General features: G+C 33.9%; 16 protein-coding genes and 4 long non-coding RNA genes across 40 annotated transcripts in view; 11 read left to right on the top strand and 9 right to left on the bottom strand.

Annotated features, from left to right (window-relative positions):
• Positions 1 to 1,325, bottom strand: part of LOC108215901 (probable indole-3-pyruvate monooxygenase YUCCA5) — a 1,403-nt gene extending 78 nt beyond the window's left edge. The window contains exons 1-3 of the mRNA XM_017388520.2: positions 663 to 1,325; positions 200 to 574; positions 1 to 117 (exon numbers count right to left, since the gene is read on the bottom strand). The exon at positions 1 to 117 is cut by the window's left edge and continues 78 nt beyond it. Of these exons, the coding sequence (XP_017244009.2) occupies positions 1 to 117; positions 200 to 574; positions 663 to 1,325 (1,155 nt within the window). The remainder of the gene's footprint in view (positions 118 to 199; positions 575 to 662) is intronic.
• Positions 1,326 to 4,799: 3,474 nt separating this feature from the next.
• Positions 4,800 to 6,219, bottom strand: LOC108215893 (probable indole-3-pyruvate monooxygenase YUCCA5). The gene is made up of 3 exons (XM_017388507.2): positions 5,557 to 6,219; positions 5,089 to 5,463; positions 4,800 to 5,006 (listed from the first exon to the last, which is right to left on the bottom strand). Exons 1-3 carry the CDS (start codon positions 6,217 to 6,219, stop codon positions 4,800 to 4,802), a joined length of 1,245 nt encoding a protein of 414 aa, XP_017243996.2.
• Positions 6,220 to 9,672: 3,453 nt separating this feature from the next.
• On the bottom strand, positions 9,673 to 11,059 carry LOC108215883 (probable indole-3-pyruvate monooxygenase YUCCA5). Its single transcript, XM_017388496.2, has 3 exons — positions 10,424 to 11,059; positions 9,957 to 10,331; positions 9,673 to 9,879 (listed from the first exon to the last, which is right to left on the bottom strand). Exons 1-3 carry the CDS (start codon positions 11,057 to 11,059, stop codon positions 9,673 to 9,675), a joined length of 1,218 nt encoding a protein of 405 aa, XP_017243985.2.
• Positions 11,060 to 15,205: 4,146 nt separating this feature from the next.
• Positions 15,206 to 16,590, bottom strand: LOC108215877 (probable indole-3-pyruvate monooxygenase YUCCA5). The gene is made up of 3 exons (XM_017388483.2): positions 15,955 to 16,590; positions 15,484 to 15,858; positions 15,206 to 15,400 (listed from the first exon to the last, which is right to left on the bottom strand). The coding sequence occupies exons 1-3, from the start codon at positions 16,588 to 16,590 to the stop codon at positions 15,206 to 15,208; spliced, it is 1,206 nt and encodes a 401-aa protein (XP_017243972.2).
• A 1,898-nt stretch (positions 16,591 to 18,488) lies between these two features.
• LOC108197639 (uncharacterized) lies at positions 18,489 to 22,709 on the bottom strand. Of its 3 annotated transcripts, XM_017365320.2 has the most exons (7): positions 22,584 to 22,709; positions 22,052 to 22,165; positions 21,021 to 21,224; positions 20,567 to 20,629; positions 19,997 to 20,107; positions 18,816 to 18,895; positions 18,489 to 18,745 (listed from the first exon to the last, which is right to left on the bottom strand). In XM_017365320.2, the coding sequence occupies exons 1-7, from the start codon at positions 22,615 to 22,617 to the stop codon at positions 18,710 to 18,712; spliced, it is 642 nt and encodes a 213-aa protein (XP_017220809.1). In that variant the 5' UTR covers positions 22,618 to 22,709; the 3' UTR covers positions 18,489 to 18,709. The 3 variants fall into 3 exon arrangements, with proteins under 3 accessions (XP_017220809.1, XP_017220801.1, XP_017220827.1); XM_017365312.2 differs by having other exon boundaries at positions 18,489 to 18,895; XM_017365338.2 differs by lacking the exon at positions 18,816 to 18,895.
• Positions 22,710 to 26,018: 3,309 nt separating this feature from the next.
• Positions 26,019 to 29,541, top strand: LOC108204844 (uncharacterized). Its single transcript, XM_017374485.2, has 3 exons — positions 26,019 to 26,882; positions 27,968 to 28,054; positions 28,156 to 29,541. The coding sequence occupies exons 1-3, from the start codon at positions 26,514 to 26,516 to the stop codon at positions 29,407 to 29,409; spliced, it is 1,710 nt and encodes a 569-aa protein (XP_017229974.1). The 5' UTR covers positions 26,019 to 26,513; the 3' UTR covers positions 29,410 to 29,541.
• Positions 29,542 to 30,208: 667 nt separating this feature from the next.
• On the top strand, positions 30,209 to 33,584 carry LOC108207470 (uncharacterized). The gene is made up of 8 exons (XM_064089423.1): positions 30,209 to 30,367; positions 31,127 to 31,339; positions 31,418 to 31,609; positions 31,714 to 31,916; positions 32,088 to 32,166; positions 32,804 to 32,942; positions 33,091 to 33,183; positions 33,288 to 33,584. Exons 1-8 carry the CDS (start codon positions 30,263 to 30,265, stop codon positions 33,359 to 33,361), a joined length of 1,098 nt encoding a protein of 365 aa, XP_063945493.1. The 5' UTR covers positions 30,209 to 30,262; the 3' UTR covers positions 33,362 to 33,584.
• A 204-nt stretch (positions 33,585 to 33,788) lies between these two features.
• On the bottom strand, positions 33,789 to 34,736 carry LOC108215869 (uncharacterized). Its single transcript, XM_017388470.1, has one exon. The coding sequence runs from the start codon at positions 34,734 to 34,736 to the stop codon at positions 33,789 to 33,791; it is 948 nt and encodes a 315-aa protein (XP_017243959.1).
• Positions 34,737 to 40,329: 5,593 nt separating this feature from the next.
• Positions 40,330 to 43,343, bottom strand: LOC108198211 (uncharacterized). Its single transcript, XR_010288972.1, has 2 exons — positions 42,887 to 43,343; positions 40,330 to 41,490 (listed from the first exon to the last, which is right to left on the bottom strand). It is a non-coding gene; the product is annotated as an uncharacterized LOC108198211 (long non-coding RNA).
• A 1,306-nt stretch (positions 43,344 to 44,649) lies between these two features.
• Positions 44,650 to 47,820, bottom strand: LOC108205051 (alcohol dehydrogenase class-3). Its single transcript, XM_017374818.2, has 9 exons — positions 47,628 to 47,820; positions 47,373 to 47,509; positions 46,630 to 46,676; positions 46,230 to 46,555; positions 45,946 to 46,028; positions 45,798 to 45,873; positions 45,270 to 45,427; positions 45,027 to 45,188; positions 44,650 to 44,929 (listed from the first exon to the last, which is right to left on the bottom strand). The coding sequence occupies exons 1-9, from the start codon at positions 47,659 to 47,661 to the stop codon at positions 44,816 to 44,818; spliced, it is 1,137 nt and encodes a 378-aa protein (XP_017230307.1). The 5' UTR covers positions 47,662 to 47,820; the 3' UTR covers positions 44,650 to 44,815.
• An 11,337-nt stretch (positions 47,821 to 59,157) lies between these two features.
• LOC108205032 (receptor-like serine/threonine-protein kinase ALE2) lies at positions 59,158 to 66,310 on the top strand. 2 transcript variants are annotated; one of them, XM_017374781.2, is made up of 9 exons: positions 59,158 to 59,645; positions 60,711 to 60,794; positions 61,271 to 61,387; positions 61,457 to 61,558; positions 62,597 to 62,965; positions 63,041 to 63,304; positions 64,228 to 64,614; positions 64,850 to 65,090; positions 65,314 to 66,310. In XM_017374781.2, exons 1-9 carry the CDS (start codon positions 59,579 to 59,581, stop codon positions 66,020 to 66,022), a joined length of 2,340 nt encoding a protein of 779 aa, XP_017230270.1. In that variant the 5' UTR covers positions 59,158 to 59,578; the 3' UTR covers positions 66,023 to 66,310. The 2 variants fall into 2 exon arrangements, with proteins under 2 accessions (XP_017230270.1, XP_063945489.1); XM_064089419.1 differs by lacking the exon at positions 59,158 to 59,645 and adding an exon at positions 60,132 to 60,256.
• A 3,610-nt stretch (positions 66,311 to 69,920) lies between these two features.
• Positions 69,921 to 81,711, bottom strand: LOC135151321 (uncharacterized). Its single transcript, XR_010290100.1, has 3 exons — positions 81,578 to 81,711; positions 75,350 to 80,043; positions 69,921 to 70,268 (listed from the first exon to the last, which is right to left on the bottom strand). It is a non-coding gene; the product is annotated as an uncharacterized LOC135151321 (long non-coding RNA).
• On the top strand, positions 77,113 to 78,484 carry LOC108212153 (probable indole-3-pyruvate monooxygenase YUCCA9). The gene is made up of 2 exons (XM_017383885.2): positions 77,113 to 77,775; positions 77,888 to 78,484. The coding sequence occupies exons 1-2, from the start codon at positions 77,113 to 77,115 to the stop codon at positions 78,482 to 78,484; spliced, it is 1,260 nt and encodes a 419-aa protein (XP_017239374.1).
• A 1,069-nt stretch (positions 81,712 to 82,780) lies between the features above and the next one.
• On the top strand, positions 82,781 to 86,096 carry LOC108202505 (monothiol glutaredoxin-S10). The gene is made up of 5 exons (XM_017370938.2): positions 82,781 to 83,122; positions 83,247 to 83,320; positions 83,756 to 83,830; positions 85,066 to 85,092; positions 85,742 to 86,096. Exons 1-5 carry the CDS (start codon positions 82,836 to 82,838, stop codon positions 85,807 to 85,809), a joined length of 531 nt encoding a protein of 176 aa, XP_017226427.1. The 5' UTR covers positions 82,781 to 82,835; the 3' UTR covers positions 85,810 to 86,096.
• A 564-nt stretch (positions 86,097 to 86,660) lies between these two features.
• Positions 86,661 to 90,050, top strand: LOC108202488 (protein LOW PSII ACCUMULATION 1, chloroplastic). The gene is made up of 5 exons (XM_017370903.2): positions 86,661 to 87,035; positions 87,775 to 88,347; positions 88,426 to 88,476; positions 88,708 to 88,914; positions 89,793 to 90,050. The coding sequence occupies exons 1-4, from the start codon at positions 86,779 to 86,781 to the stop codon at positions 88,844 to 88,846; spliced, it is 1,020 nt and encodes a 339-aa protein (XP_017226392.1). The 5' UTR covers positions 86,661 to 86,778; the 3' UTR covers positions 88,847 to 88,914; positions 89,793 to 90,050.
• A 744-nt stretch (positions 90,051 to 90,794) lies between these two features.
• Positions 90,795 to 96,292, top strand: LOC108202467 (uncharacterized). 3 transcript variants are annotated; one of them, XM_017370867.2, is made up of 9 exons: positions 90,795 to 90,955; positions 91,688 to 91,798; positions 91,978 to 92,109; positions 92,239 to 92,358; positions 92,465 to 92,590; positions 93,194 to 93,299; positions 93,381 to 93,432; positions 93,525 to 95,163; positions 95,721 to 96,292. In XM_017370867.2, the coding sequence occupies exons 1-8, from the start codon at positions 90,910 to 90,912 to the stop codon at positions 95,073 to 95,075; spliced, it is 2,244 nt and encodes a 747-aa protein (XP_017226356.1). In that variant the 5' UTR covers positions 90,795 to 90,909; the 3' UTR covers positions 95,076 to 95,163; positions 95,721 to 96,292. The 3 variants fall into 3 exon arrangements, with proteins under 3 accessions (XP_017226356.1, XP_017226350.1, XP_063945465.1); XM_017370861.2 differs by having other exon boundaries at positions 93,375 to 93,432; XM_064089395.1 differs by having other exon boundaries at positions 90,800 to 90,938; positions 93,375 to 93,432.
• A 4,264-nt stretch (positions 96,293 to 100,556) lies between these two features.
• On the top strand, positions 100,557 to 105,771 carry LOC108202448 (uncharacterized). 3 transcript variants are annotated; one of them, XM_017370843.2, is made up of 7 exons: positions 100,562 to 100,705; positions 101,424 to 101,543; positions 101,647 to 101,793; positions 101,991 to 102,064; positions 102,365 to 104,158; positions 104,505 to 104,655; positions 104,729 to 105,771. In XM_017370843.2, exons 3-7 carry the CDS (start codon positions 101,751 to 101,753, stop codon positions 105,433 to 105,435), a joined length of 2,769 nt encoding a protein of 922 aa, XP_017226332.1. In that variant the 5' UTR covers positions 100,562 to 100,705; positions 101,424 to 101,543; positions 101,647 to 101,750; the 3' UTR covers positions 105,436 to 105,771. The 3 variants fall into 3 exon arrangements, with proteins under 3 accessions (XP_017226323.1, XP_017226332.1, XP_017226341.1); XM_017370834.2 differs by lacking the exon at positions 101,424 to 101,543 and having other exon boundaries at positions 100,557 to 100,705; XM_017370852.2 differs by lacking the exons at positions 100,562 to 100,705; positions 101,424 to 101,543 and having other exon boundaries at positions 101,653 to 101,793; positions 101,977 to 102,064; positions 104,729 to 105,662.
• A 3,315-nt stretch (positions 105,772 to 109,086) lies between these two features.
• LOC108202482 (GDSL esterase/lipase LTL1) lies at positions 109,087 to 110,844 on the top strand. The gene is made up of 5 exons (XM_017370888.2): positions 109,087 to 109,449; positions 109,540 to 109,667; positions 109,888 to 110,130; positions 110,205 to 110,457; positions 110,562 to 110,844. The coding sequence occupies exons 1-5, from the start codon at positions 109,197 to 109,199 to the stop codon at positions 110,792 to 110,794; spliced, it is 1,110 nt and encodes a 369-aa protein (XP_017226377.1). The 5' UTR covers positions 109,087 to 109,196; the 3' UTR covers positions 110,795 to 110,844.
• Positions 110,845 to 114,323: 3,479 nt separating this feature from the next.
• On the top strand, positions 114,324 to 119,848 carry LOC108202510 (uncharacterized). 14 transcript variants are annotated; one of them, XR_010290060.1, is made up of 8 exons: positions 114,324 to 114,520; positions 114,615 to 114,707; positions 115,135 to 115,184; positions 115,284 to 115,448; positions 115,529 to 115,594; positions 115,912 to 116,601; positions 117,175 to 117,250; positions 117,993 to 118,168. It is a non-coding gene; the product is annotated as an uncharacterized LOC108202510 (long non-coding RNA). The 14 variants fall into 14 exon arrangements; XR_010290053.1 differs by having other exon boundaries at positions 115,520 to 115,594; XR_010290059.1 differs by having other exon boundaries at positions 115,284 to 115,594; positions 115,912 to 116,033; positions 116,125 to 116,601.
• Positions 119,849 to 137,676: 17,828 nt separating this feature from the next.
• Positions 137,677 to 138,413, top strand: LOC108215757 (uncharacterized). The gene is made up of 4 exons (XR_010289759.1): positions 137,677 to 137,762; positions 137,864 to 137,929; positions 138,026 to 138,091; positions 138,195 to 138,413. It is a non-coding gene; the product is annotated as an uncharacterized LOC108215757 (long non-coding RNA).
• Positions 138,414 to 141,328: the final 2,915 nt, after the last annotated feature.

Here is a 141,328-nt window from a genome sequence, read left to right as displayed (position 1 = left end):
AGAAGCACCAAGTAGTCCTCTCTGTGTGAATCCAACAGTATAAAGTCCATTCTTTCCCTTCCAGCCATTCGGGAAAGGTGTCTTGGGATACCCCGATTTAGAGAAGAACTCAGTTTCCTGTCAGAAAATATGTTCTAAATCAATTCTTCAAAAATATGAAATAGGAAAATAAAGTAAAATAAAAGCACCATTTTCTCACCTGTAGCCAAGAGAGAACATTACTGCGGTATCCAGTGGCCAAAATAACTGAATCAATCTCTAGTTCTTGACCATTGACAAGCTCCACCATGGTTTTAGAGAACTTCTTGATTCCAGGAACCACTTTGATACCGCCAGATCGGATTTTCTCCAGTGCTCCAATATCAAGAACAGGTGTTTTTCCATCATCCTTGATCTTTAACTCCATGGGACCAATTGATGGCTTTTTTATACCATACTTCTCAAGGTCACCAAGTATAAACCATGTCAGTGCCAGTAAAATCTTGTCGACTAGCCAGATAGGAAGCCATTTCATCATCATCATTGCCCAATCAAATGTTGATCTTCCAAATATTTCTCTTGGCAATACATGAACCTGTGGAAATGTTTAGAACAAATTAGTACTTGATATCAACCTAAATATGATTTGCATAATCAAATTAAAACTTCTAGTGAAGACTTACCGGGCTTCTTGACACCATTGATGGCTTAGCATTATGATTACAAAGATCAAGTGAAACTTCCATGCCAGTATTTCCACACCCCACAACAAGAACCTTTTTCCCGCTATAATCTTTACCAGACTTGTACTCGCGACCATGTATGACATCACCGCCAAAATCTCCTAGTCCTGCAAACTCCGGGATGACAGGCTCTGCATTTTCTCCTGTGGCCACCACAATCCACTGACAAATGTAGTCAACCTCAGACCTGACAGACCCCTTTGTTGAAACAGTTGTAACTCGCCATGCACGAGCAGCCTCATCGTACTTAGCAGACTCCACAGACTCATTGAACTGTGGTTTGATGCCAAAATGATCCGCATATGATTCAATATACTGAATGAACTGTTTTCTAGTAGGGTACTCTGGATAATCCTCTGGGAATGGCAGTTTTGGAAGCTGACAAAACTGTTTGGGAAGGTGAAGCTTAAGGCGATCATAAGTCCTGTTCTGCCACAAAGAAGCTAAACAATCCGCTCTGTCCACAACCACAAAAGGGACACATTGTTCTTTAAGGCATGCTCCCACAGCGAGTCCAGATGGTCCAGCTCCGATGATCAGAGGACCGTTCACCCAGACACACCTGCGCGAAAACATGCCATTTTGCTCAGTACCACCAGCCATTTTCCGCAAGCAGATTGTTGAGAATTTTTTTGTGTTTGCAAGACAAGAAGGCTACTGTTTGTGTTGAAGATTTGCTTTGTGTTTGCAACAGAAGAAGCTGTTTATATAGCTGGAGAATCGGTTCAGGTTCTGACCAAAAACGTCAATCTGGATTCCATTGAATACTAAAAATCACTCGGATTTCCTAAAAAAAATTTCTTTTTCAGTTTTACATTCAGAATCATCCGACTTCCATTATCTCTTTCCGTTTTGGACATTATTTTTTTCTGTTTTCAGTTTCAATTCTGACCTCCAAATAGATTTGTGAATATGACCAGTATCCCGCGTAATATGCACAGATTCATCCGGATTTCCTTTTTCATTGTAATTCAAATTTCAACTAGATAGATTTAGAAATTTATTTTGAATTAAGTATAATCTACATATAAGTTTTCCTATTGAGCGTTTCCTTCTTATCTCTTTTTTTTCTATATCCTTTTCTATGCAGTATTTGAATGTTATTGTTTATTTTTATTTTAGAATTAAGTTAAAGTTTTAAAATTATAGCATAAAAACTAATGTTGTGATGTCAGAACTTGCGCCTGTTTGCATCAGCTCTGGCCTCTAGATTGCTTTTTCATTTGCTTCCAATAGATCATTATGAAATAAATACCGCGAAATAAATCTTTAATTTGAATTTAATTTAATTACGGCCTTTTACGATCTGATTCAGCACTAGCCATCGTGGACTATATACAGATACTCATGATCCGCACACAAAAGACATTGAGTGATAATAACTTGTAGCCTCGATAAAAGTGGAACTTGATCAACTTATGAATGTTGTTTACTGCTGTCACTGTGCAATGTAGTTTATGGTTTTGAATGAGTCCTTTCTGCTAGGCATAGTTTAATTAATTATCCATGCATGTCTGCAAAGTTCAGTTTTGTTGTAGTCTTTGCTACTTTCTGAATCCTTTCTGCTTGTCAGAATCTCGACAGCTTAGTAGTTTGCTCTCCTTGCATATCTGTTATTCTGTACAGTTCTTGGTTTGCCTTGGATTGGGAAAACTGCAGGTACGGCGAGGTTTGTATGAATGCATGTTGTTGTAATTTTAAGTTGGTGATAGAAAATAATCTCAAGTAGCAGTCTTTTTAGTTCAAGTGAGTCTAAACAGGGCTAGGCTTGTTTCAGTGCAAGTCTATCTGTTAGTCCTTGAAAGATTTCACTACTTAACAATGTCACTCTGATCTGTGTTGCCTATGAAGGTTCTATCCCTGCTGTAAATACGCAAATTGACTTTATCTTTATGTTGATGTTGCAAGAAATATAAATTAAAAGAAAAACATGTTAACTAATGCATAATATTAGTTTCAAAAAAAAAAAACTAATGCATAATATTAACTACTCATGTCAAATTGTGGTTCCAATTTTTTCCCAAATGACATCATTAATTAATCAGATTATTTTGTATATATACAAGGTATCTTATTATTATTAATATACGTGAAACCAATTGCCAACTAAATTTGGAAAAAAATATTAAGAAATAATTTTTGAAATATACTAAGTATTTTTCCAATCTTAAAAAACTATATTAAAAGAAAAAACCTACAATAAAATATAGAGAAACATAACCTAAACCAAATACAAAGTAAAAAATAGTTGAAATCATGGTGACGTCAGGCTTATCCATAGCTGAAATCATGCTTACATGTAGACAACCTACATCTCAACATAATAGTCTTGTTTTGATTTCATTTAGTGTCCAAATTTTGACAAACCATTACACATATTTTGTATTTTTATAAGTCGTTCGACTCTTAACACATTTTTTAAACTTTTGGCTATAAAATAATAAAAATATTATTATTAATTTTTTTATGAATTATTATACTTATTGTATAATTTTATTCACAAAAACAAAATTTTAAAAGTAATATTTTTTGCTATCTAATCAAAATTCTTAAATTGTATGTTAAAAAATCAAACGTTCTATAAAACAAAAATAGCCGAACCTCTCTTTTTATTGCATACATTTTTCAACAATCTTTCAAAATTACCCTCTTTTGCATTTTCAATATACCATATATCTCATACTCCCTCCGTCTTATAATATATGTCATTTTTGACTTTTGACTATATTTTTTCTAATTAACTGACTATACTTTCTGAAATTTATATATATCATATAATTTGGAAAATATATATACCAACGTATATGTAGTTAGTTTTAACATGTAACTTTCTATTTTTTAAAATTATAAATAAATTTTTTAAATATTTTATTAAAAATTGATCGATTTAACTTTTAAATAATTAAAAAATAATGAAATTTAGGACGGAGAGAATACTATTGGAAGTCTTTATGGGTAGTGATAGAGAAAAACCAAATCATTTAACAAAAGGGTCAAATCTTGGGATGGAAATGGAAATGAGTATATGGTTTGTCTTAGTTATGCATGTCTTGCACTTGAACATGTTTATGATCGAAGTTTTTCTGTGTTTGATGTTGTTCGACTCTGTCCTTGTTTTATTTCTTGAATTTACTATTTCAAATAAATTCTTTATTTGAAGTTTTCATTCTCTGATTTCATTCTCTGCATTCTATTTCTGATTTTCTTCAAGATGACAGGCATTCAACAACTACCCCAGTGCATTTGTTCTGTGAACATGTCAAAAAACTTATTCAGAGTAAATGTTGCCTTTAAGTATTCCTTTTAATTAAATTAATTTATACATTTTGACATTTTGTAGTAGATCTTACTCAAATTCTGGAAGTTTGTGACACTATATTACAAACTTACATCAACCAGAATAATAGTGAACAAACTTCTGATGGGATTTCACCTCAAATATTGCATATGAGTTCCTTCAAATTTTAAGTAGGCAGGGGGAGAATTTTAGCACTAATGAACATTCGCAGAGAAGAGCCCGTCAATTATGAAGAAGCAGAGAGACCGAGACTTGAAAAAACTGAACCTGCAACTTTATGCATTAGGAGTAGTCGTGCCTAATAGCTCGATCTAAGACGAACAAAGACTCTTTATTGAGTGATGCCGTTGCTTGTATAATTAAGCTTCAAAAGGAAGTCGAGGCCTTGGAATATATTGTAGCCGCATCTTTAAACACAAACCTAAACTCCTGCGAATATCACAACCAAGTGTCTAATATTTAAATAGATCCTTCGATCATTTAGGCTGACGTGAACTTCTGAGACGTGCACTCTTTTTTCTGAGAATTTTTTTTTGTAGAAAGCATTCCTTATAGCTTAAATGAAGCATCCCAACCCTCTAAAATCGATAGTTAAAATGAGTAAAAAATATCATAAAAAAAAAATAATAGAGAGTGTGTGAAAATTCATGCATTCCAATCACACATTCTTCTTATCCACAAATTTAGTAGCCCCTAATGTTGGTTATATTTGTCCTAACGAGAGAGAATACATGACTGAAGTTGGTCTGACATGTCAATAGAAATTTCAATATATATGGTCAGACATTTGGTTTCTTCTGCTTCAACTCCTTGTTCCAGTCCTCCTTCCATAGCTCAGCAATATCTTGTGCAACTTTCATGGCATCTGCAGAAGCACCAAGTAGTCCTCTCTGTGTGAATCCAACAGTATAAAGTCCATTCTTTCCCTTCCAGCCATTCGGGAAAGGTGTCTTGGGATACCCCGATTTAGAGAAGAACTCAGTTTCCTGTCAGAAAATATGTTCTAAATCAATTCTTCAAAAATATGAAATAGGAAAATAAAGTAAAATAAAAGCACCATTTTCTCACCTGTAGCCAAGAGAGAACATTACTGCGATATCCAGTGGCCAAAATAACTGAATCAATCTCTAGTTCTTGACCATTTACAAGCTCCACCATGGTTTTAGAGAACTTCTTGATTCCAGGAACCACTTTGATACCGCCAGATCGGATTTTCTCCAGTGCTCCAATATCAAGAACAGGTGTTTTTCCATCATCCTTGATCTTTAACTCCATGGGACCAATTGATGGCTTTTTTATACCATACTTCTCAAGGTCACCAAGTATAAACGATGTCAGTGTCAGTAAAATCTTGTCGACTAGCCAGATAGGAAGCCATTTCATCATCATCATTGCCCAATCAAATGTTGATTTTCCAAATATTTCTCTTGGCAATACATGAACCTTTAGAAATGTTTAGAACAAATTAGTACTTGATATCAACCTAAATATGATTTGCATAATTAAATTATATCAAAACTTTAAGTGAAGACTTACCGGGCTTCTAGACACCATTGATGGCTTAGCATTATGATTACAAAGATCAAGTGAAACTTCCATGCCAGTATTTCCACACCCCACAACAAGAACCTTTTTCCCGCTATAATCTTTACCTGACTTGTACTCGCGACCATGTATGACTTCACCGCCAAAATCTCCTAGTCCTGCAATCTCCGGGATGACAGGCTCTGCATTTTCTCCTGTGGCCACCACAATCCACTGACAAATGTAATCAACCTCAGACCTGACAGACCCTCGTGTTGAAACAGTCGTAACTCTCCATGCACGAGCAGCCTCATCGTACTTAGCAGACTCCACAGACTCATTGAATTGTGGTTTGATGCCAAAATGATCCGCATATGATTCAATATACTGAATGAACTGTTTTCTAGTAGGGTACTCTGGATAATCCTCTGGGAATGGCAGTTTTGGAAGCTGACAAAACTGTTTGGGAAGGTGAAGCTTAAGGCGATCATAAGTCCTGTTCTGCCACAAAGAAGCTAAACAATCCGCTCTGTCCACAACCACAAAAGGGACACATTGTTCTTTAAGGCATGCTCCCACAGCGAGTCCAGATGGTCCAGCTCCGATGATCAGAGGACCGTTCACCCAGACACACCTGCGCGAAAACATGCCATTTTGCTCAGTACCACCAGCCATTTTCCGCAAGCAGATTGTTGAGAATTTTTTTGTGTTTGCAAGACAAGAAGGCTACTGTTTGTGTTGAAGATTTGCTTTGTGTTTGCAACAGAAGAAGCTGTTTATATAGCTGGAGAATCGGTTCAGGTTCTGACCAAAAACGTCAATCTGGATTCCATTGAATACTAAAAATCACTCGGATTTCCTAAAAAAAATTTCTTTTTCAGTTTTACATTCAGAATCATCCGACTTCCATTATCTCTTTCCGTTTTGGACATTATTTTTTCCCGTTTTCAGTTTCAATTCTGACCTCCAAATAGATTTGTGAATATGACCAGTATCCCGCGTAATATGCACAGATTCATCCGGATTTCCTTTTTCATTGTGATTCAAATTTCGACTAGATAGATTTAGAAATTTATTTTGATAGTATTAAGTAATCTACATATAAGTTTTCCTATTGAGCGTTTCCTTCTTATCCATTTTTTTCTATATCCTTTTCTATGCAGTATTTGAATGTTATTGTTTATTTTTAATTTAAAATTAAGTTGAAGTTTTAAATTTATAACATAAAAACTAATGCTGTGATGTCAGAATTTGCGCCTGTTTGCATCAGCTCTGCCCTCTGGATTGCTTTTTCATTTGCTTCCAATAGATCATTATGAAATAAATACCGCGAAATAAATCTTTAATTTTAATTTAATTTAATTGCGGCCTTTTACCATCTGATTCAGCACTAGCCATAGCGGACTATATACAGATACTCGTGATCCGCTCACAGAAGACATTGAGTGATAATAACTTGTAGCCTCGATAAAAGTGGAACTTGATCAACTTATGAATGTTGTTTACTGCTGTCACTGTGCAATGTAGTTTATGGTTTTGAATGAGTCCTTTCTGCTAGGCATAGTTTAATTAATTATCCATGCATGTCTGCAAAGTTCAATGTTGTTGTAGTCTTTGCTACTTTCTGAGTCCTTTCTGCTTGTCAGAATCTCGACAGCTTAGTAGTTTGCTCTGTATATCCTGTAATTCTATGCAGTTCTTGTTTTGCCCTGGATTCGGAAAAATGCAGGTATGACGAGGTTTGTATGAATGCATGTTGTTGTAATTTTAAGTTGGTGATAAAAAATAATCTCAAGTAGCAGTCTTTTTAGTTCAAGCGAGTCTAAACAGGGCTAGGCTTGTTTCAGTGCAAGTCTATCTGTTAGTCCTTCAAAGATAAGTCACTACTTAACAGTGTCACCCTGATCTGTGTTGCCAATGAAGGTTCGTTCCCTGTAAATACGCGAATTGACTTTATCTTTACGTTAATGTTGCAAGAAATATAAATTAAAAGAAAAACATAAATGCATAATATTTACTCCTGTCAAATTATGGTTCCAATTTTTTCCCAAATGACATCACTAATTAATTAGATGATTTATATATATACATGATATCTTATTATTATTAATATACGTGAAACCAATCGCCAATTAGATTTGAAAAAAAATATTAGAAAATAATTTTTGAAATATACCAAGTATTTTTCCAATCTTAAAAAACTATATTAAAAGAAAAAACCTACAATAAAATATAAGGAAACATAACTTAAACGAAATGCAAAGTAAAAATAGTTGATATCGTGGTGACGTCAGGATTATACATAGCTAAAATCATGCTTACATGTATACAACCTACATCTAATGTTTTTTTTTTTGAACTTTACCTCTAATGTTATAGTCTTGTTTTAATTTTGATGTAATTTGATTTAGTACCCAAATTTTGACCAACCATTACACATATTTTATATTTATATTTTATATTTTTAGAGGTCGTTTGACTTTTGACACGTTTTTGTCAACTTTTGGCTATATAAAAAAATATTATTATTAAACTTTTTATGAATTATTATTCTTATTGTATAATTTTATTCACAAAAATAAAATTTTAAAAGTAATATTTTTTTGCTATCTAGTCAAAACTCTTGAATTGTATGTCAAAAAATCAAACGGCCTATAAAACAAATTAGCCGAACCTCTCCTTTTACGGCGCACATTTTTCAACAATCTTTCAAAATTACCCTCCTTATTTGCATTTTCAACATACCAAATATCTAATACTACCTCCGGCTTATAATATATGTCCTTTTTGACTTTTGACTAATTTTTTTTTCTAGTTAATTGACTATACTTTCTGAAATTTATATATATCATATAATTAGGAAAATATATATACCAACGTATATCTAATCAGTTTTAACATGCAACTTTCTATTTTCTAAAATTAAAAATAATTTTTTTTTAATTATTTTGTCAAAAATTGGTCGATTTAACTTCTAAATAATTAAAAAATTATGAAATTTAGGACCGAGAGAGCACTATTGAAGTCTTTATGGGTAGTGATGGAGAAAAACCAAATCATTTGAAAAAAGGGTCAAATCTTGGGATGGAAATGGAAATGAGTATATGGTTTATCTTAGTTATGCATGTCTTGCACTTGAACATGTTTATGATCGAAGTTTTTCTGTGTTTGATGTTGTTTGACTCTGTCCTTGTTTTATTTCTTGGATTTACTATTTCAAATAAATTCTTTAGTTGAAGTTTTCATTCTCTGCATTCTATTTCTTCAAGATGACAGGCATTCAACAACTACCCCAGCGCATTTGTTATGTGAACATGTCAAAAAACTTATTCAGAGTAAATGTTGCCTTTAAGTATTCATTTTAATTAAATTAATTCATACATTATGTAGTAGATCTTATTCAAATTCTGGAAGTTTGTGACACTATATTACAAACTTACATCAACCAGAATAATAGTGAACAAACTTCTGATGGGATTTCACCTCACATATTGTATACGAGTTCCTTAAAATTTTAAGTAGGCAGGGGGAGATTTTTAGCACTAATGAACATTCGCAGAGAAGAGCTCCTCAATTATGCAGAAGCAGAGAGACAGAGACTCGAAAAAACTGAACCTGCAACTTTATGCATTAGGAGTAGTCGTGCCAAATAGCTCGATCTAAGACGAACAAAGAGTCTTTATTGAGTGATGCCGTTGCTTGTATAACCAATCTTCAAAGGGAAGTCGAGGCCTTGGAAAATATTGTAGCCGCATCTTTAAACACAAACCTAAACTCCTGCGAATATTACAACCAAGTGTCTAATATATAAATAGATCCTTCGATCATTTAGGCTGACGTGAACTTCTGAGACATGCACTCTTTTTTTTGAGAATTTTTCATATTTTAGAAAGCATTCCTTATAGCTTAAATGGAGCATCCCAACCCTCTAAAATCGTTAGTTAAAATGAGAAAAAAATATCATAGATACAAAAAATAGAGAATGTGTGAAAATTCATGCATTCCAATCACACACACTTCTTATCCACAAATATAGTAGCCCCTAATGTTGGTTATATTTGTCCTAATGAGAGATATTACATGACTGAAGTTGGTCTGATATGTCAATAAAATTGTCAATATATGTGGTCAGACATTTGGTTTCTTCTGCTTCAACTCCTTGTTCCAGTCCTCCTTCCAGAGCTCAGCAATATCTTGTGCAACTTTCATGGCATCGGCAGAAGCACCAAGTAGTCCTCTCTGTGTGAATCCAACAGCATAAAGTCCTTTCTTTCCCTTCCAACCATTCGGGAAAGGTGTCTTGGGATACCCGGATTTAGAGAAAAACTCAGTTTCCTGTCAGAAAATATGTTCTAAATCAATTCTTTAAAAATATGAAATAGGAAAATAAAATATAAGCACCATTTTCTCACCTGTAGCCAAGAGAGAACATTACTGCGGTATCCAGTGGCCAAAATAACAGAATCAATCTCTAGTTCTTGACCATTTACAAGCTCCACCATGGTTTTAGAGAACTTCTTGATTCCAGGAACCACTTTGATACCGCCAGATCGGATTTTCTCCAGTGCTCCAATATCAAGAACAGGTGTTTTTCCATCATCCTTGATCTTTAACTCCATGGGACCAATTGATGGCTTTTTTATACCATACTTCTCAAGGTCACCAAGTATAAACCATGTCAGTGTCAGTAAAATCTTGTCGACTAGCCAGATAGGAAGCCATTTCATCATCATCATTGCCCAATCAAATGTTGATTTTCCGAATATTTCTCTTGGCAATACATGAACCTGTGAAAATGTTTAGAACAAATTAGTACTTGATATCAACCTAATTTAATATGATTTGCACAATCAAATTAAAACTTCTAGTGAAGACTTACCGGGCTTCTAGACACCATTGATGGCTTAGCATTATGATTACAAAGATCAAGTGAAACTTCCATGCCAGTATTTCCACACCCCACAACAAGAACCTTTTTCCCGCTATAATCTTTACCTGACTTGTACTCGCGACCATGTATGACTTCACCGCCAAAATCTCCTAGTCCTGCAATCTCCGGGATGACAGGCTCTGCATTTTCTCCTGTGGCCACCACAATCCACTGACAAATGTAGTCAACCTCAGACCTGACAGACCCCTTTGTTGAAACAGTTGTAACTCTCCATGCACGAGCAGCCTCATCGTACTTAGCAGACTCCACAGACTCATTGAACTGTGGTTTGATGCCAAAATGATCCGCATATGATTCAATATACTGAATGAACTGTTTTCTGGTAGGGTACTCTGGATAATCTTGAGGGAATGGTAATTTTGGAAGCTGACAAAACTGTTTGGGAAGGTGAAGCTTAAGGCGATCATAAGTCCTGTTCTGCCACAAAGAAGCTAAACAATCAGCTCTTTCGACAACCACAAAAGGGACACATTGTTCTTTAAGGCATGCTCCCACAGCTAGTCCAGATGGTCCTGCTCCGATGATCAGAGGACCATTCACCCAGACACACCTGCGCGAGAACATGCCTTTTTGCTCAGGACCGCCAGCCATTTTCCACAAGCAGATTGTTGAAACTTTTGTTGTGTTTGGAAGACAAGAAGCTACTGTTTGTGTTAAAGATTTGCTTTGTGTTTGCAACAGAAGAAGCTGTTTATATAGCTGGAGAATCAGTTCAGGTTCTGACCAAAAACGTTAATCTGGATCCCATTGAATACTAAAAATCACTCGGATTTCCTAAAAAAAATTTCTTTTTCAGTTTTACATTCAGAATCATCCGAATTTCAATATCTCTTTCCGTTTTGAACAGTATTTTTTTCTATTTTCAGTTTCAATTCTGACCTCCAAATAGATAGATTTATGAATATGACGAGTATCCCGCGTAATATGCACAGATTCATCCGGATTTCCTTTTTTGTTTTTCCTTTTTCAGTGCAGTTCAAATTTCAACTAGATAGATTTAGAAATTTATTTTGATTTCAGTAATCTACATATAAGTTTTCCTATTGAGCGTTTTCATTTTATTTCTTTTTTTTCTATATCCTTTTCTATGCAGTATTTGAAAATTATTATTTATTTTTATCTTAGAATTAAGTTAATGATTTTAAATTTATAGCATAAAAACTAATGTGGTGATGTCAGAATTTGCGCCTGTTTGCATCAGCTCTGGATTGCTTTTTTATTCGCTTCCAATATATCATTATAAAATTAAATACCGCGAAATAAATTTTTAATTTTAATTTAATTTAATTACGGCCTTTTACGATCTGATTCAGCACTAGCCATTGCGGACTATCAGACACTCGTGATCCCCAGACAGCGAAGACATTGAGTGATAAGAACTTGTAGCTAGCCTCGATAAAAGTGGAACTTGATCAACTTATGAATTTTGTTTACTGCTGTCACTGTTCAATGTAGTTTATGGTTTTGATTGAGTCCTTTCTGCTAGGCGTAGTTTAATTATCCATGCATATCTGCAAAGTTCAATGTTGTAGTCTTTGCTACTTTCTGAATCCTTTCTGCTTGTCAGAATCTCGACAGCTTAGTAGTTTGCTCTCCTTGTATATCCTCTTATTCTGTGCAGTTATTGTTTGCCTTGGATTCGGAAAAATGCAGGTATGGCCAGGTTTTGTATGAATGCAGCTTAGTAGAAGTCTTTTTAGTCCAAGTGAGTCTAAACAGGGCTAGGCTTGTTTTAGTGCAAGTCTATCTGTTAGTCCTCAAAAGATTAGTCACTACTTAACAATGTCACTCAGATCTGTGTTGCCAATGAAGGTTCGTTCCCTGTAAATACGCGAATCGACTTTAAGACCGTTTGGAAACATGCATTTCATTTCAAATGATGGATTTCAAATGACAGGGTTTGAGTTGTCATTTCAAATTTTCAGATTTCTACTAACATTTTAATGTCTGGATTTCAAATGAAATCCAAATCCAAATTCTCAAACAAGTTATTTGATCAAATCCAGAATTTCAAATGAAATCATGATTCCCAAACAGGCCATTATGTTAATGTTGCAAAAAATTTATACCCTCCATCCTAATTTAGATTAGGCTTTTGCTCATTTCACGTATATTAAGAATTATTAAATGGTTGTTTCTTTTTCCATCTTTACCCATATTTATTGTGTTGACTTCTTATTGTATAGTGGTACATTGAAATAATAAATAATAGAGGGTAAAGATGGAAGATGGGTGATAAATATGCATCAAAAAAGGAGAAGCACAACTATTTTGGAATAAAAAAAATTTCCAAAAGGCTTATCTAATTTGGGATGGAGGGAGTAAATTACAAGAAAAACAAGAACAATGTTAGATACCCAAAAAAAATTTTAAATTTCTTTACCAAATGATGTGTGACAAGAGGAAGATATAGATTGAAGTATATACGAGGTGGGTCTCGGTCTCATTATTATTCGAACCAATGAGACTTCCATACATCAATTGTGAAAAAAATGAGAATCGTATTATTATTAATATGCGTGGAATCGATGGCCAACTTTATTTGAAAACAAGAATGAGGAAACGTTTTTTAAGATACTTAACATTTTCTTAACATTAAAAAATTATATTAAAGAAAAAACCGGACAATATAATATAGACAAATATAGCTAAAACAAAATGCAAAGTAAATATATTTTGATATTATGGTGAGGTCATGCTTAATCATAGCTGAAATCGTGCTTACATGTATTCAACCTGCATGTCAATCTAACGCTCTTGTTTTGATTTCATTTAGTGTCCAAATTTGGACAAACCATTATATATATTTTATTTGACAAACCATTATATATATTTTATATGTCTATAGGTCGTTTGGCTTTTGATTCATATTTCTAAATTGTTTATTATACAGTAAAAGTATTACTTTTAATTTTTTTTGTAATTATCATGCTAATCGAATAATTTTATTCATGAAAAAATAATTTTAAAAATAATATTTTTTTGTTGTGTAGTTAAAACTCTTAAAATTATGTCCAAATAGTCAAAAAATTTATAAAACAAAATTAGCTGAACCCTTCTCCTTTTAAGACATGCATTTTCCAACACTCTTTCAAAATTCCACTCCTTATTTGCATTTTCAATATACTATATATTTAATACTCCCTCATCTCATCATGCATGTCCAGGACGGAACCAGGGGACTAGCCCCGGCGCCAGCCCCGGCTAAGAAAAAAATAATAAATATAATTTATTTTTAATTTTTTAGCCCGGGGATAAATTTAAATATGATTATATATATAAAAAATAGCCCATTTAACATGGTGGTTTACATCGAGAAAGTCATATTTAAAGACATAAACGATGAAGTTGTCTTACAACGCTATCAAAATATGCAAAATCCTAGAATTCAGTTGTCATCCATTCCTTCTTAAAAAAAAGACAATAAAGATGTCATCACTTAAACAATTAAGGTATGCATATTTACTTTTAATTTTTTTGCTAAAATTTTAATAATAGTTTAGCCCGGGGTCGAAATTAATCCTGGTTCCGCCACTGTGCATCTCCCTTTTAATTAGTAAATATACTATACATCGACTGAAATTTATCTAACATAACTTTCTATTTTTTAATATAATAGATAGATACTATTTTTTTAATATTTTATCAAAAATTGGTCAATTTAACTTCTAACTAACATGAAAAAAATATATTAAATTCGGGACGGAAAGAATACTAGCGGAAGTCTTTACAGTAGAGATGGAGAAAAACCAAATCATTTAACAAGAGGGTCATCTTGGGATGGAAATGGAAATGAGTATATGGTTTGTCGTAGTTGCTGCATGTCTTGCACTTGAACATGTTTATGATCAAAGTTTTTCTGTGTTTGATGTTGTTTGACTCTCTGTTCCTTGTTTTATTTCTTGGATTTACTACTTCAAATAAATTCTTTAGTTGAAGTTCTCATTCTCTGCATTCTGTTTCTTCAAAATGACAGGCATGGAAGTTTGTGACACTATATTACAAACTTACATCAACCAGAATAATACAGTGAACAAACTTCTGATGGGATTTCAGCTCACATATTGTATATGAGTTCCTTAAAATTTTAAGTAGGCAGGGGAAGAATTTTAGCATTAATGAACATTCGCAGAGAAGACCCCCTCAATTATGCAGAAGCAGAGCTGCAGAGAGACAGAGACTTGAAAAAACTGAACCTGCAACTTTATGCATTAAGAGTAGTCGTGCCTAATAGCTCGATCTAAGACGAACAAAGAGGCTTTGTTGAGTGATGCCGTTGCTTGTAACAAAGCTTCAAAAGGAAGTCAAGACCTTGGAAAAAATTGTAGCCGCATCTTTAAACACAAACCTAAACTCCTGTGAATATCACAACCAAGTGTCTAACATTTAAATAGATCCTTCGATCATTTAGGCTGACGTGAACTTCTGAGACGTGCACTCATTTCTCTGAGGATTTTTTTTTTTGTAGAAAGCATTCCTTGTAGCTTAAATGGAGCATCCCAACCCTCTAAAATCGTTAGTTAAAATGAGTAAAAAATATCATAAGTAACAATAATAGAGAATATGTGAAGATTCATGCATTCCAATTATCACACATTCTTCTTATCTACAAATTTACTAGCCCCTAATGTTGGTTATATTTGTCCTAATGAGAGAGAATACATGACTGAAGTTGGTCTGATATGTCAATAGAAATGTCAATATATGTGGTCAGACATTTGGTTTCTTCTGCTTCAACCCCTTCTTCCAGAGCTCAGCAATATCTTGGGCAACTCTCATGGCATCTGCAGAAGCACCAAGTAGTCCTCTCTTTGTGAATCCAACTGCATAGAGTCCATTCTTTCCCTTCCAGCTATTCGGAAAAGGTGTCTTGGGATACCCGGATTTAGAGAAAAACTCAGTTTCCTGTCATAAATAATGTTATCAATCAATTCTTTAAAAAGATGAAACAGAAAAAGAAGAAACAAATAAAAGCACCATTTTCTCACCTGTAGCCAAGAGAGAACATTACTGCGGTATCCAGTGGCCAAAATTACTGAATCAATCTCTAGTTGTTGACCATTTACAAGCTCTACCATGGTTTTGGAGAACTTCTTGATTCCAGGAACCACTTTGATACCGCCAGATCGGATTTTCTCCAGTGCTCCAATATCAAGAACAGGTGTTTTTCCGTCATCTTTGATCTTTAACTCCATGGGACCGATTGATGGCTTTTTTATACCATACTTCTCAAGGTCACCAAGTATAGACCATGTCAGTGTCAGTAAAATCTTGTCGACTAGCCACACGGGAAGCCATTTCATCATCATCATTGCCCAATCAAATGTTGATTTGCCGAATATTTCTCTTGGCAATACATGAACCTGTGGAAATATTTTACAAAAATCTTTAGTACTTGATATCATCTGACACATGATTTGCATAGTCAAATTATATCAAAACTTCTATTGAAGACTTACCGGGCTTCTAGACACCATTGATGGCTTAGCATTATGATTACAAAGATCAAGTGAAACTTCCATGCCAGTATTTCCACACCCCACAACAAGAACTTTTTTCCCACTATAATCTTTACCCGACTTGTACTCACGGCCATGTATAACTTCACCGCCAAAATCTCCTAGTCCTGCAATCTCCGGGATCACAGGCTCTGCATTTTCTCCTGTGGCCACCACAATCCACTGACAAATGTAGTCAACCTCAGACCTGACAGACCCCTTTGTTGAAACAGTTGTTACTCGCCATGCACGAGCAGCCTCATCGTACTTAGCAGACTCCACAGACTCATTGAATTGTGGTTTGATGCCAAAATGATCTGCATATGATTCAATATACTGAATGAACTGTTTTCTGGTAGGGTATTCTGGATAATCCTCTGGGAATGGTAGTTTTGGAAGCTGACAAAACTGTTTGGGAAGGTGAAGCTTAAGGCGATCATAAGTCCTGTTTTGCCACAAAGAAGCTAAACAATCAGCTCTTTCCACAACCACAAAAGGGACACACTGTTCTTTAAGGCATGCTCCCACAGCGAGTCCAGATGGTCCTGCTCCGATGATCAGAGGACCGTTCACCCAGACACACCTGCGCGAAAACATGCCATTTTGCTCAGGACCACCAGCCATTTTCCGCAAACAGATTGTTGAGAAATTTTTTGTGTTTGCAAGACAAGAAGCTACTGGTTGTGTTGAAGATTTGCTTTGTGTTTGCAACAGAAGTAGCTGTTTTTCTAGCTGGAGAATCGGTTCAGGTTCTGAGCAAAAACGTTAATCTGGATTCCATTAAATACTAAAAATTCACTCGGATTTCCTAAAAAAAAATTCTATTTCAGTTTTACATTCAGAATCAGCCGTATTTCATCATCTGTTTCCGTTTCAACATTATTTTTTTCCTTTTTCAGTTTCAAATTCTAATATCCAAATAGATATGACCAGTATTATGCATGTTATGTACAGATTCATCTGGATTTCTTTTCTCTCTTTTCTTTTTTTCTTTTTCCTTTTTCACTGTAATTTAAATATCAACTATATAGTTTTAGAAATTTATTTTGATTCGAGTAATCTACATATAAGTTTTCCTATTGAGCGTTTCCATTTTATCTCTTCATAACTTTATCCTTTTCTCTGCGGTATTTGAATATTATTATCTATTTATATATTAGAATTAAGTTAAAGTTATAAATTTATAGCATAAAAACTATTGCCCTGATGTCAGAATTTGCCCATGTTTACATCAGCGCTAGGCTACTTTTTTATGTGCTTCCAATAGATCATTATGAAATAGATACAGCGAATAAATCTTTAATTTGAATTTAATTTAAATTACGGGCATTTACGATCTGATTCAGCACTAGCCATCGCGGACTATATACAGACACTCATGATCACCACACAGTGAAGACATGAGTGATATAAGAACTTGTAGCCTGGATAAAAGTGTATTTTGATCAACTTATGAATATTCTTTATTGCTGTGCAATGCAGTTTATGGTTTTGATCAAGTCCTTTTGGCTAGGCGTAGTTTAATTATCCATGCATGTCTGAGTTCAATGGTTGAAGTCTTTGCTACTTTTTGATTCTTTTCTGCTTGCCAAAGTCTCGAGACTCTCGACAGCTTAGACTCTCGACAGCTTAGTAGTTGCTCTCCTTGTATATCTTGTTATTTTACAAATATAGTTGACATTGTCAAAGTTTCGAGACTCTCGACAGCTTAGTAGTTGCTCTCCTTGTATATCTTGTTATTCGACAAATATAGTTGACATCATATCGACGTCATGCTTATACGTAGCTGAAATCATAATTATATGTATATTACCTTCATCTTAATATAATAGTCTTGTTTTAATTTGATTTAATAACCAAATTTTGTCCAACTATTACAAATATTATATAATTAAGAATATTTTAAAATTACATGCTTCTCTTTTTTCGATATACATTAATCGATAAAGTAGCTTCCGGGAAAAGAAAATCCGTGTTCGTCGATTCAGGTGAAGAGATCATGTCGTGATTTTATTCGAATTCTGGAAGCTTGTGACACTATATAACGAACTTTACATGCTAAGACTGTGGTGGACTCAGACTGTGAGAGTGTGATTTTAAGAAAAACTCAGGAGACTCGGGCTAAGAGCACCAAAGGACATGCTGATGAATTATATGCATAAGGTTACACTTTCATTAAAGCTTCTAGAATGAACTTTAAAAACTCCATATCCATTATATAATATATATAGCTATATCGAATTTTTCTTTTTAGATCGGATATGCTATCGGACTTAATTTTTCGTTTTCAACCAAGTACCTCCAGTGACATACTATCATGTTACTCCATACTTCATTAATCAATTTATCAAAGTCCACTGGTGGGTTTATCCTCTGTTGTCCGGGTTTATCCTCTGTTGTCCCGGACATACGGGTTAGACTCTGGCTCACCCCGAGATTTATTAGAACAGATACTAATTTGTAAGGCATATAAGCCTGCATTGTAAAAAAAAAAAGGTCATTCAATATGTCCAATTCTGAGCAATATGTGACACTGTTCAAAAAGGAAAGTATAAAACACTTGCTTTATCCAAGTAATACGAAAACTAATATACTAAAAATTGCTCTTCAGAGCCTTAAGCAACACTATAATATACCTGCAAACCAAAAAAAAAAAATACATTGTATATATAAACATTACTTAACGTCGCCTGAGGCCACCGACTTCGGCCAGAGCTCACACCAACTTGGCCCTGCTAACCGCTCCATACTCCTACAACAACAAAATAAATCTCAATCTCGACATCCCATTTATTAAAACCAGAAATGATCTGCTCAACCACCTCAGTGGAGCTGAAGACTTCAGCAAAATTCTCATAGATATGTAGTAACTTAAACTTAAAATTGCCACCAAGGTTGGTTCCTGAACGGCAAAACATAAAACATAGGTTTTAGAACATGATTGTGATCAGCAAGTAATACATATAAACTACAACCCCACAGCTTTTTTAACATAATTTGTCTTGTAACAGAAATTTAGAATTCTAAGATCTGCAAACCAAGTTTCCAATTTCTCCTATAGTCTATAAGCGCTGCTTAATTTCAGCATTCACTATCCATATGCCAAAGAAAGGATGCCAAGATTGGAACCTCAAACAACAAGTTAATTAATCCATGACAAAGCTATTAGTTACAGATTGTAGAATTACATGCTGCAAAACAATCCACCTTCATCTTTAGAGAGATTTTAAAATGTGGAATGAAGATTTCTTTTAAACTTTGACATTGCTATCTTTGCCTACCCTAGCAGTGAAACATGTGGAAAAAATAGCTTTAATAAATAACGATTATAAATAACAAACAGGAAGACATGCCTGCATAATGCAGTATCAAATAATACAGCCATTATTAATTTATCAAGCTTTAATGTTGTGTTTGGTTGGGATGAATGATACAGGAAGGAATGGAATGAAAAATGAACTATATTATGGACATTTTTTAAGAAATTTCATTACTTCCTCCATTCCATTCCTTGCATCATATGCTAGATATCACACCTTCTATTTGAGATGGAATGCTCCATTCTCTCCTATCCTCAATTTCTTCTCAAATCTCATCATAGCAATTTTGCACTCCTTCAAATTTTTTTCAAAACTTTCTTCCTATCTCTATTAGTTTCAAGTATTTTTACTCATTCCATTCCATTCCATTCCATTCTCCCCAACCAAACACAACATAAGGGTTACTGTGATCACATTTTAAGGCGGGGTCAGGCACATCTATATAGCAGTGACCAATTTCAGGATCCAGTATCTTAACGAGATCACATTTTAAGGTGGGGTCATCCACAACCATAGCATGCAAGTATGCATACAAGTTTAGAGCTAATTGGGACCTTAACTTGTTAAATTCACACGACGTTTACCACAACAACACAAGCTTTGTTTTTCAAATTATATTCCCAGATCATTTACTTTTTTAACTGCACAAAAAGGTTAAAAATTTATCAAAACAAGCTATATACCATCAGGGCCTGGGGCTAATCTCGTCATATTCACAGCCTTTTTTAGTATCCCGCCAGGACCCAAGACCTTGAGGTGCATACCCTTTGCAACAGCGACAAAATCAGCAGTTACTGCACATCACAACACAGCACTAATATGTATATCACATGACCACAATTGCAGAATTATGATGCATAAAGTAGATTAAATAGTTCCACAGAAATTTTAGTAAAGAATTATGCTCTGACTGCTAGTGTCATGTTCATTCACTAGCTGAAAATCTCATAAAAGTACCAAAAGCTCGAACATGAGCAACTAAAAGTACAATGCCACTACAAATAAAACAAATGTAACTTAATTACAAACTAAAGATGATACCCATCACAATTTTTTTTTTGTTGCATAAACCTATTATGCAGGTTTACGTTAACGAAAAATTGAAGCTTTCGAGAGCCAAAGAAGAATGTGAATTTATAAAAAATCAAGAAATAAATTAATGGTCATGTTGAAATAGGTGTCAACGACAAATAATAAGAAAGAACTAATAAATTAATCACAACAAGCACAACTAATATTCTTCAAGAGAGTACCTTTGTTGAGGATTTGCAATCTCCTTGAGGACATTCTGATTTTTATCTGCTGAAGCTGCTTCTCTTTGGGTTCCAGAGAGAGAGAGAGAGAGAGGTGAAGGTGTAAGATTACTAGGGTACAAAATTATTTAACTGGTAGCGTATTCAGAAGAACTGATATAATTTGATGAAAATAATTATGAATAGAAATTATATTATCGTAGTGAACTAAAAATTTAAAGTATATTTTTCATGTATATTCAATCGAACATGAAAATAAATTTAACAAAATAACATTTGTTTTATTCAATATCATTACTTGACAGTTGACACCTATAAAACATGTAGTTAGTCAATAAATCTCTATTCTGAAGTTTTTGAAACAATTTAAATCTTACAAAATTGTAGTTATGAGGTAAATTAATCTATTGCATTTATAATGCTAGTAAATTATATAAATAAACATTACTTCAACCTGAGCCCTTAGGCAACTGACTAAGAAAGCTCTCACCAACTTGCCCCTGCTTACTGCTCCCCCCTCTTACACCAACTGTAACCTCAATCTTGACATTGCATTCATTAGAACCAGCAATGATCTGCTCAACCACCTCAGTAGAGCTGAAGACTTCAATGAGATTCTCGTAAATACATAACTTAAAGTAGCCATGAAGATTATTTCCTGAAAGGTGTAGCATAAAACATAAGTTCGAGAACATAATGCTGATCAGGAAGTAATGTATATAAACTACAACCCTCAAGCTATTCTAACGTGGCTAGTCTTGTAACAGAAAATTTGAAATCTAAGATCTGCAACACAAGTTTCCCGTTTCTCCTATAAGCACCGCTTAATTTCAGTATTCACAATCCATACGTCAAAGCAAAGATCCAAGAGTTTAACCTTAAACAGCAAATTAATTAATTCATTACAAAGCTTATAAAGTTACAGATTGCAATATTACAGACTGCAAGAACAATCCGCCTTGTTCATTTGTAGAGATCTTTTAAATTGGATGAAGATGTTTCTTAAACTTTGACATTGCTATCTTTTCCCTACTCCAGCAGTGAAAAATGTGGAAAAAACAGGTGAAACTATCAATGATGATACATCTTAAACGGGAAGACATGCCTGCATAGTGGAGTATCAAATAACGCACCGATAGACCACTTTGCTATTGATTTATCAAGCTTTAAGGGTTACCATGATCACATTTTAAGGTGAGGTCAGCCACATCTATATAGCAGCGACCAATTTCAGGATCAAGTACCAAACCAAGATTACACATGTAAGTATGCGTACAAGTTTATACCACCTTGAATTGTTTGACTAATACACCGTTTACCACAACTATACAAGTTTTGCTTTACAAATGACGAATTGACGACCCCAAATTATACACTTTTCTAACCACACAAATCTCATCCCGGAGTTCCACAAATATTCTAAAGTTCAACGATAGACCATTTAATACGTAACAGGTTATAATTTTATCAAAACAAATTGCATACCATTAGGGCCTGGGCCTAATCTCGATCTAATACACATAATCTTTGGTGGTATCATGAACGGACCCAAGACCTTAAGGTGCATGCGCTTTGCAACCGCGGCAACATCAGCAGTTACTGCACATTACAACACAGCACTACTATAAATATCGCATGATTGATCACAATTGCGGAATTGCAATGCATAAAGTAGATTAAATAGTTCCACAGAAACTTCTGCCTAAAATTATGCTATAATGTCATAATGTCACATTCATCACTAGCAAATAATCAGACAGAAGTACAATAAACTCTAATATGAGCAATTAAAAGTACAATGTCACTACAAACTTAACTAAAACAAAACAAAACAAAACTTAGTTACAAACTAAAGATAATACCCATCACAGAAAAAAGGTTTGCATAAGCCCATTATATAGATTTACGTTAATGAAAAATCGAAGCTTTCGAGGGCCAAGAAAAATGTGATTAATTGTAAATCAAGAACTAACAGATTAAACACAGGGAGCAAAATTGATATTATCGTAGAGGGTACCTTTGTCGAGGCTGTTGGCACTCCTGGAGGACATACTTATAAATATGTGCTCAAGGCTCAAGCTGCTTCTCTTGGGGGTCCTCCATGGAGAGAGATGAAAAGCGGCCTAAATTTACTAGCTAAAAAATACTTCCCCTACTATCTCATACTCCCTCTGTCCCATAATAAGAGTCGCTTCGACTTTTTTCACGTAATTTGAGGTGTAAAAAAAACATATCTCTTATTTTTCAAATTTTCTTTTTCTGAATAAAAGTTTAACATTTATATTTTTATTCAAAAAAATAAAATTTTAAAAAAAATATGTAGAGACATGTTTTTTTTACACCTCAAATTACGTTTAAAAAGTCCAAGTAACTCTTATTATGGGACAGAGGGAGTATTTAACAATAAAAACTACTATCACACCCACTACTTTCCTCCCCTATCTCAAATCTATTATTAAATATTGATAGGTCCCACCACTTTACCAACTTTTCATCTAATTTTACTCATTTTTTTATACATTGTTTTGGTCTCCGTGTCCCCCTCCAATGTAAACAATTGAGAGGGACGGAGGGAGTATTTAACTGGGAGACTTGCGTGGGTAAAAATGGGGATTCGAATTCAATTGACCTATGTGGGATTTTTCACATCTTTTTGAATTTTTAGTTAAATTAGAATATAATTAATAAATTCATAAAATATTTTAAAGAATTGATCGGGAACTTTTGAATGACTAGAAAATATTTACAACATGTAAATAAATAGATATTAAGTTTACTGGGTTTATTTTTGAAATCGTGTATTATAAATAAAAGGGAAATTCCATTTAGTACCATTGTACTTTTGGCTTTTTGGTTTGATACCACGTGACTTTTTGGACTTCCGTGTGGCACTACTGAACTATTGACTTTTTACTTAACATAGCATTCTGTTAAACAAACGTTAGTTACACTGTTAAATTCAAAAAAAAAAAAAACAGGATAAAAGAAAAGGTGAAGAAAATTAGGATATTTCTTATCTCTTTAAACCCTAGCTTGCCTCCGCCACTAAAATCCGACGCCTCCACCTTCGATTTACACCCACACGGACACTAATTACATACATAAAGATATGAACATACACCCATTTAATACCCACATCATCCCTCTCTGTTACTCTTGTAATTCCGCAACTCTATTCCTTCAGCTTCCGCAACTCCATTTCTTCAGCTGCATCACTGTCTAACGCCGCCACCCTTCAGCCACCAAAATCAACTCCCAAAACAATCGACCACCACCAAGCACACTCCCTCAGATCTTTCTCTCGCCATCTTTGACCACCAAATCCCGATAGAACGTCACTTGCCGTTCATCTCCCATCTATCCCAGCGCCACTTATTCATGACAAGACCTCAACCCTCCAAACCTCTAACTTAACACGCCACCACCAACCCTAATTTCTTTTGCCTCTTTTTTCCTCTGTTTACTCATTTTAATCTTGTTTTGTTTTCATTTATATGTTTAAATATGTATTACATTTTATTTTAGTCTTTTTCATTTTTTAATTTAACTAAAATATTTTTTTTAACAGCCTACTAACGTTTTGTCTGACAGAAGGGCATATACAGTACAAAGTCAATAGTTCAGTATGCCACACGGAAGTTCCAAAAATCATGTGATATCAAACGGAAAAGCTAAAAGTACAGTGGTACTAAATGGAATTTCCCTAAAGAAAAATATGTTAAGCTCCCAAAGAAAAAAAAAAACTATTTCTATTTTCTTCTTCTGAATTTTACCTGGTCAATATGGCAAGTACTTTCAAGGTTCTATTGTACTTATTGTCTTTGCTCGTGCAACATTAGTTTGTAGCTGTGAATTGCTTTGAGGTTTTTTCACTTGTTTTATGCTTGCAGATTACGTGAACAATTGAACCTACAGATTAGAAAATGTCAAAAAGTGATTTTGATTTTTAAATTAAATTATTCAGACATCTAATCTAAGTGTGCCTTAGAATTTTTTTCTTAAATATTTGATGATCACAGCATATATATATCAAAGAAAAAAATATTTTACGAAAATAGAGAAGCATCGGTTGAAATTTGAATATGTACTAGTAGGGAAAGAAATGAGGCCTGTCAAGCCTCTTTTGGTTATTTGAACTTGCCTTTTCTTTTTTCTTTGTCTGTTTTTACTTAGTTCGCTTTTGCCTTGAGGAGTTGAGGTACATATATGAATGGCAAAGGCAATTACCCAGCAATTCACATGCATCAGGTACATATATTTTCTTTGACTTTTCTGTCACTGAATTTTCAAATTTATCATCTCTGTCCTAATTTCAACATAGACAAAATTATTAATCAGATCCAAAAATGTATATGTATCCGAAATTTTAATTGTCGAAGTCACCTCCAAAGAATGTTTTTTTTTTTTTTAAAACCTCCAAAGAATGTTTTAATATTTTATAATATAAAATAAAATATGAAACCTGTTTCGGATATTATCAAACTTTAACGTCGTGACAAATAAATATTATTTATAATATATAATATATATTAATATTTTTAAAATTTTGTAAAATATAAAGAATTTGATCAAACTTTAATCAATTTTTTAAATGATACCAATTTGATACTTAACCCTAACAAGTACTTAAGGGGGCGTTTGGTTCCTTTCGGAGAAACGGAACGGAATCTCGAAAGGGAAATATGGAGAAAAGGAAAGAATGATTGTGAATTGTTTTACCTGTTTGGTTTTAATCCGGAAACGGAATGAAGAATGATATGACAAGTTTTTCCGGCGAACTTGGTCGGAAAAGCTCAAATCCAGTGAACTCGAATTTTCCGACGAGGCTAATTTGAATATTAAAAATCACGAAATTATATGAACATGCTCATAATCACACGATCTATCAATCTACATCATTATAATTCGAATAAAAGCTATTAAAATGAAAATTAATATTCAACTCAAAATTCGGAAATTACCAAACTAAATTTTGATGGTATAGACGGACAGGAGATTGAAAAACGAGTAATTTGATTACTCAAGCTTCAAATTTGGATACCGGAATCACTTTCAAAATTATCTTTGATTCAAGAAGAACTAACGACGTCAAATCAGATTTAACGGAAGGACCCAGATAAAAAAAATATTCAAAAGTTGAATTATTTATGAATTGACATTTATAGTTCAGGGACCTAAAAAAAAGTGTCTAGAGTTAAGGGACTTTAAAATTAATTTTCCCTTTTCCTTTTCTTTTCTCAATTAACCCTAATCAAACGGGTCCTAAATTTTAAGTTTTAACCCAGCAGTCCGAGTACTGTATATGGACTTTTTTCTTTCTCTTTTTGAATATAGAGAGAATCCACAATCCTCTATCACTAACCCCACGTCCCCACCTTTCCCAAAGTATTTTTGATAAATAATAAAAAATATTGTTAATAAATTTTAAAAACCTCCCAGTGTTTTGTACTTATATAAGGGGAAGCGTGTAGCATACGTGTTTAACTCACTCACTAAAACTCACCTCCGAGTCATGACTCACCTACCCGTACCCTTTCACTACCTCTATCAGATTTTCCTCCTCTTCATAATCCCAAGTCTCCCCTCTTTACTTCACTAGGGTTTGCTCAAATATTTTTTATTTATTTATATTTAATTTCTTTTTTATCTTAACAGTACTCTCCGTTTCAAACTATGCTTCTAAATTCTCTTGTATTTATGTCTTTCTTTATGCAAACTATCAGATTGTTGTTGTAGATTGTTTTAAGTTTTTTCCAGTTGTTTTATGGTTGTAGATTACTTGAATCTTTTTAGATTTGCGTGTTTGCTTAAAGGGGACATGGGTTTTTTTGTTTATGCTAAAATTTAGATACCCTTTTGAGTATAGTTGATTTTGGGGTTTTTTTATGTGATTCTTGTTGAGAATCTTGGAGACCCAGTTGAAAAGATTCAATCTTTATGGTTCTTGATGGATCCAGAGTATGTAGTTTTGGATGCGAGCTCAGATGAAGATGTGGGCTTGGATGAGAAGGTAGTGTTTGATGATAGTGGAGAAGATGATTGTGATTGGATACAAGAGCTACTTAAAGAGGTTGATAGACAGACTAGCACTGAGGATTCTGATGAGTCTGATGATGTGGTTTTAGTGAGTGAGGTTGTGGTGAGTCCTAAGTCTAAGTTGAAGAATTCTGATACTGGTTTGAAGGATTTGAATGATGAGGAAGATGATGATGATTGCGTGGTTTTGGATGGCGATCCTGATAAGCCGGAAGCAGTCGAGAATAATCAGCTGGTGGATGAGTCTGATGAGCTGCAAATTGTTGCTGAGACGGGACAGGTATTGGATTATCGGAAGCTGACCATTAATTGTGATATTTGTGTGTGTGTGGTGGTGTTAGTATGATTCGACAAAGTAGTTATGCTTTTGTGCTGGTTTTGCTTGTTATTGATTATGCTGCTTGCTTATAAACTGTACTTGCTTTAAGTTGCTGTTTGCCTGCTTTCTAAATTCAAGTGTGCCAAATATTTAAGCTCGATTGGATGCAGGGATATAATTTTATAATGATGCTCACAGAATTTAGTCTACTTGAGAAAGTGGAAAATGTTGCATGATGTATTAATAGCAATTTATTAACATCTTGCTTTAGCTGGTCACAGAAAATCTCCGCTGGAGTTGAATGATATATTTTTTTTCATAGTGTTTTAGACGTCGTTTTTCTCAGATGCACCAATTAGATGTCCTTGTTCTATATGTGATAATGCTTTATCAGTGTAATGTGGAGATATTGAAGTCTAATAAACGTCAGCCTTAGGAGCTCTTTGGTGCAATGAATTCTAATATATTTGCAGCTTGTATTTTATACAAGGTGGGTAAATTAGTATCACTTGTGCTATTGGCAGCGATGGACAAAGTTCATTGTAGCTCCAGCATAAGATTTTTTATAATCTGAAGGATGCAAGCTTCGACTGGAGCAAGAAAGTTGCTAAACAGTCACTATGCTTGAGTGGGTATGAACAGACATATCTATTTGCAATATTGAGTTTTCAATGTTCTCAATGACCCCTGCAGAGTATTGATGTATTGCGATTGTATTGATAAATATGTTTCTTAATTAACTGTTTGAAGTAATATGTATTCTTTTATGTGTGTTTTTTTTATTTGACAATACAGCTAATTAAAAGGAGCCAGTCCAGAACACCCCCCCTCCCCCCTACTCTTTAGATTGTTGTAAATTCAAACTTTCTTGCCTATTTGGCCGAGTCCTGTAGGATGATTTAAATTCTGATGTAAATAATATATGTATGATGACACTTGCTTCCGATATGGTTTCATAATAGTAATTCTGCTTTTACTAATGGTTGTCTATACTAATGGCGTGTGATTCTAATTTTTGACTTTCTTTTCTCTTTCGTGATCTACAGGTGGCTTGTAGAGACTATCCCCACCCACGACATCTCTGTGCTAAGTATCAGTTCACTTCCACTGCACATGAAACACACTGCGGCCAGGTTAGGAATTTCTTTCTGATCTGGATTTGAGAATGATTTACACTTAAAATATACTGATATTGGCAGCAGTTAACAGTCATGATCCTTTTTTCCTATTTCAGTGTCACTGTTATGTCTGTGACTTGCTGGCTCCATGTCTCCATTGGGATGGAAATCATTGCCATGCCACCGATAAAGAAGAATATTGGAAAAATGAGAGGAAGTCATTAAAGAACAGACACCAAGCTGCTGTATCAGTTCCTAGAGTTTACACTTCTCTGTCAGCTGAGATGATCCCAATCAGTCAAGGTCCGGTATCAGTTTCATTTGAACCCACCTATGTACCCTCCGGTCAGGTCCCCGGACCAGCAACAATTCGTGCATGTTCATGGTCAACTAATTTTGCACCGGGATTTGATCATTCTGGACAGGTGCCTAGAAACAGATTTCGGCCGAACTTGGTGTTGCAGCACCTGCGCAGTACAGATAACGATCTTCTTCAAAGGGATCGAAGACATACTGCCGGTAATGCAGCCCTTCAAGTTAAATCTCCTCCCTCAGTGTTTAAAAGAACCGGCGGGGGTCCTCTATTGTCCAACAGAAGGTATTGTTTATCTAACCAAACATATAGAGCCCAATATATGAGCATACCTCCTCAAATGCCAATACCAGTTCACAACAATTCCATGAGATGGCAACCTTTATTTCCCCAGTTGGGTCCGGAGTTGAACACTTATCAACTTCCCCCACAACCAAATATTCATGCAAACTTTTCAAATTCCTTGCCTTACCAACCCCAGCTATCCTCCACACCAAATGTGATGAATAACCATATGAACATGATGCCTTCTCAGCCTATGGTCTCTCCCCCATCGAGCACGGCCAATTTCTTTGTGAGTTCAGTCACTGAACACCAAGTCCCAACTCAGGCATATCATTATGGCAACACCTTTTTAAGGCCTCCTCAATCCCAATTGTCTCTCCAACCAATTGTCGATAACAGCTACACAAACAGAATGCCTTCCGAACCACTGATATATGGTCAGCTTAATGCTGCTCCAAACGAGTATCAGAATATTAATTTGAATCAGGACCATAGCTTTCTGGGTTCGACTGAAGAAGACATCGACTTGAGTTGCATCAATTTAACTTCTGAGAGCAACCAAGAACCTACACCCCAACATCAAGATATAGGTTTAGTAACTGAGCATGAGGCCTTGCCGCGTACTGAACAACAGGATGACCTTTTTGGTGGAAGCCCAAATCTTGATGCGCTAAACTTTCAGTATGATAGTTGGAACTTAGGTAGTAGTGATAAACCAGTACATTCTCCAGAACCAGATATATCAGATTCTAGCTTTTTCTTTGGATTGTAATGTGGTGGTGTTAAAGATGTAGCTAGGAGAGTAATTATTAGTTTATTGCAGAATCAAGCCAGTAGTTAAAATCTGTAATTTGCTTAGTTGGTTTTTTATTTTGAAGAAGAAAAAAAAATCTCTTTTTTCCCAGATTTAATTCACTACTGCCCTCTCATTTTGTAATCTGTATCTATTTTTCTCGAGGCAAGGTATGTGTTGTTTGTTTCCTGTTATTTCAAACTGAAATTAAAATGTCATTCTAATCAGGAGATGGATCTCAGACGGTGTTAAAATCGTGGACATGCAAGATAAATATGGACGGTGATATTTTTGATAAAAAAATATTAGCTTTTAATTGGTGATACTTCAAACTGAAAATATTGTTTCCATGTCGTAGTTAATTCGTGTAATATTTTTAAATTAAAATTCTTATTCTCGAGCTTCATTGAATAGTCCAAATCATGAATTTATCCTCCGTTCTGGGCTATTCGGATTTAAAAATATTGGTACAGATATTCAATTACAAGACATATAAGCTAAAATTATCAGAAAAGTATTATTCAGTGTTATTTTCCGAGTTAATCGTGATTAGTGAGTTAATCGTAGTTATTCTTCACAGATCAACGGTCCTAATGCCTTATTGCAACATGTCAGTGAAGTTCACGAAAATACAAAATAAATACAATTCAAAACAAACAGAAAATATAAAATTTGGAAGGGCTTGGATGGCCCAAGCCACAAAGCCCAACTTAATGACACTCCTAAGAACTAAGCCTTCCGGCCCAACTCTCCCTTCCCTCTTCCTTGTTCCTTTACATACATATAGTTGTTGTATACACACACAATACACGCACTCTAAGCAAGAAGAAAAATGGCACTATGGTTAGAACCCGGGTCAGAACCCGAAACCCAGAGGGAGGCAGATGATCTTGCTGCTATCAATGCTATCAAAGTGTCTGCTGCTGTTGAACTTAAGGTCTAGCTCTTTCCTTTTCATTTTTATCTCATTTTTTTATATTTTTTTTGTTTACATATACATACATACTCTTAAATTTTGTGCAAGTTGATAGCTTTGCTGATATGGGTTTTAAATTAAATGTTGTGCCATGTGATTTTTTTTTGGTTTTGTTTCTTTGTCGAAAAATTCACAATTTTAAGCACAATTATGTTTCTTGGTTAGTAAAGTTCACATTTTTAAGAAGATTTTTGTTTCTTGGTTAGTAAAGTTCATATTTTTAAGCACAATTTGTTTCTTTGTTAAGAATTTGATGGTATTTGGTTTATGTATGTCAAGAATTAAGAGATGGAAGTTTGGCTGTATAGTGGCATGATTCGAGGATTTATAGTTTTTCAGTAAGATTATGGGTACCTTGGAAGTAAGAACGGGTAGATTGTTGAACTTAAGTAAGGTTGTGCAAGTTGTTTAGGCTATGATTATATTGTTCACTGGGCGGACTGTGTTAGAGAGGTAGCTAGTTTGATAAAGATTAATGCATAGCTAGTGATTAGATACGTTAGGATGTATTTAAAGGAGAATTTTCCATGTGGTAGAATCCTGACTAAGATAACAATCATATATGTTGGAAGTAAAGGACTGGAGTTGGATGCTCTTGACTGTCTGTTAGACTGGTTTTTTTCCTTCAAAATATTAAGAGAATATCTTATTTTATACAATTATAGATGTTTTGTAATCACTCCACGAAAATATTTTAAAAAAATTTCAATGGTCTTACAGGAAAAGGGTAATGAGTATGTCAAGATGGGAAAAAAGCATTACTCTGATGCTATTGATTGCTACACCAGGGCAATTAATCAAAAAGCTTTAAGTGATGCTGAGAGCTCGGTTCTGTTTTCAAATAGAGCTCATGTGAATTTACAACTGGGAAATTACAGGCGCGCTCTATTAGATGCTGAACAGGCGATCAAGCTCTCTCCCACCTACGCTAAGGTTTAAATACTTGGATCATCTATGTTAAACATTATATTATGTATATTCAATGAATGGTTGTATGTATCATAATTGTAGGCATACTATAGAGCCGTGAAAGCGTCCTTGTCTCTAAAACTGCTGGCCGAAGCAGAATCATATTGTCAAAAAGGTCTGGAGCAGTTTCCAGATAATGAAGAATTGAAGAAGCTTTTTAGCCAGATTTCTCTGCAGAAATCAGAGAATGAGCTCCGCGAAGCTCAAGTTTCTAAAGCTCTGTCAGCAGCTAAGGTGTAGTAAATTTACTGAGTTTGCCGTAAATTAGTGGAAGGAAATGATTAACTTTTGTTGTGTATCCTGCACTTCTTCATATTGTCTAGTTATATACTACGCAGAAACTTGTCTCTGCTATTGAAGATAGAGGAATCAAGTTTGGGAAGGCCATGTTCCAGGAACTCACCGGAGTAAAGAAGCCGATGATAGATAAAGATAACATCCTTCATTGGCCTGTTCTTCTTCTATATGCAGAGGTCATGTCCAGCGACTTCATCGAGGACTTCTGTGAGACTGACATGTTTTCAGCTCATCTTGACATGATATCCTTTTTTATTAGCTTGTTAGGGTTTGTTATATCCAGGAATAGCTAGCACTACTAGAAAATCATGAAAACGCCATGTTGTATTGTTTAATGCTGTTCACCGTGGCTAGATAGGAGTAGCTTACCACTTGTAGAAATACTTAAAAACTGCCATCCTTGACCTTCAAACATGTTTGCAGAAGATAGTCCTCCCTTGCCATGGGATAGAGAAAATGCTTACAAGCGGGAGGCTATTGAACTGTACTATGAGGTTTGCTTATTTTCTAATATGCCTTTTCTTTCTTTACTAACTTATGAGCTACTGTTTGATAATAATTTACCCCAACTATTATACGGTCATAAACTTATAATTCCAGATAAAAGGCTTCAGTAACAAACTACAATTTGCTCTCAGTAGCATATTTCGTGTTATATATATTTTAAGCGGTAATTAGGTGTGTTTTACTTCCTATAGACTATAGTTTATTGTTGCTATCTGATTGTCAAAAGCTATTGCAAAGGCCTGTCCCTAAAAAAGCAAACTATGAGAATGTTATAGGAAATTCACATAAATAACAATAGTAGCAAAGCAGCAGATGAAACATACATCGCGACAACCAATATGGCTCCCGCTTTCTACACATTCAAAAAGTTACAATGTATACTACATATTTTCTGTTTCAGCTGAATGTCGAAAAGATTGAAACAGACAGATTTTTCCTTTCAATATTATTTTTTGCTTTACCACTTGACATTTTGGGTATAAATTAGTCCTTTCCGCTACAAATTGGGACTGGTGAGCCTTTAGCCTCGCAGAAGTTCTGATTGCCACCCCCTTCATCCCTTTTATCCGGTAGAAATTCTATATTTCAAAACAATTTGATTATTTGTAAATAATAATTCACCAGGCTGCTTCTGGAGTTCGTCTTTCTAAAAAGGACAGTCTTCGCTATTTCTTGGAGGGGACTGTTGGTTCTCATATTGAAAGCTTTGATGATGATGAGAAACATGCTGATGAATACTCAGTGAATGACGTCAATTCAAATGGTTTGTTCCGTCATCCCTGCATTTCCTGATCCGTGATTCTGTCTTTCTTCTGTTTTGCAATTTCTTTTTTAGATTTCTCCGGTGGATTCTACGTTTTTTCTCTGAAATACAGTTCAGTCATTGACAAGAACAGTTTTTCATTTCATAGGCCAAGGTCGCTCCAAGTGGATTAAAGTAAATGAAAAGCGAACACTTTATGATGTTCTGAGAGAACCCAACTTTCTAATCCCTGGTATTCCTGGTATGTCATCTTTTTCAGTTGACGTAGGGTATGTTATCCTTGCAGCCTTGTCTACTTTTGTTGTGTTCTGTTTGTCTGATTCTTCTTTCATACCTTTCCTGCAGTATTCTATGTTGTCTCAGCTAAGTCGAGTTTCTATAAGAAGTTCAAAGCGGGGAAATGGGCTCCTCCGCCGTGAGATGGTCATCAATAACAAGTTGAAAGATCATGATCCTCTATACTTTGACTAGAAGTGTTGTGTATGCCGGTTGTTCAGAGTGAATTAGATCAGCAAAGAAAGTCATTCATGTACTAATGATATTTGTAAACAATGTCTATGCCAGTTTAGGCCTTTTCATTTTCTAAACTACCCACTTCAAAAGTTGTATACCTTTTCACTAAAGTTTGGAGTGACTTGATTAGCTTTTGGTCTTTCCTATTACTGATAACTGAAGTTTAACAAAGGGTGAATATATTGTATTTATAGATAAGAATCACAAAACATTAATACATTGAAACAAGATATTACAATAAACAATCAACAACAGTCAAACACCCAGATGATGGCCCAAAATACAAATGTCATCATCCCCAAAATTTGGAAATCATTAATGAAATCAAGATAATCAACCAAATGATGACCAGAAGTCTGATGAAACCACATCAGGAAGTGATGTTCCGAACGTATTAGCAGCCATCATAACTAGGGGCGCAAATGCACCAACTCCTAGATCATTCAGCCTCGTGGGCTGTTGCGGCATAGGCTGGTAATAAGGTGGTGGTGGTGGTGGATACCAGAAGCCTGGGGCACCTTGTTGATAATTAACAGGCGAAGAAAAACTTACTGGCGAAGGTGGAACAGGGGGAACTTGAGAGTAGGGAGCCGGCTCATATGATAGGTTATGTGCAGTCATTCCAGAGAAAGCCGTAGCAGCAGGAGCAGGAGCAGCTTGGTGGGCGTAAGCTGGAGCTGGAGCTGGAGCAGGAGCAGCTTGGTGGGCAAAAACTGCAGCAACGTCATCAACGGAAGAGTTAAAGATTTCTTCTGGTTTAGCATTAGCGGATCGAGCTGGAGAAGCAACGACAACCTCGTGAGTTTCAGCAGTCACTTGAACTGCCTCAATCTGACAAGCAAGTTTTATTGCCCCTCTGGCCTTCTTGACCTGAAACTTACTTCTTACAAGTGTGAATCTCTCAGTCTCATAGTCGATCCTTTCGCCAACAGGGACACGTACTTCTCCGACACAGTTGTCCAAAACAATCCCTTTCTCATATATCTTCACCACAACATATACATTGTTTCGATGCACATTAGTCCTGTTGAGCATTACCGTCCTCTCCTTGTTCCATTTCGGATTCTTGCCACCTTGTTTATCCACACAAGTAGTCCACTTTGTAATCTCATCATCGCCTACAACAGAGACCTCAGCATAGTATGGACTTGCCTTGATCAGGCCTTCCACGGCAATGCTGTGGATTTTGAAAATGATATGATCCAGGTTTGCTTCACTCACGCCTTTTTTGGGAATAGTATCTATGAGAGATTGGTAAGGCTGCAATGCTGGTCTTGTCATTGGCAAAACTGAATTAGAAAGGATCAAGAGAGATAAAGAGAGAGAGATATGATAATCTGTTGTGTTGGATACAAAAGCTTAAGACCTTAAGTCAGCTTATATAGAGGCTAAGCAGAACCTTGGGGGGAGTTTAACCTTTTAAACTTATAGGGGACTTGAACCTCCTTAACCTTTAAAAAATAAGGTTTAAGAGGATTTTTGACCTTAAAGTGTTTAATATGTTTGCTTCCAAGATCTTAAAATCTGGTTATCAGAAAATAAAACCCCATGTATAAGTCTGTTGGAGAGAAAACCTTTCCGATTGAAATGTTAAAACAAGTGAGGGGTAGGAAGGCAAAAAAGGATGGATGACAGAAGGTTTAACATATAGTCAAATGGTTTTTATAGTATTCTAATTTCTAATATCCAAACTTCAAAGGTCTATTTCTAAGAATCAGATGTAATGCTACTTTAAAATCAGATAATCCCTTTTAGATGAAATTATATAATACAATAAGTGTCTAGTGATTACGGAATTATTGTATTTCAGTATAAACCAATTTTTGTGATTAAAATAAGTCCTGGAATTCGTTTATCCGAAAAGTGCAGTCTTCGCTATTGAAAACTCTGATATTTTCATAAAAACTGATTTCTGTACTTTAGACATTTTCCTTGATTTCCTGTAACATAAGAGAAGAGGTTAAGGGATGACACGAGTGACTGATGAGTAGGCCTCTTATTTGCCTTTAAAAGTTGTATTCCTTTTCACTAAAGTTTGGAGTGACTTGATCTCTATTAGTGAGAAATTTAAGTTGAACAAAAGGGCATGAATATATATATTTATGTTATGGACAAGAATCACAAAACATTAATATATTGAAACAAGATGTTACAATAACAAGATAGTACAATAAGAAATCAACAATCACACACAAAAATGTCAAGAACCAAACACTAGAATGATGGCCCAAACCACAAATATCATCATCCCCTAAATTATTCGCCATCTGTGGCACAGTCTTACTGAAATAAGATATTAGCAGCCATCATAACTAGGGGCACAACTGCACCAAGTCCTAGTTTATTAGGCCTCTGGGGATGTTGCGGCATAGGCTGGTAATAAGCTGCTGGTGGTGGATACCAGAAACCTTGTTGATAACTGGAAGAGGAAGCTGCTGCAGCAGGCTGAGCATGATGAGCGTCGTGAGTTTCAGCAGCAGTCACTTGAAGTGGCTGGATCCGACAAGCAAGTTTTATTGCCCCTTTGGCCTGGTTGATCTGAAACTTGCTTCTTGAAAGCGCAAACCTCTGAGTCTCGTAGTCGATGGTTTGGCCAACGGGGACACGTACTTGTCCTACACACTTATCCAGCACAGACCTCTTCTTAAATATCTTGACCACGACATACACAAGTTCCCGGTGCACATGAGACTTGTTGAGCATTATGGTCCTCTGTTGGTTCCATCTTGGATTGTTGCCGCCTTGTGTATCCACATGCGTTGTCCACTCTGTGATCTGATGGTCGCCTAGAATGGAGACGCGAGCATAGTATGGACTTGCTTTGCTGAGGCCTTGTGCAGCAATGCTATGGATATTTAATATGTAACCATCCATGTTTGCTTTCTTAGGGAGGGGGAGAAATGGTTGCATACAAAATAAAGGTTGGGTGAACTTATATAGAGGGGGTCAGAGAGAAAGAGGGGTTGTATACAAAACAAATGTTTGTGTCTGCTTATATAGAGGGATTGAGGTGGTCGCCATTTTCCTGCTAAAAAGTTTTACAACATCAGTTGACATCTTTTCTATTCAGTATCGGGCCAGGATTCCAAAAGATTGTAATCATACTTTAAAGAAATTTTTATTTAAAATCTATATAAAATCAAAAATCAGATATAGTGTATATATATAAATATATATATATATATATATATATATATAAATATATATATATATAAATTTATCAAAATTTCAATTAAATATATTCAAAAAATTACTTGATGATCATGCAAGTTTATAATTACTTTCAATAAGTAAATAACTTTACTTTTAAAACAAAGGGAAGCAGAAGATACTTCTAACTTCTGCTTTTTTTACTCATTTGAGAATTTTATCTTTTCAGAGTTTTTACTTTTTTTCAAATAATTTATTAATTTATTTACTTATCACTTTTTATCTATTTCTTTACTTTAAGAAATAAGTCATTTTTTTTAAAAAAAATTGTCTTATAATGTATATCTGAATTTTCGGTTACAGTGATTTAATTCATTTATAAAATATTTGAAATTAATCTTATTCGTCACATATTAAGTTCATTCAAGTTATGGTGGCTGGGTTTTTGCCTGCCGGGGGGGGGGGGGGGGGGGGGGGGGCGTTTGGACCGGCGAAATGTGACGTTTTTACGCGTTATTGCGCGTTGACGCTTTGTGTCTTATATTTTATACGGAAAACTAAGTTACTCCCTCTGTTTGTAATTAGATGAGGTTTTGGAAATCCTTTTTTGTTTTTTATTAATTGTCGCTCTCAATTCTCAAAAGCAGACAATAAGACAATCAAATTATTTTCAACGTTGCCAATGTAGTAGTAATCTGTTTGGAAGGCAGGAGGTGTTCTCAATCTCAAAGGTCCTAAAAGGAAATAAGCTCCCACATTAACTAAATCTAAACAAAAATAAATGACTTTCTTAATACTTATGCAAAACTCTCAAACGTCAATTTTTTTACAAACAGAGGGAGTATTAGTTATCCGACTAAGAGTCTGTTTGAGAGTGCTGTTCTAAATTACTGTGCTGTTTGGAAAAAAATACTGGTAAAAAAAATGTTATTGTAGAATCGGATAACTGTTTGGTAATTTTTTTGGTATGTGCTTATTTCGAGTTATAATATAAAAAATTAATATTTTTGATGAATTTTACATTGAAATTTGTAGCAGCGCTGTTCAGAAAAGCTACTTTTAGATTTATCAAACAGTTTTTCACCTACTTTTGAGCAAAAAGCTATTTTTGTTGTCTGCAACAGCAAAAGCAAACCGTGCCAAAGATTCTATTAACCCATGACTTCCTCTTCATAAATAAACCATTATATACTTATATATAATAAGCGTAAGGGAGATAATTTGGTCGCATGGTCCTATGGTCCAAAAGCTTATCATCCGTTGGATCGTTGGATCGTATATTGAACAAATAAGTACTGTTAGATTAGAACAAAATTAAATGCTGTTCTATAAGGAAACTGACATCTACTTGCATGTTTATAATTACTTTTCTGAATCCAAAACAAATTCTATCTTTCGTGTGTTTTTGGTTTTTTTTAATTCAAAATAAATATTTTCTACAAACTTTAATTGTAGAATAGTATAAATCGCATCGTCACAAAATGATTTTTATCCACCGGATCATATATTGAACAAATAAGCACTGTTAGATTAGAACAAAATTAACTTCTGTTCCATAAGACAACTGATATCTACTTGCTTGTTTATAATTCATTTTCTAAATCCAAAACAAATTCTGTATTTTACGTGTTTATGATTTTTTTTAATCCAAAATAAATATTTTCTACCAATTTTATTTGTAGAAACATATAAATCGCACCATCACAAAATTATTTTTATCTAATATAATTTAAAATTAATAAGCCCGATTTATGTGAGGAACGAATACAAAAACTTTTTTTAATCCAAAACAAATTCTACCATCTTATTGCATGTTTATGATTCATCTTCTGAATTCAAAACAAATTGTGTTTATCAATTTTAATCCTGAACCATAAAAATTTTTAGAAAAATATTTAAATCACATTATAATAATTCTAATATAAAATACATTTATAAATATAATCTAATAGGAGTTGGCGTCACATATTCTACTTAAAATAATTTAAAATTTGATAGAAAGAATTTAATACTTTGGCATGATACATGCAATTTTAATTTATTATTTATAAATTAAATTTTTTCACACCATTTAAAATATATTTAAAAAGTTTATAAATGATTAAAAATCTCCCGTGCCTTGCACGGGCTATAAGCTAGTAAGCATTTAAAAAGTTAACTACGCAGGCCAGTTTAACTATGCCGTTTAAAACTTGTTTGGTTGAATTTTTAGTTTATGATTTATAATTTAACATTTAACGTGATTTTATGTGAAATGCTGGTAGTTTGAAATATTTGTTTGGATAATGTTGATTTATTGAAAATTTATAGATTATTAAAAATATAATAATAATAATAATAAAATTGATTTATTGATAATTTATGATTTATAAGAAATTTTTATTAAAACCAAAATTCAAAAAATTGTAAGTCATTGAAAAAGTACGTCAAACTAAGATTTTAACCGGATTTTGACTTATTTCCGATTTTAAACTGAATTTTCACTTTTCAGTTTAAACTCAGACTTTAATCTCAGACAAACAGCCTCGGCCTCTTTAGATTGAACTGCAGAAGCGGCGAGCCCCGCGAACACCACCACCATTCAACTAGATGCTGAAATATATTAACCACATGTATAAAAAGATTGTTTTATTTTTATTTTTCTTATTATTCTATTTATTTAAGATCAAGTTATTTTTTCTCTTAAATCTTTTGTATTGTTTACATGATAAATTAATATTTATAAACTAATTATTTACATAAATGAGTTTAAAATTAAAAATGAATATGGTTAATCTTGCTCGAAGCATGATTCAGACTTCTAAAAATAGATATAATTTATTTTTAAAGAAAAATGAACAAATTCAAATATCATTTAATAGTTTAAATAAGGATCAATATAAAACTGAATATAAGACTGACATTAGGTCATATGTATTTGGAGTACAGTTAAACCTCTTTAAAGTAATACCTTTGGGACCGGGAAAAAAATATTATTTTACCGAATTTATTATTTTATCGATATAATAATATTTTAGTACTTTATCGATAAAATTATATTTTATTATTTTACCGAATTTCAATATGTTTATAAATTATAATTCATTATTTTTAAAAACATGAATCAGTCACATGCAATGTATTTGATTTAAAATTACTTTTATAATAATTAATCATATGTGAAAACTAAATTCATGCATGCACTCTAAGTCTCTAACATGTGCAGTGTACGTATTTGGAGTAGTTCTAATAATTTAAGTATATCTTCATATGAAGATGATGAACCGGAAGCATTAAAGCTTCAAATTGTATTCAGAAAAGTGTATGTACAAAATCAGGAGTTTACACAATGTCAGCACATCAATCTATATATACTAACAAACTCTAACAGATTTGCTCAAATTACTCAAACTGAGTTTACTAAAATGACCGTATCTTGAGATCCTTCCCTCAAGCTTGAAAGATGATTCAAGACAAGTCCAGGCATGTAACCCAAAAAGCGCATCTGAGGTGCACTAAGGGCTTTAGTAAAAATATCAGCTAGTTACATTGAGGAAGACACATGGTTCAGGGATTATTCGGCCATTTTCCTTGATTTCCTGTAACATAAGGGAAGAGGTTCAGCCTTTCAGGGATTACACGAGTGACTGATTCGTAACGGAACAAATGAGTAGGGCTCTTATTTGCCTTTATTCCTTTTCACTAAAGTTTGGAGTGACTTGATCTCTATTACTGAGAATTAAAGTTGAACAAAAGGGCATGAATATATATATTTATGGACAAGAATCACAAAACATTAATATATTGAAACAAGATGTTACAATAACAAGATAGTACAATAAGAAATCAACAATCACACACAAAAATATCAAGAACCAAACACTAGGATGATGGCCCAAAACCACACATATCATCATCCCCTAAATTATTCGCCATCTGTCTGTGGCTCTACACATTAATACTGAAATAAGATGATTGCAATAAGCACTCTACAATCATACACCAGAATTGAAGCAAATGATCACCAGAAGTCAGATGGAATGACATCAGGAAGCGACGCTCCGAAGATATTAGCGGCCATCATACCTAGGGGCGCAATTGCACCAAGTCCTAGCCTCTGGGGCTGTTGCGGCATAGGCTGGTAATAAGCTGGCGGCGGCGGTGGTGGATACCAGAAACCACCTTGTTGATAACTGGAAGAGGAAGCTGTTGCAGCAGGAGCAGTCTGCTGAGCATGATGAGCCTCCTGAGTTTCAGCAGTCACTTGAAGTGGCTCGATCCGACAAGCAAGTTTTATTGCCCCTTTGGCCTTGTTGATCTGAAACTTGCTTCTTGAAAGCGCAAATCTCTGAGTCTCGTAGTCGATGGTTTGGCCAATGGGGACACGTGCTTGTCCTACACACTTATCTAGCACAGGCCTCTTGTTAAATATCTTGACCACGACATACACAAGTTCCCGGTGCACATTAGTCTTGTTGAGCATTATGCTCCTCTGTTGGTTCCATCTTGGATTGTTGCCGCCTTGTGTTTCCACATGAGTCGTCCACTCTGTAATCTGATGGTCGCCTAGAATGGAGACGCGAGCATAGTATGGACTTGCTTTGCTGAGGCCTTGTGCAGCAATGCTATGGATATTTAATATGTAACCATCCATGTTTGCTTCCTTGAGGCCTTGTCAGGTAATATCGATATTTAATACACTTATATAGAGAGCCGGGCGAGGGGTAGTGGGGTTTGCTTGATTACGCAAGGGGTGCTCAAATGTGTGAGAAACTGTGTAGAGTAGTAGAATGTGATGAGGACGTTTTACGCGTTATTTATTAAGGAGGAAGACTAAAACGGCGTTTGTTAACAGGTGATGAGACCAAATATCCTGGACCATTCATTTTCTTTTGTTAAGATCCCCCTAAAAAAAAGTAGCATGTGTCATTCAGAAGCAAGCAAAAGTAGCATGTGTCATTCAGAAGCAAGCAGGTCTAGCGCATCATTTTTTTTAAAAAAAAATCAATAAAAAACATATAATTAATTAATCTTTTATTATATTATTCAGATTTGACAAATAATCACTTAATAACACTAATCTTTTAAATTATTTTATATATTTATATTTAATTATTTTATAATTTTGGAATATTGAAAATTTTAACATTTTGGAATTTCGCTTTTAAATATTAAAATATATGTTAATGAGCCCAATTATATAAAAAAAATTAACATTTGTATTTTAAAATTAAATATTTTAAATATATATTATATTATTAAAAAATATTATAATTTTAAAGAAATAAAATCCACCTGATATAAGTATATGGGTAACAAGAAGTATAATTTGTTTTTAAACATCAGTCGGCTAAAATTTATTTTGTATAATAATATTGATTATTTAGCATGGCATCTATATTAAAATATAATAATAGAATATATGTATATTTTGTAATTTGATACAATATTAAAAAATTCATTATATGATTCAAGTTCCGTTCCCATCAATAATATAATAAAATTTAATAAAATAATATATTTAAGAGTAACTCGTGCTAGTCATCCAGAGGGTGAAAGCCCTTTTTAACGGGTTAATTATCAAGTTGGTCACTGAAGTGGGTTTAATGTATCAAATTGGTCACTGAACTCAAAACGGTATCAAGATGGTCACTGAAGTGGCCATAAATATCAAAAAAGTACCTTGAAATATAAGTTCAAGCAGTAAAAATATTATTTATAAAGTTTTACACATTATTTTTGAATGTTACCAAAACCAAGTTAAAGGTTATGACTTCTAATATTTATGATAATATATTTAGATTTTATCAAGTTTATTTATTATTTATTTTTAATTAAAACAAAGAAAATAACTATATAATAAAATATAAATAATAAATAAACTTGATAAAATATAAATATATTATTTTAAATACTAGAAATCATAACCTTTTACTTGGTTGTGATAACATTTAAAAATAATGTGTAAATCTTTATAAATAATATTTTTACTACTTGAACTCATATTTCAAGGTACTTTTTTGATATTTATGGTGACGTCAGTGACCATTTTGATACCGTTTTGAGTTCAGTGACCAACTTGATACATTAAGCCTACTCCAATGACCAACTTGATAATTAACCCCCTTTTTAACTAATTTTAAAGAACTAGCGTCCAAAATAACGAGTGTCTGAAATTGCGTCCTAAATACCCAATTGAATACGTGTACACAGAATGCGTGTATAGTAACTACGCATTACAAATATGCGTAATCATTCTGTTGCCATAATCACTATGATTGCAAGGTGTGTGATCAAATTACCTACTCAGGTCTCAGGATATGCATGAACCACACTCCATGTTACTTTTTTGTTATACCCACATCTTCTCACCTTCAACATTCGCATACTAAAGATGCGTATGTGATATACTCCATGGGAAGGATTTTAATTCAAGAGCTCAAGGTTATCAAAAGCTCTTCTAATCAGGAATCAAGATGTTATAATCTTCACCGTGTTCCTTATTAAATTGGAAAAATCATTCTAAAAACATTCAATTTCATTTTCAGATACACACATATGTAGAAGGTGAGGTGCGAGAAAGAGGATAAATTAAGATCGAGAATGGAAGTTAGAAAGGAGGATGGAGAAGAAGATGACGTTAAAAAAGATAGAGGACGATCTAAAAGTTAGAAAGAAAGAAAATGAATTAGAGTATAGGATTGAGGTATTTCATTCGTAACTTTTGTTTGGCTGATGGAAACATATAGCTGGCGTGCTCATAATTAAAATTAATCTTCTATGCACATTTGGTGGATGCGTCAGCAAATGGTTAAAAAAGACATTATTACTGAGTTATGATATTTTGATCATTGAATAACCAAATTTTGGTTATACAAGGCATTATCTCTCATCATCGAGATACGTAAAAAAAAAAAAATACTAACAAACAACGTCATTCATTCACCCATTCAGATTAACTCATCATCCAGAAGTTCACTCATCCAGAAATAATCATCCAGATTTAACAAATGATCTCTAAGTTATACGACTAACAATTTATAACCCACTTTGTAAATAAACCATAACCGCTCGAAAAATTGGAAAGTTTCAATAGAAATTTTGACTTATATAGATAATATGATAAGAAAACTCTATATCCTAACTATTAGAACATAAAAAAAAAATCAGTTTAAATATATTTTTCAATTCATAAATTTTTTTTAATGCCCTTTGTTCTATATTTTGTCAATAAATATACAATAATAGGACTAGGCAGCAGTGTTACAGAAATCGGGAATCGTACCTAATCAGCTGAGCTACCGACTCAGGGATTAATCGGAGTGAAAATCGGATTTATTTTAATATTAAAATATTATTTAATATTTAGTTATTATTATATTAGCTATTTAGTAAATAATATATTTACTATATTTATAAACTCTATAATTGATCATATTTAAAGTAATATAGTATTTTAATTTTAATAATTTATCGTATATATTTCGATTAAGAAATATATATAAGGATTAATCGGATTTCAAAAATCGAATCGGTAGCCGACTTTGCAGGGATTAATCGGAGATTAATCGGTTGAATTGAGAATTTTTAGAACACTGCCAGGCAGATGAAAAAACACCTGATGCTCTTGTTCTTTATTTTGAAGTCACATCCATAAATTGCACCCGAACCATTCATTTCATCTGCTCTTTCTTTACTCTCTCTCTCTACTAAATTAGCAGCTCTTCGATATTATCATATATTAATATAGAGAGAATATTACGCCAAGTTCTGTTTACTTGTATTATTAATGAGTGACTACTTCCCCGTTTACATGTTCATTTTAACTTTTAACCAGACTTTGACTAAAATATACACGTATCATATAATTAGAAAAAATAATAAAAATTATATTAGAAAGTTCATTTAATCTATTTTAATATGTCACTTTCAGATTTTAAAAATAATGAATAGGTAATTTGTAATGTTAAGTCAAATATCGGTCAATTTGACTCCTTGAAAATCAAATTGAGCATGTAAAAAGGGACGGCGGGAATAATAACTAACTAAACCGAGAGACAAACTATAACAGCAAACAAATTTCAGCATAGATACCCTGGTCCAGTATTGTAAACTCAAACCTGTTTAAGAAAACATAAGATAAGAAATTCTGGATCCAAAATACAACTGATGGGATCATGGAAAGGTGGGCAAGTTCTTTATTAAGAAGAGGCATGCACTAGCCAAATAATCTACTCCACTGTAAGGACACAGCGGAGGCAATCCCCTTCATGTAACAGATCAAAAGCTTTATTGATCTCTGCCAGAGTCAATTCGTGAGTGATGTATTCATCAACCTTGATTTCCTGTAACATAAAGTAAGAGGTTCAGAGATTTCACGAGTGAGTCAGTGACTGATTCGTAAAGGAACAAATGAGCAGGGCTCTTATCAAATTCTATTACCTTCTTCATATACTTCTCCACAAGCCAGGGTACTTGTGATCGGCTTTTGAATCCACCAAAAGCTGTTCCTTTCCAGACACGGCCTGTCACCAGCTGAAACGGACGAGTGGATATCTCTTGACCAGATGCGGCGACACCCACAATAACAGAAGTGCCCCATCCCTGCAAATGTTTAATGTAAATCACATGCCTATTTTCATTTTATTATTGATTGATACAACTATTGTTGCACTGTTTATTTACCTTGTGGCAGCACTCCAAAGCAGCTCTCATGACCGAGACGTTACCAATGCACTCAAAACTATAATCAACTCCACCATCAGTGAGATCAACAAGAACCTGCTGTATTGGTTTCTCATGTTCCTTTGGATTCACAAACTCAGTGACGCCAAATTTCTTAGCTGCGAAAATCATATATCAAAAGCAAAAAAATAAGAAACTCTAGTTGTACCAGAAACTTCTGTTGCAAAGCAAATTATCAAAAACTGTTTATTAAAAACATGACGGTTAACTTGAACAGATATTTTTAACAGCACATGAGTTTCTCCCTTAACCAAGCTCATGACACAGAGGTTGTTCCATCACCGTTACTTATAATTTACCACAAAACTACGAAATGTAGAACAAAAGAGACCTGCTACAGCCTACAGATATTCATATATCAAGTGGATCAAAAGTACTGAACACTAAAACTCTGTATCATGCACATCAGAGCACTTTATCAGCAAAACTATCAAATACTGCAATAATAAGTAATATTTAGAAGCTAACCTCGCTCAAACTTTCTGTCGTCAATGTCGACACCAATAATGCGTGAAGCACCAGCTGCTTTGGCACCCTCAGCCACCTGTTGAGTAATACTTGAATGATTAGAATAATAGATATCAAAACAAAAAAAAACAGTTTCTCATATACTTACCGCAAGACCAACAGTCCCAAGTCCAAAAACAGCAACAATAGAACCTGGCTCTACTTTGGCTGTATTCCAGACTGCTCCAAGACCTGAAATAATTACAAACATTGCTAATAATATAGTGCAGACAAATATTAAATTTCAGAATTCAGATAGTCAGGAGGGCAAGTACTAGAAACAAGATCAATTTAGTAATCAACAAGATGAAATGTTTTTATTTGATGAAATAGCTGTTGAAATATTTTATTGAAATATATAATCATTACAAAAGAAGAGAGAAACGAAGATACCAGTAGGAACACCACAGCCAAGAAGGCACACTTTATCCAGAGGAGCTTTTGGATCAATTTTGGCAACACTAACATCATGCAGTACAGTGTACTGACTAAAAGTTGATGTTCCCATGAAATGGTAAAGAGGCTTCCCATTGACTGAGAAACGACTCTTGCGGTCGTTCATCATGACTCCGACTCCTGTAGCTCCCCTGACTTTTCCACAGAGATTTGTCTTCCCCGACTTGCAAAACTTGCACTCCCTACATTCTGCCTGATAACAAGGTATAACATGGTCTCCTGCCTGAACCTCAGTCACTCCTTCACCAACACTTTCAACAATACTGCAACAGGACTTTCATAACTTAATCATTTTCACTAATGAAATAATACAAACTTAAAGAATGTGGTTACTTACCCAGCAGCCTCATGACCAAGAATACATGGGAATAAACCCTCAGGATCCTGCAAGAAAATTTAGTAAATGCTTGATCAGAACATAGAAATCCTAGAATAAACACCATTTCTTAGGGTAGTTACCAAAAATAGAACAGGTGATCAAGAATACAAAATTTTCTCAGGAAACAGAAAATGAACTTAAGGGGTTACTAAAAAATGCAGTGTTACATAAGAACCCTACACGGGTCACTACATAGTAGAAAACACCAATCAAATGAATTTTTCCCAATCAAATGAAACTGTTTCTTCAAGTTAGCGTACGCCATACACGAACCATTACCACATCTTTTGCAGCCCAAAATTCCACCACATAGACTAAAAGCATCACAAAACACTCAAACAACCGTTACCACTATATTCGTACTAACACACTCCCCTCTGCAGCCTCCCCCAAAACCCTCACGAATCCAACCTTGTTAACATAACTAGATCAAGCTTTAGATCAATCCGACAACTCGAATCTCAATTCACAAAATAATAAAATATGATAAAGCACCAACTTTGCAAACCCCAAAAACTCGCACACTTCCATTACCAAGATAGCATTCTTTCTTGCTTACAGCAACTATAACGCTATACATTCAAATCCAGAAACAAACCCAACTCAAATCAAATCTAAATTTTGGATCTAGCACAGATAACACCCACAAACACACAAACAAATAACCGAAAAACAAGAAGAGGGTCAATAAAAAAAGAGACCTTGCCACTCCAAGTATAAGCATCAGTGTGACAAAGAGCAGTGAACAAGATCTTAATCCTCACTTCCCCAGCTTGGGGAGGATCCACTTGAACATCTTCAATCACTAATGGCTTGTTTGGCTCATAGGCAACCGCAGCTTCATTCAGGCATTGAATCAAACAGTTAGCAGGCAAGCATAAATCAGGCTTCAATTAAACTGAAACATAGTGTTATATACATATAGGTGGGAAAAGATAAGATGGGGTGAACAGTACCTTTGCAAGTGATAACTTGACCTTGGGTAGCCATAGGAATTGATGTTGGCAGCCACAGAAATGGAGAATGAGAGAGGAAAAATGGATTATTATACGAGAAAGAGTGACCAATAGAGTGAGGTGTGTATAGAGTGTGTATATATATATGGTTGTTTGTGTGTGTTGATTTATATAATTATAGACGAATATGAATATCTTATAATAATTGCGCAATCAAAGTGCTTTAAATTGATATTTTTCAGAAGTCTGAGATTTATATGATAATATTCCCGTCGCTTCCTTTCCTTTAACATTTTAATATTTTATATGTGCAATATTTAAACAATAATTTTATTTATTATTAAATATCAGCTCTTATAACACAACTTTAAATTAAAATAATAATCTAAAATAGGATTTGGAAAATATCTCACAAAATTATATTTTAAGTAACTCAAATTATATGAAAATATTAATATAACAAGCGAAAAGACTGAGGAAATAAAATATTATATCAAGAAATTAGAAAATAATTATTCTCTAATCAAATAAGTCAAATATATGTCATTTATATATTCAGAACTTGAATATAATCTTTTTTATAAATATCAATTTTATTCACGGTTGATAATTTCTGAATTGTTTTAATTTAATTTTGATCCTAGTCGAAGGGATAAGAGTACGAGTCCAAATAAACTTGATTTGAAATTAACTAATAAAAATATTGTGTAATAATAATTGGCTCAGTGAAAATATTATAAATTATTTAATCAATTAATTTAGAGTTTAAGTTGGTTTATTAAAATATTTAAATCGAGACTAATTCAAATAGACACCTGACGTAAACATATTAACTGCGAAGAATCACTCCCGCTCATTTTTGTATCAACATATTAAGTAAACACTTGACGTAAAATTTATGAAACTATTAACTCGAAAGGGAATGTAGTAATTCCTATCGAAGATTCTTACCTTTTTTTTCTTCAGAATCAACCCAATAATATTTCATTTTTTGGTAAAGTATGGCGAGTGCCCGAATATAACTGGTCTTATAATCTTATGATAAAATAACTAATTTCAATTTATTTCTAAATTCATATATAAAGTATTTAGATTAAATTCTCATCCGTTAACATCGAATAAGAGTTTTGAAAATTTAAGAATAAAATATCGAGTAATCAGAGTGTCGTTGCTTCTAGAATCAAAATTCAAGAAAGATGACCTTGCACTTAGTTAGGCCGTTATTACAGATCGTAAACAAGAATGAGTAAGAAGGGTAGGTGAGCTTGATTCACTTAAAAGCCACGTTCTAATTTGGATCTTCAATCAAATATTCACTATCGAGGTCTTTCTTTGTTCATCATCGTATTATAATATTGTTTGGATTTAATAATTTGATTGTATTTTTATCGTTAGAGAATTAATTAGAGTGCTCGCGTAAATTTCATAGAAAAGAAGTATAAATATAAATATAAAAGTTAATAATCACATGAAGAATGGGGCAGCCGCCTGGCCCGTTAGTATGGCCGTCTGGTCTTGATACGGGGCCTAGGCTGCATTATTGGGTGTTGATGCACATGGGAATGCCAAACTTAGCAGGTAAGTGCAAAGTGATTCATGGTAATCCCGTCTCCTGCAAGAGTTCTGATTTCTTTTATATTTTTTAAACATTAAATGATTTCTTTTACAATTGAGACATATGATTATCTATTAAATATATAATAATAATCCACATTAAAAAAAATATTAATGTGTTCTTTTTTTGAAAATAAACTTTATTTTTATAAAAATAAGCAGGCATGGCAATTTTCTTTTTTTTATCTTTGCCGTAAGTTGATTCGTAACACTATTTACAACCGATCGATTTTGATTTTTGACTTATTACACAATTTTTGCATGATTTTAAAAGTTTGATTTTTCAGTCATATTATTGGAAAAATTAATAATTTCCATACGTAAAATTTGTCTTCGGTTCATAAGGCCTTGCTCCCGAGTTATAAATACGGATGAAAACAAGTGAAGAGGAGTAAAATTATATAATTTTCTATTTGTTTCTCCCGAGTTTTTTAAAAGCACGAAAGTAAGTAAAAATGGATGCAATCATAACATAATTTCACTCCAAAAATGAGATGGAAGTAAAAACAGATTTGGTTTCACCTACATTCACTTGTTTTCTCTTCTCAGAAAACTCGAGAGCAGAACCTAAGATATCATGATATTTCTTTTGATTTGTTTTATGTAGGTCCAAAATTTAAAAAGTAAAAAAGGTTTCCAAAACTTTGAATGTGTTTAATCAATATACTTATATAAAGGAGAAGCGAGGGGCGTGTAGGTGGCGCCTCTCACATCGGTCCGTCCTATTTTTCTAATTTTCTGGAATTTTTGGATGAAAAATATCAAAAATTAGAACTACCTTTTTTAGTTTTGGGTATGTTAGAAGTAAGTTTCAGAATCTGATTTTGTTTCGGATTATTTATGGAATATAGTAACTTGAAAGTTTTAATCTGATTTTGTTTCAGATTATTTAATTATGGGAAAGACAGATTATTTATGGAATATAGTAGCTAAGCAAGTTTCATAATCTGGTTTTGTTTCGGATTATTTATGGAATATAGTAACTTGAAAGTTTTAATCTGATTTTGTTTCAGATTATTTAATTATGGGAAAGACAGATTATTATGGAATATAGTAGCTTGAAAATTTTAATCTGATTTTGTTCAGATTATTTAATTATGGGAAAGAGTAGCAAACAAGTCTCTCTGCACCTATAAATACCCGTATAGATCGTAGGGTTTTGGATCATCTAAACATAGCCTCCTCTCTCAATACCACAAACCTACCTGATAGTTCTCTTACTCGATTTTTAAAGGAGAAACGAGGGGCGTGTAGGTGGCGCCTCTCACATCGCTCCGTTCTATTTTTCTAATTTTCTGAAATTTTTGGATGGAAAATATCAAAAATTAGAAATACCTTTCTCTTGCTCGATTTCTAACTCGAAGGTGCCGTTCTTCTACAACGATAAGTGAAAGCTGTTTATACAGTAAAGGTTGTTGCAAGCAAATGTAGTTATAGACCGTTATATTGGAGTCGACAAATCCAAACATTGGAAAAAAATATAGTCTTGACATGATATTGATGGTTGATTTCAATAAATTAACTATTAGTGATGTATGTTTGTTGGTTATTTTTTTATAATATTTGTTTTGTTCATCAGACATGTTTGTTGTTGTTAATTTTTATATTAATTACTTTGTATACATGAAAAAATTATTCATGCATTATCTCTTTGCTCCGTTCAACCAACTTTTAAGAGGGTAGTTATATTTAAGTTAGATGTTTTTGTGCACAATCAATCCAAAAAAATTGGAATAAAGTGACAATGTAAGAACATGATTATTTTTTTTTAAAAAAAACAAATAAAATTAAGATTCGTCATGCTTTAAATTGTTAATTATGTGTATAAATTTATTTTCATTTTTTCACCATGAATTATAGTCCAATTTTGCAATTTTATATATTAGTATTGGTATAAATATTAACTTTGAAACATTAATATACTTTTTATAGAAAGTCATAAAATTATTTTATTCTACAAATATTAATATTAAATTATTAATATAATTTTATAGGCCACCGCAACGCGCGGTTTCTCAACTAGTTATTAAAAACACAAAATAATTAATACACATCAACATTTACATGGGAAACAGGGAGAGTATGCATCGATTTCTATTGCTGTTTTCTTCTCTGCCCTATGGCCTATGTACCATATCGGCTTAAATAGGCTCATCTAAACCCTTTGGGCTTTTTTACAGTTTTATAGGCCCATTTACAATATTTGTTCTGAAGCTGATCCTCCTCCTAGAAATTGCTATTATCCTGTTTACGGCCCAACAATGCTCAACTGCTATTATTATGAGTCAATGTTCATTTGTTTTTCTCTCGGTTGTTTTGGCTGAAAAGGACATTTAGCAAATAAAAATAATCAAAAAGAAACCTCGAGCGAATAGATATAACAGACTCTCCAATTTTGTCTTTAAATTATTTCCGATCAAATATGCCAATTTTAAAAAATGTCCGGTAGTTGACCATTTACCAAGGCATTTCTTCTTCCTATTTAAAAAGAACAATTCCACACCGGCATTCAAAAAATTTAAATATTAGATAAAGTTACATTTTTCGACTTAAAAGTCACAGTGCATCAAACAGAAGTCGGAAACAGCAGAGTGAGATGTTAGAAAATGGAAAGTTTAAAGCATATTTTTTAATATGTTCTTGATGTAATTTCCGGGACATTTTCTTAGTGAAATCCATTGAGAAATAGAGTTGAATACAGTGGCTTGAAAGAGCTTGAAATGAGAATGTGATTCATTTAATCTGGACAAATGAATCTGGTCAGTATATCTGACAGATACAGATTCATTGAATCTGGACAAATGAATCTGGTCGGTATATCTGACAGATACAGATTCATTGAACCTGGACAAATGAATCTGGTCCGAATGTCTGACAGATACAGATTCATTGAACCTGGACAAATGAATCTGGTCAGAATGTTTGACAGATACAGATTCATTGAACCTGGACAAATGAATCTGGTCAGAATGTCTGACAGATACAGATTCATTGAACCTGGACAGATGAATCTGGACGGTGTGTTGGTGCCTTGGCCTCACTATAAATAGTGAGCCTCGACACTTGAGTTGTAGCACGGGAAAAACACAAACACCATTCTCATTCTTCTCTCTTACACTCTCACCATCTACTCCGATATATACACATATACATACTGTTCTCGGGCGAACTGAGGTGTTGATCGCTGTTGATCGTACTCGTGTCTGTGAGCGGTTCGGTCTGTGCTGTTTTATCCTGGGAGCGATATTGCGACTACCCATCACAGCGTAGTGGGGCAATAATCACTTCAAGAACAGTCTAGTCTTCATCGAAGGGCTAGGCGACTCAGCTGTTCTGTATACTAATTCTAGCGACGGTGTAAGGTGCGCCTTTCTCTTCTTTTCTCGTAATTTATCAGTCACTGATTATTGTGTATACGATCTTCGTGCATGCTATATTGTTGTGGTTTCGTTGGCCTACTCTTGTTTATATAATATAACTGCTCTACACATTGTTGCTGTGATTTTCACTGTGACTCCCAACAATCTTGAAGTGATTATCTGTTATATTGTGTAGTAAGCAAGATGGTTAATGAGATTGCGGATTCTGTTGTTGGTGGTGGTGCTGGTTCTGGGTCTGGTGTTACTAGTAACATCGATTGGACTACGTATCGTTTTCCACAGCCCATTGATTTATCAGGTATTCCTGATAAATTCGGTGGGGGAGTTTCTTTTTCTCGTTGGCAGAAAAAGATGAAACTGTGGCTTACGGTTAAGGGTCTGTGGCCGGTGTTGCAGTATGAAAAACCAGTTGTGGTACAGGAAAAGGCTGAAACCCTTAAGGCATATGCTATGTGGGAGGAAAAGGATGGGGTGGCTAGGGCTGCTATACTAGCAGCCTTAACGAACACTTTGTTCGATGTTTACTCATCTGACTCCTACACTGCTAAGACCTTGTGGGAGAAGCTTGATCAGACACACAATACTGACTCGCAAGGGTTAGAAAAGTATTCTGTGGCTAAGTTCCTGGACTTCAAACTGGTGGATACAAAATCCATGACTGAGCAGGTGCATGAGTTTGAGACGTTGGTGCATGCTTTGAAGGAGTCCGGAATGGACCTTCCTGAAAAGTTTTTGGTTATGTCTGTGATTGAAAAGCTCCCTAAGTCTTGGGAAGAGTTTGCACTCTCCCTGAAAAGACAGAAGGGAGAGATCACTTGGACTAACCTGATGCTGGACATCTCTGTGCAGGAGCAGCACAAGTCCAAACAGGGACATGTGATGCCAACTGAATCTGGTAGCTCGAAGGTCAATGTAGTGACTGTGGGACAGAAAAGAAAGTCTGTCGCTAAGAAGGTGAACACTAAGCCCAAAACTGACAAGGGCAAGGCTAAGAAATCAAAGGCCAACAAACCATGTTGGTCTTGTGGACAGGTTGGTCATTGGAGTAAGGACTGTCCTGTAAAGAAAGCTAAGAAAGCTGAGGTGGTAGCACAAGCAAATACTGTGCTTGGAACCACTGATGGGCCTGTGCTTAACATGGTTGTTGGTGAGGCTGTTGCTTCTGAAACCAATGACGGGTATGTTAAGTACAACCCTGTACTATTTTCCACTACTCTGTCTAATGAGTGGTTGATTGATACGGGAGCTAATGTGCACATTTGTGCTGATATTACTCTGTTTGTATCTTATCAACAGGCTCATGGGATGACAGTGACGATGGGGAATGCTAGTGCGGCTCAAGTTCGTGGAATAGGAAACGTGGACCTGAAGTTTGCTTCAGGGCGTGTTCTATCCCTTACTAGAGTGCATCATGTTCCCGAGATTCGTAGAAATATTATTAGTGGAAGTTGTTTAGTTAAAAATGGCTTTGAACTTTCTTTAAAGTGTAATAAAGTAGTTATTACTCAGACTGGTGTGTTTTTTGGCAAGGGCTACTTGTCAGACGGCTTGTTTTTAATAAATGTGGAGCCTGTTTTAGGCGGTTTTATTAATGATATTGCTTCTCCTTCTGTTAATAATATTGAATCATCCGATTTGTGGCACTCTAGGCTTGGTCATTTAAATTTTGGTGCTCTAAAGAATATGATGAACTTAGAGTTGATTCCAAAGCATGCCATTGATAAGAAAACTAAATGTCAAGTATGTGTGACAGCTAAACTAACAAGGAAACCTTTTCATAGTGTGGTTAGGGATTCTGACTTGTTAGATTTAGTGCACTCGGACATATGTGAATTTGGTGGTGTGTTGACTAAGGAACACTGTAGATATTTCATTACCTTTATAGATGATTGTAGTAGATATTGTTATGTTTATTTTCTTAAACATAAAGATGAAGCACTTGAAAAATTCATTAGATTTAAAACTGAAGTTGAAACACAAACTGGTAAAGTACTTAAACGTTTGAGATCTGATAGAGGTGGTGAATATACGGGAAACACCTTTAATGAATTTTGCAAGAGCAATGGTATAATTCATGAGGTGACTCCACCATATACACCTGAGTCTAATGGGGTGGCAGAACGAAAGAACAGAACTTTTAAAGATATGATTAACAGTATGTTGATTAATTCGGGGTTGCCCAAGTACATGTGGGGGGAGGCTCTGAATACGGCTTGCCATATTCTGAATAGAGTCCCTCTGAAACATATGGACAAGACACCTTACGAATTATGGAAAGGCAGGAAAACTAGTCTAAAGTATCTTCGTGTGTGGGGGTGCCTTGCGAAGGTACTTGTCCCTGAACACAAGAGAAAGAAACTAGGGCCGAAAACTGTTGATTGTATCTTTCTGGGCTATCTCGAAACCACTACAGCTATGAGATTTTTAGTATTAAAATCTGACATAGATGGTATAGTGGCAAACACGATAGTTGAGTTTCGTGATGCAACATTCTTTGAGGATGTCTTCCCTATGAAGACTGGTATACCTCAAAGTTCTTCTAGTGTTGATCCTACTCACACATCTAGTTCTATTCCCGATCATGTGGAAAAGATGACAAATGTGGGGGCAGATCCTACTAGTAGCTCTACTCCTAATGAAGTTGAGGAACCTAGAAGGAGCAAGCGTGCAAAGGTAGTTAAGGACTTTGGAAGTGATTTTATCACTTACAATGTCGAGGACGAACCTTTGACTTTCCGACAAGCCATGGATTCTTCGGAATCTAGGCACTGGAAAGGCGCTGTGAAGAGTGAAATTGACTCTATTGTTTCTAACGGAACATGGGAGTTGGTTGACCTCCCTCCTGGGTGTTCTACTATAGGATGTAGGTGGATCTTCAAAAGGAAGATGAAACCAGATGGCTCAATAGATAAGTATAAAGCTAGATTGGTTGCTAAAGGTTTTAGGCAAAGAGAAGGTATTGACTACTTTGATACATACTCTCCTGTTGCAAGATTGACAACGATCCGAATGCTTGTAGCATTGGCTTCCGTACATGGTCTTATCATCCATCAAATGGATGTAAAGACAGCTTTTCTTCATGGTGATCTTGAAGAAGAGATTTATATGGATCAGCCTGAGGGATTTGTTGCATCTGGCAATGAGAGCAAAGTATGTAAGTTAGTCAAATCCATCTACGGCTTGAAACAAGCACCTAGAGACTGGCACAAAAAGTTTGATGACACTGTTTTGACTTTTGATTTTATAGTTAATGATAATGACAAGTGTGTCTACTATAAGGTTAAAGGAAATGAACATATTGTGTTGTGCTTGTATGTGGATGATATACTACTGTTTGGAACCAATATTGAGATTATTAACGAGACAAAGAATTTCTTGAAAAAACACTTTGAAATGAAGGACATGGGTGAGGCGAATGTGATTCTTGGACTCAAGTTGACTCAGTCAACTGAGGGAATAACCTTGTCACAATCTCATTATATAGAGAAATCTATACTTGAGAAGTATGGTTATTCAAATTGTAGAATTGCTAGTACACCATATGATCCTAAAGTTGCTCTTATCAAGAATGCTTCAGGTGTACCTGTGTCTCAGTTAAGATATTCTCAGATTATTGGTAGTTTGCAATATCTTGCTAATGGTACTAGACCAGATATATCATATTCTGTGTCTAAGTTAGCAAGATATACAAGCTGTCCAAACAGAACTCATTGGGATGCTCTAGATAGAGTACTTAGATATCTGAAAGGCACCATATATCTTGGGTTGCACTACAGGAGATATCCTAGTGTGCTTGAGGGATATAGTGATGCGAGTTGGATAGCTAAGAAGTCTGGTTCCAATGGAGTGACTGGATATCTGTTTACCCTTGCGGGTGGAGCAGTATCCTGGAAGTCGACTAGACAGACTATAGTAACTCGGTCTACATTTGAGGCCGAGTTGTGTGCATTGGATGCCACGGGTACGGAGGCTGAATGGTTACATGGACTCATGTCTATGTTACCTGTAGTAAGTCGTCCGCTACCGGCAATTTCTGTTCATTGTGATAGCCGTACAACTATCGACAAGATCAGAAGTGTCAAGTATAATGCTAAAACAAAGAGACACATCCAAGTTAGACTTAAGTCTATAAGGGGTTTGGTGTCTGATCGGACTATTGCTATTGAGTTCATTGGAACTCAAGATAACATAGCTGATCCACTGACTAAAGGGCTTGAGCATGCTGTTGTCCTTAAGTCAAGGTTGGGGATGGGACTGATAACCCATCATGATTCATCTACAGCGGGAACCCAATACATCTGAGAGGAGATCCCTCAAAGTGTATTCAATGTGGTAAACAAGCTGTAAGGGTGGATCGGTAGTACCTTTAACTACAATATAGATACTTATGCATCTGAGTCTATCCCCTGCAAACCTAAAAGGTACTGACACTGCAAGTATAGCAAGAGTTTTTAGAACTCTGAATGGGGTCAAGTCATTTGACGAGATGGTTGCAGTACATCTCTGGAGATGCCCAGCTAAGCGAATGTAATTGTGAGGTCGCAATTAGAGGAAAGGGTTATTCCTTGAAACATTCGACGAACAGGATCGAGACACGACCATTAATGTCTCAAAGCCGTAGATCGGCACCATAGCCTTTGACCTGTCGTCGTCTATGGAGTGTGGTTACACCCAACGGATAGAGATTCAAGGTGAAACAATCCATCTATATCCGGTAGCCATCGAAGTAGGGGACTTAGGAGGGTTCAAACCCGGAAGGGTACCTACTCTGAAAAACAAGTCATGATGAGGACTAATATGCATATCTATATGGATTTGTGGGGGATTGTTAGAAAATGGAAAGTTTAAAGCATATTTTTTAATATGTTCTTGATGTAATTTCCGGGACATTTTCTTAGTGAAATCCATTGAGAAATAGAGTTGAATACAGTGGCTTGAAAGAGCTTGAAATGAGAATGTGATTCATTTAATCTGGACAAATGAATCTGGTCAGTATATCTGACAGATACAGATTCATTGAATCTGGACAAATGAATCTGGTCGGTATATCTGACAGATACAGATTCATTGAACCTGGACAAATGAATCTGGTCCGAATGTCTGACAGATACAGATTCATTGAACCTGGACAAATGAATCTGGTCAGAATGTTTGACAGATACAGATTCATTGAACCTGGACAAATGAATCTGGTCAGAATGTCTGACAGATACAGATTCATTGAACCTGGACAGATGAATCTGGACGGTGTGTTGGTGCCTTGGCCTCACTATAAATAGTGAGCCTCGACACTTGAGTTGTAGCACGGGAAAAACACAAACACCATTCTCATTCTTCTCTCTTACACTCTCACCATCTACTCCGATATATACACATATACATACTGTTCTCGGGCGAACTGAGGTGTTGATCGCTGTTGATCGTACTCGTGTCTGTGAGCGGTTCGGTCTGTGCTGTTTTATCCTGGGAGCGATATTGCGACTACCCATCACAGCGTAGTGGGGCAATAATCACTTCAAGAACAGTCTAGTCTTCATCGAAGGGCTAGGCGACTCAGCTGTTCTGTATACTAATTCTAGCGACGGTGTAAGGTGCGCCTTTCTCTTCTTTTCTCGTAATTTATCAGTCACTGATTATTGTGTATACGATCTTCGTGCATGCTATATTGTTGTGGTTTCGTTGGCCTACTCTTGTTTATATAATATAACTGCTCTACACATTGTTGCTGTGATTTTCACTGTGACTCCCAACATGAGAGAGGTTGTTTCTTGGATGCTACCAAAAGAAAACGAGTAGCAGATCCAGATTAGCTGACCAACGACGAATTATAGGAAGAAGAAAGAAACAAAAATGAGAGTGTCTGTCAGCTCTTATATTTTTTTATGTCTTTCTTCTGTGACTTCTGTCTAGTCTCATCTTACAACTTACAAGTAGTGTACTGTTTCTATTTATTTTTATCCTGTTTTCTGTTTTCTTGCCCAAAAAACCTCAGATTCCTTCTCATTTTTATATTTCCGACAGAATTTATTTTACTTTGTCTTATTTGTCAAGTAAATCTTGATTAAGTACTAACATTAGATTTTGTCAACTTTAGATTCGAGTCTTACTATTTCTTTATCAGTTTGGAATAAAGTTGGTATTCTTTTATTATAAACTATAATTTGTATAATGTATTTTCGTTTAAGTTTATTTGTTCATGTAAATTTTTAGATGATGGAGAGCACTGAAAGTAACTTAAATATATATATATTTATCAAAATAAGAATATGAGATACGAAAAAGTATACAGAGATACACTTGTTATATTCCAGATCGTGACTAATATTCCAAATCAGAAAATAATTATTGACTAAAACAGAAAAACAAATTAGCAAAAGTGCAACATTGATTAATAAAAATTGCAAAAATATAAAAGTTAGTTAATTAAGTTAAAATCTTGGCCCCACGGGGGAGGGCCGACACTCATCAAAAGGCAGAAAAGTGGCTGGATTACACTACCTAAATTAAAAAGCCAACCTTTCTCTATCTCTCCATCTATACACACACTTTCTGTATCTCTACATCACTTCTTGCTGCCTGTAGCAGACCTACTAGCAAAATCTTGAGACCCCATCACTTCATTTCCAGCTCCAAGATCTTGCAATGTGTTTATTTTTCTAAAAAAATAATTAAAAAAGATCTGATTTTTATGTTGTAATTTTGTTTAGAAAGTTTAGATCTTAACTCAACTTGATGGATCTGTAGAACCCTTCTGCATTGTTCCTTTTGAGGTGGGGTTTGGTTATTTTTTGATTTTTTGGCTTCAAGAAATGCAATTTTTGGGTTTCTGTGAGCTGGTTCTTGAAAAATTTGAGCTTTACCGGAACCCTAGGAAGCTCCGGCCAGTTGGGTTTTTCCGGGAGCTTTGATTCTGACAATGGTCTGTCTGAATTGTGTGTTTGGACAGAGAAGAACAAGATGTCAACTACTTTGATACTGCTGCTGTTCTTTTTTCACTTGCTATTTCTGCTTTCCACTAGTTTTGGTAAATTATGTTTGTGTTTGTATATTCATTGTTTTTTGTTTTACTCTTTGTTTTGTTGTTATGCAAGATTTAACATTTTGAACTATAAGTGTATCATGTATGTGTCACGGTGTGTGTATTAATGAACTCACTAAAGGACAAGAAGTTACTGGTGTGTAGTGATAGTTTATGTGTATTATTATTCTGTTGAATGTACATATCTGATGTACATTTCTAACCTTTTGCTGCAATCACATGATCACCAGAGTTTAGGTTTTGAATAAGGCCTTAATAAGACAATAATGTGTGTAGTCTGTATATGTGTATGTGTGTGTATGTGCTACATTAGTACAACTAGATTGTTTATTTTGCTCATATAATAATTGCCGAAGTGAGAACTTCTTAGTGAGATTAGTCTAAGGAAAGATTTGTTTTTTTTCTTTAGGCCTGTATATGTATTTTGTGGATAATTTAATGAATGAAACAAGCTACATTTTTTATACTACTGATAGGTCGTAAAGTTGGAAGAAGCAGCTATAATGATTAATGAGTACTGTACTAATGTGTATGTAATCAATAAGTTGGCCCATGTCACTTGCGTGAGGAAATATTGAGCATGGCATTTACTTAAGGTCTGAGCTCTAACCATTGTTGCTTGTGATATAATCTATAAATTACTTACTGGAATCTCCATTTGCATGTTCATTCTTCTCAGTTTCTCATGTTGTTTAGCAAAATACGATTAGTTATGCTTCACCTTATTGAGCAAACCTGAATCTCTTGTCGAAAAGGCTGTCATACCTTCATTAAAGTGTTCTTTAGTAATATCAACAAGCTAATTTGGTATGGTGATTAGTTATTTGTGTATGTAATGGTGTGTGATGGAATAGTTAGGACATGTTAATATGTAATATAGCTCAAATGCTTTCCCATGATATCTTTACCAATAAAAAGAATCGGAACAGAGATGTGGCAGATGTTAATAGAAACTGGATGTATATATTTTATTATACCATATTCTGATCTTTGTTTGCTAGTTTACTTACTCTTCCATGAACTTATGACTTATGTCTTATTCAATTCCAGGGATACCTTTTCAGCACATCTTTTTATCTCCTTCCATTCAGCCAGCCAAACGAGAGTTGATCAGAATTTTTTTACCAGAACATGGTAAGTTACGAAGTGATTGGCTTGGTTCAGATAAATTAGAGATTGACATGGTTATAAAAGGTGTGAGCACATTACAGTGGTACGAGATTCGAGAGGATATTTACTTTCATCTTGCAGTGTTATTTGACAAGGTAGCCTAGGTTCGAGCTGTAAAGAATGCTGCTAACAATAGTTTTACTTCATTGATACCAATATCCATTAATAAGCAGTTGAACTAGTGAAGTGAAGTGAGTTAGGCAATGTGAAATTTTTTCAGCGGCATGACCATTAGAATAACTTAGTATCCACCAGTGATGCAATATTGCAATGTAGTTTTCCTTAATTGAAATTTTTATGTGACATAACAAGGAAAATTTGTTGTTTATGGCTTTTATTCTACACTTCCTTGCATCTAACTGGTAACCTAGCTGTCCTAGCTCGTGAAACATAATTTGACTTGTATTAGTTTTGACATGGTTGTTTAACTTATCTTTCAGAAAGGTTTATGTTATTGCATGCTTCAGTGGCTACTTCAAGAGTACCATATAGGACTCGAGTTAAGCCTCTGAAAAATTCCATAGTACCTTCTCCATCTCCTTCTCCCTCATCTCAAGGTACTTCATTTTCCCATTACCTGATTTTCTATTTTATAATTATTTCTGATGCCATACACCCACTTCTAGGTCCTATAGCTAGTCATAGAACTGGTACTCTAAGAAGACATCACCACCACCATCATCAAACTAAACCGCTTGCATTCTCTCCGTCACCATCGACTGTACCAGGTAATGTTTCTATCTATCTATAATTTGGTCAAATAAATGTTTTCCCACAAAAAGAAAATGGTCTTTTAGTAGTTTATTGATTACAACTCCTCATCGCTAGAAGTTGGCAAAAAAATTGTAATTCATTATCGTTGGAAGGAACATAAAGCGTGGTTTTCTTGTACGAAATTAAAAAAAAATGATAATTGCTGTCAATCCAGAAATCCAGATGTAGTATCATATATCCTTCTGAATGGTAAACCACAACAGAGCTAGTTGCTTCTGTTAACTTTCATCAATTCAATAAGAAGGTTTACTTCTTTTGACACACATCGAAATGGAATTAAGGACATCATGTTTATAATCGTGTGAGAACTAGTTGCATTAAGATTGACAGGATTTTTTTTTAATTGAATTTCTTTGCTCATCCCTTAACTTCCACCCCTTATAATTATATTCAATTATTATTTTTCCTTTCATGCAGAAAGTGGTACATTAATTTCATTAATCTTCTTCCTACCCATTTCCAAACTCAGGGCAGCTAAAAATAATGTTTGATTCCTTTATGAGCGTTGTACATGTCATTATGTATAAACCTACCCTTTTCCATCCCTCGTACATATTTCACAGCCCTATCTTATCTTTTCAAATATGTGATACCATTCTTACTTGAACTGAAACAGTTCCATTCATGTTACCAATCATATGCAGTTATTAATTTGAAGTCAAACCATTAAATTTTCTTTTACATCAACAAATAAGATTTAGAGATCCATCTTATATTGAGTTGGAAGCTCATCTCAAATATAATTCTTCACAATTTATTTTGTTGATAGTTTACACTATAATACAGAACCTTCTCTGCTTACTGCAACTTAAATATCTATGACAAAAAGCTTAGCTTCATTTATGAACCACGATATATTTTAGCGACCCAGCTAGCCACAAAGATAGTTGTTCTGTTCATTATGTGCTTGCTTATTTTGAAACTTGACATTTCTGGATTTATTTGTGTTTATGCTCTTGTTTTTTTTTTCCCCGGCTTCTTTGCTTTGACAGGTTGCAATCAAATATGTTTGGAGCCTCTTACTTCAGCTCCCTTTGGTTCACTCTGTAGTTGTGTGTTCCCTATGAAAGTGAGGCTTCTTTTTGATGTGTCTCTGCTTGCTATCTTCCCTGTTATTAATGAGCTAGAGATTGAGGTGGCAGAAGGCACATATCTAAAACAAAGCCAAGTAGTGATAACAGGTGCTAGTGCCGATGATCAAAATCAGGATAAAACAGCAGTTGATATTAACTTAGTGCCTCTAGGAGAGAAGTTTGATAACACCACTGCTACACTAACTTATGAGCGATTTTGGCAGAAGAAGGTGCCTCTTAATAAGACACTCTTTGGTACTTATGATGTTGCGTCAATTACTTATCCAGGTAATATATTTAGATCCTGTCATTTTTATATGCAACCATTCAAGTATGATCTTGTTCTGATGGCTTTAGTATCAGGACTTCCTTCTCTGCCACTGTCCGGGGGTCACCACAGTAGTGGTCCAAGTGGAAGTGCTGGAAAGCAGTACCCCATCACTGCAGATTTTATCAACAAAAGCCAGAAAATGAATACGAGAACTATATTAATTATATCATCATCTGCAGTGGTGGTCTTGGTTGTATGCATTGGAGCAGTCATTGTTCTCTTGAATTGCAGGAAAGATGGCAGACCATCAAATGCTGTTCGTCATGCTTATACACCATCTGTTAACAGGAGATCTGGTAAATATTTTAGCTTAGTGTTCATTCTCCTTGGTAAATATTATAGCCTTGTAGGTGATTATTATTGTTACAAAGTTGCAAAATTTGGTCATGGCTCATGACACAACTAGAAAACCAGACCTTCCCCAACAGAACTTCGCACTAAAAAACGCGATCACAGGTATACCTCCTTCACTTGTGACAAAATAAGAAGAATATTTAATGCAATGAAGAATTATATCTCACAATTTTCTTGGAATACAAAATATTTTACATATGCAAGTGCTAAAACATCTGAGCCCTAGTATGATAATACTTAGTTGGGTATGACTGAACAGTATAATGAATAATACAAGTTATACCCTGAGAGTTCTTTTGAAAATACGCATAAATAGAGCAGAGGCCAGAGAGAGAAGGTGAAAGAGTTGTCAATGCATTACTAAAATGAAAATTCGAAGAAGAGCAGTCGGTTTAATTTCCCATTCGGCTCACATGGTCAACATTAAACTTTGAGTGAAAAAATTTGTCTCCTATTACTTTGAATCCAAATGTTGGAAACATATCTGCATCCTTATGCTACATTATTCATGTACATCTTTGTGAAGGGTCTATGACATCCACCGGCAAGAAAGTGTGTGTGTGTGTTGGGGGGGGGGGGGGGGGGGGGGGGCATCGAGTATGCACATGATTTAAACTTAATAGATGTAAATATAATGTTTCATTCTTGTGAAATGGAACCTAAAACCACATACGTTGCAATGCTCTCTATCTAATTTTTTATCTTTTACAAGATGATTATTCTGGATTTACAGGTGATCTTAATATATATGATCCCGTAAATAGTATCTCGGCTGCTAACGTGTTGGAAAATCTTTTGAAATAAACGTACTAGGAAAAATAGACACATCAAGCTATACTAATTCAGCATCTTCACTGTCTTGCAGGAATTGTGTCCATCTTAAGTAGCCCCACTAGCTCAAAATCGGCATCCCTCTTTTCTGCCATGCCCACTTCTTTGCTTTCTGTAAAAACATTTACGCTTGCTGAGCTGCAAAAGGCGACAGACAAATTCAATGCAAACAGAGTTCTGGGAGAAGGAGGATTTGGGCGTGTGTATCATGGCCTCGTGGAAGATGGGACTGAGATAGCAGTAAAATTGATTACAAGAGAAAGTCAGAACGGAGATCGTGAATTCATTGCCGAAGTTGAGATGTTAAGCCGCTTACATCATCGCAACCTTGTGAAGTTGATTGGAATATGTTTTGAAAGGCATACGCGTTGCTTGATTTATGAAGTAGTTCCAAATGGCAGCGTTGAGTCTCATTTGCATGGTCAGTTTTTATGTCTGACTTCTACTAATCCTTTTATTGCTGGCTAGACTTCAACATTAATTTGGCATGTTATATGAAATGGTTCTTTTTTTCCCATATTACGTCCAGAAATGAAATGTAAAAGGATCAATGTTGAAGTATGCAATCAATTCATTTACTTCCTCATTCCATTGTTATAGATAGGTGATGCTGCTCCTAAATCAGATTATTTAAAGAAAACTGCTGTTGTCTGCAGGTGTGGACAAGAGAAAGGGGCCTCTTGACTGGGATGCACGTTTGAAAATTGCTCTTGGTGCAGCCAGAGGATTAGCTTATCTTCATGAAGATTCTAATCCTCGCGTGATCCACCGCGATTTCAAAGCTAGCAATGTTTTACTTGAAGATGACTTCACTCCTAAGGTTTCTGATTTTGGGTTGGCAAGGGAAGCGACCGAAGGAAGTCAGCATATTTCAACTCGAGTAATGGGAACTTTTGGGTACATTTTCTTCATAATCAGCTGTTATTTCACAAATTTATGTGATTTCAGAAGTCAGTTGCTGCCTTGTTACTGCTGTCTAGCAAAGATTGTCCATTATCGAGCATCTATCACTATAATAGTAAAATTTCACATATAAATGTATTGCTTGCCTTCATCTATATATTGAGCTATTTAACTTCTGTCAGCCGTTTCTGCTAGTAACTAGTGATTGGATCTGCAGGTATGTTGCCCCTGAATATGCGATGACAGGACACCTACTAGTTAAGAGTGATGTGTACAGTTATGGGGTGGTTCTGTTAGAACTTCTTAGCGGAAGACAGCCTGTAGACATGTCTCAACCTTCTGGACAAGAGAACCTTGTGACTTGGGCGCGGCCCCTACTAACAAGCAGAGAGGGTTTGGAGCAGCTGGTGGACCCTACTTTAGCCGGAAGTTATCAATTTGATGATATGGCCAAGGTGGCGGCCATAGCTAACATGTGTGTTCATCCGGAGGTGACCCACAGACCATTCATGGGAGAAGTTGTGCAAGCTCTAAAACTAATATACAACGATACAGACGGGGACTGCTCTAGTCAAAGGGTATCGTCCGCTATAGATGTAGACTTCAAAGACGATTCTGTTTCTGATAGCAGTTGGTGGAATGCAGGTGGATTAACCCCACGTTTAACATATGGCAACGCCACCTCTTTCATAACAATGGAATACAGTTCTGGTCCACTCGACGAACTAGGGAACAGAGCATTTTCAGGTTCAAGTCCAATGGGAGACCGGGTGTCGCTACCAATTAGACATGGCAATAGGTCAGGTCCACTGAGGACAGTCCGGAGCAAGCCGTCTTTTTATAGAACAAAGGGAAGCATGAGTGAACATGGTTTACTCTCAAAGCGAGGATGGGACGAAGGTGCCAGCCATGAAGCTTCTTTTTAGAGTGTCGATTTTAAGTGTACAGAACAGAAAGATCACTTTCTCTTCTCGAAAGTGTCGTTCTTATGTAGTTTAGCAATTTAATTTGGGTGTGGTTTTCATTTTGAGAGATATTAGATGGGGATTTGGGGGTGTCAAATGCTTTTCTAATATTGAAAATCAAGATTCATTACCATATATACATGTGGAGATGTAAGATTGAGAGTCATCTGTATTACATGTGGTTAAATTGATTTTGCTGCAGTGCAGTTCATTTGCTAGATTGAACCAACAATTTTCATTTCTTCTTTATTTTTGGCTCACTTTTCCTGGAGCTAGTCAAGAATTTATTGTAAGTTTCAAGTCCTAGTCATAAATTCCAGTTTTCAGGCACTCTTGTCTTTACTGCCATTCTACTTTTCTTGTTTCTTATTTCTTTTTGAGTATAGCTCACTCTGGACTATAGTGTTGTATATGTTCTTAAATAATCTTGGTAAGCGAAAATTGAACCTAAATGATCTCCGGAGAGCGAGAATTGAATCTAGGATCAGGATAGTTTTGACAATGGATTTTTGTTTGATGTTATGCTTATGGTCATTTGGGCCTCCAGTAATGAGATAGAGTAAGTTCATGCTGAGCGAGACCTTACGGTGTGGAGAAATCATCGAGACAATTAAAAGCTTTTGGTTTGGGCCTCTACTATACCGTTACAGGTCGGAGTCCAGATTTTCAGCCATTACAATGGGCCGTTGTTGTAGTTTCACGAGGATGCACCAACAAGAATATAAATGAGACTATTAGTAAGCTTTTGTTGAGAAAATTATATTTTCATAACGAATTAAATACACCAGAGTTCTAAAACTTCTCGGTTTATTAAAGTTTTTAATTATTTTTCAGAAAAATTTCAACCTGATTACACTTTGATTTGACTAGAATTCTCTTATTTATCCAAAAGAATTTCGATAAATCTTCTAACAATTCTGAATTAGTATATCAACCGATTAGTTTCGAATTTCAATTTATACACTCGTACTATCCCAGCAAATATAGCGTTTAAACTCGGTCATTTTAACTTTTGACAATTACATGATTTGGAATTATGTATGCTGAGCGTAGTTAATTTATCGAAAATCAGTCGTTCGCTATTACTCAACTCATAATCAAAAATTTGCAATACATATCATTTGCCTGGCATTTTACGTCGAATCAATTATTAATTTTATGAAAAATTTATACATAAAAATTTTCCACTCAAATATTAGTAAATATCGTTATCCACACTTATCAGATACGTCTGTGTTATATTCTGAATATCCGATTCATAAATCATGCCGCAGGCAAAATTTTAGTAAAATGCGTCTCTTCAAAGGACGAACGATTATTTAACGAAAAAGGTGGTTCGTTCCAGCGGGAAGCTGGCCTTTGGGAATCATCCAAGCCTGCAAAGTAGTTAAGATTGCTGTAATTATCGAACTTGATCGTTAATTAATTAACAACTTTACAACTCGGCAGGAAGTAGGATGCAATTAATTTGAACACTTTTGGTTTAATTTTTTATGAGCCTTTTGGTTTTGATTCTATTCTCCAGCTTGTTCAGAGCTGGGATTATTTTGATTCTCTCTGCTTTATCCATTCAATAAGACAAGTTTCAACTTTTTCCTTAAATTGTAATGCAACTAATCATTTGCCACGCTGTCCACTTTCTTGGCTAACAATAACTTAAATTATGTAATTTGGAGGGTATTATGTGAGCTCGTGGGTTTACCCAGTCCGCATTCAAAGAGCAGCAGCTGCGGTTTCCTGCATAAAAAAAATATTTATTCATTCTTATTACATCAAAAGTTCATTATTATTTAGCAAAAAAAAAAGTTCATTATTATAACTTTTTTTATTACAGAACGAAATAGGTCTAAATAATAATAATATCCGAATATTTTTATGAGATGTCGATTATTTACATTTTATAAAAAGGTGTATGCCAGTGATAGTGTGCCAAGTACAAATTAGATATTAAAATTATATAGGACAAGAAAAGAAAAATTATTTTCAGTGATCACAAGAAAAGTTGGATTCACTTGATTTAAGTTACGAAGATATGTTTGTAGTCAAATTCGTTTTTTTGTGTCAACTGTTTATTAACAAGAAAAACTAACACCTTTTTTGTCGTGTAATGAGTCGGCGGCGATCATTGCAGATAAATATTAACTGAAAAATAAATCGTGACTAATAATGAGTGATATTCCTAAATCGAGTATTTTAAGAATCAGTTGAAGGTTTAGAGCTGGTCAATATCACTGGAAAATCGACATATTCCATTGCACATGTTACGTAATTATACGCTGTTTAAAATTCGATCAACGGATTATTTTTAAGTGCTGCACATTGTTTTAGCATATAGATATCTTCGAATAGTACTTATCGACTGATTTGCATCACTGCTTGCATAAATCATAGTCAAACATATTTCACCGGTTTTAATAAAATTTTAGGTATTAACTTAATGAATTATATATTAACTGTTTAAACTGCATGATAATGTGGTCTAATCATGTGTTTGATCACATTCTCTGGTCAACTCGATCCAAGTCATGATTTGGTAGTTAACATCATAATATCAAAATAACAATCCACAGTCAATCACTCATTATATTATAGATAAATCCCAACATAAATTTATGTATGGGGTAAAAATTGCTTAATAAAAATTATTTAACAGGGCACATCAGAATTTCGACAGATAAATATACCGTAATAACATATAAATATATATAATATTTATTCTTATACATTTAATTATTACTAAAATAAATTTTTATCGTAGTATTTATAAAATTTGACCCGAGATCGGTCAAAAAAAATAAAAAAAATTTGACCCGAGTTACGATTCTCCTTTGATTTATCCCTGCATGCAAGGATATCAATTTTATTCGTACTTACAGTAGTCAATTGCCTCATTCAAACCTAGCTACAACGGTTAACACTTAACATTGACAGTTTAGGTGTACACAGACAATTCTAACGATTTTTTGAGCAACCTTTTAGGGAAATATTCCAAATTTGACTAGTATTACCTATCACATGGATAATTTTCTAGTTTTACAAGTTGTTAATAAAGAGTTAGCCCTAATTAAGTAGGGATATGGACGGTTTAATTATGGTTTAAGCAATGAACATGATTCATTAAGCAGTTAAATGCCGATGGCCGGGCGGTGCGTGACATGTGCTCACACACAGTTCGACTGTGTGTTTTCAAAAACACGTTCTCTTTATAAATTACTCAATTTTTGTGGTGTTCAAGAGTAGTGTTGTGGAAAACCGAAACTTAAAGACATTTCTGACGCTCTCTGCTGCACTTAGTTCTCCGAGAAAAATAATTCCGGCCCAGGTAATAAACATAAAGGTTCACCCTTCTAGGCTATACTAACACATGCCACATTTGTCTCAATTTATGTTATCTTTACCGTTTACCCTGTTTCAGTGCTCTCTAAAAAATATATTAGTTGAGGTCGGCCAAAATTAACCCAAAAATATAGAAAAAACAAAATTAAAATCAAAGATAATTGTAGCTGGTAATTATTAACATGGAGTGAAATTCCTAACAGTAGTTTGTAAACAACGATTAAAAAACTAAAAAAGTATATTATTCAATTCTGACATATAAGCTGCTTGACGTTTTAGCATATATTAAATTTTTTGATCGTATAATTAAAATTATTATTTTTAAAAAATATTTTCTGAACAAAAATATTTGAGTAATATTATAATTCAAAATCAAATTTAAAAGATAATAATTTTAGTTATGTAGTTAAAAAAAATTCAAAAATATGTGTCAATAATTGAAAGGACATGTATTTTAAAATTGATGGTATAAATTTTAGTGGGCGTATTATGAAATTACAGTCTCCTTCATGTCCATGTGCATGTACGTTATGGAAATACTCAATGACTCACAATCACAAAACACAGAAACAAGCAGAAAAATAACGGGAATTGTACTCGAAATTCTAAAAATAAACTTAAATAAATACAACTTGGAACCCTAATTTAAACTCCCAACCTCAGCTTATGCGAATTGTGTGCTACAACAACGAAGGGGGTCGGCACCTAGATTGAAACAAAGAGCTACAAAAGATATAATAAACAACAGAGGGACTGAACTGCAAATGCCACATGGGAAGTCGAGGGTGCTACAGGTGCAATGCTTCTAAGATAGCAGCTGAATGACTCAGCAAACTCAAGCGATCGATGAGTTGAGATTTCGATATTCCATCTGAATTAATTATATATGGTTATTTCGTTGGGACTTGTGTTTTATATGTAAACCACAAGGTTGTAATGTGGATTTAACATGCAAGAGCACTGAGGTCAGCCACATATATCGCATCATTGAGTGCATGTAGAATAATGTCTATTATTGCATTAACCTAATTTGAGAATCAGTGTTCTGAATAAATAAACCAAGCAAATTTAACTAATATATTTCATTAACTTGGTAAAGATTGTATGTTGTTCAATCCAAAGCAAATCCCAGATTGTATTTCTATGCTCTGGATTATGGTCTATTATTTGACAGTGCTATTAAAAAATTTGTTATCAGGAAAAATACTTGTAAAAAAAGTAATCTTGCAGAAATTAGACAACTGTTTAATATTTTTTGTGGTATTTATATATTTCCAATTTTAATACAAATTATAAGTTATTGATGAGATTTGATAATGAAATCTATGAAACTTTTCCGAAAATTAAAATGCAGTTTTACACAAAGATATGAGAGAATTTGCTTTTCTTGAAAGCAGTTTTTAAACTAAAAACTATTGTCCATGAAAATTGTTTTTAGATTATCAAACAATTTTTTTCATGTTCTAGCAAATCCGCGGTCTACGACAGCAATGTCAAACGATTAGTTTTCGTTTAACTAAATATATGAAATCATATTCCAGATCAAGTGAAATAAAATAAGTCGAAAAAGAGTATATATTTCACAAAAATCTGATTTCTCCGATGGTTAAACCGCCATATAATGAAATATATGTTGATGATGACGACCAAAAGAGAGGAAATGATAAGCAAGTAAATTGATTAAACAGACAGTAATGATAAGAAATATAATGAAGGCCGGCTACGTCAACTTAGACGTTAATGACAGAGGATTAATTCAATTGTTTCCAACAATACAGAGAGGTCTTTGAATAAATGATGCTCTTGAAAATCCTTAAGTATAGATTATGTTCCTAATCATGGTAACTAAGATATTTCTTGTTTCATATGAAGCAGAAACAAATCAGAAAACACATGGAAGCTATATTCTTACCAAACATGAATAACGGGATCAGTCCATTTAGTTACAACAGAAAACAGGTATAATTAGAACACGAAAATCTTCTAAATCTTTGTAAAATTCGAATAGTGCCGTGTAGATTCGTTTCAGATTTTACTTGTTATTATATTGATATTATTTAGGGTTTGTAGTTCACTGGCTAAAGGTTCTTATTGCGCCATGCTGCCATGTGATTATGATTATAATAAGTACGTGGTCTATGATCCTTCTCAGTTCTCACTAACTCTCTCCTACTACGCATTTTATAGTTCTTCGGAGCTCACATGCCTCTGTTTAATTAAAGACTTTGAGTCATGAGACAGTTCGCCTGAGATTAGTAATTTATGATTTAACATGAATTGGTACGGTAAGTTAAAATTTTGAAATATTTGTTTATATAATTTTGATTTTATTATTAAGTTAAAAATATTCGACAAAAGTTTTTTATAAATCATAAAATATAATACTCCCTCTGTCCCATTTAATTGTATACGTTTCTTTTCAACTGCTCGACACGCATTTCAATGCTCTTATATAATATAGTTCCGTAACTTATTTTTGAAATTCTTTTTCTGAATAAAAATATAACATCCAAACTTTAATTCAAAAAAAGAAAATTTTAAAAATAAATTACACAACTACACTTTACAGGAGTATTAAAGTCCGTGTCGCGTCCCCGTCCCCCAATGTATACTACTCAGGGGGACGGAGGGAATAATAATATAAATAAGTTTGTTACTTCTGTCTTTAAATTAGTTACGGACATGTTAAACATACAAATATGATTCAACTTAAAGTCATAAATAGTTCTAAACCCGGATTTAAAATCCACACAGATATGCTCTATATTTTAAATCGATTGTGATACATAAACATATAATCCTGAGAACACACATATATGCTCTATATTTTAAATCGATTGTGATACATAAACATATAATCCTGAGAAAAAACAATTATAAATTATAATTAATGAATCAAAAATATTGATAGAGGTAAATGATTTAGTAATTGACAAATTCAATGATATTTGCTCCTAATTAGTTTAAATATTAATAAAATATTTATCATTCAAAATTTCAGTATAAGATCGTTTCGATTCTCAGTTTGCTGTATACATGTGAACATGCAATATACTTCCTTACTTAACTTGATCTCAATTCTCATGCATGGCCACCCATATCTCAAGCAAATCTCGTAATCGATTCTCTAGAACCTCATTTTTGAAAATATTACTACATGCGTATTTTCAGTTTGATGTCCATGTGTATATACATCTGGCTTATATTACTGTGCTATTAATAAATCAAAAATGAGAGAACTAAATCAAATATAAAAATGAGAGAAATGATTACAGATATAAAGACAAAGCCAAAAGGCTCAACCAATAAACAGTGGCGGAACCAGGAATGAAATTTAGGGGGGCTCAAATTCGGAAGTAAGTGAGATTGTAAAGGACTGATTTAGATTATTATACCGAACCTCGATACCACATTCATCAAAGAGAGACGACCATCTCTCTAGGTTGCAGGTATTGATTGGTTAAAAGGCCTCAAAGAGAACGTTGTTCATAGTGCATTAACATAAATACAGTAGTAAGCAGCTGCGTCAAAAAAAAAAAAAACTTTTAGAATAGCGATTTTTTGACGCCACATAATGGCTGTAGACCTCCGAAAAAGCATAAGCAACCAGTTCCAAGTGACATTACTATTCACTATTCCTTCCCAAGATGTCTCCTTCTCCATGTGTGGCGTGATAAGATAAGTACCATTAAGGGCCCGGTCTGTCCTTCTTCAACCTCATTGTCGGAAATATTAAGCCTACTAAAGGTAGGGAGAGTCGGTGAGAGTAGTTTGCAAGCCGGTGGGCTATGGGCATTAGGAGCCAGCTGTCGGGAGGGAGATCGCAGCTGAGCAGGTTGTCGCGGATTCGCGGCTAAATGAATTTATCACAGTGAGAAGCTGAGTTAGGGTAGTGTCAAGTGTGTGCGTATGACTTATGAGTGTATCTGTTTGAATGTATTTGTTAATCAGACTCTCTTTAGACTAAGAGCAAGTCCAAAGCAGAGAGAGAAAGAAAGTATGTATAAGAATTTATTTAATATATAGGATAGAGTAAAGAGAGAGAGGTGCCGTATAAATAAGGTTTCAAGAGGTTGTCCTTATGATATAAAGCATACTAGGACATTGTAGAATCAACAATATTTTTTATCAAATGTCCTAAATTATGACTTAGGACATGTTATAAGATATCTCTTGAACTCGCTCTAAGTACCCTAAATTATATTGACATGAATAATTCAGCGGGGGCTGGAAAAAAAATATACACTGTTTTTTCGAGGTTAGGGGGGGCTCTAGCACCCCCTAGCCCCCCTCTGGTTCCGCCACTGCCAATAAATAAATAAATTAGAAATTAGATACTCCCTCCGTCCCAAAAAGATTGATATGCTTTGAATTTCACGGAGATTAAGAAAAAAATGGTAAAATAAATTAAATTAGTTGAAAAGTTGATAAAGTGATGAGACCCATCAAAATTTTAATAATAGATTTGAGATAGTGGAGGAAAGTAGTGGGTGTAATAGTGTTTATATTATTATAGAATAGATATAGTGGAAGAAGTAGTGGGTGTAATAGTGAAAAGTAGTGTTCAAAATAGTAAGTGTAATAGGTTCATTGTTTTTGGGACGTCCCAAAAAAGAATAATTGTCAATTAAAATGGGACAGAGGGAGTACAAATTTATGCTTAATCTTTCCAGAACTACCTAATTTTGTAATCATAAACAGAGCCTAACTAACCGGCTAACCCCACACCTCAATATAAAATTGCAACTCTAGTGGATAATATTCCTTCTCGTTTGACCGGACGGAAAATGCTTTGACCGGCCAGCCACTTAGTACTATAAGATTTACATGGTGGATGCCTAATTAGCGAATGATATTTTATGAACTTATGATATTGTGACTAATAAAGTGGAATAGCTTACCAAATAATTGATAATTAAGTTCTTTGTTAAGGAATTCATTATTAAACAACGATTATGAATCAGAGGTAGAATTAATTAGTTTGCAAAATAGATAATCAGACTTTGACAACCAAATCCTCGCTAGAGTAGACTTGGTTAATCATGTCAATGGAGTCATTAGGCCTTGATATAATTGCTTTTAGGAAAGGGAGGAGAGTACCAGTTATATGAACTAATTATTAATGCATATGCTTTACTGATTTTATTAAAGCAAATCGTACTAAAATATGACAAAAGTGTAGGTCATGGCCACAATTATATATAAGACAACAAAGCTTAAGTAGGGATTAAATCATTTTAATATATACTTCTCACTACAAACTTGTGTCATTAGGTTTCAAAACAAAAATTAAGACCTGTCTCATTAATTCGGATTAAACCAATATACTTGATAAAGGGATAGTGCGGCATTGTGCTTAACCGCTCTGTGTTACCGGATGTATTTTAACATTTAATCAAACCTAAAGGTCTTCGCGGAACTCAGAAGAGGGACATGATCTACGTACATTTTATCTTCGTCAAACTTGTTTTAACTGAGATATACCGGTACGTAAGACATATGGTGATAGATGATGTAAAACATTTTATACATATCTTTTGACAACCTGATAGTCTATTGATAATATCTTCTGTCACCCGAATCCTTGATTCAATTTTGGTCGACCAACATTTATACGGATTAGGTTGAATAGCGAAGATGCATGATATGTGAGAATGTATAGCTTAAAAATGACTAGTGCACTGGTCACAGTACTGGTGTGTATTTTCGGATCTAACCAAACTACAAAAATAGATACAGTAGTCCTTAAAGAATGACCAGTGCGGTTAGAAAGACGAGCTCAACATGTATGTGCAGATGCAGGTGTAAAAATGGTGTGGTTTTTAGGTATTAGAAATCAGCACTATGTCAAGTGTGCTCGTTCTTTTTTCTTTAGCATTTTTTATTCCGCGGTGGAGTAGGCCGGATTTATCATGCTACACAGCTACAGATCATAATTATGACAAATATTACCTTGATTGGCAGTTCGGTACTTTCAGATGAGTCTCCGAACTTCTGTAGTTTTGTTTCCTGATCCCTCTGGGACGGTGCACAACTGCAAAATTGAATTTAGGAGACACAGTAATATACGAGCTAAAGATGATCAAAACTAAAAATAATTAATTGAAATCTCGACACATATATATAGTCTGACAAAATGAGAGACCCATGAACACAAAATGCTGAATTGTTACGCCGGTATACTGTGCGGCTAAAATCCTGTAGCTGGTCATAAACGGCACAAAATAATTGTAGATCAATATATTAGATAATGCTCATGTATCATTTGCAGCTACATTGTGTGATAAAAGAAGAGGCTTGTATTACAGTACAGAAGCGAGAAATGAAATTATTGGGAAATTAAACAGATGCTTGCGATTTCCGAATTGCATAAAACGAAATCACAAATTTACACATCTTAAGCTTAAGCTCCACGTGAGCACACTGCTCTGAGCCTCTGGATGGAAGCATATTGTATATGGTTGGTAAATTATTGAACAGGATTTAGAAATTATTAAGTGGGCCATTAAAATCAGGGATGATAACCACTTTCCCCCCTAATTCTCATTTTAATTATGTATGCATGCTTTTAGTAATTAGCTCTGATGAACAACTCATGAGAGAACATAAAGTTCAAATAAATTAATTATTTCAATCAAAATTAGAAGGCACATGCAATAAATTTCATGAAAGTTCCTTTTACTTTATAAATAAGATCACTGGAAACAAGCCTTCAAGTATATATATCTCACAATTTCTTACTTAAAAGTCATTTAGGCTGCGTTCTTTTGTTTAGAATGGAATGTAAGAAGAATTGAATGAAATTTATATTCTAAATTGGGGTGATGAGAGAAAATGTCTATAATTTTCATTCATTCGGTCATTCCATTCCAAACTGTTTAAACTAGAAATCTAACCCACATGTTTTGGAAGGAATGTTCATATTTGGTCACTATTTTCTCATACCTTCTTCTTTCTCAATAAAACGTTCTTTATAATTTTTCATTATATTCTCTCCTTATTCCATTTCATCCAAGTGAACACAACCTTATAAGTCAAACCGATACGTCACTGCTAAATAAGTCGAAATTACTGAATCATTTACAGATCTGCAATAATGAATTTGGCAATTGAGATAGAACTAGTATTATAAAATAATAAAATCTTATTAATATCTTTGCATTACTAATTGTGAATAAGACTACAAATAATTGCAGTTAACATAAAGGTTTTATGCATTAGACCTATATATAAAATGGATCACTATTTTTGAACTGATAGACCTCCAATTATTTTAACTAAATAAAAGATTGAGTATCACACTCACTAATTATCATTTTATTCTTTCACACCTATCATAAGAAAATTTTAAGTGCAAGTCTCAAGGCTCAAGCCCACCATTTGGCTCAAGTCAGATAAGCATGTTCTCTTCCTGATATTAATCTTTTCATTAGAAGGGTGATATTCAATAACTATGTTATGATGAAATAAAATTAACATTGGAATAAAAATAATTGAGGGTATTCTCTCTCTCCAATGCATTAAATTCCTCAATCCTCCAGCACATGGCATAAACATTTAGCAGCTCTATATAAACACTTCAATCTACTCCTCTCCCTCCAACAATCTCAACAGTTTCTTCTCTTACAAACACAAAACACTTCAGCATTCTACTTCAAAAACCTCGAAAATCAGAAAGCTTCAACTAATACCATAAACCAATCTTCTAGCACAAAATGTTTAGTTTTTCAGAACAAAATGATATGTTTTCCCGCAGGTGTGTCTGGGTTAATGGTCCAGTAATCATCGGAGCTGGACCATCTGGACTAGCTGTGGGAGCTTGCCTTAAAGAACAAGGCCTCCCTTTCGTAGTTCTTGAAAGAGCTGATTGCATAGCTTCTTTGTGGCAGAAGAGAACTTATGATCGCCTTAAGCTTCACCTTCCAAAACAGTTCTGTCAACTTCCTAAACTACCATTCCCTGAACATTACCCAGAATATCCCACAAAAAAACAGTTCATTGATTATCTCGAATCATATGCAAGTCATTTTGGCATCAAACCACAATTTAATGAATCTGTGGAGTCTGCTAAGTACGATGAAGTCTGTCGTTCATGGAGAATCAGAACTGTTTCAACACAAGGATCTACTAGGTCTGAGGTTGAGTACATTTGTCAGTGGATTGTGGTAGCCACAGGAGAAAATGCAGAGCGAGTAGTCCCTGAAATTGCAGGACTAGGGGATTTTGGCGGTGAAGTTATTCATGCTTGCGAGTACAAGTCTGGTGAAAAATATAGTGGGAAAAAAGTTCTTGTTGTGGGATGTGGAAATTCAGGAATGGAAGTTTCACTTGATCTCTGTAATCACAATGCTAAACCATCAATGGTGTCTAGAAGCTCGGTAAGTCATCAATATAGTTCTCAAACTTAAATACTTGATCATGAAATTTTTTAAAATGATATGAACTATGAATTAGTACTTTGTTCTAATGATTTTTTTGAAAATATTTCAGGTCCATGTATTGCCAAGAGAAATATTCGGAAAATCAACATTTGAACTGGCAATGATGATGATGAAATGGCTCCCTTTATGGCTAGTTGACAAGATATTGCTGATATTAACATGGTTTATACTCGGCAACACTGATAGTTATGGTTTGAAAAGGCCATCAATTGGTCCAATGGAGCTAAAGAGCACACATGGGAAAACACCTGTTCTTGATATTGGAGCATTGGAGAAGATCCGATCTGGCGATATTGAAGTGGTTCCTGGAATCAAAAAGTTCTCTAAAACTATGGTAGAACTTGATAATGGCGAAGAACTAGACATTGATTCAGTTGTTTTGGCCACTGGATACTGCAGTAATGTTCCCTACTGGCTACAAGAAACCGAGTTTTTCACCAAATCTGGATACCCCAAGACCCCATTCCCAAATGGATGGAAGGGAAACACTGGACTTTACGCTGTTGGATTCACAAAGAGAGGACTATCTGGTGCATCCTCAGATGCCATGAAAATTGCACAAGATATTTCCAGAGTCTGGAAGGAGGATTTGAAGCAGAAAAAACAAAAAGTCCCCACCCATAGAAGATGCATTTCGACATTCTGATCACCAGGAACATATAACTAGATAGACACACACATATTAACATATATTGTTTTGTGATTATACTTAGTGAAAACAAAGATAGAAGATAGCATACATGAAAGCCCTCTTCAAAAAGCCTAAAGAATTCAAGTCTTTCGGGCATTTTGTAAACTTATTAGGAAGATGTGGCTTTTCTTATTCTTTTTTTTTACATACAAAAGTTCTATACACTTTGTAACATAATACAGTAAGTTAAAATGACAATCGACATACACCTTGATTATCTCTGCTACTGTCTCCAATTTTTATCAGCAGAGTATCAGTAAATATTAAGAACTACTGGACATATATACTCATGGCGTGTAAATTCAATAATGCAAAATTATTATCGAAAATAGTGCAATAAATGATATCGTTATTCCTGCAAAACTATTCGACTAACATGGCGTCACATTATTGTGATTATTATAATGGTTCCATGTGAGTTTGACCTCCAATTTTAAAATGGATTAAACAAATTTGAAGTTTTGTGTTTGCATAGCACATGGATTGAGCAACCAGAGGAAGTAGAAGAATTTATGGAAGCTCAGGCAGTGGTTATATATTAATAATATAAAAATATTTTAGTAAAATCATCTGGAGCAAACTTCAGTTGTGGATTCTCTCTCATCTTACATTCGGAGATTAAGATTAACAGTCTGCACACCAGTCTCCTACTTACATTAACAAATTTACAATGTCAACCTCAGATTTAAAGCAGAAATAAGTTCAGAAACATATGCTCTACATTGTATCTATTAGAATACAATAGCATGACATAACTGATCATAAGCTAAGACATCTATTAGTAGTTATACTAGTATGATTCAATGAATGAGTTTTTGAAGTCAATATCTGTTATTGTATAAAAAAACATCTAGGAGTAGATATATATCAATAATAGTGGCATGATATTATGGGCCTTTTGGCTTGCTTAAATTTTTAAAGTATTTAATATGAACCATATTTTTAGAGCATTTCAAATGGATCTCTGCTACATAATTTAATTTATTACAAACTTATCTGAACAGTGAGAAGTCATGTAATAGAGATAGAACTAGGTCTATCAGTATATCAGGTATCAGGCCAATCCCAGTCTTAATAATTAAGCACGGATCAACTTAAACAAACTAATTCGTAAACAAGAATATGATTAGTGAATGGATCAGATATTAATTACCCTGTATTACTGAAAGTCGCAATTGAGAGACTGACACAGTGACATAAATGGACGGAAAAAAACTCAAAATTCAGTGAAGAGTAGAGAAATAGTAAAAAGCTTAAAGATACCGAGGAAACTAATTAAGCAACTGAATTTTCTGACAGATAATCTAACCCTGTATGTGTATTAGTTCAAGCTCAACCGTGAAGATCTGACCTCTATAAGCAGATCAAGCTAGACTCGTCGTTCCACCACTCCATGCCATAAAATAGAACTGATCATAGTCCTTTAAAGTGGTAGGAGTGCCACAAAAACATTCCAAGGAGGGCATCCAACTCCAGTACCATGAACACGAGCATAGAAGCATAGACATAAATACCTTGACATAGACAAAGAGAACCATAAATTACTCATCTCTTGATTTTCAGAAGCTATGCTATTTCATAGCTGACATTTAGTAGTATTACCAGAATGCAAGGAGCAAATTAAATGAAAAATGAAAGTAAAAAAACATTTTTTTGTATAAGCTTGGTAGGAACATTAGTATATAGTAACACTTAAACTGGAGATTCGGTTGAAACGTTGGCCATTCTCTTTGGTTCATCTATCCGCATTCTGTTTATTTTCTTTTCAGAAAGGGAGCAAGTAAGTGCATTAACAGGAACAGCCTTCTTTTAACCCAACAAAAGCTTAAGATTTGAAGGTTTTCCTCTCTAGTAACTCCAGCTTACTGTGCATTCTTAGCATTATACTTCCTAGAATAAAGAAATCGCAAATAGCCAAATATGAATACAGGTCATACAGCTGCTCAAGACCCTCAAGAATCTAGGGACTTCAGCTGCTCTTGATGAATTGGGTAGGGCACTAATCACTGTGTAGTGTCTGGTGGATTTTAGTGCTACTAGGGATGCACTGGCAATGAAAGCATGATAAAAACAACAACATTTGAACTCATAAAATGGGGAAATAACTTCACTCCGTATCTTGGCCTCCGAAATGGGGAACCACTAAGATAAAAATTACTTAAAGGTGCCATTAGAATTGAAAAGTTATTGTAACTAAATGTATTTTTTCCGAAAAGGGGAACAACTTCATAAGTAAATATTTGAAAATCTTGATGCATGTTTGGATGCCCTTTCTCTTATTCATTATCTATACAAAAACAAAACTAGCAAGCAGAGTTGAATGCAACAAAGAACCATCTTCAATAGCACAAGTGCATAACCTAGTAAAAACTTTCTTTGTAATGTTCAATTTGTTCCTTTACACAACAGAAGAACGCAGCATATTAGCATAATAGTAATATCATATATCTTTTATCTAAACAAGAACAAAGTACTTTCAACATTATGTGCTTTCATATACGTCTGCTTCTTAAGGTCGTTCTTGGCATGACAGCCAAGTCACAAATGGTCACTTGTTATCCGCTAGGTGCCTAGATAGCACATTTAAACCTTTATAAACAACTTTACTTCATAAAAAATAAGGGTATAGTTCAAACATCAGGACCTTCCTGAAATTCTACTCTTGCGGGATCCTCCTCCACTAGGACCAGGACCCTTTAACTTGTGCACCAGTTACCATCATCAAAAATATATTTCAACTTCCAAAATCGTATACTTTCAATTCCTCAAAAACCTAGAATCACCCATTTTAATATCTCCTCATTTAACATAAATGTCAATAACAACCAATTCACTAAAAGCTCAATTTCTTTTGCAGTTATGTAGTAAAATAGTAGTAACTAAAGGCAAGTAGGCCACCTGAATGAAACCTAAAAATAATTGCTTGATCCAAACAAGAACTCAGCAATAATGTAAATAACTACCAATACACTAAATAAGCCACACATGCATGTCTAAATATATAATTACAGATAACATAAATATGCTATATGATTAAGAGAAAAATACCTGAATTGGGAAGAAGAGGATGGTTTATTCGAGCCCAGGACTTTACTAATTTCGTGTTGGCTGATTATTTGTCTGTGATCAGGGTTACAGCCAGGGGCGGAACCAAGGGGGGGCTAGCACCGGCGCCAGCCCCGGCTGAGAAAAAAATAATAAGTATAATTTATCTATTTTAAAATTTTTAGCCCGGGGACAAATTTAATATATATATATATATATATATATATATATATATATATATATATATATATATAGCCCACTTAACATGATGGTTTACATCGAGAAGACCACGTTTAAAGACATAGACGATGAAGTTATCTTACAACGCTATCAAAATATGCAAAATCGTAGAATTCAGTTGTCATCCATTCCTTCCTAAAAAAAAGACAGTAAAGATGTCACCACTTAACCAATTAAGATATGCATATTTACTTTTAATTTTTTTGTTGAAATTTTAATAATAATTCAGCCCGGGGTCAAAATTAATCCTGGTTCCGCCACTGGTTACAGCTGCCTTCAGTAATAGTGTAATACTGTAGCATGTCTATATGTAATGTCCATTTCTTGTTTTGTTTAACAGAAAAGCTTATGATTTTGATCTGGAAAAATGTCCAAGCACCCAATTTTGTCTAGATGGTGAATTATCACATAATTATTTTTCTGGTAAATGCACTAAGTCAATAATAGTACAAATAAAATCTATAATATTTTTTTGAAAAGAGATTCAGGATATAGCTTATTATTTATAGAATAATAATGTATTTGTCTCAACTTAAAATATATGTTGAAATGTTATCTTTCGATGATAAACTGTTTCTAAATTAAGTTAAAAATACGTGATATGTGTTATAATAATAACTTTGAATAAGTTAGTATTAGTATATAATTCTTAAAATGAATGAATTACATTAGAACCGGAAAATGACAAAAATTTATTATTTAATAAAAATCAAATTTAATTATTTTTCAGAATTAAATATTTAATTCATATATAACCTTTTCCAGAAATAAAAATATATATTGCAATCATAAAAAGCCTCACAATGACACGAAATATGATCCGTTATGAACTTTGAGCCCAGTAGGTTGTGACACTGACATTTGTAGAAAACTGTCCGGCCTAGTGTATGGAGCAGCAGTGAGCAATGGTTTTCATCAAGGCCCAAACCACACAACCCATTCAAAACACCGGTCCACCATTCATCTTCAAGATATATTTTGTCATTTGTAGAAAAACAAAGAACACAGACGAGAAGCATCAATGGCAGCAACATGTAATAGCATATGTAAAGCAGCAGCATCATTATCTATATCCATCACCACCCCTTCTCTCTCTACTTCTTCATCTCACCTTCTCCTCCCTTCTCTCTCTCTCCTCCCCAACTCTTCAAGAAAACTTTCTGCCTCAAGTTTCAGGCTGACCCATGTCGTCAAGAATCCGGGTCGGATCACTGTTCGGGCCATGTCATCAGATTCCGGGTTAGAAGACTCTGTGAAAAAGACTATTGCTGATTACCCAGTTGTTGTTTACTCCAAGTCTTGGTGCTCGTGAGTTCTTGATCATTTTCTTTGTTTTTTTCGTGATATTTTAGTACTAATAATTGATTTTTATTTAGTAAATGAATATAGATTTGATTTTTGATGTATTCTTGATGATTTGTGTTTGGTTAAGGTATTCTTCTCAGGTGAAACAGTTGTTCAAGAAGCTTGGTGTGCAACCACATATTATTGAACTGGACCAATTAGGTATGTTATCTTGTGTGGAATTATACTAGGCTAATAATGCTACCATTGCCTTGTAAGTTAAGTATGTATGCTGTTTCAATTGGTATGTACTATGTAATTTTATTATGTGTATGGTTTTGTAGCTATTTGTTGGTAATCGAAATGTTAATAACTATGTTGATGGATACATAATGCTAATGCTATAATGTATTCTCTCTGAAGAGTTTGTCATTAGTAATAAAAATATTTCAAAGTGTAATGCAACCAAAAGATTACTAGCTATATTAGGTGATCGGTAATTTTTTTGCATTGAAGGTACAGGTGTGTAATAAAGGGTGCTTTATATATACATCAGGCGTTTTTTTTGGATATATATATTTCATTGTGTTAATGGAGGATGAATTTATTACAGTGAGTAATAATTTGTTTAATATTTAACGAGTAATGTCCTTTTAGGTTCCCAAGGATCACAATTACAGGACGTGTTGGGAGATTTGACTGGGCAATACACTGTACCAAATGTTTTTATCGGTAAGAAGTACTCTAACCATCATTTTTTCATCAAAATTAGGTACTACTTACAAGTTAGTATCTATTTGTTTCTTATAACAATAAAAAATGGCATTCTTGAATGGTAGGCAGTTTATAACTTTATATCTATAACATATGCACCAGGAGCAGTCGTTATTTCAGGGCTGGGGGTTGTCATTAGCAAGACAAAAATGATTGGCTTTAATTACAAGTTGTTTTCAAGGCCAAGCCATATCTGTACTCTGTAGTTGTATTGATGATTTGACACTGTATCTTCAAAAAAAGACTTATATTTGTGTTTACGAAGCCTACCAATCAATGGTACCTGGGGGATTTTTTGACTATCAAGTTTTAACTGTATTAAAATGACTTAGTATATGTGATTGTGACCTCCTGCTTAATAAAGACTTGCCTTGGGACATTTTCCTCCACGTCTCATGAAATTCTGTATTGGCTTGATATTTCTTCATTTTTTATTTGATAATCAAACACATCCACTGACCTACCTTTTCTTTGACAAGGTTAAATCCTTGCCCTCCCGTAAATGAAGATACACGCCAACTTTAAGAAGCTGTGTTCTTGTAAAACTAAAATAGTTAAAGTGTTTCAGATTTCCTTGTTGTTGACCCCATCTTGAACTTCAAAATTATGATCTTACATCACTTTACTGCTTGTAATTTAGTTTGGTCCTTGCTTCAGTGGGGCCAGATACCTTATTTCATTGTGGTGCTCCATTTTAAAAAAAAAAAAATTTTGGGGGGGGGGGGGTTGTTAAAAATTGTGAACAAAATTTAAGGTCAAAGAAAGTTTGTAAAAAGTATGAGCGATGATAAATGGGAGTGAAAAGTTTCTATAATGAGATTTTTGAAGAAATTGAGTAATGAAAATGATGAATATTTGCCTACAGAATAGTACAAATTTCATTCCGACCTGAATTACTTTCATCCAACTAAATGGAGCATTGAGGATTCGTGTTTTAAAACTAAAAAATAAATCAAGATCATGAAAGTGAAATTAGGGCAAGCAGAAAAATAGGGGCAAATGACCTTTTCATCACATGTTGTATGGTCCTTGATTTTACTATTGCCCCTTGACCATCTCTAGAGTTAATATTTGCTATTCATAGTTCAAGCTAAAATTTAATTCGCTATATATCATCATAAAATTCTATAATTTTTTTCCTGTGGTGTTAGGCATCAAATTATGATCACTAAAATCTCTCTTTCCTGTACCAGGGGCTAAACACATTGGTGGTTGTTCAGGTACAGTCTTTGACCCTGTAAATTCAGTGATTTTGTTGTAAATCTGTTCAGGAATAGTTGATCTTTAAACTTCTCTGCTATTTTGTTTATCAAACTTAAGAAGTTGATTGAGCCGAGGTAGCAGCTCCTAGAGACCTAGAGCACTCGCTTCTTTAATTATTTCACATTGGCATATAATGTCCAAAGGGGATGTATACCATAGGACATGTTTGTTCATTGGATTAAGTATAGGATAGGGCTATAACTCTTTAAAAATTTTATTCCATGTTTGTGCTGTTAGGAAGTTTGTCTGATATACTTTACCGTTTCGCTAAGCTTTTTGTCTGATGAGTATAATTCCCCCAAAAAAACAGTGACAAGGCTTCTTCTTATACTGTTATGTTTTATTCTCTAAATTTGATAATCAACATCTTGTATAAATTAGACCTTGGGAAGATGTATTTGCTTTGCTATGATGACATGAACCAACTTCATTTCACCTGTTTGACAGAGTGTCAAGCTTTTAACCATCTTCATCAGCTTTTTACTGTCTTCATCAAATATCTTTTTAAAAAAGATATTCTTCTCTAGATAAAGTTGGCTATTACATTCGGAAAATCATATGTAAGAAAAAACAAGCAGAAAGTCTTATGTTTGCTGTACTTTGCAGATACTGTTGAAATTTATCAGAAAGGGGAGCTTGAAAATTTGTTATCTGAAGCTGGCGCAAAGAAATAGAGCTAGTCTTTAACCTCATCAAGGATCTCTATGCTGCTTCACTTTCATCAGAAAGAGTCACGAGTAATCAGTGTTGATTTGTCCACGAGTCCATAGGTTTCGGCATTAACACGTTTTGTTTGATATGTTTTTCTTAAGAAGTGTGCAAGTCCAGGTAAATTTGTAGTGTTGAAAGAGTGAACTTGGTTTTATCCACATATTGCGATGGCATTGTTTTCCCTCAAGAGGACTAAAATCTTTTTTGATCAAACTCGAGATGAGTTCCTTTTCTTATGGAACTTAGCTGATCTTGATAAAGATTATATTAAGTACTCCCTCAGTCTCAATGAGTTGTATACATTTGGACGGAGGTGATATGTTATATGTATACATTTGAGACGGAGGGTTCTGCACGAATTTTAAGGCTCTTATAATAGCATAAATTAGGAGTTGTACGGATGCTGTTGGGCCAGCCACATGTTCCCATTTCTGACTACCCAACTGGGATTCAAGTTCGAAACATTTCCTAGATTTAAAGGCAAAAATGGATATTCTTATGGTCATATAAAATTTGATGAAAATGGAAAAAATTGTCTGTAACATTATTGCTCTGTTAGCAAGGTAGCTATTTCAACAGATAACATAAAACTGAAAAGGTTAAAATTATATGAACTTCTAAAATTTTTTTGTTAAATATAACATGATTCAGTTAAAAAATCATAAAAAAAACTCCCTGATCGGTTACTTAATAATTTGTTCTCCGGCAGCTTTTCTCTGACCCCTTACAGTAACCTGTTAATTTAATAATTTATAATTTTTTGTGGGGAAAAGTTTGTAATTATAGTTTTTACAAATTCACAAAGAAAAGGGTCAGAGCACTTTAAGGTTACCAAGTACTAGGACTACTGGTCTCGTGTCTGGTTAGAAGAAGCTTCACTCGTGGCTCATTAGTGATCACAAACAAATGATCAATCCTGAGACAAACGCACAATGCACATGTTAGCAAACACAAGTGTAATAACCATGGCAGCCTCCTCCTCAGTATTGGTGGCCCAATTTTCATACAGCGCAGCCAGTAGCTTCACTGGTCCAAAATGCTTGGGATTTTCCCGCCATTTAAACCGTCATGAATCGGGCTTTATTTTATCAACTGCTACTCTCAGCTGTACATTACAGCGCAGGACGCGGTTGCGTTGCTTAATCACCTGCTCTGCCTCGGATGAGCCTACCTCCTCTCCCCAATTCAGGTATTTATCGAGTTTTCGGTTCTGCAGCATGTTTATGTTTTGTTCATGTACTTTATTCATGTATGCATGCTTGGCATTTACAATCACTAACTCACACACGCGCCATTTTGCCTTCAATAAGGCTTGAATTCTCGGCTTGAGTTCTTGATATCTGTTTACTTTTCTGTGGCTTATAAAGGGTACATTGTAATGTTTACAAGTGTATTACTATTAAATTGCAATCTTCAGAAGGAAATGTGTTTTTGGTAAATTGGTAATTACTATCTGCTTGAAAGGAGGAGATATAGAAGGGCTTATTCTAGTATGTGAAGTCTTGAGATTATCAGAAGTTGAAATGTATATATATAAGGAGTGTCTCTAGGTTGCTTGAGTAAGGCATACCTAGTGTACAAGGCTCCCGCTCCAACAAAAGTAGTCAGCAGCCAAAAGAGATGATATTAGTATATTACTATGATACTGATTTTCTGAGGGTTGTTGTTTAAAGGAACAGATTGAACATTGTTCTTTACTGTGTATGCACTTATGTATTCGAAGATAGTTCTTTTCCTTCTTCAGTTCTGCCTGCTCATTTGGTTTCGGTATAGTTAACTAGTAAGCGAAAGCACGTCATTATGTAAATCAGTATTTCGATGTTCAGTTATTAACTTAATGTTTCTTCCCCTTTATGAGAATTTCATACCATCAGATTATGTCATGTAAAATAGCACCTTCAAGTAATATACATTCTGTTGTTCTTCAGTTCAGATGCCAAGATACGGAGTGAAGTTCTTACTCCATTTCGATCAGTCCGAATGTTCTTTTATCTTGCTTTTATTGCCAGTGCTTCTCTAGGAGGACTAATAGCTACTACCCAGTTAATTGGTGCACTTTCCAATCCATCGAGAGCAGCTGAAGTGCCTAAGATTCTTGAAGGCCTTGGCATAGATATAGCAGCTGTATCTGTATTTGCATTTCTTTATTCTGGGGATAATAATGCTAAGAATGCTCAGTTGGCTAGACTGACAAGAGAGGAGAACCTTTCGAATCTTAAGCTTCGGGTAAATGAGAAGAAGGTTGTTCCTGTTAATGCATTTAGAGGATTTGCTCGTCTTGTTATAGTTTCTGGCCCTTCATCTTTCATTTCTGAGTCTTTTAAATTTAGTGAACCTTTCACTGAGGGCCTTCTGGAGAGAGGGGTGCTTGTGGTTCCTTTTGCCACAGACGGGGAATTACCTGATTTTCAATTTGATGAGAGTGAGGAAATGAAGGAGCTGACTGGAAAACGGAAACGGCTGTGGCAGCTAAATCCCGTTCTCTTGACTGAGTGGTCCAAGTAAGCCCTCTCTTAGAGTTCACCGAGTGGTATATATAATATACAGTTTACTTACCTTTTTTTTTATAATTACCACAGGTGGTTAGATGAACAAAAGAAACTCGCCAATGTTTCATCTGATTCTCCAGTGTAAGTATTATCTACATAACAGGGAAGCATCAGCTAATTTACTAGTGCACTATTGCACTTCAGGTTTCTTATTCCTACTAATATCATGCATATAAATAATTTTTCTCTGATTTTTCTTGTGTTTTGCTTCGTACTTTCTGGTCAAACTAATATTAGACATATCAGCTAAAGCACTGGTGCTTGTTACAGTCAAAGAGATGAGTAATATTCTGGTTCTTTTATTCTATAAAGGTATTTATCTCTTCGCTTGGATGGTCGGGTTCGTGGTAGTGGAGTTGGTTACCCTCCTTGGAATGCTTTTGTTGCACAGCTACCGCCTATAAAGGGACTATGGACAGGTCTTTTTGATGGCTTTGACGGGCGAGTTTGATTTGATTCACTTGGTACTTACAGAGTTTTAGATTTTTCTGGACGAGTTTGACTTGATCCAGTTTACAGGTTAGATTCTCTAACAAAACAATCTATTGCATCTGTTTCCTTGTTTTTTTTGTGTTTAAAGTTAAATGCAAATTGGGGGCTGTTCTTTAGCAATTTAAATGACCGGACCTTTAAAATCGCAATTTGGTGTTAGGCATTAGTTTCTTGTTTTAAAAGAGTGGATAATTGGCAAAAAATGGTGGATAGACTTCAATTATATCTTTCGTTTGGAAAAAAGTGGCTGTTAGCCACATTTTTGGAAGGTGGAAGCAAGCTTTGGCCCCCAAATTGCAATTTTGAAAATCCAGTCACCACAATGTCTATATTAGATAAATATCAGCCACCACTATATAATCGTTATACTATTTTGGCTAGAAATTTGGGTTTTGGTCACTTTAGCCATATCCGTTTCACAATTAAGACTTCCTTTAATATAGATAGTATTTGTTCATTACGATCCTCTTTCTAAGTAACCAGGTGTACTATAGCTGGGTTTTGGGCACTGCAGATGTTTAGGGGGATGTGGTTATAAGACTTCAAAACAACACCATATGAATGATTATTACTAGGAGGAACAGGTTGAATGCATTACAGGCTAGGCAAGCAGTTTTCTCGAGTTATAAATCTTTAGCATCAGCACGATGTAGAATACTGGTATAGAATTCAATGTAATTGGTGGCATACTAAGAATTCATGCAATTCCGCCACTTGCAACTAAACTAATGAGAGACCATAGCATCTCCCCTTCCCCCTTTTTTAAAAACTGAAGGTAATTTCATCAGTTTGCTAGTTCCAGCTTCTGCCGAGAAGTAGAATGTTGAATTGTACGGTAGCGTTCCAATTAGCCAAGTTCAAGTGGCTTTACAATCTGAATTTACTTTTTTTGAAATATATTGTAGGATTTGATACAGATGAATGGGGATCAATCAAACATACTTTAGGTGGCTGGAGATAACAGTACAGGTACATTTGTAAATTTGAGACTTGTATTAATAGTCTCTATTTTCATACACAGCCTTTTTGAGCAATTGTATGTACATAGCAGTAATTTTAGAATACAAAATTGGCTGGCAACTTGTAAACCGACAGAAAGCATTGTTTCTACTTGAAATTGATAATAAGAGTCAGACTTTCTGGTGTTTTTCGTTAATCCAGCAGTCAGGCTCCCGCGATATGATATAACATATGTAAAAATTTGTCATGTAAGATGTGAATCATGATATACAATTCTGCGATAAGCTTCTATATCCAGAAAAATACTTATAGCACATTTTATGCAGAGCTTATGTGACTTCTTGGATCTCATCCATTGCGTAGTTGTTTGTCGATACAGTTGCATAGTTCTCCTTGTTGAACCTTACAACAGGTAGCGATTTCTCGGGTCCTGCAACCATACACACAAAGAACAATCCCAGGGTCTCAATTTGTTGGCAATGTGTAAAATGAAGAAGATCCCCATCACTAGGATTATACTTATTTATGAATTATGCACCAGTAAGTTGGGTATCAAATGCCAAGAATTTTGATTTTTTTTTAAAGGAAAATACTTGTTCCCATAGTGAGGCCGTTTGGGGTATGAAAAGCCCAAGGGCTTATTCTTTGAAAAAAAAAATTCATATTTTATAATTTTTTTAATATAAACGTTAAAAATTATAGGAAAAAGTATGTTTTCATGTATTTTTATTTGAAAATAAACTTTTATTTCTGAAAAATAAGATTAACCTAAGATTAACCAAACGATGATGATATATTTTTTCGATAATATAACAAAAGTAATGAGTTTTGTGATCATAAAACTAATGTTATTTATTTAAAATATCATTTAAAAATTCGGAATTGCTAAACGAACTCCAACTCCATTTACGGACTCGTATAAACTTTTTAAATTTATCAGTTGTTAATAAATTTCGGCATAGGCGAGAAAGCAATAAAAGCCAGATTGGCGGCAATACAAGTTGTATGAATGCACACAAAATGCATCACACTCGTTAGGGTTTCAAAACAAATCGAAGAAGAATGAGGCGAGGCAACAATTTATCAAACAGGTCTGCTTTTCGTAGAGGTAACAATTTCACCTCACATATATGCGCGCAGTGCTTGTGTGCGTTTCGATTATCTACTTTTATGCTTTCGTGTTCCATTTCCCATCGATTCGCTGTTGAATTTATATATCGATGAAATGATCTATTAGTGAACTTTGCTGTAAATGTAGCATGAAAATTAGATACAAGTGTGTCATTTGTTGTGAATTTTGTTATTAAGTACTACCTTGGTGCTTCGAAAAACTAGATACAGAGGAATTGAATAAGCATCTCGATACTTGGAAAAATTAGATATAGAGGAACTGAATACGTAAATGTTTTTGTCATTATTAACTAGCTTCGGTAAAATGTGCAAGTGTGACGGTGGTGTATCATGTATGTGATCTTTGTAATATGATGGAGTTGAATTCGTGCCACAAGCTAACAGAATTGAATTAGTATCTGGATGATCTGAAAATTAGATATAGAGGATTGAATACGTAAATGTGTTATTCTTTTTTAATTATTAACCAGCTTCTGTAAAAGGTGCAAGTGGTGATGGTGTTGTTTGCGATCTTTGTTATATGTTGCAGTTGAATTCGTGCTGTAAGCTAATGAAATATTGTTGTTAAGTTGTGCTGAGAGATTTTTAGAGGTCTGGTGTAGTATACAAGTATGAGTTGGTCATGGTTTGATGTGTTAGAGATCTATGTTGGTGAAACTGAACGTGTTTATTTGGATTTACTATTATTTAAATATGTTGGTGGTTGTAGATACAAGGGGGGACAGGAAAAGGAAATTTCCCGATGCTAGAAGTCATCAAATGCAAAACGTTAGGCCAAGTGCGTGTTCTGAACAACGTGAGCGAGTAGAGGATTCAAGATGTAAGTTTTTTATTCCCACACTCCCGTTGTTGTAATCAGAAATCTAGCTTAGTACCAGTTCGTTGGTAACTAATTTAAGTTGTTTCCTCGTTTTTTTTTTCCTTTGTACTTTATGCACCTTTGGTGGATACACTTTGAAGTTTTTCTTGGAATAATGACTGACTAAGAAGAATTTACAGCTGATGGTGCTAAAACTTCTGAGTTTGCGTATTTCAAAAAACTAAAGAGGGAAGCAGCTCGAGGTGAATTGCGTTCTAGGGATAGAGAGAAGATGCAGTTCACGGATGTGGAGTCGAACCATTATGGAAGAGGTAGAATTTCCATTGAGTGTACAAAATTTCTCTTAGCATACATTCCATATGAGCTGATCTCCAAATTGGACTGGGAAAGTATGCGGAATCTTTTTCTGATATCGCTGCTATTATCTTAATAATATGCAGAGAAAAGAGTGAAGCTACAACCAATGTTTAATGAACCGAAGTCGTCAGTTCCAATTGGAACTAAAAGATCTGGCGATCAGCCTTGCTTAACACCTCCTGTTCGTGCACCAAAGAGCTCTGGTGGGCATAGTTGGCCTTTCGAGAAAATAAATGTTAATTTGTTGGAAATTAAAGAATATATGTGTTACTTTTTCTTCCTCCTTATACACTTGTTATTATGCTGCAGAGATAAACAACATGGTAGAAACTAGCGACAAAGACATTATTTTACCGTTGCTGAACGAAAAGGTTACTATACCAAGTAACCACAATCATTGGCCCTCATTTTCACGGAGTTACCCAAATAATACAGGTTTGCTCTACATTAGCCATTTATTGCTCTTTGATCATTGCCTTAGACTTTTTGTGATTTTATCATATTTTTGTAAAGAGTGGCCACAACTAAGCAGGAACATGAACTTATTCAATGCTATCTTGTTGGATCTGATGCAGTCAGTGAATTTATTGAAAAAAAAAAGATCCTTTTGGTTCTGAAGGTTTATGAATATTTGTCGAAAGGGCAACTCTCTAAAATTGCTATTTATCTTAGATTGTGTCATGCTATAAGTTTGTGAAAGCGCTCTTAGATAAATAGTTTTCACAGTAAGGATGTGGAGGGGAGAACCATTTATTATTCTCGGAGAATTGTTGTATGATGGTCATATTTCAGGATTCTGTTAAATTAATTTGTTGCTTAGAGAATAGGAGTTAAAATGAAAATTGTAGCATTTCATAAATTCTCAAGCATCCATGTTCTCCTCCCATCATCTTTTTGGTAACTAAAAGAAAACTTTTACAAGCGATTACTATTACTCTAATGACCAGAATTCAAACATGTCTACTGTTTCTCATCAATTTGCACAGCAATCAGTGTAATGTTTTATGTACGAGAATTGAAGTTTTCCTTGACTTGTAGGAGTGCAGCATTGTGACAAAGGAATCTTTGGCTTAAAGAGGCAAAGATTACTTCAGTGGGTTTCTGGTACTTTACATAAGGAAATTGACGAGCTCTCTTCAGAGGGGTATCCACATTACTATTCATTAATCTTCTGTTAATTTTTGTTGTTAATATCTCGGACTCAGTTTAATATTCTTAGGTTCAGTTTGGTCTCTATGCTCCTCAATCGCCTGTTTCCTGAAGACAATAAAGAGAATGTATGATTTTTCAGCTTTGATGTGAATATGCGACACTTGCTATTCAAAGCTTAAAATTTGATATTTGTGCTGATAATTGTGTCTTCTTGCAGCGTGATTGGGAGCCAAAATATAGTCAAGCAGATATTAGTGCCCGGGATCAGTCACCTTGGATTCCCAATGATGATGATAATACACAACATTCCAGGGGACACTATGGGATGCTTAAATACCACTTAATGGAATCTGAAGATGCTGCGTATGAAGATTATTCTTTCACACAAAATTTGTATGAAAGTTGCAGAGATGTGGTTCTCCCAGATTTGGAAACTGGGGGTGGAGACTCTCCTTTGACATCTTACCCCGTTAAGTCTTATTCTTCCTGCATTAATATGAAACCTTACCATAAAATAGATGCCCCTATTACCGAGAACTTTTTCCCTGAAAGTAATAGTGCCCGAAATCAGTTACCTTTGTTACCTCGTGATAATATACATCCAATGGGACATTGGCGGAAGCATACAAATCACTTGGAATTTGAAAATGCTGGGTACCAGGATTATGGTTTCACACGATATATGTCTGAAAGCCACTGTGATGTGATTCTACCGGAATTGGATAATGTTAATGCAGACTTTCCTTCAACTACTTACCCCATTAAAACTTATTTTCCTTGCACATATGTGAAATCTGACCCTTATAGAGACGCCTCATTTACCAAGAGCTTGTTCCAAGAAAGCAATCCATGTTTTCAGTTGCAACTAGAAAATTATGGATCGATTGCCTTGGCAAACCATCCCAAGAACTTCGACACATGCACTGATACAAATGATTCTCTAATTGAGAGAGAACCACATGCTCTTCTATTAGGTTGGGATCATAGCAGTGAAAAAGATGAACAAGATTTATCGATTTCGTTTTACAATAGAAATGTGAATTTATTGGCACATTCTGGGGACAGTGATCACTGGCAGAGTCATCATACGGAAGATGAGAATGCATTGTCTTCATCTTCTTTGGTTTCAAGTTATTTCTTAAACTGCAATTCATTAGCGCCACCCAGTTCAACAAACTTTCGCTCCACTAGCAATTCTGGGAGATACTTTGAATATGAGGATTGTCTTTACGCAAAGCTCGACCATTTTCCAGTACCATTCTCGTGTGATTTAGACTCACTAAAGTATCTTTATGGTCCATCGGAGGATTTCTCAATGAACAATCACTCAGGATTCAGAAGTGATGTATTATCCTCCCAAGACCACTTTTGGAATCTGAACAAAGTTATCTGTGAAAACAGTTTTCATGATCAGGAGTCCCTCTTCTTTTCAACAAGGCTAGACCGAGAGCTGGGAGAGAAGCACTTAACGGTAAGTGATTACTCTACCGAAAATCAGTTATCTTTGCTCCATGCTTATCAAAATCCCCAGCATGTTGGACCTTCCGCATGCTTTGTTGAAGAGGATAAGGAGTGTTTTCTATACGAGCCAAGCTGCACCAGTGATTACCCTGATAGCCTTAACTTTCAAGACTTGTCCGCCCTTAATATTGAGAGAGCTCGTGACACCAGGGTTTCTTTACAGAGGCATAGAACAAGTTGCGGATTTCCTATCCTTGAAAGCTATCATACAGAAGCTGATGAAGACAATGAATGCGAATTTGAGTAATACCACATGCACACGTAAGATTCGGCTGTTCTGATCAAGATGATATATAAACTGACAGTGTTGGCGCCATGGACTCTATCTGTCAATGGTATGTGATTCTTTTTGCGATAACATTGATTATAAATATAGAAAAAACTTCGTGTGGATTGGATGATCCAGTTATCTATACAAACTAACATACGGAATCTAGACCATCGAGTAGAGTTCGTCTGAAAAAGGTTGACTACTATGTGTGTTTCTTCCGAGATAAACTTACAAATTGAAGCTACAATTATGTGACCAGTCAATCAGTTTATGTGATCCTTAGTGAAGTTATAAGTTCTTTATGTTTTTATGATCGTCCTTTCTTTGATTATCAGGGAATCTTACATTCAACTAAAGCACTGTTGTTTTTACCAGCAAAAGTTTGTATATCTTAGATTCCAGGCTGAGCCTGCCTGGTATTTCTTTGAGCTGATTACATGTTGATATACTTGTCCCAAACCACTGTTTAAACTATCCAACTGTAATTGTAAATCTGAGCCTACATTTGATATATATGCTAGGTGCGGTAATATTCGTGCAGTTGCCCTTTGATAACAGAAAATACAAGCAAATATTACAGCAAGGACTTGGGTATAAAAGTAACAGTTAAATATTTTACAGGTAGAGCTGTGAATAGGCGAGGTGCCTGAAGCTGCTGGTCAGTCTATCGTGCCTAATGCAAATGCTGAGCTTCCCCAATGTACAACTCAAAGAGGTATGGAAGTCATAGCTGAATTTACAATTGTGATCTACTCGTTTCCACCACTTGTGCTTGTAATGTATGTTGATTTACCATTTGATGTTAGATGTATATTTTAAACAAGAGGCTGTCTGGCAGTGCATATCTCTTGGGGAGGTAGGATGAGGCACTGTAACAAACAGTCACTTTACTCACTGAATAGAATGCACAGAGCACGTTTAAGTTTCTGAATTTCTCAGACATATTTCTGGTATAAAAAAATTGATGGATATAAGGAGAAGAAATCTGTGAAAGAGAAGCCTAGATAACCCAACCCAGCTCCACCCTCGAGTCCGTGACCCTTCTTTGCCAAGTCAAACCAACCATATGCTTTAAAATAACGTCATGGTCTTTAATTACTTTCGTGAATAAATTTTCTGATTTGGCTCTAGAAGATCCTAATTAATTTAAGCCTTTCACTATTTATGCGATTTGAATATGTTCAGTTTACATATCATTTATCCTTAATGTTTTGCGGATTTGAATATGTTCAATAGAGTTACTCTCGTATTATATTTTGTTTTTGTATTTTCTATCAAACATTAGAATTTTTCTATCGAATAAAAGTTATAAGAAATATTATGTGAAAGTACTTATCTGAGATTTTTATATATGTGTGAAAAGTGGAATGTTGATGTAACACAGGAGGAAGTATTATTTGCCCCGAGCGAGCGGTAAAACTGATCAAATGTCTTGTTAGTATGCCGTGTTGATTTTTTTGCTGTTGTCGAACTTTAAATTTATTTTTTCGTTTTATATATCAGCTTTCAGCTCGCGTAATATCAGAGAGAACGTGTTTAACCAATTCATTTACCTAATCATTCACATTTCAAAATTACACTCTTGCGTCTTGTCTTGTCTACAAATTTCAAATTGAGGACATGATTGATGTGAGTAAATAAATAAAGTGGGTCAAGTTATAAGTAGTTGCAAGGCAACATAATTTCAAGTATTTATATGACTAATCACGAGTCCCGGCGGTGGGATCTTTTGTATTAAAAACAAAAAATAGATAGCTTGAACGTTTGCGTCTACAATCTCCATCCACAATCCATGCATGATTTGTATATATTTTAATCGTTGTTAAATTCCATTGTCAAGGCCTCTGAAAGATGCATTAGAACCATTACGACAGTGACTCTTCTTTTACGGAAAAATGCATGGCTATGCATACATTTGACCCTTGAAATTGATTTGTTTAGTTAGTGGCCATTGAATGATATTCCTCAAATCTATTCTTTAAATGCCAACCTCATACATATACTATAGTGTATCAGGGACTCCCTCCATCCCAATCAATTGTCTACACTTGATTGGGACACATATGGTTGGAACACAGAGACTTAGAAAAAATGTAAAAAATAAGTGAAATTAGACGAAAAGTAAGTGAAGTGATGAAATTCATTAATTTTAAATAATATATTTGATATAGTGAGTAAGTTAGTTGGTGTAATAATGTTTTTATTATTATAAAATAGAGATCTGTGGAAAAAAATAGTGGGTGTAATAGTGTTTTATATTATAAAAAATTGCTATTTTTGGAATGTATAAAAATGATGAGACATCTAAAAAAGCGTATAGAAATAAGTGGGAAGGAGGGAGTAGGATTTGACTCGTGCTTGTATGAGATATTCTTGAACTCGCTGATAGTCCCTCCTTGTCGGATTCTATTATTAATTTTCACAAAATATAGTTATTATTTAAACATGGGATATTTTACATTCATATTTTTGATTTTTCATGTTGTGATATTTTCTTACTTTTGATTTTTGATGATTGATCGAACGCATTTTGACTAAATATGTGTCTGGCAACTGGCAATTAGGGTCTGTAAGTTATTAACATCTTGCAATATAATTTATTGTCCATGTTACTCATATATATGTGGATTTCAAAAATGATAATGTAAAATAATTTGAAAAAAAAAATTAGCAAAAAAAAAAAAAGTAGTTCGAACCAAAACCAGATGCGCATCTTGTAGTGTACGCATTAGTAGAACTGGAACTCTGGAAGCATAGGATGCTAGGTACTTGAGTGACAGAGTAGAGATGTCTAGCTGATCCGATCAACTTTTCTCATTGTTGGTTTTGTTGATAAACGTCTCCGTCAATGGATAAATAAAAGTAGGCAAGAATCCCTTCTAGTTCTAGGCAGGACTCGATGAATAGTTACTACTCACATTTCAAAATTACGATGGTGATCAGAAAAAACCCCAAACGCCGGTTTGCTCGGACTTAGATTGTTTTTTCAATAATTTTTAAGAAAATATTCTGATATATTTTAGAAAACACTTTTCTTTTTAAACACAGATAAATATTACTTAAAAAAAAATAAACATAACTTTCTGAACTATTTTTCAGAAAAAGTAGATTTCCGATATATTTAGAAAACACTTTTCTTTTCGGTGGCAAACACCGAAAATTATATTCATTAAAAATACCAGAAAAAATTTCACAACACTTCTTTATCAACTTCCTTTCTCGCAGCATATCAGTTCTATAACAACAATTCGATACTCAACCTAGAATTAGATAGCAGTATTAAACTATAAAGTATTTATTTGGTTGATAGAATAGTCTAGCAAAATATCTAATATAGTGGTTGGCGTTTGGTAGTGCGGTCATCTACTTTTAACTCTGTTTATTCTATCTTCAACGGTCCAGATTTTATGAAACACCAATTTTACACAATCTAGCTGTTACTTACCCCGCTGTCCTAGCACGTCCGATAAATGAGGGAGACCCCCTTAGTCAAACACCCAGAACTCGCGTTTCACACTTCTACACAAAACTTGGGTACTTATCCAGCAAAATGATTTACTCCCTCCGTTTTTTCTATTTTTATAATCCTTCCGAGTCATCATATCCTACGAATTAATAACGCTCATAAAGTTAACTAAGTTCTTCAAAGATTGCCGCACGCGTAACGCCTACAAATTTAATCACGCTAATAAAATTAATCTAAGTTTTCAAGGATTCCGCACGCGTAGCGCGGGCAAAATTCCATAGTCATTCTAAAAATCGAACATTCAATCAATTTAATCATCCTAATTTTATTTTACAATTTTAGTGTTTGGATTATATACATAAATTTTAATTATAAAAATACTTTAAAATTAATAACTTCTAATAAAATACTAATTAAATTCTTATCGAATTCAATTTTTATGAAATAAATTCTAGCTAATTGAATGTCCAATATATCACCATCGGCCAATTAAATACTATATAAATTCGTAGTATATTAATGGGAAAATAGATTTTTTTGTCACCCAACTTATTATTTGTTTAGAAACCTACCACTGAACTATAATTTTTTTCTTTTTTGTCACTAATGTTAGGTTCGGACTTTTTTTTTGTCACTAACGTTAGGTTCGGATTTGATTATTAACACTATGTTATTTTTTTAGTATTATTAAAATATAGTGTTAGTATGCAATATAATGGCGATCTGATATGTGTCTATATCTTTATGTAGTGTCCTAGGTAGTTAACCTTGAAGGACGAGAGTTGGACACGCATTTTGAGACTCCAAAAAAATTCAAAAATTATTTTAGTTTATTTTTTCTGAATAAAATTTAATGTTGGTTTTTTTTCCTTCAGAAAACTTTGGATTTTTTTGTCACTAACGTTATGTTTTGATTTGATTATTAACAATATGTTATTTTTTTAGCATTATAAAAACATAGTGGTAGTCTGCAATATTATGGTGATATGATATGTGTCTATAACATTATATACAGTCATCTATATGTCCCTTAGCTAGTTTACCTTGAAGTATGAGAGTTTAACAGGCATTTTAAGAACCTAAAAAATTTAGTTTTATGAATTATTTTAAGACTCCACAAATATATAGTATCACTTGACTTTATAGTTCTTTACCACTACTTGTCACGTATTTTAAGGTTCCCACTTTTTATAAATATAGTTCCATAAGTTAATTTTGAGATTTCCTTTCTGAGTAAAAAAAATCCGTACTCTCGTCCTCTAAGATAAACTACCTATGACACATATGGAGTACTACATATAAAGATATAGACACGGATCACTATTATATTGCAGACTACCGAAAAATAGATTTCCGAAAAATATCGTTTGGATGGTCAGAAAATTTAAATAAAGGTCTGATTTTAATTAAATATAATAAAATTTCTCAAAATGCCTCTTCAAAAGTTAACGATAACGGCAGAAGATAATGGAAAGGGTGCAAAGTGTCTACGGGTTAAAAGTAAGGGGCTGCATAGTGTTTATTCCAAAACTATTAGGTGCAATGTGCAACATGCTGAAATCAAAGTGGTGCCAAATGCAATTAACTCTAAAAAGAATAACATAGTGTTAACAATCAAATCCAAACCTAACGTTAGTGACAAAAAAAAATCCGAACCTAACATTAGTGGCAAAAAAGAAAAAAATTATAGTTCAGTGGTAGGTTTCTAAACAAATAATAAGTTAGGTGGCAAAAAAATCTATTTTCCCTATATTAATACATATTCAAAGGCATGTACTATTTGCTATATCTTCTCATTCCATATTGCTCATATAAGTAACTACCACAGTCATGTTCTCATCAATTCATCACAGGCACATCTTAATAAAAATAAAAATAGAGAGATAAGTGCACAATAATAATAGTAATAACTTTTATAATTAAAATAAATAATTGACTTTCTTTTCTACTCAGATTCTTCTATATAGACGTAAATTAAAGTCATACTACAAGAATCACACAATAAACACCACCAAATCAGAGTCCGTCAAAGTCGGTGCACAGCCAAGATAACTGCCTCTACTAGCCGTTTAAATCCGGTGAATCTCCGGCATTATATCTCACCGGACTGTCATTTTCCGGCCAACCCACTCATCACAAGGTCCCTCCCTCCCCCTCTCTCTCTCTGTCTCTCTCTCCCCCTCCCCCCTCTCTCTCTGTATGTATGTGTATAATTGTGTTTTCTTCGATCTCTTAAGATGTTGGAATGGAATGTGATTCTCTTTCTCACTTTCTCTCTCTAAAGATTCACTTTTTATGCTTCTAATACATAATTTGCAGCTTTTTCAACTCTTTCTTTAATCTGGATTCGTGGGGTTTGTCTGAACCTTCACCTTTTTCACCCAAGATTTATATTCTTTGTTTTTATTCTCTTGCTTAACTACAAAGATTGCAACTTTATCTTCAAAATAACAAAACAATTAATAATAAGAATAAAAGATCGCAACTTTCACTCTTCGCTTTGCTTTATTATGTTTCTTGTTAACTGCATTTTGCAGCAATTTTCCTTCAGTTTTGTGCTAACCAATAATTTAGAGTAAAATTTGTGAATTTTGAGGTAGTTATACAATATTACTACTTGTAAAGTGTAAAATTGATCTTCCTTATTAAGCATTGATAAAATGTAGAAATGATGCTTAATTTGACACAAATCAAGGTTGTTTTCCACTAATGTGCAATTGTCTTTGACAATGTTTCTCCATCTATTTCTAGTTTTCTACCATTGCAGTCTAGTACATCTCGGAAATTTTGTAATTGACCTCTTAACAACCAAATTATATGTATTGATCTCCTTATAGATTCGATTTATTCTTCTGCAGTTTTTCTGTCAGTTTGGTTGATTGAAATAGATGTTATGAACTGTGAAATAAAAGAGATAAATTATTATTGTATCCCGAGGAAGCATCATATTTCGCGGGTCTTTGTATACTAGTTTGTTGGTATGTTGATTGTTTCTTCTCTTAAGTTTTTCTTCTAGTGCAAATACAATAATTTGTTAGGTTCTTTATCTTGGTATTAATATTCTATGATACTTTTTCTCAGGTGTTAAAATGAATGGAATTCAGAATCACAAAACTCACAATATCGAGATACCTTATCTAGGATGTTAGGGACGTGTAGTCAACGTTTTTGAACCGAGTGCAGGCATGCCAGGAAATAGACTGTTGATGGATAAGCCTCATCATAATGGTAAATTCCTTATTGTGTTTCAGATTCCTACCCGTTTTAGCTATTATATTGTAAATGATAAAAGATCACTAATGATTAATGAACAATGAATTCCTAAATATGTGAAAAGACTTGCATTTTTTGATACAATTGTGGGATTGGATATTGTCTCTAACAACACTGGAGAATATGTTTACGATCTAGTATCTCGTGAACAGGACCCCCTTTGACAAGGAGTCACTCAGATGTTTCAGGAATGAGTCTCGCTGAGGATCAGATAGAAGATAAAATGGTAAGTTTTAAGTATGGTGTTGGCAAATCTCCATCTGTTACAGAAGAACCAAATTAATATAAGAAAACTTTCAGTTACAAAGTGAAGCTATTCATAATAAACTACAAATTATAATTGTGGAGAATCTGTTTGAGAATACATACTGAACTTAGTAAATTTGGATATCTGACAGCTTAAATTTTAGAATGGGGTACTAAAGTATGAAGCAGCCAATTATTTGAATTATATTCTTTAATTAATAAGTTGAAGTGTTTTCTTCATGGTACATTGACACTTGTGAAATTGTGCTGGAATTTGCAGGCTATCTCTGAGTTGCAAAGTACCTCACTGAATAGGAAGTCACATAGGACACCTATAAAAATGCTTATAGCTCAAGAAATGTCTAAAGAAGTGGATTCTAAGCAAAAGCCGCCAAGTGTGGTTGCAAGGCTGATGGGGCTTGACACCCTCCCACTTCAGCAGTCTTATACAGCTTCGCAACAAAACCATTCGAGAGGTTCTTCACGCAGCCAATCTTTTGCATCTTTTGGTTCGTGGAAGGAGGAGCAGGAAATTCATCAGTATCAAGAGCAAAATGGGTACAAAGATGTTTATGAAATACAACAATCACACAATAAATTTGTTAGGCATAACTCACCTCATAAAGAAAGATTCGACGGGCGTTCAGTTGAAAAAAAGATGGCTCTTGTTCGTCAGAATTTTATTGAATTAAAGCGTCTTTCTACAGATGAAAAGCTTCGTCAGTCCAAGCAGTTTCGGGATGCTTTAGAGGTTTTAAGTTCCAACAAAGATTCATTCCTCAAATTTCTCCAAGAACCAAACTCAATGTTCTCGCAGCAACTGTCTGATTTGCATTCTAATCCCCTGCCTTCTGAGACGAAGCGCATAACCATTCTGAAACCCGCAAAAATGGTGGATAGCTATAAAGTTACTGATTTGGGGAAGAAGGATGAAGAACAAATAAATGAAAGTTCTGAGTTCAGTCAGATCAACAGGCTAAGCATTCCTGGATTTTCTCCTCCACCAACATGTAAACTTGAAGATAGTCGGGTGCAAGCAACTCGAATAGTGGTGCTAAAACCTAGCCCTGGGAAGTCCCATGACATTACTGCTGTTATTTCACCTCTTTCTCCGTCAACAAAGGCATTACATGTTGAAGATCAGTATGTGGAGTTCGAGGAAAATGATGCTAAAGAATCAAGAGAAATGGCAAAGGAGATTACTCGGCAAATGTGTGAAAATTTGAGTCATCAAAGAAGGGATGAAACACTGCTCCCTTCTGTGTTTTGCAATGGTTATACTGGTGATGAAAGTTCATTTGATAAATCTGAGATTGAATTTGCAGCGGAGAATCTTAGTGATTCAGAGGCTATGTCTCCAACTTCCAGGCATTCTTGGGATTACATTAATAGGCTTGGTAGCCCTTATTCGTTCTCCACCTTCAGTCGTGCATCTTATTCTCCTGAGTCGTCAGTTTGTCGAGAAGCAAAGAAGCGACTCTCTGAGAGATGGGCCATGATGGCATCTAATAGAAGTCAAGAACAAAAACATGTAAAAAGGAGCTCCAGTACTTTAGGTGAGATGCTTGCTCTTTCTGATATAAAAAGGTCGGTCATATCCGAGCAAGATTCTATTAGAAGTGAACAGGAGTTCAGGGGATCCAGGTCATGCTGCACTAGTGATTTGAATGATGAGGATAAATGTGATCCTCCTACCAGGAATATTTTGAGATCAAAATCTGTCCCTGCATCTTCTACGGCCTACGGTGGCAGAATTAGTTTAGAAGTTTCAGATCCTAAGATGGAGAAAGCAGATGCTGCCAAGGATCTGACAAAAACAAGAAGCATGAAATCATTGTTGAAGGGCAGAGTTTCAAATTTATTTTTCCCCAGGACAAATAAATCCAGTAAACAGAAATCGAGTAATTCTAGGGATGAAATTGAATCTGCTGAATTGCCAAGTCAGCCTTCTGGATATGAAGTTGATCTAGCTATTAAACAGGGGGAATTGCCTGATCCACTTGGATCTTGGAACAAAGCTTCTCCTTCACATTCATTCAGTGTGGAGAATGAAGAATGGTTGCTTCATACCAAGGTATTTGAAATGCATGTGTCTTTGCTCTTATCTGCTATGTTCACTAATGATAAAAAATTTGTCACACGTGAGATGAAATATCTAAGATAAGTACGTGAACTTGTCCAAAGATTTTTAATAACAAAGTGAGATATCTGATTTCCATAGGTATCACCTACTCAGCACCTAATGTCTTATATCTAACTTTTACCTGATATCTTATATCTTATTTCAATAACGATCACCTAATGTCTGTAACTCTGACTCTTATGTTACAGATTACGTTCTTATTACCCATTGACATCAGAATTGGTTCTGATGTTACATCTTCAATAATCATTGAATGTTTATTTACTACATTTTGCAGGCTGAAATCTCCGCAACAAAACCTTGTCCATCTAGAAATCCTATTGAGTACCAAGATACACCAAGTTCATTCTCAGTCTTGGAGCTTCCATTCCAAGAGGATGATCGCAGGGACTCTGAATTCTCTGACAACTTCAGTCTACTCCGAAATGGTAATAATCCTACAGAACACCTCTAGTTTCCCGTTGCATTGAACATTTGCTGATGTTCCTTTCTATTAAACAGGGTCTGATTCACCCGTGTATTCTAGTAAAGCCAATCTGATCGACAAATCTCCACCAGTAAGATCCATCGCTCGGACTCTTTCGCAAAAGGATTCTTGTACAGAAACTGCAAGTCTATATCCTGCAAAAACATCTGTGGTTATGATAGATGCTGAGGAAGAAAGACAAGAATTGTCTTTACTTGTTCAGACGCTATTAGCGGCAGCGAAATTTGGGAATGAATTGCAGTTCGACACATTTTTGGCTAGGTGTCATTCCTTAGAGAGCCCATTGGACCCATCATTGAGAGACAATTACTTAGGCCTAATTGACAAGGAGACGTTGCCTGAGGCCAAGCGAGGGCAAAGAATATTAATGCAAAAGCTTGTGTTTGATTGTGTCAATGCAGCATTGGTGGAATTAGCTGTGCATGAGTTGGATACATGGAAAAGCAGGCCCTCTAATAGGGTTCATGATCAGATGTTAATATTTGACTCTGTGTGGACCCAGATGGAGTGGTTTTGTGGCGAGGTTAGTTGTGTTTTGGGTGAAATTTGGGAAAACAATAGCCTGGTTGTGGAGAGATTGGTGAGGAAGGATGTGATTGAAAAAGGTTGGAATGACCAGGCGATGATGGAAATAGACCGTTTTCACAAGGAAATTGAAGTGAAGTTGCTGGAAGATCTTGTGCAAGAGGCTGTCGAAGAATTTACAGATAATTTGAGATGAGACCTTTCTTTATCATATTAATTTATTGCGTATCTTCATTTGTTTCAAATTGTCATATACTACTCTTTGATTCGTGTTAAGCTCTCCCACGATGATGGTTCCCGCCAAAGTGCCATTTGTTTTGTAATGCAAATATATGATATGTATTTCTTCAGAAATGGGCTGTTTTGCTATATTCTGAATATTGGATCCTGAGCTGGACATGTAATGTATAATTGTATATCTTAGATCCGCCTCTTGTCTCCCTTTGTATAAAAATAATAGTTAAATACATTGCTCTGTATCCTCATATTTGTCATTATTTAATAATGGTAAAGTCATTGTTGTTTGTTGTGAGTACTGACACTGGGTGTTTGGCGATTGAGCTTATGGGCTTAAAAGCTCAAAAAGTCTACTTCACTTATAAACAGACTGTTTGGCAAACTGTAATGAGTGCTTATTTTGAGCTGAAGAAGCTCCAAAAAATAAGCTTCAAAACGTGGCTTTTTTCTAGACTCCGACTTATTACTAACAGTTCCTCCTTGCCTCTCTCTGCCGCGGCTTTCCTTTGCAACTCTTCTTTTTTTAATTGTTCTTGCTGCACCTCTTCTTTAATTAACAAAAAACAGAATTTTTTCTTCTAATGCATAGTTTTTATATTTTTAACGCATAGTTTTTATATTTTTTATATGTAAATATCTCGTGTATCAATAAAAGAAGGTTTTGTATTATTATAATTTATTTTTAAATAAAACAATTTATATTATAAAATTACATAACTATACTAACTTATAAGTTAAGTTATCCAAACACTTAAATAACTTATAAAAATTTATAAGTCACGGCATCCAAACGCTTTTAATAGCTTTTAAGTCTAAATCAACTTTTCACTTTTAATCCACTTCTTTACTTTAAGCAATAAGTCACTTCTTTTAGCCCAGCCAAACGGTCCCTGTGTTTATCCCAAGGCTAACAGTGTTAGTCATGCCGATCGGATGAGTCCTGAAATCTGCAGCAATTGTATTGGAACTGAACAAGGAGGCCTGCATGAATTCAGGAAGTCACACTCCAAACCGAGGTACAAGCATATTCCTGTCTTTAACCGTTGCAAGTTTTTAACAGATATTCAAGGTTTTTGGTTTTCATTTTGCATACATCTACAGGTATGTTTCTTTTGTTGCCATCATCCTTGCCACGCTGCAGCAGCAGAAGCACCATAGCCAAGCAAGTAAAAGAAGCGGATGCATTTCATGCAGCAATGGCTCCTCGTCTCGCAAGATTCTGCAGCTGAAACAGGTGAAGATTACCAATTTATTAATTCAGACAGCTTGCAAGATAGCGTTTGTTTGTTTCGTACAATGATTACACTACCAGTCTCTTAAAGTTATCCCCGAAATCATGCAAACATAAAGCACAAATATGTACCACGTAGCATACTAAAGAAAGCAGTAGATGATTACAAACAAGGTACAGGTGTGGAAAAGGATTTGGCCATTAAATTTAGCAGGCTTCTTTCTAAGCAAAATGATTGGAGATGGACATGATGAGTCCCAGAGAAACAGGACCAAATTGATTCTCTCTGTTTATCTGTGTGTGGCCGCGTTCCTAGCAGATGTTGCATGATCAGATTTGTAACCATTGATTATACCAGATATGAAAGTACACATGAAGCATTATCAGCAATTATTATTATTGCAGAGGACATGCCCAGATTAAAATACATGTTTCTCTGTGGGAGTAGTTTAACCTTGGTGCCGTTTGAATCACACTGGATTACGACGCCTTCTTGTTATTTCTGTTAACCGGATTGAATCTTATGATAAAAAAAAAATGGTTCCATTATTAAAATATCATAATCAATAATTTGCAAATTCTTAGCTACAAATGCAACCACAATATAGATCACAAATGAGGAATTCATATATCAAAATGTAGACGCACTACAATATTGAACTCAGATACATGTAATTTTGATGAGTCCAAAAGTTGACATAAGTTCTTTTTTTTACAGTTCACATAAGTTGGCATCAAAGAAATGGACACACATTGATCCAAGTCAACAGGTGGAGATGATTCTTTCTTCTGCAGATGCCCAAAGACAGAGACCTGGGAGGACGACCTGAATGATGATTGTGACATAACTCGCATAACTCAACTTTCTAAATTTTAAAGAAAAAGGTACTGGACCCCTGGCAAAGAGATGTTCGTTAAAAAAAAAATTTGAATCCTTGATAAATTTAGGAAATTAAGGTCATTTATTTTTAGAGTTAATTGCAAAATGCACCCTCGAACTTTGGCCCAAACGCACTTCAGTCAACATATTTTTAATAATTGTAGTTTGCAACCTCTTACTATTTAGTGTGCGCGATTCACATCCTTTCCGTCCAAGACCGTTAAGTCTCCATGATTAACGTTACTTAAGTCAGGGGTATAACGGAGAAACCCATTTTTAAAGGTCTTCTTCCCCAATTTACCCTATATATATGCCCTATATATGTTTGTATTTACCCTAATTTCTTAACTTTTTAATTAAACTCTGATTACTCAAAACACAATTTAGATATAGCAGAAGGGAATCTAAATAGGGCCAACAAATCTAATTTCAGCCCTAATTGGAGCGACAAGATATTCCAAATGGGTAGCCACGAGAAGTTTGGAGAAGAGCTAAAAGTTCTGGGAAGTTGAACAATTCAAACGTGATGTCTCCCCTTGCCTATATCTTAGCCACTGATAATGCATACGTGTTCTACGAGTTTGCAAAAAATGGCACCCTTTTTGATTTTCTTTAATATTTGTAATTAATTGATGATTACTGGGTTTAGTGTTCTATTTTTTTTTATTTTCCGCAATTACCTTAAAATGTTTAACAGCTCCGTTATCTTTTGACGGAAAGTCTGTGAATCGCGCGCACTTAATAGTAAGGGGTTGCAAACTGTAATTATTGAAAGTATGTTGACTGAAGTGCGTTTGGGCCAAAGTTCGAGGGTGCATTTTGCAATTAACTCTTATTTTTACTCCAACAATTTATTTGAAAACTCGAATTTTCGGACTTAAAATATTATATTTACAAAAGAAACTAGCAAAATTGGAATAATAGAGTAGTTATCTTTCTCCCATTAGAAGATGGTAGCTAATGATATCATGCAGCATTGAATACACACCCTATGACTGATTTAATTAGAGTTAGGTAGATGATCAGATAATTTATTGGGGCACAAGAATTTCAACAGAAACTGATAAATATGTCATCTTTAATTGATCGATTCTACCCAAAACGGCTCCATGTTTTCCGATTTGCATGCCATGCCATTTCTAGTTCATCGTCATTTTTATCATGATTTGGACTTCGGATCGGAGAAGAAAGTTCAACCTAGCTAGCTATATCAGTCCTCATTTCTGATATATATCCTCATACTTAATAGTTACAATTTATTACTGCATATGTAAAGAAAAGATTGACGATTTTTCGATCGATTTACAGGTTGACTATTTTACATGTATATCCTTTCTCATAGGTTTGACCTTGAACAAACTTTCATAGATTTTGTGTAAAAGAATTGCAGAAAAAAAAGAGTTAAAAACTCCTACACTATTAAAGTGGGTCCAACTAATTTAGCCTATACAATTTGTTTGTTGTTGCTTTTTTTTCCTTGGCTAGCAATGCAAGCATTTAATATGATTTCAACCAACCGATAAGATACATGCATCCTCTATAAACAACATCTACAGTCTCTTTCACACCCCATCAGTAGTGAGTAGCATTTTTCTTAGCGGTTTCGAAAATGTCCGGTCCACCAAATTTCGTTACCATCTTTTTCCTTGTTGCAGCGGTGGTCTTTGTTGCAGAAGCACGAACTGCACCGCCGCAGAGGCCTCGTGCTTTTTTCGTCTTCGGCGATTCTCTGGTCGACAACGGCAACAACAACTACTTGCTCACCACCGCACGAGCTGATTTACCGCCGTATGGAATTGATTCCGCTAGTCATTCTCCGTCGGGCCGCTTTTCGAATGGCCTTAACATCCCTGATCTCATCAGTATGTTGACGATAATACGTGATTTTACGATGTTCTAGTAATATATAAGATTTTTTTAAATTTAAATTTGTATGATATTTTTGTTATTAGGTGAAAAGCTTGGGGCGCCGCCAACACTGCCGTACTTGAGCTCTGAGCTCAACGGAGGCAATCTACTGACCGGCGCGAACTTCGCTTCTGCCGGTGTCGGAATCCTCAACGACACCGGATTTCAGTTCGTGAGTAACTCATATTTCATACAGATTACATGCACATGTCATATACTCATATTTAAGATAGCTCTTTATCTTTATAACAAAGGTGACGCTTGCATGCAAATTAGAAAATAGTAATATTTACGAAGCTGGTCAAATGACGTCTTGATATATTTGTATAATTGTGGTAATTTTAATATATTATGTTGCTTATTGTAACGGTTTTGTGGTGTGGTTTGGGTAGGTGAACATAATAAGGATCGGGCAACAGTTGTATTATTTCGAAGAGTATCAGAGGAGACTGATCAGTTTCATCGGAATCAAAGAGGCGAGGAAGCTGGTAAACAATGCTCTGGTTTTGATCACTCTGGGTGGAAATGATTTCGTCAACAACTATTTCCTGGCCCCTATTACTCCAAGAAGGATTCAGTTTAATATTCAAGATTACACCACCTTTCTCATTGCAGAGTACAAGAAGATACTTCAGGTACATATATATATTGCTGAAACCATAAATATTCAGATTCGCGACTTGATCATGATCATTTGATTTTATTGCAGAGGTTGTATGAGTTGGGGGCTCGGAGGGTTCTGGTGACGGGGACGGGACCGCTAGGCTGTGTTCCGGGGGAGATGGCGTTTAGGAGCCTAAATGGGGACTGTGCTGCTGAGCCCCAGCTAGCCGCATCACTGTACAATCCCAAGCTTGTTCAGATGATTAAAGATCTCAACGCAGAGTTGAAAACGGATTGCTTTGTTGCTGTGAATGCCCTTGACATGCAAAATGACTTCATCAACAAACCTACAGCCTTTGGTTCTTACTTTTAACCCATCTCTCTCTCTCTCCCTCCCTCCCTCTGTCTCTCTCTCCCCTCTCTGTCTCTCTCTCTGATATGATATGTTATGCATGCATGACAGGTTTCACGACATCAAGGGTGGCATGCTGTGGACAAGGCCCATACAATGGAGTTGGGCTGTGCACAAGATTTTCATTTCTGTGTCCAGACAGAGAGCACTATGTGTTCTGGGATGCGTATCACCCAACAGAGCGGGCCAACAGGATGATTGTGGAAACCATTTACAATGGATCCGAAAAGTACATGCACCCAATGAACCTCCAAACCATCATGAAAATGGGACCCTTATATTGAACACCACATTTCTGCATAAATGCAATGCAATGCAACTTTTATTTTAAATATCTCTCCATCTTTTCTTTTCTTCTGTACGTAACTCTTTCACAAGCTTAGTTTTCACTCAATCGGTAGCTAGAGCTATGAAATTTATATTTAGAAATCGTTTAACTATAACTATATAGATGGATGTCAACTGGAGCTATTGTGATCTTGTTAAGGAACAAAACTTGTCTCAGGCTCACGATTCTTCTAACTATATCTTTACTACCTGATTCCATCGTCAATAAACTAAAAACCGGAAATTAAAATCAAATTGAATATATATCACTAATAAAATTCAAATACTCCCTCCTGCACATTTTATCCACGTTCAAAATTTTAATTTTTATTTACTCATATCAAATAGATCAGTAGTTATCAAGAAATAATATTATCTATCATATATATTAACACAAATCATATTTAATTCATCATATTTATTAAATATTAGTAATAATTTTGAGACAAGTGCAATACGAGGATAAAATGAACGTGATATATTGTAAATATTAATATAACTTTTATACCATAACGTTTTTTTTTTTTTTGACAAAATATACCATAACGTTTGATTATTCAATCTTTTTGCAATTTAATTAGAACTGATTTTAACTGATCACAAATGTAACGTGATTTGATACTCAATTATACCTGCAGGAAGGCAGGAACTATTATTTCATACGCAAAAATTTCACTTTGAAAACTAGGAAGTAGTCATCCAACAATATACTCCCTCCATCCCAAATTAGATGGCCCCGTTGACTTTGGGCACACAGTTTAAGGTTCATTGACCGTATAGCTACATGACTTATTTTTAAAATTTTATTTTTGTAAATAAATATTTAAATATGAAATTTTTATTTACAAAAGAAAAAATAAAAAAATATATTTCGGAAGTAGACGGTCAATGCACCTAAAGTTAGGTGCCCAAAGTCAACGGAGTCATTTAATTTGGGATGGAGGTAGTATTAATCTGGTCCATCTAAAGCACCAACTTCTTAAGTGACCGCAGTAACACTAACATTTATAATAATCGAACTTCGTGATAAATTAAATGTATGTTGTTGTATAAAATAGATGACCGTTCTAATAAAAAAAAAGTAAATAGATGACTTGTCAGCAAATACTACAATTTTATTATTACACAAGTATTGTAATTTATATATGAGGGTGAGAATCAGAACTTATATTAGAATTAGAAATTAGGACCATCAACATCCGTCAGATTTATTTAAAATCTGATATAAAGGACATTTATATTAAATCATATTTCTCTCATTAAAGCACACATTATGTTTCACATTATATTAGGTAATAAATTATATATCATATCTTACTATTTCAGGAAATATATCACACATGATATAATTATAGTATACCATTGCAGTATATCTAAGTAATAGATAAAAAAATCAAATCAATTCATAAATATACTATGGTATATCATTGCAGTATATTTAAGTTACAATAAAATAATGAATTCACTAATTATTTCATTTTGGCTAATATCGTGTTTCTGAATTGAATCTATTATTTTATCTATTACTTACATATACTGCAATGGTATATACTATGGTTATGTTATTTTTGTATTAGTTCGACAATAATATAAGAGTATAATTTATGATATACTGCAATAGTATTTTTTTGTTTTAATGGATATATGACATAAAAATAGAGTATATTGCAGCAATATATAATAACTAGTTGAGAAGCCGCGCGTTGCGGCGAGTTTTAAAAATTATATTAATGATTTAATATTAATATTTATAAAATAAATTAAATTTACAGCAGCCTATAAAAATTATATTAATGATTCAAAATTAATATTTATAGAATAAAATAAATTTTATTTTATAAAGATCTCGATACAATACTAATATTAATATATAAATTGCAAAATTGGACTATAATTCATGAGTGAAGAAATGAAAATAAAAATATGCATGTAATTAACGATTCAAAGCACGACAAATCTTAATTTTAGTTGTGTTTAGCATAGGTGCGTAAAAGTCTGAAAGATATTGAGGTACAACACCGAAACCATCCCTAATTTTAATTGTGATAAACATTATGTTTTAGTTGTACCAAAATTAATCATCTCTGGACGTATGAACTCCAATCCATTCACGGGTTTATTAGTGATTCCTTCCTTTGGATTGGTTGTCCGCAAAAATATCAATTTAAATCCATGAGATCGCGATGTATAAACATCATTCACTTAAAAGGTTCTTGAATCGAACAAACAGATATTGTGGAAGTGTTACATGAATAATTTTTTCCTGTGTACAAAGTAAATCATATAAAAATTAACAACAAACATGTCCGATGAACAAAACAAACATTATAAAAGAATAACGAACAAACATTTATCCCCGACAGTTAATTTATTGATTTTTTCATTCATCAAGACTATATTGTTCTCCCCTATTTGGATTTGTCGACTCCCACATCCGACGAACTCTTACTCTTATCAGCCAATCATCTCTATCGTCATTCAAAACATCTAGCATAGTGTAACTCATTATTTTATTAGATGGAGAAGACAAATAAACTCAAAAAAAAATTTGTGTATGTTAAATTTTATGATGTTTAGCCTCAATTTATAGGGGTTGATTTGAGAAAAGACTGCTTATCAAAAATACTTTCCATTTTTGATATACACCTTTTCCAAAAATATGATGATACTTTTAAATTCTGATTTGATTTTGATATTTTGAAAAAGGTAGTTCAGAAACTGTTTTTGATATACATCTTTTCCAAAAATACGATAATACTTTCAAATTCTGATTTGGTTTTGATATTTTGAAAAAGGTAGTTCTGAAACTTTTTTCCAATATATCTGAAACTAAAAAAGACAGTTTTTATTTTTGATACTTTTTTATCCAAAAATTTCATAAAATTAGAAAAATAGAACAGAGCACTTTAAGAGACGCCACCTAAACGCGCCATGCTTCTCCTTTATATAAGTATATTGATTATATATTGCTGCAGTATAATCTATTTACAAAAGAGAGTATACTGCAGCAATATATAATAATTATATTTAAAACTAAAACTAGTTATGGTAGGTAAGTCATTTTATTTAAAGTCATTAACTATAGTTAATGGTTATAAATATGTACATATTTAATGCATATAGTACTTCGTAATTAAATGTAATTTCAATATCAATCATAGTAATATACTTAGATATCCTTAGCGAGTTTTAAGTTGTAACAATAATTTGGTTTTATCTCGAACTTGGCCCTATATATGAATATGAACATTTATTCGTTTCTTAAGTTTTGTCGTTAATATCAATATCATATTTGATATCAACCAAATTTTCTATTTTTTAACCAAATCAACCAACAATATTAGTAACATATTAATACATAAATCAAACCAAATTATAGTTGATGATCACATATAATTTTATACGTTGAAAATAGCATATAATTTTATATAGATTAACTAATCAATTTCACAAAAAATATTCATATCAACGTAACAGTAAGCTATACAAACAGCTTGCTGTTACATAACTTGCCGAAAATGGAGACACAAATCATTAGAGTTAGGGGCGAAATCTTGTGTCTCAACAATATACACCTATTCAATCGTCTGGGGTAATTTCACAGTATTCATCATCATCAGCGCCAAAGCATATCTTTCTGTTGCTGTAAACACAACTCGTGAAATCTTAATTCAGTTGAAACAGTGAATCTCTCTCTTCCTCCCTCCCTCCCTGCTCTCTCTCATATTTTTACATTCAGAGTCTTATTTGTTCCCTTGTTTCTTCATTGACTTACAGGTGATTTCGATATATGCAACCCCGGCCGAAGTTGGAACAGAAATAGTTGATTCCTTAATACCGCAATTATCAGCAGCAGCATCGCTATTAATTGTATGTTAATTTATTCTTAATATTACGTCCTTGCTGTGATCGCAGTAAATAGTCATTTCTCAATATCATATGTGTATTTGTTATCGTCATTTGGTGATTGTAGCTCTTAGGGCATTGTATGTGAATTTGCATTTCAAGTGCTAATAAGTGACACAAGCTACATATATAAGTAATGGAACTCCCGGCATAACTAATCAATACTTTTCACTTGTGTACAATGCCTACTCAAACTCCAGTGAAAACTTGTTTTAAGAATTTATGTAAAATTCACTAGCATGAGGTGGTTTTGTTTCGTCTGGCAGTGTGTTTGATTATATCAATTTAAATATGTCGGGACTAGAGATAAATTTTTAATGAGATGGCATCTGAATTTCCTTTGCAATGCATCATCTGACACACATATCCTTTCTTTTCTTTTTTTTAACAGGCCACTGAAATACATGAAGTTACATCTGGAAGTCAGAGAATGTGAAAAAGGTTTGGACGGATGGAATTTATAAAGTAATATTCAAGTTTTTGGTGCTTTCTTGGAGCAATTGTCTCCAGACTTAAGAAGTTAAGATAATGGTGATGCAGATCCGAGAACTTTGAGGCCGCATGGAAGTCACTATATAGGTCCAGTAATTGGTTTTCTGGTGTCCGGCTTCAAAGGGTCTTGAAAGGCCTGAAGACTGCCATGTGGGGAGTCATGATTCTTAAAAGCAACTGACAGGGGTTCTACTAGAACTTACATATACAGATGTATGCACATATATCTGAACTGGAATGTCTGTGAAAATTGTTATCGTATGAGTTATGTTGACAATGTGCAGGAGCCTAAGTGAGGCGGCAGAGAAAGCTGATCTTCCTTGTTTTGAGGGCCAGTCTTGGTGAAATTGAGATTCCAGGTATACAAGGTTGTATTATTTTTATCTGATCTCATTTCTAGGCCATTCAATGTAACTTCCTGCTACTTTTTCTCTCACACAAATCTCTGTCGAGGCGTGAATCATTAATCTCTTACTACCAAGAGAGGTATCCGCTATGCTAATCCTTGCAGATATGACAGAATGACACCCTTTATTGGTACCTTTGCTCTTGTCATTTTGTCTTGCACTTGGTTCTTCCAGAGGTCATGACTGGGATTGAGTTACCCATAACTATCAGTCATATGCTGTCTTTTTTACTTATTGAGTGATTCTGTAATTGTTCTTGGTTTTTGCAGGTTCCATTTTATGCTAGCCTTGCATCACTAAAAAGTGATTGAATCTCAGTGCGTCATAAATTACTTAATTGCAAACTATTTAATCAGCTTAATTTCTCTTGCATATCGTCATTTATAAAAAGGTAATAAAGTAAGTGTATATCTCTTATGAGTTTTTGATTTTTTACAAGTCTAACGCAACTGCCATTCTTTAATAACTTTGTTGAAGTGCAGGCATCTGACACTTCATTCTTAACTCTCAAAGGCAGAAACTGGCGTAAGCGGTACTACAAAAGAAAGCAATTTGATTCATCTGTGTTTATCTACTTGTTATAGGTTATGCAATATTTTAAAGAAATTTTTGTATCAAATATAAACATGTCAAAGTATCTGGAATCATAAATATGTCAGAGGAATCACAAAGCTTACTTACTATGTTCTCATGCAAAGAGCTAAAATATGGATTAACTTTTGGGATCTCACTCAATGTATTTGTTGAATTTAAAAAATCTGCACATATTCTTGTGTATTTTTGTGGATGAAAGTGTTGCATTCTAAATAAAATCATGCTTGCTGCAAGAGAAAGCTATATTGCTGATATTATCCGTGTGTAAAAGGCTGGCACATTATCAGCAAATGGACAAAGAGAGCTAGGTGAGTTAATGGCGAAGGCTATGGAGAATGTTGGCAAAGAAAGAGTTATCACAGTAGGTATAAGTGCTTTCATATTGATTCACTTGTCTTAGAATGTTAGCTTGTTTGTACTCTCACTTACAAAAGTAATGAGCATATATATTGTGTTCGACTGTTCGTAGTCTGTGAAAATTGTTTATATGTAAAATACTTCTCGTGATGAATAAAGATTTCGTTATATTTGCATAGAGTAAAGTGCACTCTTATGATAACATTAAACAGAAAATATCTATGCTCTCTTCCTTGTGTGAATTGCTTTTTTCTGTTGAATGTTTTAGGATGCTAACAGTCTATAAATGAACTTGAAGTGGCTGAAGGAATGAAATTGGACAGGGGTGTTTTCCCTTTATCACCAACACTAAGAATCAAAATCTGTGTGAAATTGAGAATTTCTCTTCTTTTTTTATTTCGTCATTGACTGGAACCGGATAATTCATTAATTTTAATCCATGATAATAAAACATATTTAGCTTGTGTTTTATTGTTGAAGTGCTGGAAATGGCATTGAAGGTATATAAATAATGCTATTGCTGCAATTCTCTTTACGCCTTTGCGATTGTTCAAATTGTAACGATCTGACTGTGTTGGCAGAGGCAAAGGCATCTATAGATAATTTCTGACGATATGGAGTGAAGCATTGGCAACTCTTATACCACATAAGCTCAAGGTCTCATTTAAATCCTGCAATATATTTTTTAAATGGCGGTTTAATTTTTTGATTAGTATATGCCTTCCTGTCGTATTTTATTGGAATATGAACGTAGGTCTATGCCATCAAATCTCCTGGATTTACAGATTGTTATTTGCAAGACCTTCCAATCCGACTCTAGGCAAAATATACATACTCTACTTCTATTTGCAAGCACACCTCTGCTTTGGTCTGGACTGCTTTTGCTATATTATACAAATAACTAGCTTTCCAATAGTATCATCATACTAAAACATACCGTAATACAGACTTAATAGAATCTTTTTAACTGGTTTTAACTGAGGAGCTAGGAGTAAACCTGGAAAAACTAGGAATTGAAATGCTTGTCTTATGCAAAAAGGTGAATAGGTGACAAGAAAGCTACTGAAGAAAGATGTGAGCAGGTATAGACTCATTTGGAATCGGAGATAATCGAAATTAGTTGTCGCCCAATATTTTTTATATCATAAGAGTTGTTATGTGCTGATAGTTAAGATCACCCATTACATATACTTCCAACTATGACAAAGATAAGCATCAGGAAAGACTAGCAACGCCAATGCTTTCCATTGGTGTTGCTGCTGTACTATTTAAGGTTGAGCTCTATTTATTAAATTTTTTATTGCGATATTAAGTGAACATTAGTGCAAAATCTACAGTTCTAGGTGCTATGATATGGTCTATTTTATTAAGATGATGATAAAATTGAGTTCCCTGACAGAGTTGTGGAGCCAGTGAAGCTGAGGTTGCGGACAAATAGATAGTCACAGATATACCGAATGCCTCAAATGCAGCTGTTGATGAAGGAATCATCCTTGGTGATTTCTTAATTCTGCAGGTGTTTGCTATAAATTTTAGGACTATGATGCTCATACACTTTTTTTTTTCTTTTTTTTTTGGGTGGGGTGGGGGGGGTGGGGGGGGGGGGGGGGGGGGGGGGGTGTCTACTGTTTCTAAAATTTTATTGTGAAGGTTTTTTTTATTGTTTTCCCAAGTCATTTTCAGCATATTATTTTGTTAAACTGGTATAATTAATTTTCGGGTAATCATCTTGGACATAGTTAAATAATACTCAGAATTTTCTTCAAATAATCCCACCGTCTCTTCAACTCGGGTGAACGCCCGGGAGCTGGTGAGGTTCGAACTCGTGAAATACTCAGAACTTCAAGATGTATGGAATAGATATTCCTAATTGGTATCTTTATCTTTATCATGCTTGAATTAACAAATGACAACCATTCGAGCGAATTCATTATATACAGTTAATAATACCGAGAACTTGATGAATGGAATAGATATTCCCAATTGGTATCTTTATCTTTGTAATGCTTGAATTGACAAAAGACAGCCATTCGAGCGAATTCATTACATACAGTTGAATGACATAAACTGGTATTTAATCCGAGGTTTCTGATGCACTTCAGTGGCATTATTATGTACTTTATAACTTGTGCATGCACCTGCGCATACAATTATTGTCAATTGTCATTAAAAAGCTTCTGGTGCAGGATGACCTTGGATTTGACACAGCTAGAGGCTTCTTTTCCTCTCTTTATCCATCTCTATGAATAAGCAAATAGGCATTTATATCCATTCCTAACGACAATACTGAGAATCTTTTGTAGGAACTGTTTAGTTTCTTTTACCTGGTTCATGAATTCAGCTTGCATGTTATGGCTCATTATGATAGATGAGGTCTCTGTCTCTCTGAGATCTCTAGAATCATTACAGTTGCTGAACAATTTAAAATCTATGAGTGTGCGATTTAAATCTACAATGTAACAGGGAGGCCCAAAAAGTAAAAATGAATCTATAGGAGGCCCAACACAGGATCGTGGCTCCGTTACTAATTTACTGTTGCCTCGCTTTAAAAAGCTGAACCTACACTAGTTTAACACTAGTTTTGTTCGGTACTTTTTTATACATCTATCTCTTCAGGATTTATTGAAATTTTTTCGATAAATTACTCAAGACAAACCTATTAAAATTTTCCTCACTAGACAAACCTATTATATATTCTTGACTAGCATATAAAATTTCGCGCTTAACATATAAAATCACTAAAGCATATAAAATTTCACGCTTAGCATGTGCACATGGACACACTAGACAAACTTATTATATATTCTTGACTAGCCGGTGCAAAAAAATTGAGTATGATTCGGTACAATTTTCCTTGCAATATGAACACACACACTCAAAGTAAAGCAAAGATGAGTTTTCATGGATGAAATTCAATGAAGATTTCCAAAACTGTTCTGCTCTTTGTTATTTGTCGTGTACTATGTTGTATTGCATAAAATAAATGAAAGACTGAAAGTGTATACAGCTTTAATTGTTGATTGTTCTGAAAGCAGGTCAAAGGAGATTCTGGACACTCCTTGTCCTGTATAGCCCTGCAAGGCTGCAACACTGGCGCAAAATTTTACATTTGCCTGCCCAACTTTCAACAACTCTTGCTCATTGTATTAGTTTTATGCAATTCCGTTGTCCATTTGATTATTTGATGTTTACGGAGGAGTATATCTTTTATATAGTTCTGTAATAGATTTCGTTGAATATCGATATTTGTAACGAATGAAACAGGAACTGAACAATATACCGATACTGTATAATACTCTTTGTGCATTTGTGATTAAATATTGATATATCCATGTATCGTTTGTGTAAAATTTGTAAGTAGGAGTTTGAGAACCGGCCAGATGGAAGCGAGACTTTATTTTGTATCTAAAAGATCACGGAGTTCGAATCTCATCAAATAAAGAAAAGGAAAAGAAAATTTCAATTTTTTGTTGAGTGGGTTCAACCCAAGTCCCACATGGGAAAAATAAAGAAGATTTATCCTGAATATAAGCAGCCAGAGAACTCCATTAGTATGAGGCTTTTTGGGAGGAGTCCGAAAACAAATCCGTGCGGGCTTGGCCACGACCCAGAGCGGACAATATCATACTAATGCGGAGTCAAAGGATGTTGCGCGGCCCAACATTTTTTTCCTAAATCTGATTGAAAGAATTTGAGAACATAACATTATTCGAAAAAAAACTGACATCTCCACCTCCACGGATATAATAGATTATAAAAAATGATCAATTGGTAAAAGTTAAGTTCTCAAGTAAATTAGAGTTCTGTAGAAATTTGCTCCTCTTTGAGAACATAACATTATTCGAAGAAAAACTGACATCTCCACCTCCACGGATATAATAGATTATAAAAAATGATCAATTAGTAAAAGTTAAGTTCTCAAGTAAATTAGAGTTCTGTAGAAATTTCCTCCTCCTCCATACTCTGACAGATGCAACTTGAGAGGCGAGAGCAATGCACAGACTTTAATCGTATTGTCCTGTTGCGTTATAAAATGTCTATTTTAGGCAAGAGTACTACTAGTTGAATCGTACTATCACCGTGGTGTACTTGTGGCCATCCATCTAGTTGGTCAAATGGACAGCAGCTGCACAAGTCTTTTCTCTTTACCTTAACTGTGAAGTCTCAAGTTAACACCAGTCCAGTGTAGTTATTACTACAGCATTGAGATTCGAATTTCCGTAGAGACACTATTAGGACTGATCAATTTTGTTTGATATTAGTATCGATTGATCACATTTTAATGCTTTAATCTGTAGAGTGCTTGCTGCATGCTTAAATCTCTGTCTTTTTTATCCAGAGCCAAATGAAGTAGATTGGTAAAGAGAGAGGGATGAGAGCATTAGTTAAGCCCCGGGAATTTTATATATCCACTATACAGTAGGGGCGGTGTTACTTTTAAATGCTTCTGATCAATAAAAGAGAAAGAGGAATCTATCAAAAAGATAGACCGTGGTAACTTCAAAAATAACGACAATCAAAAGATAGACTATCACAACTCTAAAAATAACGACAACCAAAATATAAGCGAGGATTTAAAATTATGATATTATGAGAACCAAAATATACGCGAGGATTTATATTTTTGATATTGTCAAAACTCCAAAAATAACAATAACTAAAATGTTTGCGGGGATTTTTTTTCTTTGTTATTTTCTTTGGACAAATGATCAAAAAATTCTTTACTCTCTAACATTTTTAAGAATTTGATGTGACAAATATTAAATTTATATTAAAAATACATATATAAAAATGACTAATTTAAAGTACGGATTTAAAGGTCAAATAAACATGTACTACGATAATTTTTGATCATCTCAAATATAAATTCATGAAGAACTTTTGGTTTGACATATTACAGACAACACTGACACGGACATAATTAGTTACGACCGTAAATGAACCGAGTTGTTCGCGGACAAATTTGGCTTGACTCGATTCGTTATTGAACTCGAGTAACAAATTATATTTGTAAAAAAACTTGAGTCCAGTCGAATATTATTAATGTTCGACTCGTAATCGACTCAAGCTCAGCTCGACTCTTTAAACTTGAGTTCGACTCGTTAAATCAAAATATATATATATATATATATATATATATATATATATATATGAATTCTAATATTTCATTTTAAAAATATAGATATATTTTTTATATATTGATTTTTTGTAATATCATTAAAATAAGTATATCCTAATATCTGCACGGAAGGATTGTTAAGAAATTTCTTGGAAGAGAAATTTAAAATCAATTCAGGACTAAACTTGTTTGAAGTTGTAGGAATTTCACTAGTTAATTGCTGAAATTTTACATTAAATATTTTTTATTTTTTGATATATTGTAACATTATTGAAATAAGTAAATCATAATACACGTACAGTTGGATCGTCAAATCTACTTTATAAAAATTAATCATTATTTTCGGAATCAAACATATTTTAAGTGAATTTTTAATTAGAATTCAAATTTTTATGATGACTCGACTTGAGTTCGAACAACAAAAACTATTGCTTGCTCTTAACGATCAAACTCAACTCTTTTAGCAAAAACTCAAACTCGAACTCGATAATCAAAAACTCGACTCTGTTCATTACATATCCCTGCGATACTGGAAGTTGATCATCGATCGAATAGCAGTTATTAGTGTTTCATTCGATGCATGATACTCTTTTGCTTGGAATACAACGGAGTTCTTGTTCGACAATTTGTCTAAAAAAATTACTCCCTCCGTCCCGGCCAATTATTTACGTTTGATTTGGGCACAAATAATCATATACGATTATCATTTAGGAAATATACGTGGGATGATCACGGTCAAGTACTGTGTCATGTATGATGTATATGTGGGTGATCGACGGGTGTTTTTATGGATTATTTATTTTATTTTAGCACCTTTCTCATTCGAAAATCTATATATCATGCACATCATCTTTGGATCACATACATGTCTATCATATTATAATATAAATTAAAAGACATCTGACAAAAAATATTTGTTTTTATCAAATATATAATTGAATATGAACACTCTTTTTGAAACATGCACACATATTTCTTAAAGAAGTAATTGCATATCGCACCCCCTAAGTATCGTTCAAAAACGATAGAGTACATATACTTTAAGAAACTCAACTCGCACACCTTATCTTTACTTCTCAAAACCGAGATGCACCCCCTGCCGTTAACTTCCGTTAACTCAGTGCACTCCGTTAAGTCACTATATATATAATTGCAATTCGGACCCCTGAACTTACGTTCAAAAACGATATTGTACCCGTACTTCTGGAAACCCAAATCGCACCACCTATCTTTACATTTCAAGAACGATACGCACCCCCTCTGTTGAATTCCGTTACCTTCCGTTAAAATACTCTAAAAACGGAGCATATTTGACTCGGCACAACTTCCGTCTCAATTTACATGTCCCTTTTGCTTTTTGAGAAGTCAAATTGACTAATTTTTGACCAACTATTAAAAAAATATTTATTTATCATTTTAGGAAATAGAAAGTTACATATTAAAATATACTAGATTTAATTTAAAAAAAAAGTAAATCTAGTCTATTTGTTTTCGCAAATAATAGAGGGTCCGAATTTCGCAAATAATAGAGGTAATTGCAATTCGGACATCCTATTATTTACCTCTATTAAAATAGGCTAGATTTACTTTTTTATGATATTTTTTTAAAACAAAATCTAGCATATTTTAATATGTACTCCCTCCGTCCCAAAATACTTATCATATTTGGTTTTGTGCCGGTCAAATTGACTAAAGTTTGACTGAAATTTATTAATATTTTATCAATTGACAAAATAAAAAAAATATGTCACTGAAAATAACTTTTAATCTACTTTAAGATGTAATTTTCAGTTTTTTAAAATAATGAGTGATTGAGTTATAATTTTTGGTCAAAACTTAGTCAATTTGACCAACAAAAATAGAAATGTGACAACTATTTTGGGACGGAGGGAGTAACTTTCTATTTCCTAAAATAATAAATAAATATTTTTTTAATAGTTGATCAAAAATTAGTTAATTTGACTTCTCAAAAAACAAAAGGGACACGTAAATTGAGACGGAGGAGTATTTTAACTGAAGGTAACGAAATTCAACGGAGGGAGTGCGTATCGTTCTTGAAAGATAAAGATAGGTGGTGCGATTTGAGTTTCCAAAAATACGGGTACAATATTGTTTTTGAACGTAAGTTAGGGGGTCCGAATTGCAATTATATATATAGTGATTTAACGGAGTGCACTGAGTTAACGGAAGTTAACGGTAGGGGGTGCATCTCGGTTTTGATAAGTAAAGATAAGGTGTGCGAGTTGAGTTTCTTAAAGTATAGATACTCTATCGTTTTTGACGATACTTAGGGGGTGCGATATGCAATTACCTCTTTCCTGAATGATAATCTTATAAGATAAATCATAAAATGAAAGTAGTCGTATTCGACTATACATAACTTGATCCAAAATATGGAGCATCAAGTATGTCGCATAAGTAAAATTCTACCAAACAAAATTTTAATAACAAAGCAGTGTTGTACTGATTTAGAACATCATCTTAATATATCAATTTCAACAATATGTATTAAAAATAGTGTTCTAGTGATTTAGGACATCATATTTATATATCAATTTAACAACATATTTTCTTATTGTGTCTTATCATTAAAAAAACAATATATTGAATTATAGTCGGAGAGAAATGAAAAGAAAAAGATGAGAGAAATGTACTAAAATGGAAAGAAAGTATTTTTTATTAACAAAATATGATTAAGATATGTATAAGGTGTTTCAAAAATAAAGTACTTGTTAAATATTCTAGCATCTTTGAACATCAATAAGACATTGTTAAATTATTTATTTAAATATCTTAAATTTTAAACCAGAAGACAAATTTGAGACACCATTGAACTTGCTCTTGCCTACCAAAAAACCGTCTTCCTGGACACTTAACTGAGGAAATAAATGTTACCGGGACTGATAATATGCCCCGCATTGGAAGCGGAAATGTATGGGGGTATGGGCTCCACATAGCAAGTGGCTATAGAATCCTGCCACGTCTGCACAGTTTTTAAGGGTGCTCTTCTGCTCTGTATAACCTTATTTATTTGGGCCGCATTCCAATCAATTCTCTCACTTCTTCTCTTTGGACCGTAAGAGCAACTCCAATGCAATGCTATACTTGGTTCTATTGCTATATTATAGCATCAAAAGTAAAAAAATTCAACTCCAAAGGGGTGCTATATTTGGATGCATCCATGCATAGATGCATCCTTGGTTCTATATTTGAAACCAAGGATGGATCCATCCATGGTGCCACATCCTTGGTTCTATATTTTACTTATAGAAGTTAGGTAAAAAGTTAATGAGTTGCTTAAATTTATAACTATTTATAAAACTTTGCATTGGAGTGCAAGTTTTATTTTAGCATCAAAAAACACTTTTTGGTGCTATATTATAGCAATAGCAATAGATATATAGCATCTAGCATTGGACTTGCTCTAATGTAGTCCAATCAAAAAATTTCTATGATTAAAATTAACTAGCTTCTTAACTCGTGCAAAGCACGGGCTGTTTTAAATTATTTTTTTGATATAGGTTCATCTCTTTTAAATTGAGAGATAATAATAATTAAGCTTGAAATACGACTAACCGCTCTAACCGCTCTCTTATTCTTCAAGATTTCGTTCATCTTTTCTTTCGATTTTGTGCGGCACATGTAATCACAAGTTTTGGAAATTTGTGGAGTTTAGTCGCATTCACTATGCCATATACATTGCACACTTTTTTCTTGGTGAATGAGTCACTTGTTTTGAATCTTGCAAATTGATGTTGTTTTATGAGGGAGTTTCGAATGTTTAAACAATTCCTAATTGATTCGCTCTCCCACTCGAGGGCGCTTTCACGGCATTGTCATTTGAGAATTGTTGTGATGTGTTTGCTATCAAATGGTTATGGTGTAGCGGTTGTCAAAGCGACGCAATCGCCAAGGTTGTCTGAGGGAGTTTCAATGAAGTCATTCCGGTGGAATGCAGTGCGATCAAAGTAGTGAGAGTCCATGGAGTTGTTCTTGGTATATTAGTGAAAATGGGTTTAGAGAGGTCTTCATCGGTGTTAATGTGCAAATCATTGTAAGATTTCAAGATTTTGGGTTCCAATTTGGTTGGCACCCGATCTCTTCTCCCAAGCTTTCAACTTTGCAATCCGTGTAAGTAATGGTTCTTGATTTCTCCGTTTGCTTTCTTGAATGGACTTCACCACTTAAATCGAGGAATTTTTAAGTCCCATGTGAAGAAGGCCATGGGCTAAGGTATTATAGTTATATTGTATCACACACAATTTTATTTATTATGCACTAAGCCGGGGGTCTCACGGAAACAACCTCTCTACTTTAAGGTAGAGGCATGATCTGCGTATATTTTACCCTTTTCAGATCCTGCTCTAAGCGGGATATACTGAGCACGTTTGGTTTGGTTTGGTTCTTTTAAATTGAGATTATTTATATTATAAAAGTAATTTATATTGTATATTTATTTATATTTTAAGTCATATTATATTGATATCCATATGTACACATATCCTCACTATGATATTTATTAATATATAAATACAAAAAATATACACAGTTTAAAATTTTATTATATAATTAAATTACCACCCACCTAAAATTATTGAAAATTTGATAAAAGAAATGAGATTTTTGCTGAATCAGAGCCTTTGTCATATAATAATATATTATATTTATACTTATTCTAATATATATATATATATATAATTTTTTTAATCATAATAATTAAATATTCTAAAAACCGGTTGGTTGACTAATTAATCGATAATCAGAAGGATTTTTAATCCGATTTAGTAATATTCGGTTAAATCGATGATTATTTGGTCAAAATTTGATCAATTCGATGAAAATCAGGTTGAATATTAAATTTTACAAAATTTATGGGGTAAATTTAAAAATTTAAAAATAATTATATATATAATATATATAATATTAAATTATTTTCAAATAATGATCATGTTAATATTTATACTGAGTAGGGGTAGATTAGTCTCTTTGAATTAAATTACTCATTATTGTTGTGTTAGATATATAATAGAATTTGACAAAATTCGGTTAAAATCGATGGCTAATTGACAAAAATTGGATTAATTGGTTGAAAATCAGGCCGAATATTAGAATTTACAAAATTATTTATTTATTATTAAAACATAAATATAAATATATAATACATATATATATTGGAGTTTTAAATATGAAGTAATTATTATTAAAACATAAATACAAATATATAATACATACGCCCTCCGTCCCACCAGGACTGTTTGCACGCATTTTGAGGCTCTTATAAAGTATAGTTCAATAATTTTTTTTTGAATAAAAGTTTAAACGTCAAAACTTTTTTCAGGATTTTTTTAAAAAATATATATGTGATGTAAGTATATTTTATAAGAGCCTTAAAATGCGTGCCAAAAAGTAACGTAAAGAACCTGTTGGGACGGAGAGAGTATATATATTGGAGTTTTAAATATGAAGTAATTTAATGTATATTAATGGTTAGACATTAATGTCTAATAAATACATTAGTGTTAAAAGTCAATAATGACCTTTATATAAAAAAAATATGTATTTTGAGCAAGGGGTAGTATAGTCACTTTGAATAAAATTACTCAAGGTTGTTGTATTATATATATAATAGATTTCAATCGGTATTCTTTTCTTTAGTCTATACTAGTAATATATTCTGGTTTGATGATCCTGTACTAAAGATTTAATTAAGCTATAATAATTCATTATTGTAGGTAGCATCAAAATTAGTAGTTACACTTACAATTTGCCAAAGAAAGAACAAGATATTTCAATTTTTAGCCCGTGAAGCTTTAAAGAGAGATGCATGGGCTTCGATGCACCCTGTGGCACATTGTAATCCTATCTATTTCAAATTAGATGTTCACTTTTAAAAAATCACATAATTTAAGAAAAGTGATTGTTCACAAATTAATTGCATTAAATGATCAAAATATGTGGAGTGAGATTGATCTAGGAAATATAACTAAGTGATATGTGGAGTAGAAGTGACTTAGAAAATATGATTTTGCATTGAAAGTTGAAGTGAACAACTAATTTGAAATAAATTATTTTTTTGAAAGTGAGCATGTAAATTGAAACGGAGGGAGTACAATTTTTAAGTGTTTGCCTGCTGTCACTTTGTTTGGGCCTTGTTTTATGAATTGAAATAAATAAATACTCCCTTCTTCCCATTTTAATTTTCCAGTTTGACTTTTGAATGGTCAAATTGACCAAAGTTTGACTGAAATTTACATATATACTAGTATAATTTTTAAAAATAAAAATAAATTATATCATTGTAAAGTACATACAATATATTATAAAACATAATTTTTACTTTTTTAAAATAATAACAAATTTGTTCTATATGCTTGGTCAAAAATTGGTCAATTTGACCGTTGAAAGTCAAAACAAGACAAATAAAATGGGAGGGAGGGAGTACATACATGAGTTAGGTTTTACGGGGATTAAAAAAAAGATTTGGAATTCATAAAAACCACATTTCAACCACAATTTTCTAATTATATCCTACTGTTATCGTTCAAAGAAGATTTAAATATTTATTAAAATTAAAGAATATAGTGCCGTTTATCTTGTTATCTTATTTATAAACAATTCGTATATATGTAAATATCAAAATTAATGACTCCTTACAAAATTAAGATTATTGAGAGAGTAAGATATACACATTCAAATACGCTTTGAGAAAAACTAAGAATTTGGTCGGACAAAAATGAGAAGAAAGAGTGAGGGATTTGACTGCAAATTAAAGATGACACTACAAAAATATGCATCGTTGCTTTGCTATATATCGGTTACCTTTTAATTATAAACGGGCACTAATTATCAATTTTGATAAACTTGTTTCATTTAATTCATTAGTGGTTGGTAAGGAATCGAGTTTGTGACACCATGACGCAGCTTGATGAAATACGTATTGAGGTATTGAGGTTTTCCAGGAGCACATCTGACAATTTTAATATTTTCAAGGTTAAGTTTAAAAACAGTTTCAAGTACCTTGTCTTAGTAGTTTGAAAACTGTTGAAATTTGATTATCATTTTAGTTGCGGACAAGCTGAGATTTTTATTGTCTGAATAAGTTGGTATACTAGCCAAGTCATGTAGTAATAATTTAATTAGCATTTGTAGATATTTGCTACTTGCTTTTGTGGATTGAATTGGTAGAATGATAAGTGGTTTGCAAATGTTTAGATATTTAGTCGGTTTGTTTAGCAGATGGATAATGGATCTTTGTAGTTGGTTTCCGCGTTGGTGATCGTAGATTTGTTGTTGGTTTTGAGGATTGAAGTTGTTTAGTTGAATATTGACAATTAGATTGGATGTGTATTATGGATGGTGCAATGTTAATATATATGGATGGATAATTACAAATGCCAGTTTTTAAATTTTGTTTGTACGTGAAAAGATATTAAAAGACATTAGTTTTTTTAATACAACCTTAGAAAGTAATGTCTAACTATAACAAATATATCAGTTTTTTGAACAAATTTTAATGTCGGGAACTACGATATAAATCAGTTTTTTTGCTTTCAAAATGATGTTTTCATAGAAACTGATGGCTCAACCAAAAATAGACATCATCTAAACTCGACGTAAAAAATGATTAATGATATTAATTTTTTTTATAAAGAAATCAATGTCTATAAAGAGATAGACATCAGTATTAGGTGATATTTAAAACAAAATAGAAATAACATTTTTTGTGTAAAAACTGATGTTTAAGTCTTTAACTACTTAGTATAATTAAATGTAGTATGGCTTAAAATACAAGTAATATTAGTATAAATTTAATTATAAGTAATGTAGTTTATAAGGAATGATGGCAATTGGCATAGACATCTGAATCAGTTAAAAATGATGTGTAAGGAATGTTAAGATATCAGTTTTTGGTTGATGCCTAGAATGACATCACGACATAAACATCGGTCGAGAAAACGAAAAAAATCGGCCAGAAACTGATGTCTATTAACTTGATTTCTTGTAGTGTGGCTTCAACTAAATACCTTTACTAATTGTCTTGTATGTCATCACTTTTATTTTTTTGAACTTAAAAATTGAGTAATGTGCAAGTTTTGAAGTTTTTTATGAGATAATGTTCACACAAAATCACGCAAGCGTACGTGGTCACAAGTAGTATAGAATCAAATTCAGTTCGTTCCCACAGAGATTGGTGTATTCAGAAATATGCACTTATGCACCAATGTATGATTATTATTCAATGCTCGGACAATTAACAAGTTGGTTGGTTTTATCTAAATTAACTAATTAAACTCAAATTATAACTAAGAGAATTAAACTAAGAGAATAACGATTTACTAATGAGAATAAACATGAGATTCTAACTTCATTATATACTTCATTCAGAGTTATGCCTTATCGATATGTGATGGTTGATAACTAATCAGATAACACGAGACTGATACACGCTAACTGTCGTTATACGTGCACCATACTGTTTCACATCCACAATTAAGATAGAAGGTAAACAGACACCAATTATGCTTAGACCCTATACGTCTATAGAATTTGAAAACATAACGGTTGAAGAACAAGTTATCTATCAAGATTACATAGGGCGATGCAAGATGGTTAAAATCACACCACTAATCATGTATATCGAATACATAATCCTATGTTCGCATGGCAAGTTCTAAATCAATATATCCACTGTCGCTTCAATAAAGATTAACCCACAACTTAGATGTTAGCTACACATCTAAGAAGAATAAGCACAACTAATACAAAGAAATCAAACATTCATCACACAAATACTTAAGGCAAATCAACTACTGAAATCCATATATAAATCCGCTAGAATCCCACGATAATGATTAGTTCATAATCGAACTTCTCATCATCATGGGTTCGAATGTAAACATGATAGGAATAAGTCTAAAACAAGATAAAAGTGCGAGAATCAAAGTTGAGAAACAAATCCGAAAACAAGCATCCAAAAGTATCGCCTAATTAAAAGAAGATAAAGAAAAACTATGAATCTAGATCTTCTCCGTAGCCGTCACGTGCTCCTTAGAATGTTTCTAGGTTATTAGACTTCTCCCTTGAGCTTTGATTTAAGTCCCACAGCGATCGGGCCTTCAAACGGATCAAGAATAGGCAATTTGGGCTTTTTCTCCCATCAGAATGGGGTGGAGACCCCGTCAGTGGGGTGGAGACCCTGTCTTGGCAGCCCCTATTCTGCTGAAGTGGGGTGGAGACCCCATCAGTGGGGTGGAGAACCCATCTTGGCAGATTTTTCTTCTTCAGAACGGGGTGGAGACCCCGTAAGTGGGGTGGAGACCCCATTTGGGCAGGCCCGAATTCTTTTGGTACCTCCTTTCCCCCTTTTCTCCTTCCTTTCTCGCTCGATTCCTACGCCGTTTCTTCCACCTCTTAGCCTTGAATCCACCCTTTATCCTCCTTCTAGGAAACCTACACAACACCACAAGAAACACATTAAAAACACCACATACTTAAGGCCAAATCATCAATTTAAGTCGAAATGAAGGCATTCCAAATGGATATGAAATCCACTTATCAGATAATTAAATAATAATGATCCTTTCTTTGATTATATAAAAAGAGAAAGACACGATTTCGAGTGATTTGAATACATGACCTCAATTCAAATACCCACATTTCTTTTCAATTTTGTTTTCTATATCATTTAAATAAACATGATTACTGAGCAGTTTTGTTCATGAATGAAATCTGAGTTTTGTTAATTTTACTGATAATGACCATATGTATGTAATAAGTAAGAACAAAAAAAAATCAAATTTAATAGATTTAATAGATTTTGTACCATACAAGTTATTTTTTGATTTAATAAATTTTGGTGGGAATTCCACGTGACGACTTGAATAATCCTAATTACGATTATATTTTTTATATCAAAAAAGAATTTAAATTATAAATTAATATTTGTGATGAAATTATTCATGATTTGGAAACACATAAATATATTTTTGTAGAAACAAAATTCTTAGAAAAGTAGTTACATAGTATTGTGTAATGATATTATACCTTATTCTTCATATAAAGAATCTATTTATTATAATATATAATTATATAAGTATTATATTATTTAAACCTTTATATAAATTTAACCTATTACTTGAATATTCTATCATTTATATTTTAGGTTTAGTTCATGTCTCTCTAAAATTATTATCTAGAAAGTGATTTAAGACAACTTGTAAAATTTTAAAGATTCCAAATTTTATATAAAAAAATTATATTTGTTATGATGTATGATAATTTTTGTTGTAGATTGTAAGTATATATAATTTTAAATCTAGAAAAACCTGTGGACTTTTTGTAGTTTTTTTGATGAAATTGGTGACCTTAATTTAGAAGACCTAAACTCAAATGTATACAATTATAATTTGGTATCCCGGATTTATTGACATGTATATTTAATAATAAAAATTAGATAAATTATACTATAAATATATATATATATATATATATATATATATATATGTATAATCATATATAATTAACTAGTTGAAGTATTTGACACTTACATTAAATAACTAAACATTCATTATAAAAGTAAACATGAAAGTAAATTTTTTCATAACAATAAATATATGTAAATGGTCATTGGATTAATTTTAAAAAAAGCTAATTATTACTTATACATAAGAAGTTAATGATAAATAATTAATATTTTATCGATTGGTAAGATATTAATTTATTTACGTAGAATTAATAATATATTTTGTTTAAACTAGTAATATAATAATAATTAATATAAATTATTTTCTTAGAAATTATATGTATATAACTAAAACTTGAAAAATTAAAAGTTAAAATTGAAACTATCGATTTCTCATATGTTAACTTCACATGTCCAAAAATAAATCAAAACCGATAATCATTTCTATACCATGCCATTTTATAATTACTTATGTTTTAAAATATTTAATTTCTATTTCGATCATAAAAAAATGAAATAAAATATTAGAAAATGTAGTTGTAATAATATATAACAAATATCAAAATTTATTTCTTTGATATATAAAAATAAAATTGATTCACCGACAATGAAACTAAAATATAATTTAAAACTTTTGACATCAATAAGTCTGACAATTAGTAAATCATTCTAATGAGCTCAGATGTTAATTTATCTTCCCGTTACCACATAGGTGGATTAAAATATTTTGTCCGAATTCTCTGTACAAATTAAGCACAGAATATATCCGATAAACAAAATACAGTACTGCATTAGGTCTGACATGCGGCCGACAAAAATCTAGGTCAGACAGTCGATAACACAAAGAGCCCGACACCTGACACATTCTGCGACAAACAGGTACTCCCTCCGTCCCCCTGAGTAGTATACATTGGGGGACGGGGACTTTAATGCTCCTGTAAAGTGTAGTTGTGTAATTTATTTTTAAAATTTTATTTTTCTGAATTAAAGTTTGGATGTTATATTTTTATTCAGAAAAAGAAAATCTCAAAAATAAGTTATGGAACTATGTTTTATAAGAGCATTGAAATGCGTGTCGAACAGTTGAAAAGAAACGTATACAATTAAATGGGACAGAGGGAGTATATATTTATTTATCATTTTCAGTGATAAAATTAATTTTTTAAAATAAATGGTTAAATTTATATTTTAATATATATGTCTAGAGTTAGATTCTATGGAAGTCTCATTTATATTGAAATTTTTAGAGTCCAAAACATAAATAAATTAATATTTTTAAATCAACTATAAATTATGGATCAAATGCATCTTCCTTAACCATTCTTAATAATTAAAAATATTATTATCCATCTATTTTGATAATTGTTTATATAATTTTGATAATTGTTTATATATATAATGAAGGTGGAGAACAATTTATTGTGTTGGGCACTTCTTGCATCTAAATGACATGATACTCAGTAATATTATATTGATGATAGAAATCATGCAAAACAAAGATATTGAATTTTACCCGACTCCGATGATTCTGACAAAACAAGAACTCCATATAACTTTACCTTAAATGTCTAATAGTATAACACTTTCAAATATTTATCCAAAATATATATACATATACATATACACATACATACATACATACATATACATATACACATACATACATACATACATATATATATATATATATGTATATATATATATATATATATTCAAATAAAATTCATATTTAAAAGGTATGATCATATATATATACGTATATATATACTCTAGTGTATGTATGTATTATCATACTTTTTAAATATAAGTTCTTGGAATTTACCGAAATTATCACTTTTCTAAGTTTTTTTACGATTTTATTATTATCTTTTGAAAATCTTTGTAAGAATACTAATCTTTTAGAAAATATTTGTAAAAAACAATTTGCATGCATACAACCACATGCAAATTAAGTTAATTGACCCCGGAGTTGCATGTATGTTTGCATACATTATTTTTACAAATATTTTCAAAATTTTATATTTTTTGAAATATTTTTAAAAACTTTTTATTCGGAAAAATATGTAAACTAAAACATTTTTTGCATAACAAATGCCTCTCAAAATTATTTTTAAATTAACTTTTAAATAAAAGAATCTATACTATATTATTATACTATATTATTAAGACCTGTCTAAGTACACTTAAAATTATGAATCATTATGTAAGGTGGCTTAAGAAAATATTCATTCTCATGATATAAACTTTATTATATAAACCAAAAATAAAATAACTTTTTATAAAGTACCTATCATTAACTTATAATATGAACTATTTTAAATTATAAATAATTTGAAAGCTATATTTTAACAAAATAATTTTTAATATATAATTAAAATATGAATTAATTAATGTTTCATCATTAAATATAAGCTGGTCTAAGATATTTATCTTTTATAATAAAGATGAATATAAGTTTTATATCTTATTAATATGTCCTCACGAGTAGAGTATGGGTTTACCCAGTGCGCACCCAAGGATAGCGGCTGCGGGTTCCTACGTTGTTAAAAAAAAAAAAAAAAAGTGCAACTCAACACGATGTGATGTTTAACTATGTATTTTTTGTTCCTTCTAAAATTTTGAGTTATTTAGTTGTGTGTTAAAATATAATATAAACAAAAGATAACAATAATACATTTAGGATATTAATATATACTACTGTATTGAATATTATTGTGAAATTTTTATACACACATTTATAATATAAAAATCAATATTACATTTACAACTTTCTTCTGCGGTACCAATCTATAAATTATATACTGTATTAACTGCGGAGGACAACTTTTGTGAGCAAGGCCAATATTAAAACAAAAATATATCAGTCCTATAATTTAACATCAATTATAGAACAGTGCTCTCTAATCCAAATTACCCATGAAAGTTTACTACATTATACTTGAGCTTAAATTTTAAATCAAATATAATCGTAATTATAATTACCACACGAACAATTAGATATGATATATAGGAAGATGGATAAAAGTAAATTTGATTTAATTTTGTATATATTTGTCTTCATCATATATACTCAATATTTGGTTGATTTCACATTTTTTGGTTTTACTAAAATTATGAGCATGAAATTTATTTTAGTTACAAAAGCTAATTTATAATTTCAGATTATAACATTAGACTTAATTCTAGACTCTGATGGCTAAAAAAATGTACCCTTAGTGCATTTTAAGTCGCAGAGCTATATAAAGCGTCTTGTCTTTTTATGTAGGCGGTAGAAAATCAGCTAAACCGCCTTGTCTTCCTATATAAAGGGGGGCTGAGGCAAACACACTCCCTCAGCCCACCTTTTAGGTTGCCAAAAGGTCTAGGTACAGAACCCAAAAACCAAAAAGACCACTCTCTTATTAGCTGTAATAACTTGTTCGTCTCCATCTCATTTCATAGTACTAACTATGTTTATAAATACAGGGACAAATAACTAGAACTCTAACAATATTGAATGATCTATTTCATTAGTTAGGGGCTGAGGCAAACACACTCCCTCAGCCCACCTTTTAGGTTGCCAAAAGATCCAGGTACACAACCCAAAAGACCACTCTCTTATTAGCTGTAATAACTTGTTCGTCTCCATCTCATTTCATAGTACTAACTATGTTTATAAATACAGGGACAAATAACTAGAACTCTAACAATATTGAATGATCTATTTCATTAGTTTGTTAGCTCTAATGTTAGTTTTTGTGATAGTGTACAAGAGCTACACAATGAATAAGTTTTTAATGCATGTGAGTTGCTTTGTCTAATTCGTTCCCTAACTTTGTGTTGTTATTTGTGTTTCTTTTAGTTGAATAGACTTTGGGAAAGAAAATGAATCATGGTACTCAAAACTCTGGATCTCAAGACTTTGAAAATCAGCTGCTTATGAGTTCAAATGTGTGGTACACAGATGAGGGGCAAAGCCAGCAGCTACCATTTCTTCCGTTCACTCCTGCAGAAACACAGGTTCCCTGATTTCCGCGATGAAGAAATTTTTATCTGGATAGGATTCTTTACTAACGATATTTATCAGGTTCAAGGTGTGGCGGTTGCAACGCCGCCACTGCAGGCAGAGAATGAAGTTTTTGTCAACGAACAATATTTTGCCCTGCCTCCTCTTACGAATCCAACTCCAGGAGTAGTACAAGATGAGGCTGATTACAACTATTGGATTGGGAACATGGGGACTGCTGATGAACAAATCTCGCGGGGTGCGGAGGCCCCTCTATGGGAAGTTGAAACAAACCATCAGTTCCACCAGGCTGTGACAAGTCCAGCTGCAGTACCACAAGCCGGGGATGGTCTGTGGGCACTAGAGCTGCCGCCTCTAGACGACGACTTGTACCCCCTCATCGTGTCTCCAGCAGGTATGGTTAAACCCTTCTCTCTTAATCCACTCCAATTACTATTACACCGTTCCTGAACAGACCAGCTCGTGTGGGACAGACGACTTTGCACCTGTTTTTACTGAGCCAACATCACAAGTAGCTGCACCTGCACCTGCTTTCACTGCTGCTCAGGCAACATCGGTGGGAGCTGCTGTGGAAGCCAACCAAGAAGAAGCCGAGGCTCAGGTACGACCAGACAACTAAGTGCACATGGAATAGATGAGTTTTCATGTTTGTTATCCTTGCTTTGATTTCTATGTTGTTTGTTGTTATGTTTCTTCATCAACTCTACTGGATTCTTCCTCAGGACCAGGCCCTAGCTTCATTCAATAAACACTACTAGTGCTTCTGTTGCTTCCCCATTTTTGTTTGCCACGTGGCATCTAGGCAATAGTCTGTCCTTTGACGTGTCCATCTACACCATAACTAATTGCAGTCTCACATGCGCATAGGGAGTCCCTAAGTGAACTAGTATAAATTAATGTCACCGGACGGGAAGCAAAATACAGAATGTTTTCACGTTAATATCGATCGTAGCTAATAATAATATCAATCGTACAAGTAGAAATCGATCCTAGAAGTAAAAGCAGAAATATGTCCGGTATTTAAGTTCAGTTTATTCCGACCGTCAGATTCCGGAAAAGTTGAAAACCCTAATTTTTTATTGACTTATTTTTTCTAAAATTCGGTTTTATAGAAAACATATAGGATCAATACAAAAAATAATTTTAATATTTTATTATTATATTAAAACTTTATACCTACAAATTATAACTATCAAGAATTTTATCAAAACACATAACACAAAGTTACTTTTCACCTAACTTAATAATATTATATTTTTATCTACTCACTTAAAAAGCGGGACAAAACCAACCGCCGAACATGCATAATCGGTTAAAGACATATTCACAAGGTTCTATAATATTCGGAATCAAGGTTGTTTATTAATGCTTCAAAGACATATTCACAAGCTTACAGGAAGCATGTTCTATAGTTTACCTAGCTACGTACTTGTATGTCATAAGCTTGATAATTAAGATTTATTATACATGTTTGTTTCTGGTGCTTGTGTTTTCAAAGGTTGAGGAGGAAGCTGATGCAGACCTTGGTAGCTCAACCCAGGCAATGAAATCCTATCGAGAACACCACAACGAACGCGAGAGGGTATTTATGTCTTATTCATTACTCATCAATTAATTAATCTGTTGGTGGTGCCTCTTTAATAGCTTGACTTGTATGACTGACGTTTCATAAATAACTCGCAGAGGCGTAGAGATAAAATAAGTGACAGGATAGATCAGTTGCGAGAACTTGTGCCCGGCTGCAAAAAGGTTCGATCCCTACGTTTTTCTTGTAGCGCAACTCATGTTATGTAATTAATTATTAAGTTAGATGATGATTACTGAGTGCCGATTTCGATTATACAGACAGACAGAGGTTCGGTGCTGGAGGAAACATGCCGCTACTTGAAATCACTCCAGAATCAAGTAAACGTATGTATCTAAACAACTTCTGTCAGTGTCTACAATATATATTAGTGTCAACTATCAATTTTAACTAATTATTTGCTGATTTCATATATAATGGGAAATGCAGATGTTACGCAACAGGGGCACCGGCACGGTCACCAGCACGGGCACGGGCACGGGCACGGGGGTGAGTATGAACCTGGCTACGGTGCACTTCCACGTACCTGTGCCAGTTTGTACATTGCAAATTCCTGCTAACACAGCAGCTAATTTGCCACCGGTTGCTAATTATAATATGCATGGTCAACACTGTTGCTGTTTCTATCACACAGGATATTATCATCAAGCTGAGGCATGTTATTTATCGCCATTCTATCTATGTTTTGTTGAGTGATTTCTTGATTTCTGCGAGGGAATTATGGTGACAGCAGTTTCTAACTAAAACTATTGTGTTCGATTTTACAGAACAATGCAATAATATTGCATCCTCATCCAGTAGCAATCCCGAAATGGAACTAGCTAGCTAGTGGGTACTTATTTTAATTGATTACATTATTATTGTATCTTCTTGGGACCAGATACGTTATCGTCTTATTGCTTTAACAGCCTTCCGTCTACTTAATAACAGGAATCTCTCAAGTTGAAGATGGAATCCAGAGAATCGGAGCTAGTGCATCTTTTCAGTTTAAGTGAAATATATGATCAGAGGATCGGAGAAAGCAGCAGCAAACTATATGTTATCTACCTATATTATATATATATGCTATAGAAGGCCCATGAAGAACTTTATGTATTTGGCTTTTTAACTTACTACGTACTTCCTCCTGTCTTCCTTTAGTGTAATGTTCCTGTACATAGAGTTGGAACCCAGAGTCTGCAGTGTCTTTAAGTGATGCTTGTAATATATTAATATTATTATAAATGAACTGTTTGATGTTTGTTTCATCTTGTTAGATCTGGGCCATGTACCAACCTGAGTTGTTAGCTTCCTTGCATTCTAAATCACTATGTATCCTCAATTAAATCTACGATTTTGAATTTATGATGAAGTAGTTAAGCTTAAAAATTACCCTCAGCGAGTGATTCACTATTCAATTCGGCGGTAGCTGCAATTATAAGCAAATTGGATTGTAAGGAATATGTATGGGAAATTATTCTAAACATTTCGTTTTGCTGGATTCAGAAGTTGAGCACCTGCACTTTATACTAGAACTATGTATATAATTGTCAATTTTTGGATAAAATTTCAAGCGTGTGCATTTCTAGCTGTTTCTTTATACTAGAACTTGTATATAATTGTCAACTTTTAGATTAAATTTCAAGCCTGTGCACTTCTAGATGTTTCTCTGCACATTGTCACAGAATACTACACAAGACAGAAAACAAAAATAGATAAGTATTGTTGAATAATTATGTGATCCTCATAATCTAGAAAATACGTAGTAGTTGTCAAGCTAAAATAGATACACAAGATACAAAACATTGTTCGTTGAATAATAATATGATCCCCATAATCCAGAAGATACGTAGTACCTGTCAAACTAAAATAGATAAGTATTGTTGAATAATAATATAATCTCACAATCTACGATATGATATATAGGAAACTTTTGATTAAACTAAAATAAGTATCGTCAAATCAATACTCTTTATTAATAAGCGAAACCACATTTCGGTGGAACATCGGTACCAAAGTACCAAAATTTGGTCATCATATATTATAATTAATTATTATTATTATATCATTATTAAACTCCTATTAAAAGTATTATACTTTTATTAAAAGATATAAGACATATATATTGATCAAGACTTTTTTACATAACGATTATTCATGATATAGAATTCTATCCCAATATAACTAAATATTTTAATTTTTAAAACTGAAACAATTTAACTTAGAAATTAACTCTATAAAATCCTTATCACATAAACATGAATTCTCTATAAAATTTCTATGAAATAAATATAGAGAGTCGGCAGAACTTTTGTGCGGATCTGAGAACATAAAATAAATTAAATATTTAAATGACAAATTTTATTTATACAACATATTTAAGTTATTTAACTTAAAAATTTCCTCAGGCTTCTATATTAGTTTGTCATACAAACAACTACTACTCCTGCGTCTAAAAGAACTCCAACCCACATTAGAAATATCTATTGTAACTTTAAAATAATTACGGATTAAATATATGTGACACATATCTATTATAACTCTAAATTAGTTACAAATTATATTTTATCTATTACAACTACTACTCCTGCGTCAAAAAGAACTCCAACCAACATTAGAAATATCTATTGTAACTCTAAAATAATTACGGATTAAATATATGTGACATATATCTATTATAACTCTAAATTAATTACAAATTATATTTTATCGAACAATTTAACATAGAATTAACTGTATAAAATTTCTATCAATTAAATATGAATCAACTCAATAAAATTCATATCAAATAAATATAAGGAGTCCGCAGAGTTTTGGTCTGGATATGAGAACATAAAATTAAAAATTGGCTAAGAAACTCAATTATCTATAAAACATATTTGAGTTATTTAACTTAAAATTTCTTTCGACTTCCATATTAATTTGTCATACAAACAACTGGATGTGCAAAAATTCCAACCAACCAACATTGCACATACCTATTATAAGTCTAAAATAATTACAAATTAAATAGCATTACATATACCTATTATAAATCTAAAACAATTACAAATTATTAATATAAATTTTAATTCATTTCGTGCTCTTCAGAAGATTGCGATAAAGATGAATAAGGCGGTGGTAACACTGCGATAAAGATGAATAAGGCGGTGGTAACACTGACTTGACAAACAGAAACTCGAAGAGAATGAAGCCATTGTCCATATTGCAACATAAAATAAAAGAATCTAAACACAAGACATTTGTCGTAATAAACTTCATATCAAATAAATATAAGGAGTCGGCAGAATTTTAGTGTGGATTGAGAACATAAAATAAAAAATAGGTTGAAAAACTCTATTTTATTTTGTTTTATTGTTATTTCATTATTTATTACGAATTTTATCTATAAAACATATTTAAGTTATTTAACTTAAAAATTTCTTTCGACTTCTATAGTAATTTGTCATACAAATAACTGTCACTCCTAGATGTGCAAGAACTCCAACCAACCAACAGTACACATACCTATTATAAGTCTAAAACAATTACAAATTAAATAACGTTACACATACCTATTATAAATCTAAGACGATTACAAATTA

The sequence above is a fragment of the Daucus carota genome, chromosome 1, assembly GCF_001625215.2.
Source record: "Daucus carota subsp. sativus chromosome 1, DH1 v3.0, whole genome shotgun sequence".
NCBI classification, from domain to species: domain Eukaryota; kingdom Viridiplantae; phylum Streptophyta; class Magnoliopsida; order Apiales; family Apiaceae; genus Daucus; species Daucus carota.
Note: the sequence above shows the minus strand (reverse complement) of the source record. Positions and strands in the feature narration are given on the sequence as shown.

Excerpts from the sequence above, each read along its gene's own strand:
- LOC108215893 (XM_017388507.2), bottom strand. The coding sequence starts at position 6,219 with ATGGCTGGTGGTACTGAGCAAAATGGCATGTTTTCGCGCAGGTGTGTC. Across the intron at positions 5,464-5,556 it reads CAATGGTGTCTAGAAGCCCG|GTTCATGTATTGCCAAGAGA; the intron begins GTAAGTCTTCAC and ends ACATTTCTAAAG. Across the intron at positions 5,007-5,088 it reads ATGTTCTCTCTTGGCTACAG|GAAACTGAGTTCTTCTCTAA; the intron begins GTGAGAAAATGG and ends ATTTTCTGACAG.
- LOC108215883 (XM_017388496.2), bottom strand. The coding sequence starts at position 11,059 with ATGTTCTCGCGCAGGTGTGTCTGGGTGAATGGTCCTCTGATCATCGGA. Across the intron at positions 10,332-10,423 it reads CAATGGTGTCTAGAAGCCCG|GTTCATGTATTGCCAAGAGA; the intron begins GTAAGTCTTCAC and ends ACATTTTCACAG. Across the intron at positions 9,880-9,956 it reads ATGTTCTCTCTTGGCTACAG|GAAACTGAGTTTTTCTCTAA; the intron begins GTGAGAAAATGG and ends ATTTTCTGACAG.
- LOC108215877 (XM_017388483.2), bottom strand. The coding sequence starts at position 16,590 with ATGTTTTCGCGCAGGTGTGTCTGGGTGAACGGTCCTCTGATCATCGGA. Across the intron at positions 15,859-15,954 it reads CAATGGTGTCTAGAAGCCCG|GTTCATGTATTGCCAAGAGA; the intron begins GTAAGTCTTCAA and ends ATATTTCCACAG. Across the intron at positions 15,401-15,483 it reads ATGTTCTCTCTTGGCTACAG|GAAACTGAGTTTTTCTCTAA; the intron begins GTGAGAAAATGG and ends TATTTATGACAG.
- LOC108197639 (XM_017365312.2), bottom strand. The coding sequence starts at position 22,617 with ATGTCCTCCAGGAGTGCCAACAGCCTCGACAAAG. Across the intron at positions 22,166-22,583 it reads TGCCAACAGCCTCGACAAAG|TAACTGCTGATGTTGCCGCG; the intron begins GTACCCTCTACG and ends TGTAATGTGCAG. Across the intron at positions 20,108-20,566 it reads ATTGCAAATCCTCAACAAAG|TAACTGCTGATTTTGTCGCT; the intron begins GTACTCTCTTGA and ends TGTGATGTGCAG.
- LOC108204844 (XM_017374485.2), top strand. The coding sequence starts at position 26,514 with ATGGATCCAGAGTATGTAGTTTTGGATGCGAGCTCAGATGAAGATGTG. Across the intron at positions 26,883-27,967 it reads TTGTTGCTGAGACGGGACAG|GTGGCTTGTAGAGACTATCC; the intron begins GTATTGGATTAT and ends CGTGATCTACAG. Across the intron at positions 28,055-28,155 it reads ATGAAACACACTGCGGCCAG|TGTCACTGTTATGTCTGTGA; the intron begins GTTAGGAATTTC and ends TTCCTATTTCAG.
- LOC108207470 (XM_064089423.1), top strand. The coding sequence starts at position 30,263 with ATGGCACTATGGTTAGAACCCGGGTCAGAACCCGAAACCCAGAGGGAG. Across the intron at positions 31,917-32,087 it reads TCAGCTCATCTTGACATGAT|GTTTGCAGAAGATAGTCCTC; the intron begins ATCCTTTTTTAT and ends ACCTTCAAACAT. Across the intron at positions 32,943-33,090 it reads GAATGACGTCAATTCAAATG|GCCAAGGTCGCTCCAAGTGG; the intron begins GTTTGTTCCGTC and ends TTCATTTCATAG.
- LOC108215869 (XM_017388470.1), bottom strand. The coding sequence starts at position 34,736 with ATGACAAGACCAGCATTGCAGCCTTACCAATCTCTCATAGATACTATT.
- LOC108205051 (XM_017374818.2), bottom strand. The coding sequence starts at position 47,661 with ATGGCTACCCAAGGTCAAGTTATCACTTGCAAAG. Across the intron at positions 46,556-46,629 it reads CTTGGTCATGAGGCTGCTGG|TATTGTTGAAAGTGTTGGTG; the intron begins GTAAGTAACCAC and ends GTCCTGTTGCAG. Across the intron at positions 45,428-45,797 it reads CGACAGAAAGTTTGAGCGAG|CTAAGAAATTTGGCGTCACT; the intron begins GTTAGCTTCTAA and ends TGATTTTCGCAG.
- LOC108205032 (XM_017374781.2), top strand. The coding sequence starts at position 59,579 with ATGTCAACTACTTTGATACTGCTGCTGTTCTTTTTTCACTTGCTATTT. Across the intron at positions 61,388-61,456 it reads TCCTTCTCCCTCATCTCAAG|GTCCTATAGCTAGTCATAGA; the intron begins GTACTTCATTTT and ends ACCCACTTCTAG. Across the intron at positions 65,091-65,313 it reads CGAGTAATGGGAACTTTTGG|GTATGTTGCCCCTGAATATG; the intron begins GTACATTTTCTT and ends TTGGATCTGCAG.
- LOC108212153 (XM_017383885.2), top strand. The coding sequence starts at position 77,113 with ATGTTTAGTTTTTCAGAACAAAATGATATGTTTTCCCGCAGGTGTGTC. Across the intron at positions 77,776-77,887 it reads CAATGGTGTCTAGAAGCTCG|GTCCATGTATTGCCAAGAGA; the intron begins GTAAGTCATCAA and ends AAAATATTTCAG.
- LOC108202505 (XM_017370938.2), top strand. The coding sequence starts at position 82,836 with ATGGCAGCAACATGTAATAGCATATGTAAAGCAGCAGCATCATTATCT. Across the intron at positions 83,123-83,246 it reads TACTCCAAGTCTTGGTGCTC|GTATTCTTCTCAGGTGAAAC; the intron begins GTGAGTTCTTGA and ends TGTTTGGTTAAG. Across the intron at positions 85,093-85,741 it reads ACACATTGGTGGTTGTTCAG|ATACTGTTGAAATTTATCAG; the intron begins GTACAGTCTTTG and ends TGTACTTTGCAG.
- LOC108202488 (XM_017370903.2), top strand. The coding sequence starts at position 86,779 with ATGCACATGTTAGCAAACACAAGTGTAATAACCATGGCAGCCTCCTCC. Across the intron at positions 87,036-87,774 it reads ACCTCCTCTCCCCAATTCAG|TTCAGATGCCAAGATACGGA; the intron begins GTATTTATCGAG and ends GTTGTTCTTCAG. Across the intron at positions 88,348-88,425 it reads CTCTTGACTGAGTGGTCCAA|GTGGTTAGATGAACAAAAGA; the intron begins GTAAGCCCTCTC and ends TAATTACCACAG.
- LOC108202467 (XM_017370861.2), top strand. The coding sequence starts at position 90,910 with ATGAGGCGAGGCAACAATTTATCAAACAGGTCTGCTTTTCGTAGAG. Across the intron at positions 92,110-92,238 it reads GTCGAACCATTATGGAAGAG|AGAAAAGAGTGAAGCTACAA; the intron begins GTAGAATTTCCA and ends AATAATATGCAG. Across the intron at positions 92,359-92,464 it reads TCGTGCACCAAAGAGCTCTG|AGATAAACAACATGGTAGAA; the intron begins GTGGGCATAGTT and ends ATTATGCTGCAG.
- LOC108202448 (XM_017370834.2), top strand. The coding sequence starts at position 101,751 with ATGCCAGGAAATAGACTGTTGATGGATAAGCCTCATCATAATG. Across the intron at positions 101,794-101,990 it reads GGATAAGCCTCATCATAATG|GACCCCCTTTGACAAGGAGT; the intron begins GTAAATTCCTTA and ends TCTCGTGAACAG. Across the intron at positions 104,159-104,504 it reads AATGGTTGCTTCATACCAAG|GCTGAAATCTCCGCAACAAA; the intron begins GTATTTGAAATG and ends TACATTTTGCAG.
- LOC108202482 (XM_017370888.2), top strand. The coding sequence starts at position 109,197 with ATGTCCGGTCCACCAAATTTCGTTACCATCTTTTTCCTTGTTGCAGCG. Across the intron at positions 109,450-109,539 it reads TAACATCCCTGATCTCATCA|GTGAAAAGCTTGGGGCGCCG; the intron begins GTATGTTGACGA and ends TTTTGTTATTAG. Across the intron at positions 110,458-110,561 it reads CAACAAACCTACAGCCTTTG|GTTTCACGACATCAAGGGTG; the intron begins GTTCTTACTTTT and ends CATGCATGACAG.